Source organism: Juglans microcarpa x Juglans regia, chromosome 1D (genome assembly GCF_004785595.1).
Source record: "Juglans microcarpa x Juglans regia isolate MS1-56 chromosome 1D, Jm3101_v1.0, whole genome shotgun sequence".
NCBI lineage: Eukaryota > Viridiplantae > Streptophyta > Magnoliopsida > Fagales > Juglandaceae > Juglans > Juglans microcarpa x Juglans regia.
The window spans coordinates 9,315,668-9,459,846 of NC_054594.1; the positions used below are offsets into that span (position 1 = coordinate 9,315,668).

The 144,179-nt window shown below is 34.9% G+C and overlaps 10 protein-coding genes, 1 long non-coding RNA gene, 1 other non-coding gene and 2 pseudogenes across 14 annotated transcripts; 5 read left to right on the top strand and 9 right to left on the bottom strand.

Annotated features, from left to right (window-relative positions):
• The first annotated feature begins 5,397 nt into the window (after nucleotides 1-5,397).
• On the top strand, nucleotides 5,398-7,668 carry LOC121245926. The gene is made up of 4 exons (XM_041143849.1): nucleotides 5,398-5,606; nucleotides 5,720-5,846; nucleotides 5,943-6,015; nucleotides 7,182-7,668. Exons 1-4 carry the CDS (start codon nucleotides 5,579-5,581, stop codon nucleotides 7,449-7,451), a joined length of 498 nt encoding a protein of 165 aa, XP_040999783.1. The 5' UTR covers nucleotides 5,398-5,578; the 3' UTR covers nucleotides 7,452-7,668.
• A 14,574-nt stretch (nucleotides 7,669-22,242) lies between these two features.
• Nucleotides 22,243-24,176, top strand: LOC121266070 (delta(8)-fatty-acid desaturase 2-like). The gene has a single exon (XM_041169791.1). It carries the CDS (start codon nucleotides 22,640-22,642, stop codon nucleotides 23,981-23,983), a length of 1,344 nt encoding a protein of 447 aa, XP_041025725.1. The 5' UTR covers nucleotides 22,243-22,639; the 3' UTR covers nucleotides 23,984-24,176.
• A 4,093-nt stretch (nucleotides 24,177-28,269) lies between these two features.
• Nucleotides 28,270-29,467, bottom strand: LOC121250682 (acidic endochitinase-like). The gene has a single exon (XM_041149868.1). It carries the CDS (start codon nucleotides 29,278-29,280, stop codon nucleotides 28,384-28,386), a length of 897 nt encoding a protein of 298 aa, XP_041005802.1. The 5' UTR covers nucleotides 29,281-29,467; the 3' UTR covers nucleotides 28,270-28,383.
• A 9,093-nt stretch (nucleotides 29,468-38,560) lies between these two features.
• Nucleotides 38,561-39,733, bottom strand: LOC121261007 (uncharacterized mitochondrial protein AtMg00810-like). Its single transcript, XM_041163178.1, has 2 exons — nucleotides 39,497-39,733; nucleotides 38,561-38,905 (listed from the first exon to the last, which is right to left on the bottom strand). Exons 1-2 carry the CDS (start codon nucleotides 39,731-39,733, stop codon nucleotides 38,561-38,563), a joined length of 582 nt encoding a protein of 193 aa, XP_041019112.1.
• Nucleotides 39,734-43,901: 4,168 nt separating this feature from the next.
• LOC121250866 (hevamine-A-like) lies at nucleotides 43,902-45,047 on the bottom strand. The gene has a single exon (XM_041150098.1). The coding sequence runs from the start codon at nucleotides 44,958-44,960 to the stop codon at nucleotides 44,064-44,066; it is 897 nt and encodes a 298-aa protein (XP_041006032.1). The 5' UTR covers nucleotides 44,961-45,047; the 3' UTR covers nucleotides 43,902-44,063.
• Nucleotides 45,048-48,016: 2,969 nt separating this feature from the next.
• Nucleotides 48,017-79,685, bottom strand: LOC121236797. The gene is made up of 3 exons (XR_005934810.1): nucleotides 79,664-79,685; nucleotides 64,418-64,428; nucleotides 48,017-48,215 (listed from the first exon to the last, which is right to left on the bottom strand). It is a non-coding gene; the product is annotated as an uncharacterized LOC121236797 (long non-coding RNA).
• LOC121236791 (protein ABIL1-like) lies at nucleotides 48,209-55,147 on the top strand. Its single transcript, XM_041133248.1, has 9 exons — nucleotides 48,209-48,470; nucleotides 52,213-52,295; nucleotides 53,211-53,361; nucleotides 53,464-53,563; nucleotides 53,675-53,764; nucleotides 53,890-53,974; nucleotides 54,133-54,185; nucleotides 54,296-54,402; nucleotides 54,639-55,147. Exons 1-9 carry the CDS (start codon nucleotides 48,372-48,374, stop codon nucleotides 54,795-54,797), a joined length of 927 nt encoding a protein of 308 aa, XP_040989182.1. The 5' UTR covers nucleotides 48,209-48,371; the 3' UTR covers nucleotides 54,798-55,147.
• Nucleotides 79,686-83,730: 4,045 nt separating the features above from the next.
• LOC121253952 (UDP-D-xylose:L-fucose alpha-1,3-D-xylosyltransferase MGP4-like) lies at nucleotides 83,731-87,542 on the top strand. The gene is given in 5 exon segments (XM_041153896.1): nucleotides 83,731-84,455; nucleotides 85,138-85,299; nucleotides 86,303-86,341; nucleotides 86,343-86,519; nucleotides 86,986-87,542. Coding segments are annotated over 5 exon segments (1,068 nt in total). The 5' UTR covers nucleotides 83,731-83,975; the 3' UTR covers nucleotides 87,196-87,542.
• Nucleotides 87,543-87,873: 331 nt separating this feature from the next.
• Nucleotides 87,874-87,945, bottom strand: TRNAG-UCC. Its single transcript has one exon. It is a non-coding gene; the product is annotated as a tRNA-Gly (tRNA).
• Nucleotides 87,946-90,217: 2,272 nt separating this feature from the next.
• On the top strand, nucleotides 90,218-100,619 carry LOC121253939. 3 transcript variants are annotated; one of them, XM_041153870.1, is made up of 14 exons: nucleotides 90,219-91,059; nucleotides 91,249-91,335; nucleotides 92,387-92,496; nucleotides 93,145-93,195; nucleotides 93,954-94,125; nucleotides 94,909-95,220; nucleotides 95,303-95,506; nucleotides 96,091-96,576; nucleotides 96,774-96,983; nucleotides 97,712-97,900; nucleotides 98,547-98,710; nucleotides 98,852-99,004; nucleotides 99,123-99,201; nucleotides 99,900-100,619. In XM_041153870.1, the coding sequence occupies exons 1-14, from the start codon at nucleotides 90,619-90,621 to the stop codon at nucleotides 100,323-100,325; spliced, it is 3,084 nt and encodes a 1,027-aa protein (XP_041009804.1). In that variant the 5' UTR covers nucleotides 90,219-90,618; the 3' UTR covers nucleotides 100,326-100,619. The 3 variants fall into 3 exon arrangements, 2 of the variants coding, with proteins under 2 accessions (XP_041009804.1, XP_041009813.1); XM_041153879.1 differs by having other exon boundaries at nucleotides 90,920-91,059; nucleotides 91,259-91,335; XR_005938539.1 differs by lacking the exon at nucleotides 99,900-100,619 and having other exon boundaries at nucleotides 90,218-91,059; nucleotides 98,547-98,730; nucleotides 99,123-99,200.
• Nucleotides 100,620-101,740: 1,121 nt separating this feature from the next.
• On the bottom strand, nucleotides 101,741-105,010 carry LOC121240804 (rRNA-processing protein FCF1 homolog). The gene is made up of 9 exons (XM_041138337.1): nucleotides 104,642-105,010; nucleotides 104,447-104,512; nucleotides 104,175-104,280; nucleotides 103,889-103,931; nucleotides 103,497-103,569; nucleotides 102,934-103,021; nucleotides 102,348-102,404; nucleotides 102,189-102,267; nucleotides 101,741-101,959 (listed from the first exon to the last, which is right to left on the bottom strand). Exons 1-9 carry the CDS (start codon nucleotides 104,710-104,712, stop codon nucleotides 101,946-101,948), a joined length of 597 nt encoding a protein of 198 aa, XP_040994271.1. The 5' UTR covers nucleotides 104,713-105,010; the 3' UTR covers nucleotides 101,741-101,945.
• Nucleotides 105,011-108,840: 3,830 nt separating this feature from the next.
• On the bottom strand, nucleotides 108,841-110,205 carry LOC121234420 (annotated as a pseudogene).
• Nucleotides 110,206-116,795: 6,590 nt separating this feature from the next.
• On the bottom strand, nucleotides 116,796-118,438 carry LOC121256572 (acidic endochitinase-like). The gene is made up of 2 exons (XM_041157421.1): nucleotides 117,802-118,438; nucleotides 116,796-117,417 (listed from the first exon to the last, which is right to left on the bottom strand). Exons 1-2 carry the CDS (start codon nucleotides 118,155-118,157, stop codon nucleotides 116,892-116,894), a joined length of 882 nt encoding a protein of 293 aa, XP_041013355.1. The 5' UTR covers nucleotides 118,158-118,438; the 3' UTR covers nucleotides 116,796-116,891.
• A 2,269-nt stretch (nucleotides 118,439-120,707) lies between these two features.
• On the bottom strand, nucleotides 120,708-121,836 carry LOC121256582 (annotated as a pseudogene).
• Nucleotides 121,837-144,179: the final 22,343 nt, after the last annotated feature.

Sequence of the window (144,179 nt, forward strand, 5' to 3'; positions counted from 1 at the left end):
CCTTTTGAAAAAGAGGATAATCCGAGTAATCCGAGAGATATAGAGAGAGAAACATGGAAAGCATAGCAGCATGGCGAGGAGCAACTCTGTATGGGTTGTCCTGTGTTGTGTCTGTGCCTTTTTACACTGCCTTTCTTCATTTGCTCTTCTGGGTATGTTCTGCCTCTCTATAATGTGGTTACTCTTGAAATCTGAATTGGGTTTTTGTTGTGTTAACAGGAGAGAGGAGTGTTTCTAGCTTGAGATTAAGAAGGGAGTTCGGTTATTGGTGGCTAAAAGACAAAGACTTTGAGGTTGAGAAAGGTATTAGACCCAATTTGGCACTTTATGGGCTGCCTATCGTTTGGTATGTGCATAATCCTAGTGAAAAAGATAGAAGAACGTGCTTTGAAAAATTCAAAGCTTTTTATGAACTAAAACAATGCATAGTCTTATGAGTACAAAACTTGCCCCGACATGTTTTTAGCAGAAGTTCTTGATGTCTAGCATTATCTCGCTTTTTTTTATATTGCTTTGGGTGGCAAATATATGTTTATCCAAAAGGTGAATTCATCTGGAATATCTCTTATAAATATTTTGAAGCCATTCCTTGGTTCTCCAGATACGATAATGGCCAAGATTATGGATGCTTTTTCCTTTGTGATTGTATTTTGGGAAAAAATTGGTGGTGTTGAGTAGAGGATTCTTAAGTTATTGCCATTAATATTGATATGAGATTCAAAATTTTCAACATAATATTGGAATTTTATTTGCTTTAGCCTTTTCTTTATTTTAAATTTTATTTGTTCTTTGAATTGTTTTTTTTTCCTTGATTTTTCATTTGTAGATAGTCAACAACGCTGCTTATTTGATCAATTTCTTTTCTTTTTTTTTGTTAGATTTACCATTAGATGAGACTTGCCATTGAGTTCTTCAAGTGAGAAAACTTTTTTGTGAATCACACATTTCAATTTCTTTCTTTCTCTGCAAGGGAATGACCTTTAGGTATTTTGTTATTATTTGAATTGGTTAATGAGTGCTATTTGATTTACCACTGTATAGAATGATAGCTTAGATCATCGTTATAGTTTGCTAAATACCAAATGATCATCGTTATGGCTTACTAAGCTGTGTTTTAAAAAATGAATTGTGTTTACTAAGCTGTGTTTTATATGCAGCAAGAGAAAAAATGCAAAGAATTTGTTCAAGCTTTTGTTGATATATTTTTTTTCTTTCTCATTTAAACCTTCACCTTTCAATTTTCTTTACGTTGGCTTCAGTTGAATGTGTCTTTTATTGAGTCTTTGTTACTGAATTATCCACTGCTGGAGAGTTTGAGTTTGACGAAATGTTGGAGTGTAGTTTGCTCAGACACAGAAGGTGTTGCAGTGTAAAAACTAAAAGGTGATGTACTAAGCTGTAAGGAACAATTTATTACATCTTCAGCATATGAATTGCCAGATCTTAGGTTTCAGCATATTACATCCTGAAATGCATATGCTTTGGTTTTGAACCACAAAGGTGCCTTGTTTAAACCACCAGTGCAATCTTTTAATAAAGGAGGCAAGACTTTGAATGTGATTGCACCAAGAAGTATTGTTTTGATCTGGTTCTCTGCACCAGGAAGTTGATGAAGCTATCGGTAATCTTCTTCATAAACTCCTAGAACAACTTAAGGTATATATGATATGATCAACTTCATTGATCTAAGCATGATATGATGTACTCTTTTGGTTAAAGGTTAAACCCTAGGATCAGTTCTACTTGTGTGTGTTTCTCTCTAGGCATCATGAATTTTAGTAAAAAAAGTTATCAGGATTTTGGTTTTATGAGCAATGTGAAGACCATTTATGCTGCATCTCAAGTCTGTTTTGACCATTTATGTTCACTATTTTAGGTTATTCCCCTTGGAGAAGAACCATTGCATATGAGTATTTGATTTAAGTATCATTTGTCCTTAAACTCAGTATACTCATGGGTGTATAGATAGGAGTTCTTTGATTTACAGATTGTTTTATTGGTTTTAAGTGTCATTTGAACAGGTCTCTAATGGGTGTATTTCTGCCATTTTTTAGATATGGTTTCAACCCAGTATTTTGAGTGGCACTTCTTTCGGATGGAGGATTTTGACAAGATTGGAAGCAAAGACAAGACCATAATGCACTTCTTTTGGATGGAGGACTTTTCCATTTTCATTTGCTATATATTTAGTTCTTGTATAACATGCACTGATCTCTGTATATATTATATGAGGCAAGACCACGATTTTCATTTGATGTAAGTTTATTACAGTGTTATTAAACAAATTTTTGAACAGTGTTATTACATTTGTTGCAAGTTCAATTCCTGTAAATTTATTACAGTATTATTACATTTGCCGTAAGCTCATTTGATGTGCTCATTTGCTGTATCATTTACAGTATCATTACATTTGCAGGTCTAATTTGGTTTTCTGAAAATTTTTGCTGGACTCACACTGAGTATTGGTTAAGCAAATTGCATAGTACTGTATTTTCTTTGAAAGGTTTTTCAACTTCTGGTGGAAAGTTCGTATATTTTTCAACACATTTTCCCAACTAACTAATTTCCCCTGCTTTTGAAGCTAAATGGAATTTTTGCGTTATGGGATCATTATCCTTTGAGCAAGTAAAGTACCTCTGTTTTTATGGTTTTTTTTAAAGTAATTTTCAGTTGTACATTAGTCATTAGTGCTTTTGTTATAGCTGGTATTGAACAAAGAGAGCTTGTTTGAAAAGCACTGACATATTATTGAAGAAGCTTGGGTTTTGGACTTGTTTGTAGAATTATGAGAAATGCACTGACCTCCCAAAACGTCTAATTTTAATTTTTTGGGGTCAATTTATAGCTTGATGAGCATGTACTGTAATAATAATATATCGTTACTAGGACTCTTAAAATAGCAAAAAAGTCTAGATCAAACAATGTGCACAAGTTGTTTTCAACTTTTCATTACAAAGGTTAATTTAATGAACCTGCAAATTCCCCTTTTGTATATCATAACCAAAACATAGTTGGAGTACACATTTTGTACGTCATAACCAAAACATAGTTGGAGTACCCATTTTGTACACCATAACCAAAACATAGTGGGAGTACCATTACAATTGATCCATTCAAAAACGATATACTCCATTTAACGTGTTATTTATATACAATTTATCCGAACCAAGCCAAAACTATTACCAATGTGACAACCTAGTACAAACATAATAATTTTTGCTTTTCCTTTTGAAGAGTTGTCTCTCTCTCTCTCTCTCTTACTTTATCTTCCATTTTACGAACTTTATGCTCGCACAGCAATCCGTCATCCCACATCTTCCAAGAATCTAAACTTTATTCTCTCTTGTATGAATTTTCTCCTCTAGCAAGTGAAGTATATTCTGCCCAAACAAAAAATTCACATCTCCTTGCTTCTCCCTGCACACAGTATACAGTGCAAAATCAAACTCAAAACGCTGCACACAAGTTGAGATTTGTAATACTAAAACAGAGTCCTTTCATTTCAGATTTGTAAAAGACTAGCTAATTACAAGTACTAGACTGCTAAATTACAAAGTCTAAATCCATCAAACAAGTGTCAAATATAATTAGTACAACACTAAATACGTACTGGCAACTAGAAAAATACAAGGCATTTTAAAGCTTACAATCCAACAAGTTATCATCCTTAATTCTAAACCCCAGTACTAACTACTAGCAAGGAAATTACAAAGTATTTTAAAGTTTAAAATCCATGAAGTTCCATCCTTACTACTCAGTTTTTGACATGCACTGAGTTAGGAAATTACAAAGTATTTCAAAGTTTAAAATCCATCAAGATCCAAGTTTCCACTGCAGGGTAGAGTAATCAGCACTTCTTTCAGATGGAGCATCTCCAAGCATGGAAGTTTAAAAAACATACAAACCATTCTACCCCAAACAGGTTCAAAAAACATTTTTCTCAATGGTTGTGTTTGTAGTAGTCAAAGCTCAAGAATTCTGCAATGTCATTATCGAAGGAGGTTATGTACATGTGGTACTTGCTGATCTTTCGAAGCAAGATCTTTTTACAAACTGGGTGTGCATCATAACTGTGGCAAAATGGGTCGCTCCTCCTGATCACATTACGTCAAAGTTATTCATTTTTTTTATTCTTTGGATTTCAAATCTTTAGTATTTTTTTCTTTATAATTTTTCAACAAGTATCATCCATCATATGTTCATTTTACTCAACAGAAGTATGAAATGGAAAGTCACTCCACAGAAGTATGAAATGGAAAGTCACTACTCAGATTTAAACCGGATCTGCCAATTTGGTCGTCTTAAAGACCCTTTTTGCATCCTTTATCACAGATATTAATCTGATAAAATTGCATGCATGCTTATCAATTTACTGTCAAATGTTACAAAGATCTACTTGATGAATGAGTCGAGCCACAAGAAAGCGTTTATCATATAAGTTTGTGACATTTTGACTGAGAGGGATGGCAACAATTTGTGTGTTCATGGTGTGTATTCATGGTGTTTTTGTCCATGCTTTATTATGTGGTCGAAAACTCAATATTTATTCTGAATGAATTTTTTTCCCCACTGCAAAGAAAACTCAATAGGACAAAAAAGGAAATAAAAACCCTAGATTTTGAGATCGGCTACAACATTCAATCCAGAGATCGACTACTTTCAGTAAATTATTATCAATTTGGGGCAAAATTACAAATTTCTACATATGGACAATAGATCTCATGTTAAAGAAGATTATTTATGAAAATACATTACCCCTCCCGCAGATCTCTAGACGCGAATTCTCTTCCGTATGGTCTGGACTCACACCGTCGTGGGACTGAGAAAAGGCAGCATGAAAGATTTTGGGTGAAGGGAGGGTGAGCAGCAGAAAAATCTTCGCGAGACTGAGATGGGGAAAGTCACATCGGTGGAGATGGAGGTGCTTGCCAGTTAAGAGGATGAAGGGATGGGGGGAGATGAAGGATTTCTTTAGGGGAAATCATAGTGAAAGCGAACGAAGCAAACCAGTGGAAAATCATAGAGAAGAAGAAGACAACATCCAGCTTCGGGGGGCAGGGGGATGGCTGAATGAGGGGGATGAGGACTGAGAGAGGGAATAGAGCAAACCGGTTCAGTGGTGTTAGTGAACCCGGTCTACACGTCATGTGTGCAATGGATGCAGCCAAATATGGCTTTTGTGAAGATTTTCTTTTATATTTTTATTGAATAAATATAGATAGAAGTTACTATTGAGAGTATCCATTTTGTACACATGATATAGTATCATCTAGACTATACAACTTCCCAAATGAATATTGAAAACAATAAATTAGAAGCAGTCATGAGTATAAAGTGTACGCTGTTATAATGACTTCTATATAGCATTACTTATTTTTATTTTGTTTTCTTCGATTTTTTTCATCAGCTGTTTTTTTGTCGCTTGTACGTCACGATTCAAACTGCAAAATAGAGAAGTCTCCCTCTATATTTCTTTGTTCATCGAGTGGAAGAAAATTTCGGCGTTCGAGGCCATCTGATCTGATCAGATCCGATCCGATACTCAAGCTGACTATATATCTTCTGTTGGTACAGCGCCATGGGACTGGTCCTAGGCAGACTTCAAGGTACTCAAATCTTGTTCAAGTTCACGATATCCTTCTTTCTCTTTCTCTCTCTTCTCCACGAAACTTGGACAGAATGAGTAAAAAACGGGAATTTTGATGAACCTTGGGCACAGGGAAGCCGTGGAGGCTAAAGCAAGTGAGGCAAATAACCGATAGGGTCTTCGATCGTATTAAGAATGATTCAGGAAGGGCTAATTTGAATTTCGAAGATTTATACATCGCTGTCCTACTTGTGTTCAAGTAAGAGAAGAAGCTTTTGGCTTATTGGTTTATTTATTTGCTAATTTTCATAAAATTAAAAAAAAAAGTTTTTTCAATGAGTTTTTCTTGTGGTAGTGATGTCAATAAGCGTTTACCCGGACCGCATTTTGATCCACCCTCCAAAGAGCAAGTCAGAACTATGATGCAGGTACATTCCCGTTCAGAACTAAGAGCAAGACCCTTTTGCATATAAGGTTTTCATTGATTGTTGTTTCCCATTTCAAACAGAATTCCGTTGCAACTCTTGTGAATAGTAGAACAAGATTGGCTCATGATAATTAATGACCATTTTCTTCTATATATATATATATTAGTAGCATTCGAATGCAATAGTTGATATCATGATCTCTAATATGAAGCAACTCTGTTATAGCCAATAATGGGAAACTATGATATCTGTTATTGCTTATACATTATCTTTCCTCAAAACAATTGTTCTCAAAAATCTTAGACTCCTTATAGTTTGACCAAACCTATGAAATTACAGAAGATTCTATGTAATACATTTTTTTTGTTCAATCAGTATTTGCAATAGCTTGGTTCAAATTGGACTTTGTGTTATTGTCATGGGAAATTGTGTTATTGTGTTCTGTTGGTGCCTGTGGAATTTCTATGACTTGCATAGCATGGGGATAATTTTAAAAATTGTTTGGGGTGTCTCTTGCAATACACCACACCTAGCTTGCTAGAGCTTGATCGCTTTTACTCTTTCTTGAACCACACTTATCCAGCTCTGATGATTTGTTGGATCAAACTATAGTCATGGATTGTGTAGAATGCATATGTGAACTTCTATGATTCACTGTAGTCAAGGGTGGATGAATGTCGTTTCAGGGGCAGAACTACCTATTACATTGAAGCCCCCCAAAATATGGAAAGGCCCCCAAGATTTGTAGTCTTTTAAGAATTTTACATAAGAAAAATTTAAAAAGATAAGCTTTGCCCCCAAAAAAACTATTTTTATAGTCCTCCCCCACCCCCCCTAAAAAAAAAAAATTGGTTTCATGGCTCCACCCCTACGTGGTATGGAAGATGAGGCAACTAACTGCTCTCTCTGTATTGGCACAAGCTTGTTCCTGTTGTCCTTTATAGGAGTCGGGCTACTTTTTTATTGTGCGCTATCAATATAGTAAGAGATAAGAAAGTTAAAATGCATGGATCAAGATTTTGTTTTCTTTCTCTATAGTATTTAAACAAAACCAAAGTACATTCTGAGCAAAGATAGTACTTTGAATTCTTTAAAGTTATCATTGCTCGGAAAGCATTCTGCATTCCCATAGTTAAAGTCATGATTTTTTACTTTTTTATCTGCAGATCTGTGATCTCAACCTTGATGGAGAAATTGATCGTGAGGAATTTGTGGGATTTATCCTGCAGCTGACAACTGAGACACTCTTTGCTGTTAGTCATGGACTGATCCTCACTTTGCTTGTGGCACCTTCAATTGCAGTGGCCACAAAGAATGCTACCGAGGGTGTCCCAGGATTTGGAAAGATGGTGAAGAAGTTGCCAAATTCAGTTTATGCATCCCTAGTGACACTGGCAGTTGTGTTGTTTCAACAATCATGTCTGGACTCCAAATAGAGTGTTATTGAATTTAAGGTGAATTGATCTATATTGTACATGCAAGGATCTGTATTTATTTTCATGCCATTTGTAGTTTGGATTGTTTCAAGGATTATGGTCCAAAGAATTTTAATCTCGCTTTTGAATTTTAATCTTGCTCTCTCTTTGTATGTAATTGCAATGAACAGCTATATGGGACCTTGAATCATCCTCACCATATAGGATTTTTAATGCCTATCAGTCTTGTTATTTATTTGTTTTCTTATATATGTATAAGCAAATAGATATATTGAGTAAAAGTTCAAAACTTCAAAAGTGAAGGGTAGGAGAACACACCTTAGATTTCAGGCTTGCACCTAGTAAATTAGATGCCTACCACCACCATACTAAGAAAATTAGTTTGCATTTACGGATGCTATCAAACCGTGCAACATACCAACATCTTTTGAGCAAAGTCTGCCACAAACTCTGCAGTCAACTTGTCATTTTGGCCTCATCAGGTAGGATGCCCATATTACATCAGCTGAAGGTAGGGGTGGCAAATCATGTTTGTGTTCATGTTCATATCATGTCAAATCATCAATATTCGACTATATAGGTCAACGCGAACCCAATCCGTTAAATGAAACGTGTCAAACTTCCAAACTCTAATTCAATCCATTTAAATAACAGGTTGTGTCGTGTTGTGTCACCATTTTTAACTCATTTAATAATTAATTAGAAATATGTCAACACGACACGACTTATTTAAACTCGTTTGTTTCATGTAAATGAGTTCAAGTAAACGCATAACTCATTTGACTTGATTAACGTAATTTTACATAAAAGTTAAAATCTATATTTATTAATAACCAAAATATCTTAATATATATATATATCAATATTTTCAAATTTTAACATATAATAAAATCAATATTACAAACCACACAATAACAAATATGAGCATAGGTCTAAAATTACAATTTCAACAATAAAAATAATAAAAAAATAAACATATTGAAAAATATCAATATTACAACTTAACAATAATAAAATTTTAATTTTGAAATAAATTCTAAACGGGTTGATTTCGTGTTAAACAAGTTGACCTGTTATTGATCTGTTTATAAATTGAACAGGTCATTCTATTATGACCCCAATCCATTAACATCAAACTCAAATCCGTTAATTTCTTGTCGTGTTCGTATTGAGTTCACGGATCATGTTACATAATGTCACCCCTAGCTGGAGGTGGTGGTTGAACCCAATGCCCTGGTAAACGGCTGCACCGAACTTAACAGCAATAAGAAATTATGCAAGTAGCAGAAAAATCATAATGCAGCGTGAATGGAAATCGTATTAAACTGTCAACTAAGTTAATTGAACTTCATGCCTTAAACTGTCCTTGTCTTGGATTGAAGCAGGTAGCTAGGAAATCGTCAATTGGGCTTCGGTTCGGTTCGTTCATTCTTCGGAACATCAACATTTTTCTGGAAAGGATTGCAACATCAGCCAAGTCTTGCAAATGGCTGATGAAAAAAGAAAAATCCTTCAAGGTTGTATTCAAATGAAGCCTGACAGATGCATCCAAGGTGTGCATGCACGGTTTTATCTCTATACACATTGTAGCTAAATGCATTGATGCTCCTAAAATTAATTTTAACCATAGAAAATGGAAAACAAAATTTTTATGTACAGTGACTTTTGCGTACTTCTTGTACACTTCACTGATATGATTGACTGCATCATTTTTTTAATATAAAATAACTATTTTAACTAATTACATCAGAGAAATATATGAAAAATACATGAAAATGATTGTAAGTAGCATAACTCAATGAAAAAACTTCATCGGTATCAATGATGTCTTGTTTTTAACTTCATGCCTTCCTTTTCCCAGTTTGTGGGGCGCTCCATTTGCTTAGAGCATTGGCATTGGCTTCATCAAAGTTATCTCTAAAATTTGATGAAAAGTACATGATTTCTATAAATCTAAAACTTCTCTAGTCATAACTCCACATTGAATTAGCCATTGAATTCAACAAAATAATAATATAATATTATTTTTTTAATAAAAATATTTTTATTTTTTTTCATATTTTACAATTACACTAATCATATATTGATTAATAATTTAATTTGATTCTTACATTATTATTACTAGACGGTTGGAGATTAAATGTGAATAAAAAAGACCTTTGGAGATTAAAAATGAATAAAAAATAGATTTGATGAATGAATAGTAGATCTTCAAATTTGAAGAAACTTATAGATTTACTGTAGCTCAAAGTTTCACATTTATCTATTTGACTAATCCAATACAGTCTTATTTTGATGAAATTCATCAAATTTTACATTGAGCTAGACTTTTGATGAAGCCAATACCAATGCTCTTAACCTTTCTCCTTTTGATGTGGGATACCATCCATTCTTTAACAACCTTATTGTTTCTTCAACTAAAGCTAGCCCAACTTCACCCCAATTTTCTTTAGCCTTTTCTGGGCTGAGACTATCTGAAGTGCATCCCCTTCATGAGTACTCTTTGCGGCCCCAACTCTCAACAAAATTTTGCAGCCCAAGCCCCAAGGCCTCTCTCTCTACATCAGGTCCAGTACCAGAAAAGAAGGGAGCAATCAGAGAGGAAATTATAGCATTCCCAATGGCAAATGTAAAAGCTCCTATCTAAAATAATTTAATTAAAACTTGTTTTTTATCATATTGTTTTTTTCAATATACTGAATATCAATTTTTTTTTTTTGTATCGTTTAAATATTCTTTAATATTCATTTCAACTATTTTCTCTAACTACTTGAATAGTGCGATAGTGTTGAAGAAAGAAAGAAGAAGAAGCAATATATACATATATATATATATATATATATATATATATATATAAACATAGATTGATGACCAGTGCAATCTTCTCCTGCTCTTGAACACAAGAAATGACTCCAATGGCTACCTTCTTTTGTTCTTTTGTTTACTGCTGCATCCTAATTGACAGTTTGACATTAACAATTTGCCTTGTGCTTCTCATTTCTGCACTGTTTCTTATATTGAGAAAAAAAAAATTATTAAGCTTTTGTTATTAAACTTAGGTATTAAGAACTGATTTGAATAGTAAGATAAGATAAAATGATTTTAAATGAATTGAATAAAATATTGTTAGAATGTTATTTTTTAATATTATTATTGTTTCGAAATTTGAAAAGTTGAGTTGTTTATTATATTTTGTATAAAAATTTGAGAAAGTTGTAATGATAAAATAGGTTGAAATGAAATAAAATCATTTCTGTATCCAAACGGGCCTTAATATTGCCATTATAACATTATATAGGTCCTTAAAAATTTAAAATTCTAGGCTTGGTTTGAGTAGCAAATTCTTCCAAATTCATCTCATTTAATTTCATCTCATTTCAATACTCAAATATTAAAAATATAAATATTTTTCAATTTTAAATTTTCAAATTTTTCATTTAATCATTACCTAATCATTACAACTTTTCTAAACTTTTAAATAAAATATAAAAAACAATTCAATTCTTTCAAATTTAAAAACAAAATTATATTAAAAAATGATATATATTCTAGTAATATTAGTTTAAATTTATTATATTTTTATTTAATTTTGTTTTTATCATTTTTAAAATTCTATAAAATATATTACCTCTAACTATTTTATTACTATTCACGCGTCGGAAGGAAGAGATAACTCCAAACATAGTGTCGGTCCGAAAATGAGATAGATTTTTATTGACATTATCTTCAACACCTTTAGGTTCAACACAACAGCTATGAAATATGAATTGATCACGTCCTTGTTAATTATTAAAATGACTTGATTTAAAACCAATTTAATTAATTAGAAACGACCTTTAGTTTCGCAGTAACCAAGTACGTACGTACTTCAAGATCATATGGATCCAATGCATGCTGGCTCATGTTGAAGTAGGTGGTAATTGACATGCATGGGGTGGATAGCATACTTGTCAAAGAGAGGACTAGATCTAGATCGGAGCTTCTTCCGATCTTGACCAGGCCGTTCATTTCTCCTTGACCGAATTACCTTAACATATATGCTTAGCCGGCAATATGGACCAGCAGCCGGCGTGTTTCCGAAACTTCCCGAAACTTCTCCTCAAAATATCTGTTCCATAAAACTCGTGCAGTTTGTCATTGCCTCCTATCATGTACATACACGTATAGATGTATGTAAATTGTAAACGTTTAATAAAGTGTTACATTTGTTTGGAGATCTTATAATAAATTAAAGACTATGTCATGTTGTAAAATTTTTAATTATAAAGTAAACTTAATATATCACGTTAAATTTTGTTAATCTACAAATTTCTTTTTGTATAATTTGTATAGACCAAATATTTCTCATGTATATATATGTGTGTAACAATTCATTATGTAAATATAGATTAATGACTCGTTTGTATATTTAGAATATTTCAATATATCTATTAATAGTAAGAGTTAAAATATTTTAATAAATTTTATAAAATGATCGGAGAAAAAAAATTAAATAAAAATATTATAAAGTTAAAAATATTATTTAAATATAATTTTTATTTTAAAATTTAAAAAAATTAATATTATTTTTTATGTTTTATTTGACAGTTTGGATAAATTGTAATGATTAGATAAAAAAATTAAATATTCAAAAAAGAGTGATGATATACAATTTTGTATATAATTATATTTTAAAATGAAAGTATTTATATAAATTGATATTATTTTTATAAATTATTTTATAAAAATTTCTAAGATTTAAAATATAATTATATAAAAAGTTAAAAAAAGATGGTATATCTATCATTTTTTGTTTAAAGAAAATTCATCCTACGTACTGTATCTATCGTGATTTCGTCGACGAATGCTACTTCGACGCTACGTATATCTCTTAACTTAGCATGCAATACATTGTAAAGGTAACCATCTAATATTTAATACATAATAATATTATTGAAAATATATCGCATCAATAAATATAATTAAAAATAATAATACACATAAATATCTGATGGTCAAGTCAAGGGGGAAGTAAGTAGGAATAAGACGTCAAAAAGGACTTAAGGATAAGAATGCTGGATGGGGCCCAGCACTGTGAGAAATATCGGAGAGATCGTCATGCCACTAGTACGCGTCCTGCGAAGTGCGATTTGACGCGGTTTCTGAAAATATCTACGCCCTTTGTCCAGGGGTGTGAGTGTCTTTCACCGCCTGTTCAAAGCAATACACATGGCGAGAGAGAATCTTTTCCAAAGGAATATCCCATTAATTAAAATTAAAATTAAAATTAAAAAAAAAAAAATCCAGCTCACTTGGGTGTACCGATTTCCTGTCTCGCCTGGATTTTTCAAACAGGGATGGGACTTTGTGCTGCATCGGCAACGTGATGTCCCGAGTCAAGAATGAGGTTTACAAACTTTAACGATTCTCTTGTTTCCTTTAAGCCAAACAGGACTTGTCCTTATGGGGAAAAGAAAAAGGGTTTCGACAAAAGTGACTTAGCATGAAATGCACATGTAAAGTGGGTTAATGTCAAGAGTAATTCTATTCATTACTTATTATTTATTTTTATATTTTATATATATAATTTTTTTTATAAGATATGAAAATATTTTTTATAGAATATGAGATATTTTTTTATAAGATATAGGTTATAAATAGTAAATAATAACTAATGAAAATAATTTTTCTAATGTTAATAGCATTACTATTCTTCATTATATATCCGCTTGTTTTTAATCATACTTATTGATATAATATTTTTAAATAATTTTATAAGTCAATTATTTAAACGACAAACCATTTAAAATACGAAAAATTACTTCCAATCTAGGTATTGAACAGCTAAATAAGTGTAAATATATATATATATATATATATAATGAGGAGAAATTGAGACTAATTGAGTAGAGCTCAAGTTCCATATTCGCATCTTAGCATCTCTTTTAAAAACACAAATTATCATTTTGTAATGATACTTTTTAAAAAAAAAAAATCATAATAATAACTAACAGGTGGTTTTTCATTAAAATCATATTACATTATAGTAATTAAGGTAGTTTATACAAGTTTCATATAAAATATGGATATTTTGATGCCATATTAAATATATAATGCTACAATTGAGGCCTCAAATAAATATTTTCTTGCTTAATGAAATATAAAGAGAAAAGTTCTCAAATATTTTTTCATACAAAGTGTCAATCTTAAATGATTATTCTAGTGTTTATTTCATTGAGTTTCATATTAAGAAACTTAATATCATATAATCAACAACTTTTGAGTCCATGTTAAAATGTTTATTATTCTCACAAATTTAATTTTAATTTTAAGATTTTTTTTTTTTTTTTTGAATTTACCTATCAAATTGAAAGAATTGTTGGAGATAATGAAATTACTTTTGAAGGGACCACGTCAGAGTAAATATGTGATATATAGAAATTAAATAAATTTTTGGGCTATATAGGAAAGAATAAGAGAGAGTAATTTCTATTGAGAAAATTCGATGGCTGTAGCAATACTCAAGATTATAACCCTTATCTGCTCTCCAAAATTTTCTAAATGCCATCGAATTTTCCCACTGAATGCCATGTGGCAAAAGCCACATGGCAGCCATTAATTTAAAATAGAAAAAAAGAAAAAAGAAAGAGACAAACAAAAGAAGAAACGAGGTACCCTTCCGAACTCCGCACCCCGTCTGAAACCTAATCCAAAGCTCCCAAACTTCTCCCTCATTTCTCTCGTGTAATTTTATATATAATTATAAAATGTATAAATATCACATAATTATTTAAAAAAAATAAAATTTATTATTAAAAAATTAATTTTTTTCATATGAATCATATATTTTATTTATTTTTTTCAAAATGATTAAGCGATAGTTGTACAATTCACAGTTATAAATATCTTTTATCTTCCTCCCATTCCCTCCATTCTTCAATATGCAAGGCACCATTATGAAAACCAAGGCACCATTCTTGAAGCCAAGCCAAGGCACTCTCACCCCTCTCCCTCCTTCCTTTCTTTATAAAACCAATCATCCCGTCTGAAAATCAAGGCCCCATTCTTAAAGCCATGCAGCATAGCTCCATTTCCGGCTCTACTCCCGCCTCCCTCACTCTCCCACGATGGTGACTGAGATTTTATGACTCCATTTTTTTCCTCCATTTCTTTTTTAACATTTTGAAGAAAATGTTAGGATTTTGATATAGCTTGGCATGTACCTCAGGCTCAAAGGTAATTTTTATTTTTATTATTTTATTTTATTTTTTTCACATGGTGGTAGCCACATCACTCGATGGAGGCATTTGGTAGAAGAATTCGATGGGTGTAACATTTCTCTATAATTTTTTTAGAGGAGCCAATTTCTAAGGGTGGGAAGCGATACCCACCCCCGCCCGGCCCCACACCACATGGAACACTCCATGCGGAGGCAGGGGCAAGTTGAGCGGGGGGCAGGATGGGTTGAAGTTTCAACCCCCCCTCCCCCATAGTGGGGTGGGGGGCGGGGTATGAAACCCTCCCACCCGCATAGTGCGGTGTAGCGTCCGACATCATGCAGGTAGCACTCATACCAATTTTTATGCTCATAAAACTTTGAAATTTCTTTTTGAAAAGAAATTTGAATTATAAAACGTTGATTTTAATAATCAAATCCTAGACAAGGACGTATATTGCTAAGACTTGATAATTTAGAATGTAGCTTTATGAGATAATGAAAAGCACTTGAGAAGAAAAAAAGATTATGTTTGAGCAGCATGTTGTGAGAATCTTGACTCATAAATCACACAAATAAATAGGGGTGTAAATGTGTCGAATTGAAGCGAGTAGTTCGTAATCAAGTTTTGTTTGTTTCATCTTTACTCGAATAAGAGTTGAGCTCGCGCGAGTTTACCACCGAATAACATTATTTTTATAGAAACTCCATCTATTATTCGAGCATGTTCACAAACTACTTAATTCTAACAAAATAGATTACTTATATCATATTGGAAAACTTTATTTATAAATTCTGGCAAAAAAACTTCGAGTTTTTATAAATATCTATATATAGTTGGTGTGTGTGTGTGTATATATATATATATATATATATATATATATATATATATTAATGACTATAATAATTTGGATTCAGCTATAAACAAGCTGGAAGTGATGATGTTGGAAACACGGAGAGATAAGCTCTACTTTCTCTCTAGAAACTCAAATCGAAAACCACCTCAGACTCCCTCCCTCCTCTCAGATGCAATTTTCTCCAAATGTTTAATTTTTCAGTCGGTGTTTTGGTTTTGTTTTCGTTTTTTCCAGTCAAAGCATGGAGAAGCGGCGTTTGATATTTTACGGTAGCCAGCAACCACCACGCGGCCTGTCGCAAGATTCCTAAGCCGCCGATCTTTCAGACTGTCGAAGGTTTCGTAAAAAAGAGTGGCATATGATCCACACGCGCAGGTCAAAGTGCGCGCGTGACCTCCACACGCCACCACATAGAGGACTTTGTTGCCGCCACGCGTGGCGTTTCTGGCGTCAGCAATCTCGGTAGCTTCAAGATCAACGGTTTGGCACACTCCTAGCATGGCACGTGTCCTTCACGCACCATTACAACCTTCTTACTCAGTGTTTTCTCGGTTTTCAGTGTATTTCAAGTTTATGTTTTGTTGCATTTCTATTTTTTCGGTTTTTCCTATTTTTTTTGTTCTGTTGCTTGTGTTAGATAAAAATAAAAAGAAATAGGCTATTAGACTTATTGTCCATAGCAGGAGATGATTTTCCCGCTCCTCATTTGAAGGATGTGGGTGGTTATCCCTCTCATTTGGAGGGTGGAAGTTGGTTATCTTGTTTTTTACATAGTGTTATATTCTCAGACAAACCGGGATTGAAATCTCTATTCTTACAGAGTCTCATATTTCAGAAGATTTTGCCATTAAAGAACTTATAAAAGTTAAGATAATATCTGCCATAAAGAAATTTGCATGCAGGAAATTCTCAAACAGATGAGTAGTTTGCCTTGTAATATGAATTTTTTCTTGTATTTATCAATCACACCTGTAACTTTAGTTCCATTAAATGAAATGAAGTCATATTTCTCATTAAAAAAAAAAAAAATTATGATTCACGCAAAATGCAAGGTATTAAGATAATGATTTCTTGTTATATTTTAAATGCTTAAGATATTCTTATTATAAAGTTGAAAATAATAATAATAATTATTATTTGACTTTATATTAGTCAAGTCAAATTTTATACGAATTATATTATTAAGCAATCGATTATATCTCTGTATTCACACAACTCATTTATTAAAATAATCAAGCTAACCTCGAATTTATCAACAAGTATACTTACCCTATTCATATATCGACGATCACCAACTAAAAGCATGCATGGTGCGGTCGCCAAAAATTTTTAAAGGAAGTTTGAAAAACTCATTCAAAAAGTATAGATAGGATAAGTTTACTCTCATTGATTAGACTTTAAAGATTAATTTGCCAACTGCATGTCCTCTGTTGGCAGAAGATCCACATTTTCAAAATAAAGATCATGAATTCGACCCTTCTCCCGATGTATATAATAAAAGATTAACTTAGGAGAGAGAAAGTTTTAGCAAACCCACGATATAAAATAAGAAATGCTAAGCCTATAATTATAACTATAATTATTATTTTTTTTTCCCTAAAACTACCTAACTTGAACCAATATGTTATATTGTAAATCTTTTATTACAAAATTAATACGTATTTCATCCAAATCAAGTAACTTTTTTACTAATAATTTTCTCTATTGGTTAATTCGACTAAGGTTAGTTTGGATTCAGAAATCATCTCATCTCATCTCATCATTACAATTTTTTTAAATTTTCACACAAAATATAATAAATAATTCAATTTTTTTAAATCTTAAAAGAATAATAATATTAAAAAATAATATTCTAATAATATTCTATTCAACTCATTTAAAACCATATGATCTCATCTCATTATCCAAACGAGCCTTAAACAAAGGAACTACAATAATTCTACATGAGGAACTGTTAAATCTATCTATTTATCAATAAGGCATTCTATCATATATGAAAGAAAGCGAGTTTACAATTTTGGATAAATTATATTCTAACTTTTAATTAGAAAATGATTTTATGCACTTAGAATGAAAAATACATAATATATAAATATACAAACTGACTCGATATATTTTATGTTCTATTATAAATTTATTTTTATTATAAAATAAATATAACCTCTAACATTAGAGTCATCAAGGGTGTAGTCCGGGAATGGGTCTCGATAATTTGATTTTTTTAAAATTTAGTTTACATTTTTTTATATCGTTACACATTTAAAAAAATTATAATATTATTTAAAAATATTTTCTTAATTATTAAATAAAAAAAATATCAAAATCTATGTTGGAACCATTTGTGAGGACAAGTAGGTATAAAGTAGCCCTCACGTTAAATTTATCCGTACGCGCAATAAAGACTCGAGAGTAGTTCTTGAGCATGATCATAAACACAGCAACGGCTAAAAAATACTCAAAAATATTCAGAATAAAATAATACTCGAGGCATTATTAGAAATTTTAGGATGTGTAAATTATGCGTATGAGAAAAAGTTGGACCAACCATTAAAAAATGAGTTTTTTCGATGAGTATCAAAATTGTCGATTTTTTTAAAAAATAAATAAATATGCGAAGTTGCTCATTTTAAAACTTTATTAATCATTTTGTATTTGAATATATTATTTTTAGGCGTTTGGTGGGAGGGAATAGGTGAAAAAAGAAAATTGGTGAGTTCTACACCCGTTTAATTTTCCAAAAAGAAAGAGAACTGAGATTTTCTTTTTCTAACTTTCTCAAAAGTGATTGGAAAATTGCTAATATATATGCAGTAATTTGACTATAAGATCGACATTGAAATCTTCGGATTGACTCTTAACAATGACCCTAAATAAATTAAAAAAATAATATTTGAAGGAGATAAAATATCTCAAATATCATTAATAACTAGTCCAGCTCATTAAAGAGTCATCACTAGAAGATAAAATGAGAGACAATGAAGATATAAGAAAAGAGAAGTGTGAAAAAGAAGGAAGACACGAAAAAGAAGAGAAAATTGATAAAAGAAGAAAAGTAAGTCATGCACGCCAACTATAAGTGAAATAAAGCTACCATCCATCACAACTCCAAAGGCTAAAGATAAAAAAAAAAAAAAATCTAATTGTAAGCGATTCTGCGCACTAATACGTACATTATTTCAATATGATTGGTCAGAAAATAGACTTTATTGAAAACAGTGTTAATTTAGATTTAAAATATGAAAGCAACAATATTAGTACGCAAATTAGTACGCAAACTTACTTGTACATAGCAAAATTCTAAAAAAAATAATCAGACTAGACAATAAGGGTGGCTTTAATTGGACTACTTCTTCTTCTTCAACTTCTTAAACCTCACAACGAGAGCTCTAGTGTAAATATCTTTTTCAGCAAATAGATTGTTGATTTCTATTGTATAATGAGAAATGAGTAACTACGAGAGATTGTAAAATAAATATATTATAATAGATTTTCTCTCCCCAAATGCCCTTAAACTTAGGCATTATGTTGAACTACGTAAATCTGTGTGTTCAATCTCTTTATTTTTCCTGCATTTACTTCCTATTTATCCACATAGATGTGCGAACCGATACCGTACAACCATACCATACCACTTCCGGGAGCTTCAGACCATATCGATCGAGACCCAAATCGTCATAGTGGGTCGGGAATGAGTATTTCTCTCATTTTGACATGTTGTGCGATTTTTTCAACACTAACAATATTTGTGCTCGTTTTATTCATCATAATTTTTCTTTTCATTTATCTATCTATATGTAAGAACATCATTTTTTAAGATATGTAATTTTGTTGTCTTTTTCTTCCTTTCTTTCTTTTACTTTCCACCCAAATACTTGGAAAAAAATATGTAGGAAAAATGTTTTCCACGCATAAGGACCCGGCTAGCTACCATTGAGGGTGGGGGCTTAGTGGTCCATGAGTTTGGTAGTGGCACTAGGTCGTGGGTCGAATCTAGTAATAGGAAGCATTAAGATCATTGATTATCCATTAGTTCACGGATCATTGATGCCTTCATGGGACTGGAGTCACGCTATGGTGCAAATTCGACTTATAGGGAGTATCTGCGGTTCTCGCCTTCTAGACTCTTCCTATCTAGCTCTCCAACTAGTTTGGTGCTATTATGATCACGTCTTAATAGAAAAATCATCTCTAGTCGTCCCCTTCAACCTTTTTATTGCCAAAAAAAAAAAAAAAATGGACAATTTATTAAAAATATTAATTATTGGCAAATAATATGAGGCCAAGATCCTTAATTTATTCACTTACTAATATTAGACTTGCTATTTTATTCATTCAAAGAAATTAATAATATCAGTGCTAGTTTTTTTTTGGCAAGTAGTATTTAACGGGCATGAGATTTGAGAGTGATATCATGTGCCGATTACCATATTTGAAAATGCTTAATTCTAAAATTGCATTGAAAATTTCAAAAAGAAAAAAATTCTAACTAAATTGACAATAAAAGTAATATACACAAAACTATTTTACAATAAAATATTATTGTTTTAATTATTAAATTCAAAAAATAATATCTTCTGGAAAGAATTGTATAAAAGTCTTAAAATAGTTGTATCTTCCCCACAACAAAAATGAAACATAAACAATTGAAAAACTTTGAAATTAGTTTTTCATAGGAAGATGGGAAATATCTTTTTTAATTGCTAGATTAAATAGGAAAATACTTTATTAGCTTTGATGCTCTCAATTAGTTTTGCATTAAAAAAAACATTTACTTTTGTTGTGTTTCTCATTTGAGAAACTGCTATTAATATAAAGAGATTATATAAAAGTAAACTCACAAACTGACGTGACTTTACGTAATTTGTTATATCTATTTTATAATAAAAGTAATTTTATAATTTAACGTAATATATCAAGTCACGTTAATTTATAAATTTACTTTTATGTCATATTTTTGTGACTAAAAGAGTTTTCTTCTAATTTATTTGAAGGCATGAGCTTAAGATTTGCGATATTATAGGATAAGGGGGTAATTAATAATTATATCCATTTTTTTTTAAAAAAAAACGCATGTAAGATATTGTAAATCTCTACCTTTAAATCATTATCACTATCTTTAGGAAAAAAAAAAAAACGCATTATCACTATATTTAGAAATTCCAAAGGTTGAAAGAGACTAAAACATTAGCCTACGTCATACTTGATATTTTTGTCGAAAGTATAAGCATATATAAGCATATATAACCCCACAAGTGGTAAAAGATTAGTGAATTTTAAAGCAGAAAGTGACAAGAAATTATAAAAGAAAATACAAGAGAGAGAAGGTTTTTTTAGTTAGATGGATTGAAAAGGATGTTAATTTAAGAAAGCCACCTCCACCTGTTGTTAGCATACTTTTGAGATATTTTTTGTTAAGAAAAATTAAGGTTAGGTTTGGATAATAGAATGAGATAATGTTGAAAATTGAATTAAAAATTATTAAAATATTATCTTTTAATATTATTATTATTTTAAGATTTAAAAAAATTGAATTATTTATTATATTTTATATAAAAAATTGTGAAAATTATAATGATGATATGAAATGAGATGGGTTGATAAAATTCATTCATTTGTCCGTCCCTCTCTTTATATTCATTTCTTACAGTACATATTATCAATTTAAAAAAAGTAATAGTGGATATAATGTTAGAGTTTGTAATTCTAGTGTATTCTATAAAAAAAAATAAGTTTTATTATAAAAAAAATTAGGTTTTAGCATATGAATTTTAAATTTACTTTCTTTTAAAAAGAGTATGCAAAATTTGCATAGTATATGACTATATAAATTTTTCCTTGAAAGAATCACCTAGACAAACTTAGACAAATTTATAAGGAGAATTTTAAATTGTGATTTTTATATTTGAGAATTCTGAGTTCAACAGTTAAAAATTCAAGGAAAAATAATTTTTGATACACATATTCTTCTCCCTATAAGAGAAATCAACCAAGATTTAAAATTCAAAATTATAATTGTAAGTAAATTTTCACCTAAAAGTCATCCATCCAAATACTTTCCTCTTCAAAAGGGAAAAAATTATGAATTATTGAGAATGCCCCCTTCGTGCATTCAAAAAAGAATAGTACTAGCGTGCCGCTTGTAGTTTATTATTATAAATGATCATTAGGGTAAAATTAGTATTTTTTTATCTAATTTTTTATTTATATTTCTTATTATTTTTAAATATTTTTTAAAAATAAAAAAATATATTAATATACTTAAAATTATTTTCTTAATTATTAAATAAAAATAAATAAAAAGACAAACGGTCACACTGAACGGTATAAATGGAGCTAATTTTATCCTTCAAAAAAAGTAATGCCTTTTGGTACATTTTCAAACAAAAAAATAGTAAAAGAATTGGGAAACCTTTAGCACCTTGTTTGGCTGGCATTTCTATATCGGTGCTCACATGTGAGCTGTGCGCATTTCCCGAAAAGAGATGCATTTCATTCACCTGTAGCCGGTTTTACAGTAATACCATCTTCTCCTCCTCGTTTTAGTCGTCAAAATGCTCTCCATCGCGGGTCCCACGGAGGTGAACAACGAACAAAGCCATCTTTTTAAGAAAGCCAGAGGTTATTTCCGTGGACTTTCACGACCCGACGCTGCACCAAATTATTCTTTTTTTGTCTACATTCCCAACTTGGTCGTGGGTTTTGATAGAACCACTGCATGCGGGACGCTTAACTGCGTGCCTCGCTCCGAACCTCTCCTCTGCTCTTCGCTGTACGCTATATAGCCACAGAACAAGAAGCTATTCTTAACATCTGTACTCTTCCACACGGGTAGAAAAAAGACGGACAGGTAGAGAGAGACACAGAGAGAGAGGGAAGAGACTCAAAAACCAAACCCAAATCAAGGGTTATCCCTGACAATGGGGTGTTGGTTTTGATCTTCAAAAACAAAACCAACCCTATAGATCGCAAAGAAAGGCTCTTTTCTTTTCGCTTCTTGAAAGGGGTTTTCTTGATTTAATTTGTTTGTCTCTGTTATCAAATCTCTCTGTTCTATATATTTTTTCACTTGGGATTCTTTATACATAGAGATATATATATATATTTTTCTTGTTTTCGATTCGAATATTCTACCAAAAATGGAGGACAAGAAGAAGTACATCACCACCGACGAGCTCATGGAGCATAACAGGCCAGGGGACTTATGGATCTCTATTCAGGGTAAGGTTTACAATGTCTCTGATTGGGTTAAGGATCACCCTGGTGGCGACGCTCCTCTCCTCAATCTGGCTGGCCAGGATGTCACCGACGCTTTCACGGCGTATCATCCTGGAACGGCATGGAAATACCTAGACCAGTTCTTCACTGGGTATTACCTCAAGGATTTCAAGGTCTCCGAGGTGTCCAGGGATTACAGAAAGCTTGCCTCTGAGTTTGCGAAACAGGGTTTGTTTGAGAAGAAAGGGCACGGGACTCTGTACTCCCTTTTATCCGTTGCTTTCATGCTTTCCCTTGTTGTTTATGGTGTTCTGAGGTCCGAGAGCGTTTTGGTTCATTTATTTTGTGGTATGTTGTTGGGTTTCCTCTGGGTGCAGAGTGCATATATAGGTCATGATTCTGGGCATTACCAAGTAATGTCAAGCCCCGGATACAACAAAGTTGCGCAGATCCTTGCTGGGAACTGCTTAACTGGTATCAGCATTGCTTGGTGGAAATGGACGCATAATGCCCACCACATTGCCTGCAATAGCCTCGATCACGATCCCGATCTCCAACACATTCCCGTCTTTGCCGTCTCCACAAAATTCTTTCATTCCATGACATCCTCCTTTTATGGAAGAAAGCTGGATTTTGACCCTCTGGCTAGATTCCTAGTCAGCTACCAGCACTACACATTTTATCCTGTTATGTGTGTTGGAAGGGTCAACTTGTTCATCCAGACATTCTTGTTATTGTTTTCTAGGAGAAAGATCCCTCAGAGAGCACTAAACATTTTTGGGATTCTTGTATTCTGGACCTGGTTTCCTCTCCTGGTGTCATGCCTACCCAATTGGCCAGAAAGAGTGATGTTCGTGGTGGCCAGTTTTGTTGTAACAGCAATCCAACACATTCAGTTCTGTCTGAACCATTTCTCTGCTAATGTCTATGTCGGACCACCTAGTGGGAATGATTGGTTTGAGAAGCAGACGGGAGGGACTCTGGATATTGCTTGCTCGTCTTGGATGGATTGGTTCTTTGGCGGATTGCAGTTCCAGCTCGAGCACCATTTGTTCCCACGATTACCTCGGGGCCAGCTGAGGAGTATCTCTCCTATTGTGCAGGATTTATGCAAAAAACACAACTTGCCTTACAGGAGCTTGCCCTTCTGGGCGGCCAACATTTCCACCATTAGGACACTCAGGACCGCCGCCTTCCAAGCTCGCGACTTCACCGGCCCTGTCCCCAAGAACTTGGTTTGGGAGGCTGTCAACACTCATGGCTGAGTATACTAACTACTAATTTTCCCTTTCTTTTTTGATATTTCCATAAAACTCTCATGGGTTGCCAGCTTGGGGTTGTTAGGACGATTGTTTATTCCAAGAGTGATATCATGTCTCACATACTATGCTTCGTTTTTTTGAGATCCAGATTCGTTTTTCCTTTTCTGAAGTATAACATTGGATGTTTTGACCTCCATTAACACAGGGTGTTATATATTTATATATGCTTGATATGTCTTCATATTATATGTCTGTTGTGTAGATTCTTGTTAGGGAATCCTAGATAAGAATAAGAAAGTTAAGTTTACTTGTCTACTCTTTAGAGTTCTTCTATAAGCCTTATCCCTGGAATTGGTTTATTTCAAGATTGATTATCTCGTATCAAGGATAACCTCCTTTGAGATGTTGTTGGGGCGCCAGGCTGAGGCTATTGGATGCTTAGATTGCAGCTGAGCAGTACTGTTCTTATTATTAATAGAGACTTATTTGTTAGGTAAATGCATGTAGAAAATGTATATAGTTGAAATTGCAAACCTTAAAGTTTGTCCCATGTCTACCAGAGTGTCTAATGAGGAATGATTTTGTCATGTGACATTATCAATACTCGTGCCAAGGGATTGCATCTTTGTGCTTTGCGAGAGCCCTTGATGTAGTGAAGTCATTAGTCAGCTCTCTTGCTGGAAAGCTACTCTTAAAGGCATCCCAAAACAGCCGTGCTGAGATACTTCCTGGATGCCTTCTCAAAAACTTGAAAAGATCTCCAGTCAAATGTCAAGGGTGTCTAGGAAAATAAGTTTTGCTGTTTTCATGTCGGTATATGAAACACAAAGCTTACTGTGGGCCTAGAACATTTGTTAACAATGTGCAAAAGTCAGTCAGTATTTTTCTATGGATACTGATGTGACAGACTCGTATAACTTGTGTTTATAGGCGGAATTGGGTCCAATCTTCCGGCTATAAGAACATTTAACTTCGGTCCTTCAGTTTAGCACAAAATTGATATTTGAATATCAATGGCAAGCTAGATTAATTAAATAAATCTCAAAGGTGTATATTGAGTCGTGATCTATTTAAGACTTTCAGTGATAAATATATGAAATCGCTTAAATGTGATTGATTACATTTTTAAATATGTTCCGAGATAAACACAATTTGATAGTTTTTTTTTTTAAAAAAAAAAAATTTATTATCTATTTTTGCTTTGGCTCATCTTAAACATCAACTCAAATGTCTTATTAGACTAACTTTTTCAATGTCTAATTATGTTACATCAACTCAACTCGTCTTATTAGACTACTTTTCCAATGTCGAATTATGTTAACAGTTCTGCTACGTTCAGCCAGTTTTGTGCATCTTTTGCACACCCCTGTGGTGGAACTTGTTTTTTTTAAAAAATAAATATAAATTGAGAAACACATTGAAAAGAAGACGACCGACTGATGCAAACCTTGAGAAACTCAGTTCCATTTTCCCTCCGCATTCATTTCTCATTGGTTTGTCATCGCCACTCAGGTCAGATCCTTGGCTTTTCCCCCGTCGGCAAGCATGTCTCTCTTAGATTGTGGGTATTCTTGGGTCGACTGATTCCTCTCTTCTTTGTAAGCATCATCATTTTGTTGCTTTTCTCTTGGTTTATTAACAGCCAAACAGAGCAAAAAATGCTTATTGCTTCATTTGGACAAATTCAGAGGTATATAGACGCGAGTTTATTCCTTTATTTGTAATTTTTTTGGAGGACTCTTCGTGCTTGAGATTTTAAATTCTAGATTGTTTAAATAGACAATCTATGGTGAGCAGTTGAAGTCGTTGATGAACATCACAGTGCAACATCTCCATATATTCATTAGCAAGATCTTTATTGTTGCACAATTCATTAATAAGATCTTTAAAGTCACTTTTGCCGGATAATTGAATTGCATTTTCGACTACATAATAGAAAACATTTTCAGATGGATTTAGTCGTTCAATCCTCACAGTCTTGGCTCATTATAATGCTTAGCCTCCATGGCAGGAAAAAGCTACGAGTGGGTTGATCCACCTCTGAAGACTTGGGAAACAATGGACATCATTTGTTAGAAGTTGCAACATCCTAGGCAAATCAAGGCCTCTTCCAAGCCTAGCAAACATGTTTCCAAGATCTTGGCTATCAATCTATTGAACAACTTGAGTGATTGTGTTCCTCATCTAGGGGCTCTGAGAGATCGTCTTGACAATGGAGCTTCCAATGCTGAACGATCGTTTTAACCTTTATATCGGGAAAAGTCGAGAAAAGTAATTATAAATTTTTATTCTTCAAAAATGAGAATCGTTTAGAATTTCGAAAACTGTATTTTAAGTTGTTTTGATAATGTTGTAGGGCCGAACGACAAACAAACAAATGTTTGAACCTAAAAGCAATGATCTAAAACATTTGCTTGTTCGGAGAAGTTTTCCAAAATTTACGAGATTTATTTTATAGCAGCCAATGCATGAAATAAAGGTAGTGCTAAACAGTCTAGCTCGAGAAAGTTTATTCTCATATCACTGTAGCCATCATTCTAACATTCTTTAAATTGGTATTCATATCTTCGAAAAAAACATCAGATCTAACCTTACAAACAAGGCGCATTAAACTGAGTCACAAAAGAGATAAAAATGAAAACGTTGATAACAAATAGTAATCCAAAGGTGAGTAAAGGATAAAAGAACACGACAACTTAACCCAGAAAACTTGAGAAAAAAAAAGTGCCCCAATTCTTCCCTTATTGATTTGAGAGAGGCATTTTGTGAGATCTTTCAGCCATTTCAAAAAACTCTTATGCTTCCTCATTCCCTCTATTAGTATCCCCTTGCATGCTCCAGAGCATATGGAAGATATCCCGGCATTTTGGTGATTTCAAAAAACTCTTTATGCTTCCTCATTAGTCTCTATCAGCATACTCTTGCAAACTTTACAACAAATGAAAAATTAATTCCTGGCATTTCGTGAGATCTTTTAGTACTTTTAAAAAACTCTTTCATGCTTCCTCATTATTCTCTACTCGTATCCTCTTGCATGCTTCGTAGCACATGAAAGAAATCCCAACAGTAGGGACCAACTTCATGCAGCTAGGGCCAAGCCCTCTATATAAACCTTGAATCCATTCTTGTTTAGAAAGCTAGAGAGTAGAGAATGCGATCGTGGAGGAGATGAGTTTTTTTAAATTTTTAGAGAATGTTTCACTAAGGGTTCGTTTGTTTTTAGAGATGAGATGAGATTAAAGTTGAAAAGTTGAATAAAATATTGTTAGAATATATTTTTTAATATTATTTTTATTTTGAGATTTGAAAAAGTTGAATTATTTATTTTATTTTATGTGAGAATTTGGGAAAGTTGTAATGATGAGGTTAGATGAGATGAGATGTTTTCTGAAAACAACGAGGCCTTCAGGTTTCTTTTTTTACGTAAATGAGATAAGATGAGTTAAGATAAAAATTAAAAGTTGAATAAAATATTGTTAGAATATATTTTTTTAATATTATTTTTATTTTGAGATTTAAAAAAAGTTGAATTATTTATTTTATTTTTTATAAAAATTTAAAAAAATTATAATAATTAAATAAGATGAAATGAAATGAAAAAAGAATAATTACGAAAACGCCCCATTTTGCGAGCCCAAAACGTCTCCCGCACGTCTGAAAACGCCCCATCTCATTTCGCAAGAATTTGGGAAATTTCTTGACATTTCCCCATCTCATTTTGGTCTCCCTCACGTCTGAAAACGTCCCATTTCGCAAGCCCAAAACGTCCCGTCTCATTTTGTGGGTCCCACGCCAGGTACATGGGTTGCGCAAGGGCGCATCGCTTTGCATTTTAGAGTTTTCACGTTCCTTTTATATTGTCTCATCTTTACTTAATAGGCCAAACAATTATACGAATTTAGAAAAGAAATGTTGGCGCAATTTTTCAAGCAAAGCAGTTCAAATATGCTGCTTTGCTTCTAAGAAAAGTCGTAAACGATACCGAAACAAAGAAGACAGAAATCCTTCAGTTGGTCTCATCATGTAAACTTGCATCTTGTTGGAAATGTTTAATTATTTAGATACCAAAAATAATTTATTCTTTGATATGGCAGTTTATAGAAAATGCATTTCATCATTATAAATATACACATTGCAGAACTGTATTAATGCTGATAACTCGATATTTAGTAGTAAGAAAAGTTTTGGGAAAAATGAGGTTGTTTCTCAGCATGTCATCAGGATTCAGGATCAGAGGGAGAAGAGAATCAAAGGGAAGAAGAAGGGAACACATACTCATCATAGCACACAATTTTGTATATATATTTATGCATGAAAATAATACACACACATATATAGAACTCAAGTAGAACATAAATCTAGGAAGTTACTGGGATACAAATCTCAAATAGTGATCAAGATTTTCAAACATCGCTCTTGATGGAGGAACTATATCCAGATTGATCATCGTAATACTTGGACCACAACATAACGCCTCCATACTTGTGAGAATCCTTGATGGCTGGAAGCACTTGGGAAGTGAGATCGGTTGCAGGAATGAAGCCACTTCCAGCTGCTGCAGGAGCAGCAGGAAGTCCTAGGAAAATCTTTGTAGCTGGGATATCAGATGTCCACTGCGCCCAGGCACTTTCAAGATCATTAATACTACCAGGAGTGTATTGGCAAGGAGGGTTGTTGTAGAATTGAACCCAGACATAGTCAAACAAACCAGTTTTAAGGGCATCTCCGACCCAAGCATCAGGAAAGGGACATTGAGGAGCTGCAGTTAGGTACACTTTCTTCCCCTGATTGCTGTAATCAGATAGGTACCTTGCCAAATCATCCCAATGTAGGTTGCTGCCTCCTTCGATATCAAAGTCAATTCCATCCAAAACAGCGTCGCCAAGTGGGCGAGAGGAGGATTGTCCCCCCAAGAAGTTATCCCAAAGATAAGTAGCAACCTGTCTAGCATCATCGGACGAGGTAAGGGAGTAGCTCCCTGCCCCTCCTCCGATCGAGAGTATCACCTTAATACCTTTGGCTTGACATGATTTGACGTCGGAGCTTATGCCGGTACACCCATTATTGGATGGATCACAATGACCAGCAAGGTTAATGACAGGAGTCTGACCATTTCCAAAAGTGGCTAGAAAAGCTAAATTCACGTAGTCATAGTTTCCTGTGGCACAAGTCTCTGCCAAGGTGCCCTCATTTCCATTTTGACCCCAGTAGATGGATATTCCTCCTGCATTCGAACTCACTGCAAGTGCTAGTATTTCTAGGCAGAGAAACACTACTACAATCTGGGACTTGAATGCCATCTTTTTTCAGGTCTGCTGGAATTTGAAGCACGGATGATCAGATGAATAGGGTTTTAGTGACTTGTTTTGCTTGACTATTTCAGAGAAAAGCAAATGCTTTTTATAGGGTAATGGTGGGCTAATAATGATGTTTAGCATCTTGTTTTGGTGCTAGGAGTGCGTGGCTTAAGGGTTACTTGGGCTACATTACAGCTCATGCTTCTTTTTTCTAATCTCAATATTAATATTGTGTGTTAAAACTTACGTACACGGCCGTTTAGATTTGAAGCAATTAATTTTTGGATCTCCACATGTTCATGCTCTTTTTAAGATTGTCGCATCTCTTTGTTTTTCAGTTTGTGTATTGACTAATGACTTGGTGAAATTTCGGTGTCGTTTGAGTCGCATGCTGTTCTGGAAGCCCTTGGTCTCCAACACCAACCACATGAAAGTTCTTTATAATTTGATCTCTTCTCGAGTTTTAATTTGGAGTGACCTAATTGTTGTTATCTATACCTTCCAATACTAATTAACTAAACAATCCCTATGAATCACTTCTCTAATTTGTCCACTTCATAGTCAGCCCGGCCGATTATGCAACATGACCGTTAAATTATTGAATCTTTTTACTTTAATCTCCAAAAATTTTGTTTATTTTAATGATCAAGCTGTGTTGAAAATTAATATCAAGATTTTTAGAAACTATAATATATATATAAAAATAAAATCTAGATTTTTAATTTTGTCAAAAAGCTAATTTCGAACTAAAATACTTTATAAATGATAGCCAAGAAAAACCATAACTCTTATTTGAATGATTTTTATCAGTCAAAATAGTCTCTCAACCTGCAGGTACCCTTCTAGAGATCGAAGGGAGTCACACAAACTCATGTAGACTGCAATACACAACATGCGCACATACAGATCAATGTCTCCTTTATTAAATTATAAGTCAAAATTCAGTTCACATGTGTACAAATCAGTCTGTTAGTCAATTATGTTAGTTAGCTAGTCTGTTAGTCTGGTATGATAATTAGCTATCAATGTATGTGTATAAATAGAGGTCTGATTCATGTAAAAAGATATCAACGAATACGATGCAAATTCTTCATTTTCTCTCTAATATTTTTCTCTCTGCTTTCCTGCAACTCTTTTCTTCATATTCTGATATGGTATTAGAGAAATAAACTCTGATTTTGTTCCCTTTTCTCTTTTCTCTAATATGAGTTCTTCCGCACTTGCAAACACTTTTGAGTTCACATCTTCAAACACTTCTATGTCCAACAATTCTATGCTTGAGGATTTTTCCAATCCCTATTTTCTTCATCATGGAGAAAGCCCTGGTTCGATCTTGGTCTCTTAGCCTTTGAATGGTGAGAACTATTATACGTGGAGCATATCAATGTTGACACCTCTCAATGCCAAGAACAAGACGGGGTTCGTGGATGGAACGTTCTCTCGACCTCAAAATCAATCTGATCCACTGTACATTCTGTGGTTTCGTTGCAACAACATGATTTTTTCATGGATTCTTAATTCTCTTACAAGAGAAATTGCTGCCAGTGTCATCAGCACTTCAATTGCTGAAGAAGTCTGGAGGAATCTAAAAACAAGATTCACTCAAGGTAACGGTCCTAGCCTATTTCAACTCAAGAAAGATCTTGCTTCATTAGTTCAAGATCAATCTTCAGTAAGTTCCTACTACACGAAATTGAAAGCTGTATGGGATAAGTTTTCCACAGTGAAACCAATTCCTAGTTGTTCTTGTAATCCTGGCTGTTCTTGTGGAGCTTTAAAGACAGTAATTGATCAACATAAAAAAGAATATGTTGTTCAATTTTTGATGGGTCTAAATGACTCTTTTACACACATTCGAGGGCAAATTCTCTTAATGGATCCAATGCCATCCATTGACAGAGTTTTATCTCTTACTTTACAAGAAGAGAAGCAAAGAAAGGTGGTGGGATCATCTTTGATGACTGAAACTGCTGCTTTGTTCAGCAAGAATGTTAATGTTCCTGACACAATGATCAAGAATTATCAGAAGCAACTAAGCCAGTTTGTACTCATTGTGGTCTTACTGGGCATACAGTTGATAGATGCTACAAGTTAAACAGATTTCCACCTGGGTATCGTCAGAATCCAAGAACCAAACCACCTTCTGCACATCAAGTTTCATTATCTTCTACTGGTTTTGATGAAGCATCCATGGCTTTAGATTCAACTCCTCATTTCCCTTTCACCAAAGAACAATGTCAACAACTTCTTTCCTTTCTACAACCTTCCTCACAAACAACTCAGCCTAGAGCAATGAATGCTATGAGCAACTTACCTTCTGTTTCAAACTCTTTGAGTCTATCAGGTATGATTAATTCACCTGATTTTGTTTCTAAGCAATCAAATTCCTGGATAATTGATAGTGGTGCTACTGATCATATGGTCAGTTCTATTTCGCATCTCACTACAATTACCTCTGTTATAAACACTTCAGTAAAGTTACCAAATGAAACATGTGTCCCTGTCACACACGTTGGAACTGTAAAACTTTCAGATTCATTAGTTCTTCATAATGTTTTATATGTTCCATCTTTTTCTTTTAATCTCATCTTAGTCAAAAGGCTCACAGAAAATTCTTGTTTTTTTTTTTTTTTTTTTTCTGTTTCTTTCTCATTATTGTTTCATACAGGACCTACACTCATGGAAGACGATTGGAGTGGCTAAACAAGTAGCTGGGTTATATTTGTTGCAAGCATCTGTTATGGATTCTAGTGTATTTTCTGCTATAAATCTTTCTTCCTTTGATCTTTGGCATTTTAGGCTAGGCCATCCCTCTGTCAATAAGATTCAAACACTACATAAGTTGCTCCCTGATATACATACTCCTTCAAATTTCAATTGTAATATCTGTCCATTGGCAAAACATAAAATATTGCCATTTCATACTAGTCATTCCATTAGAAATAAATTCTTTGACTTGATACATTGTGACATTTGGGGTCCTTTCTCTGTTGAGTCAATCATTGATTTTAAATATTTTCTTACAATTGTGGATGATCATTCACGTTGTACTTGGGTATATCTAATGAAAAATAAATCTGACACTCGCTCTCTAATTCAGTCATTTTTTAAACTCATAGAGACACAATTTGATATTCATATCAAAACCATAAGGACTGATAGAGGGGCTGAGTTTGATATGCCAGATTTTTATTCTTCTAAAGGAGCCCTACATCAACAAACATGTGTTGCTATATCTCAACAAAATGGTGTAGATGAGAGTAAATACCAACATCTCTTAAATGTGGCAAGATCTCTTAGATTCCATACAAATTTACCACTTGTATTATGGAGTGAATGTGTTCTCACAGCAGCCTACTTAATCAATAGAACACTCTCTCCTCTGCTATCCAATAAAACACCATATGAGGTATTATTCTCAAAACAAACAAATTATTCTTATCTTAGAGTATTTGGTTGTCTATGTTTTGCATTAACCTTATCTCATAATCGTTCTAAATTTGCACCTAGAGCTCATCCTTTTGTTTTCCTTGGATATCCATATGGCACCAAGGGATACAAACTCTATGATTTAGAAACAAATGCCATATTTTTATCTAGAGATGTCATTTTTCGAGAATCTATTTTTCCATTCAAAACTGGACATGACCTTTCCACTCAATCAGTAGTCATACCAGTTCCTCAAACAGATGATCTTATTCCTATTGATACATTCACATCTCTTACAAATCAGATTGTTCAAGATATTCTTCCTAATTCCATGAATGAACCCACAAATGATACAGTTCAAAATCACATACTAGTTCCAATTGTTTCTCAGCAAAATTCAGTAACTCCACAGCCTAAAATTAGAAAATCCACTAGAGTTCACAAAAATCCTTCATATCTTGCAGATTATCATTGTAACCTAGCTAATGCTGTAGAGGCCACTTCATCTTCTGATTCTTTGAGTAAAGGTTCTATCTCAGGTATTCAATATCCAATATCTTTTTTTTTTATCATATTCTAATCTTTCTTCTGCTCATAAGGCATTTACACTCTCCATTTCTTCTCAAAAAGAACCAACATCTTTTAGACAAGCCATTCAACATACTCAGTGGTGTGATGCCATGGCTGATGAAATTAAAGCCTTGGAAGATAATAAAACTTGGACTATAATTCACTTACCTCCCAATAAGCAAGTTGTTGGATGTAAGTGGGTTTACAAGATCAAATATAAATTAGATGGTTCTGTGGAAAGATACAAAGCCCGATTAGTTGCTAAGGGCTATACACAGCAAGAAGGATTGGACTACTTGGAAACATTTTCACCAATTGTCAAGTTAGTCACTGTACGGGTTCTCTTAGCCATAGCTGCATCCAAAAATTAGTCTTTGCACCAATTGGATGTCAACAATGCATTTTTGCATGGAGACTTAGAAGAAGAGGTATACATGTCTTTACCGCCTGGATTTTACTGTCATTCGAAGGGATCATCTGCTCAGGGGGAATTTCTACCTTCTGCTCAAGCTAATTCCACTAACTCTCAGTTTGTGTGCAGACTGAATAAGTCTTTATATGGCCTCAAACAGGCATCAAGACAATAGTTCTCAAAGTTTTCATCTGCTTTGATAGCTCATGATTTTATCCAATTTTCAGCTGATCATACTTTGTTCACTCGGCAGAAAAATAATTCATTCATTGCATTACTGGTTTATGTAGATGATATAATCATCACCAGTAATGATGATGCTGCTGTAGATGATTTAAAGAGGTTTCTTCATTCCCAATTTAAGCTCAAAGACCTTGGGCCTTTGAAATACTTTATTGATCTTGAGATTGCTCGTTCCACAAAAGGCATTACTGTTTCACAAAGAAAGTATGCTCTTGAAATTTTGTCTGATTCAGGTTATTTGGCATGTAAACTAGCCTCATTTCCTATGGACCAGAATTTGAGATTATCCAAAACAGAAGGAAAGCCTCTTCCAGATCCACTTTGTTACAGGAGATTAGTGGGTCGACTTCTCTACTTAACCATTACAAGGCCTGATTTATCATTTTCTGTTCAAATATTAAGTCAGTATGTTGCAAATCCCACTGAAGTTCATTTGGCAGCTGCTCATCGTGTCCTGAGATACATCAAAAGTAATCCTGGCCAAGGCTTATTCTTCCCATCAACAAATGATCTACAACTAAAGGCATTCTGTGATGCAGATTGGTTTGCATGCAGAGATACTATAAAATCTATTACTGGTTTTTGTTTATTTCTTGGACAATCACTCATTTCATGGAAATCCATGAAGCAAAATACAGTGTCTAGGTCTACAGCAGAGGCTGAATACCGTGCTATGGCAAGAACAACATGTGAAATTACTTGGCTGCAACACTTGTTGAAAGACTTATTTGCACCACAGTCCAAACCAACTGTGCTTTTTTGTGATAATTAGGCTGCCATGCACATAGCAGCCAACACAGTTTTTCATGAACATACAAAACATATAGATATAGATTGTCATATTGTTAGAGAAAAACTGTTGGCAGGAACTATGAAGACACTACATGTTTCCTCAATTGGGCAGCTAACAGATATTTTGACTAAGCCTATTGGCTAGAATCTCTTCTCTAATATTCTTTCCAAGATGGGTGTTATTAACATTTACACTCCATCTTGATCGGGAGTATTAAATTATAAGTCAAAATTCAGTTCACACGTGTACAAATCAGTCTGTTAGTCATTTATGTTAGTTAGCTAGTCTGTTAGTCTAGTATAATAATTAGCTATCAATGTATGTGTATAAATAGATGTCTGATTCATGTAAAAAGATATCAATGAATACAATGCAGATTCTTCATTTTCTCTCCAATATTTTTCTCTTTGCTTTCCTGCAACTCTTTTCTTCATATTCTGATATCCTTAAGTTGTTGTCCAAATTTGAAGTCTCAGACTCTCAAGTAAGAGAGAAATAGATACATGAAGTGAATCATACTACATTTATAACTCATTTAATGCTGACCAAAACATATTTATACGTACATAAATAAATATTGTAGGATCCACTTCATTTGCCCCTCTCTTGCTTTTCCAAACTAATCTTTTTCCCACACAAGTGCTACTCGTCCCAAATCATTCAAATGCTAGCTGGGCTCTATAAATTTTCCTTGTCATGGGGCCTCAAAATAGGTCAAGCATAATATAAACCACTTAAAGTACTAATGTCTCTGACTCTCTATAAATTAAACTAAGACAAATTTTGAGTGAAATGAGAGCAATTATTTGGTATACCCAGAGTATAGATATCATCCAGTACTTTACGGGAGTACCTTAGAAATTTTCGTTAACTTGAAACTTATAACACTAATTAACCTTTTCTTGCCAAGGTTCTTATGATGAAATGGTATCTCTTTCCCAATCCCCATAAACATAGGGGTGAAATTAGTAGCACTAGTATATGTCAACTATCAACCCCATGCAAGAACCATTTGCAATCCAAACCATGAAGGCCCTCTAAGTCCTATCTAAATACATTGAAAATGATGCCAAGCTTTAGCTTGGTCTTTACCTAATCACAGCACAAGTACGTACCAAATTTTATCAAAGTACTTTAGTAATGATAATTAGTTCTCTCCGAAGAAGATGGAGGACAAAAGATTTCAAAACAATCGGTCTTGGGGTTGATAAATGGCCAAGAGTTTGGATCAATTCCTCCACACCAGCACTCAAAACCCAGAAGGTGAATTGAAAACTGTTAGAAGATTCTTAAAGATGAGCAGTGGAAGTATTTTCGTAAACAAATTTCTATATGATAGACCATAATCTTTTAATGAGAACTCAGGGAAAGAAAATTGCATATAGGTCTCGTCGTCTAGACCATCGAGCTTGTGCAGAAGATGGTAAAATATCTTTGTCCGGTCATCACAAGGGCTTATGTACAAAGAATGAGAAAAATTTACACACACACGCACAACGCACACATATATTCATATATGCGGAAGCACACCACTCTAGGACTGTTAAATCATATCTAAAACAGACAACAACTAACACATGATAAAAGCTTCTATACATGACTGCTTGAAACGATCCTTGGTTTGGCATCTATAGTAAACTTTTCCTTCACCAAAATTAAGCAACAGTGGATTGCAATTAACTCCAACCAAACCATTTATTATATGAAGAGATGTTTATGCTCCTCCAATGTCTTTCTTGGTCAAAAGTCGAAACCAACAACATTGACATATACATATTAAAAGAAAGATCAATGTAGACTGGCTTTAAAAGGAAAATAATACACATACAACTCTTTTCACAACCCTATTTTAAATGATGTGCATTTTTGTAAAATAACTTACAAAAGTAATATAATTTTATAGAAATGCCCTCAATTTAAAAACATGGCTCTATAAAGTATTACACATAAAAGGAATATGATACACATACATATATACCAAATTAGTAGAGTTGCAAGTTACATGTCAGATTGTATAGTTGCAAGTTACTATTAATCTTTCTTTGTATGTACCTAGGGCACTATAAAATAGCGCACCTCTTACGTTTCAGTTTAGTAAGAAAATTTTAGTTCGGTTCCATCACCCAATATGATTAGCTCAAATAATTCTCCAGATTCTTCAATACCTTCTTTGGATGGTACTCACTTACCACCACTACAAAGGTCTACAAGAGTGCATAAGACCCCTATTAACCATGCTACTACATCTTCTCTTAATCTTCCATGTTCAACAGCTTCTACATCTTTATCTTCAGATAAACAATACAAACATTCTGATGTTCTATTTTACTCTAAACTTCTACATCTCACCGTGCCTTTAGTGTTTCTATTTCTTCTCCCATTCAACCTAACTTTTATCATCAAGCAGTCAAGTATTTTTATTGGCGAGATGCTATGGCTGCTGAACTAATTGCCTTAAAAGAAAATCATACCTTGTCCCTTAATTCTCTTCCACCTGAAAAACTCCTATAACGGTGATGGTTCAATTGAGAGGTATAAGGCAAGGTTAGATGTGTTTTACCACTTGCTGCCATGCATGGTTGGTCTACATGACTCTACCTCTTGGTTATCTCAGTAAGGGGGCCAATAAGATATGGAAGCTGCAGAAATCCTTACATGGATTGGAGCAAACTTCTTGACAATGGAACTCCAAATCTACTGCTATGCTTCTTGACGAGGGTTTTTAACGTTATAGCAATACAAATTTAATTATTCCTTGTTTATAGGCAAGGAAGGCTCATCAATTGTTGCTTTAGTTTTGCATGATGATGCTATTTTGATAACCAATAATGATGCAATTTCTGTTTCTATACTAAAGGATTTTTTGCATAGTCCCTTCAAGTTGAAGGGCTTAGGTCTTTTAAGTATTTCTAGGGCATGTAGGTGGATTCTAACAAAGGGATTTCTTTGTGTAAATGAAAGCAAGCACTAGAACTTCTTTAAGAAGTTGGACTACTTGGTGCCGAGTTATAAATTTTCCTATGGTACTCACCTAAAACTGTCTAAAACTAATGGAGAGTTATTGTCACATCCCTCTATCATAGATTGTTTGCTTTCCTATTATATCTTAGTCATACAAGACCTAGCATTACATTTGTTGTAAACTATCTTAGCCAGTTTTTAGATAGTCCTCGTGCACCTCATTTACAATATGCACATAGAATCCTCAAATATATTAAGAAGGCTCATTATCGAGGCATTTTCTTCCAGGCTACTTCATCTTACATGTAATGGCTTTTGCTTACATGTAATAGCTTTTGCTAACTCAAATTGAGCAAGTTTTCCATATTCTCATCTATCAATATCAAGGTATTTTTTCTTTGTTGGCGATTCATTTATCTCCTAGAAATGTTAATGTTAGAATTGTATTAATTAATTCTATATATATCTTGTGCTATACAGTTTGGCCTATATATAGGAGACCAAAGACTATACAAGGGTCTCATCCAGTCAATGTGGCATTAACATAACAGATGTACACTAACACTAATATATACACTAACAACCCCCCTCAAACTCAAGGAAGATGAGAAACCGAGCCATAGGATGAGACTTTATAGAGATGTCGGCAAGTTGATCTTGAAAGGAGACAGAGAGCAACTAAAGAGAACCATGAAGCAAATGATGACGAACGAAATAATAATCAATTTCAATGTGCTTGATTCTATCATGTAAAATATCATTATAAGTAATATGGATGGCACTGCAATTGCCACAGTAAAGAGGAGTGGCAGAGGTGAGAGGTACACCTAAATCTTGTCGTAATCATCGAAGCCAAAGGAGTTCAATAGTGGTGTCTACCAGGGCACGATACTTGGCTTCAGTGAAGATTGAGATACAACAATCTGTTTCTTGCTACGCCAAGAGATCAATGAGGAACCGAGAAGGAAGTTGTAACTTATGGTGGAACAGTGATCAGTGGGGTCACCTGCCCAATCAGCACCAGAGTATGCTCGAAGAACTAGTGGAGACTGAGTAAAGAAGTGCAGACCATGGAAGAGAGTGCCCTTAAGATACCGAAGAATGTATAGGACGGCAGTATAATGGGTTGTTCGAAAGGCAGACATGAACTGGGTGACCTCATGCATGGTATGGGAAATTTCTAGACCAGTGATTGTAAAGTAAACTGAGCTGCCAACCAACTGTCGTTAAAGTGTGAAGTCAGACAATAAGTCCCCACACATGGTGGTCAGATCTGCATGAAGCTTGATGGGTGTATCAGCAACCTTGGTGTCAGTATGGCCAGCTCAAGACATGAAAAGATCATAGACATACTTGGCTTGGGTGAGGTAGAATCCATCTGGTGAGGAAGTGATCTCCAAGCCAAGAAAATAACTTAGGTAACCAAGATCTTTCATCTCAAATTGCTAATTGCTAATTGAGGAAGTCCTTAAGTTCCTAAATGCCATTAAGATCATCACCAGTAATAATCATGTTATCCACATATAGTAGTAGCAAAATGAGACTTTCGTCAGAACAACGAATGAAGAGGGTCGAGTCATAGGAACTAAGGGAGTAGCCCAAGTAAGAAACCATGAAGGTGAATTTTGTAAACCAGGCCCGAGGGACTTGCATAAGGGCATAGAAAGCATGATGGAGGGGCAGACCTTGGCTGGTGGATGAGAGAGACCAGGCGAAGGCTGCATATATACTATTCACACAAATCGCCATTCAAGAAGGAATTTTTTGACATCCATCTGAAAGAGCTTTCACTAACAAGAGGCCGCAACAACCATGAGAGTGCAAATAGAGGAGAGACTAGCAAGTGGGGCAAAAGTCTCCTCATAGTCAATGTCATATTTCTGTGTAAAACCTTTGGCAACAAGTTGAGCTTTATACCTTTCAATAGAACTATCTGAGCGAGTCTTGATCTTGTAGATCCACTTACAACCAATCACATACTTTCTAGGAGGCAAATCAACCAGATCCAATGTATGGTTCTTAGATAATGCATCAAGTTCCCCTATCATTTCATCTTGCCATAAAAGAGTGAGGCTCGTGCATAATAGGAAGGGCAATGTAACAACAGAAATCATGTAGATCAGTAAAAAGAGATCTTACTCGAGATGAAGGGAAACGTCGGCTGGGTGATCCGCAGGCAGGGCAAGAAAAAGGACTGTAGCCAGAGAGGGAGGCAGTTTAAGAGACGGAGATCCTGACCTAGAAATGTCCAAAGAGTGAGTAGGTGGAATGCATGAAACACCAGATATGGACAGGCGGAGAATGATTGGAGGGCTCATCCAGTAAGGCAGAGGATTAAGAACTAGATGGACTAAATGTGGATACCTCAATAAACATGCAATGTTCCCAGAACACAACATGATGGGAAATGCAGAGGCAATGAGCAATAGGATCATAACACATATAGTCCTTTTGAGTCTCGTCGTAGCCAAGAAAGCAACAAAGTCCAAAACTTGGCTCCAACTTTGTATGTTCATGAGATGGAAGAAGGACAAAGCGAGCATAACCAAAAGATTGAAGCTTTTGATAGTCAAGAGGAGATCCAAATAGACGCTCATATGGAGATTGATTTTAGATGATTGGACTTAGAAGGTGGTCAATGGTATGAAATGCAATAAGGGCGGCTTTTCCCCTAGAATGGGGTAAGGACTTTAGCATAGAAGACAAGAGTCTGAACTATGTAAGGATATAACGAAATTTTTGTTGGGCTCGTCCATTTTGCTGAGAGGTGCCTGGACAAGAGGTTTGATGGATAGTGCCATATGTTTGTAATATACTTTGAAAAGCAGATTGTTTGTATTCAGGTACATTGTTAGATCAAATTTTTTTAATACATTTAGAAAATTGAGTTTCAATCATTTTGCAAAGTTACAATAAATATGCAATAGTTTAGAACGAGAGTGAATAAGATAAATCCAACTGTAACGAATCAAATCATCAATGAATATAACAAAGTAATGAGATCCACCGATACTAGTTACGAGGCAGGTCCCCAAACATCAGTGTACCAAATCAAAAATACTAGTAGACAATGATTCGCTACTTGAAAAGGCCAAGCAAATTGTTTTCAATCCAGGAAGAGGATGCATGACCAAGTCGAGAGTGCCATAGAGCGAAAGAAGGAGAAACATATGTGATAGGAGAAACCACAGCGGGTGGACCATGAGGAATTGAAGGAAGATGCAAAGTGCTCATTGGAAACATACGCACCACTGTAGAGCCTGTTCCGTCTGTGAATCCTGCACAGTACAACCAGAGTAGTAAAAATAACACGATAGTCAAGTTGAGCCAATTGCCTCATAGGCACCAAATTATAAGAAAGTTTAGGAACATGAAGCACCTCAAAAATGGAAATGTTGGATGTAGAGATAGAGCATATACTAGAAGCAAGTATAGTGGATCCATTGTGAGTGTGTATAGCAAGTGGTGGATGTGCAGAATGCATTTTATGAACAAGGATGAGGAGAGTGTCATATGATTGTGACAAGGAGAATCCATAAGCCAAGAGAGAGACTTACTAGGCAGAACATAAATAGCAGAGAAGGATGATGCATTACCAGACCGGATCAAGACCTAATTGAGGAGGTTCTCCAAGTCAGTTGTGGAGAGAGTGACAGTGGATCCAGAAGACTGAGATGCATCTCTAATAGTTTCAGAGACCTGAGGAGTATCTGAACTAGCAAAAGCATCAATGTGAGGTCCTTTCTTGTTACAACGGTAATAGTTCTCGATAACATGGTTAGGACATTTACAATAATGACAAATAGCCTATTGGAGCAGCGGTTGCTAGAACGATGCTTTCCAGAACCAAACGGTTGACGTTGGTTAGAGGAGGAAACTGATGGAGTGGTAGCCAAGACATTGAACGTGTTCAGAGTCTGCAATGTCTGCAGATGATTATCCTTAGGGATCAACTCATTGACAGAAATATCTAAAGAAGGTGTCGGAGTGTGATTAAGCAATTGACCACAGATTGACTCAAATTCATCCTGTAGGGACATGAGAAACTGATAGAGATGATGCTAATCACGATGAATGGCATACATGTCAACATCAGTGCGAACCTTCCTGAATGGGTCAGAGAAATCAATCTGATTCCAAATGTGACGAAGGCACTCAAAGAAGTCATTGATCGATTGGCCAGGCTCCTGTCTGAGCTGATACAACCCGAGCATAAGTTGTTACTCTCTGGACCCATGAGGCGTAGCATAACGCCTGGTTAACATATTTCAAGCAGATAGAGCATCATCATAGCTACCAAGTAGGTTGGAGATAGTCGGAATGGAGGTGTTGCACATCTAAGTAAGGATTTGGTGATTATGGCTATCCCATTTGAGAATGTGGTATTGAAATTTTTCTGCTTGTTCATCTCATTTTTGCACTGACTTTATCCAATCACCCATGCAATAGAACCAAAGTTCATGGCCTTTAAGAAAGCTACGAAAAGACTGAGACCACACCAAATAGTTCTATCACTTAATATAACATGAATAGGACGAAGAATATCATTGTTTTGAGCCATTACGAGACCAGATATGCAAAAATAGACTATAAAAATGAGATCAATATGCGAAAATATGCAGAAAATACTTGGATGGAAAAAAGACAACGTTGTGGTTAAAGTCAACAGTCGACAATGCTGACGTGGAAATCTGCTAATATGGCAAGATGACGTAGCAGTTTGATGGCATGTAGGATGATGTGGCTGACGTGAGCGAGTAGATGCTCGCATGTGGTGCGTGGCTATGTAGCTACGGGGTGCGTGAGGCGCATGGCAGAAACTTTGAACAGAGCGTGGAGGTGCGTTCAAGCTCCGATCTGACTGAGTTTGACGGCGCTGAGTTGATCTCAATGAGATCTTCCCAACAGTATGCCGTGTGATCAGAACAGAGCTTCAGGCACAGTGATTATGAAATTTTGCTTACAACAGTTGCAACTGTCTAACGACAGTGAGCAACACTTGGATGGCTTAGTCATAGAATATAGAGGTAGCGAAAGAATGTTGAGAAAGACGAAAACTACTAGTACTTTAAGGATCATAGTAATGACTTTGATACCATATTAGAATTGTATTGATTAATTCTATATATATCTTGTGCTATACAGTGTGGCCTATAAATAGGAGGCCAAAGGTTATACAAGGGCCTCACTCAAGCAATGTGGGACTAACATAACACATATACACTAACACTAACATACACATTAACAGTTAAAAACAACATACAATTTCTTGTTCCTCAGCTAAAGCAAAGGATAGATCCATGACCACTGCAATGTGTGAGATTACATGGATCATGTCTTTGCTTCGTGACTTGCAAGATCATCCACAAGCTGCTTTGCATTTTTGTGATATCCACTCTGCAGAAAACCCAGTACTACTTTTGCATGAGTGTACAAAGTATATGAAGTTGAACTATCACATATTTATAGAGAAATTGCAAGCTGGTGTCTTACGTACTTTACATGTTTCTTCCTACAATCAGACAGCTAATTTACTAACTAAACCATTAGTCTCTTCTTTGTTCAATTGGCCTGATCAGAGTCGATGTACTCCTTTACCTATGGCAAAGAAAACCAAGAGATGCATATTTATATGGCTCATTTTCTACTCTATTTTCTTTTCTTTTTTTATTGGTGTATCTCTGTTTATAGTATTGGAATTTTTTGGGCACCCCACCCCTTCTATGGCCATTATAAATATATGTGAATTGCTTATCAAATAACTTATATCACACATTGATAAAAAAGAACTTTCCTTTTGAACAAAAAATGATGCACATTTTTTTAAAAATTATCTTAAAACAAGATGTGGTGTAAATTATGAGGGTTTTACATTGGTCTCCAACCAAAAGCTGCCACATCAGCTTCTTTATTATAAATAAAATGTAATCACCCACATGTAATCAAAATGCGTAATGCTACATACAGTCATGGAGTGCGCAAGCACCGTGCAGTCGTTTTGAAAAAGAATAGAGTCTACTATTAAAAAATTAATTTTTTTTCATATGAATCCCGTATTTATTCATTTTTTTCAAAATTACTGCGTAATGCTTGCACACTCACGACTGGAACTATCATTTCTCTTTCTGATTTTATATCTTCTAGGGATTCTCTCACAACAAAACCTTCACTATTTTTTTTTTCATAAAATCTGGCCATTTATATGCTCGTTTATAATTAGAGAGGATTACATTCATTTATTTTCTTTTTTAACTGGATTAAAGAGAAGGATAGATGGTCTAAATAGATGCATATTCAGCATTTGGGAGAATAGATATGAAAGATGTAGAAATCATGAAATTATTACATGCATAATCAATTAAAGGGTAATTCAGATTTCTAAACATGACTCCTGATGGAAGAACTGTATCCCGTCTGGTCATCATAGTATGTGGACCAAAGCATCACACCTCCATATTTGGCAGAAGTTTTAATGGCTGGAAGCACTTCAGAGGTCAGAACAGCAGCCGGAATAAAACCACTTGCTGCTGCCTCAGGTGCTGCAGGAAGACCTAAGAATATCTCAGTTTCTGGAATCGAAGTCCATTTCTTCCATGCATGCACTAGTTTGCCAATATGATCTGGGGAATACTCACATTTTTTACTGTTATAGAACTGAACCCAGACATAGTCAAACAGACCAGTTTGAAGGGCACCTTTCATCCATTTATTAGGAAAAGGGCACAAGGGAGCTGCAGTTAGATACACTTTCTTTCCTGGTTTGCTATATCTAGAGAGAAAAATTGCAAGCTCATTCCAGTGTAGGGTTGTTCCATGCAAAACAGCAAAGTCAATTCCATCCAAAACAGCATCTCCAAGAGGACGAGAGTTGGAGCATCCACCCAAGAAGTTATTCCAAAGATAGCCTGCAACTTTTCTAGCATCCTCAGTTGAACTAAGGTTGTAGCTCCCTATCTCTCCTCCGAGAGAGAGCATCACCTTAATTCCTTTTGCTTGACATGATTTTATGTCAGAACTGAATCTGGTGCAGCCATTGCTGTCTGGATCACAATGGCCAGCAAGGTTGATGGTTGGTTTTTGACCATTGCCAAAGGTTGGAAGGAAAGCTATGTTTACAAAGGCATACTTACCTGTAGCACAAGTCTGGGCTAAAGTTCCCTCATTTCCATTCTGACCCCAGTAGATTGCTATCCGACCAGCACCAGTACCAACGATTTGTACTAGGATTATTGACAAGGTCAGGAAAGCTAGTGCGATTGCTGAATTTGAGGCCATAATGCACTGGGATTTGGAACTGATCAGGAGTCAGACCTCTCTACTAGACATGTGCTTGCATGTATGTGTGGTGTTCAGAAGAAGCACAACACCCACTTATATAGAAGAAAGTTGATGCCACATTATTTCTCATTTTAGTTTTGCCATTCGAAAACTAAATTTTTACTTTGCATTTTGTGGGATTTACGCGCATGCTTGGGGTCACTTGGTCCCACCATATTGGCTTAGATCGATGTGAATGTTTAATGCATGGATTACGACAAAGTCAAGAAAAACAAGGCATGATCTGAATCATCTCGAAATATTCCTTTAGATGCTTATGGCCACCTGCACCCAAGATACCTTAGCAAAATGCATGCATTTGCCTCGTTAATTAATGATGAATTAGCTGCATGGGCCCCCTGTTTCCCCATGTGGCCAGCATGTGAAAATATAGGAATTTCCACATCTATAACACTATAACGCTATATAAAATGATCTTATTCCAAAACAAAGCACAAAAATAAAATAAAAAACCAATAGGTTTGGTTTTTCCTTTGCACCAAAAATATATATATATATATATATATATATTTGTTTTTTTCTCTTGACCAGCTTATTGTTGGAGCAGTCCGTTTGGAGTGGAATAGGTGCATTTTTAATTGGTCTTGTCACTTGAGTTTTATACACTTTCAATGTTCATGTGCTCTTATGTTTTTTTTTTCCCCTTGTCTTAGATGATTATCCAAGCACTACAATACATATTAATTAAGATCCCTACAGATGTTTATTTTGTTTGTATTTTGTTCTTCGATTGAAGGTCCTGCTCCACATGCATGCTATGTTGGTACTTTGTACTCCTCCAAATAGACAAGTCAACGTTGAGGAATATACATAAATAACAAAGTGAATAGCACTTCATATCGATGTGGTATCCGGGGATTTTCGTCTTTATTTGGGTTCAAGTGATTAAAGGATTGAAATTTGGTAAAAGTGTTTTTACTAATATCTCGAATGGATTAAGGTTGCGCGAAAAAAAAAAAATATCACGAGTAATGATATACCTATAACGTACTATTTTATAACTCATTTTACAACCAATCAATGCAATCATGCATGCAACTTCAGTAAAAATGAATTTCAATTTTTCATAACTGATTTTCATTTCACATAGAGTTGTAAAAGAATTGTAACTTGATTTTCTTCTAACATTATATATATAGGGAGCATGATAGGTCCACCTTATTGCTAGCAGATCTGATATTGTCTGATATACCTCTTCATGCGTATTACAAAAAAAACGTTTATTTATAACTAATTATTTGTTACGAAAATGATAATTTCCTACTAAAATGAGTTCATTTTGTAAATAATTCGTTACAAATACTCGTTTTTTTTATACTAACAGAGAATGTGATTCCTCTAGTATGACAATTGTGGCCTCCTTAGAATAGGCGAGAAACTGCACTTGGTAGATGAAGAATGCTTTCAAGGCTCTAGTCTTTGTTGTTTGTCATCTTGATCAAATTATGCTTGGAGTTACTATTTATTGTTATTGCTAGAATGCACAATATTTTATTTAATGCCATGAAGTTTGTCCTTGTTTATTTTGATCGTCTCTATTATATCAAACAGAGGATGAATTCTCCAAACTAAGGGGTTGAATGGCTCTCAGCCAAGCAACAGGTTGGCATCTTGTTGGGTTTTTTCGTTAGGAAAATATTGTTCATTTAGAATTTTGTTATTTGTACTGATTTTAACTAATATGTCATATTTTAAATAGTTTTTTTTTATATATTTAAATAATTTATAAATAAAACAACTTAAAATGTGTCACATCAATTTAATTAGTGTGATTAAAAATGACAAAATTTAGACTAGCATTACTAGTGTTTGAATAACCTCAGAGCTTGTTTAGAGAACACTTAGAATATTTCAAAATATCTGTGAATAATAATAAAATGATTTACGTTAAAATATTTTATTGGTTGGAAAATGAGAGAAAAAAAATTGAATAAAAATATTATAAAATTAAAAAATTATTAGAATATAATTTTTTAAATTATTTTTATTTTGAAATTTAAAAAAGTTGTATTGTTTTTTGTGTTTTGTTTAGAAGTTTGAAAAGTTATATTAGATTTTGTGTTTGGCTAATGATTAGATAAAAAATTGAAAATTTGAAATTGAAAAATGTTTTGTGTTTGAGTGATGTTTGAAAATGAAATATCTAAAAACGGAATTTATTATACATCAGTCACTATTCACCTTCACACCCCATACCTGATAACTTTTTCTTTTTTTTCTTCATAGAGTGTGGGTTGTGAGGAATAGTAGCTGATAAGAAGAATTATTTTTTAAAAATATATGAAAATACCTTGTTACACAAACAAGACATTAGCCTCACCTATACCTTGTGCCTCCCATATCACTACAAGGTGCACATTCAAGGGAGTCGAAATAAGTGGTTTCAACTAGATTACAACATCATGTCCAAAAAAATTTGTTTTTTTCTTTACCCCTTGCAGACATCAATGGCATGTTATGTTATCTATGAAATAAATGTTATATCCCTTTTACATCACTGCAATTGATTGCATGTTGATGTTCATCCATCATACTCCAATCTTTTTTTCCTCATCCATGATACTCCAATTATGTACTCTTAACTACTGCTTATAGTATACAAGATCTCATCTTGAAAAGTGACTCCCTGCTTTTGGTAAATGAAATTAAAGTTGTTGGGAATTTAATGTCCCAACAGGAAAATCTCATTATTGAGATAAATGTGTTTGTCATAAAAAAAATAAATTTATAAATATGTATTGTTATTCATCATCTCATATTATATATTTTATATATTTAAAAATAAATTATTATTTATTATTTTATTTTATTTTTACTAAATTAATTGATTTGTTTAACTCATCATTTATACACTATATATTTATTATGAAAAAAAAATTAAAAGAAATATAGTGTATGATATATAGAAGATAATAAAATGAAATCTAACAAACGTGGCATCAGACAAAATTGGGTTTGACCAAGTCAACTGTAACGGAGAAGGAAGTCTCGATAATCCGACTTGACAGGAGAACGAAGTCAACTGGAGCATCGCATTGACTTCGCCGCCGCATATTCTCACCTGAGAGTGGGCGCAGTTCGTTATTGCGGCGAGCGACGGCCTTCGATTCCCCGTTGGTTTTAATAATGGATGAAACCAGTAAAAGCCCGTCAACTACCCTCATAAATTCATAACTCTCACATTTAATATCTCTCTCTCTCTCTCCCTGTGTGAAAACCACTTTCTTGCTGGCTCTCCCACCCACCAGAACCTAACCCCCATATCTAACCCTTAATGTATTCCTAATTTTTTTTTTTTTAATTTCTATATGCTCTAACTTGAAATTTAGAGGTTTGGTAATTTGTAGTATGATGATGGAAGTGGAGCAACCGAGGACAGTCAATCCGCCCATGACCTTCGACGAGGTCTCCATGGAACGCAGCAAGAGCTTCGTCAAAGCTTTGCAGGTTCAATAACTCTCTTCGCCTAACTTTTTTTATAGCATTTATGCCTATATTTCTGTAAGTTTAAATGAATTTCTTGACAGGTGTTTTGGAGCCACATCTGATTTTTGTTGTTACGTTGATTGATTTTGCTATGCTTGGACTTCTTAGCGTTCAAATTCTGTAAAGTACTTGCATAGATGGCTTTGCCTTTTGTAATTTACGGTATGTTTGGTTGGTGAGAAATTTAAGGAAGAAAAGAGGCCTTGAATTATGGGAAAGTATCAAATTAACTGGGTCAAATTATGGGATATATTTATCATTATTATGTGCTTCTATTATCTTATAAGAAAAATATTATTTTTCAACGTAGATTTTATCATCTCTAGTCACACCGTTCATAAGGTACATTTGAAGGGATTGTCTTTTAAGTAGTTTGACAAATAAAATCACTTAAATGTACCATTTCAACATTGTGACTAAGGATGACAAGATTTAGAATGAAGGGCATGATTGCTCATATTTTTAAATATTTTCTTGGCAGTCAAGAGACACGTGAGTTGATTATTTCACTTTATGCTCTGCATATTTTTTTTGCCCCTAGGGATTGGCTCAAGTGTTAAGAGCCTTCATTCAAGTGTGAAGAGCCTTGGTGGTATGCTCCCTCTAGGTCTAAGATTCAAACCATTTGATACAAACAATTTCTAGAGGCCATTAGATTAGGAGAATTTTCCCTTGAATTACTTGAGTTGCACTTGCAGGAAACTTTTTTCTGAGGGCCTGTGCTCTCTTGGGATTAGCCAGGGCTTGCTCTGGACACTTAGTGCCGATTAAAAGAAAATGTTGTGCGGTCAACGTGAGTAGCTGCTGGGGAATTATTTTGATGGGATTTGTTATGGAGTAATGGGTGTGTTGTGATAATGTGAGTGGGTAATTAGAAGATGTTGTGGTTATTTTTGCACATAGTATGGTTGGTTCCCCGAGTTTTCCTTGAATAATTGGGATTGATTATTTTCCCATTATTGCTAGCCTTTGGATAAATTTGACCAGGTTTTTGAAGAGCATATATATGACCAGCTTATTAAAGAGGAAATGGTACTTAAAATATTTAGGTTTTCTAGGTGTATTACACGTTACCATCCTAACTATCACTTTATTCTCAAACACACCAGCAAACTTTAAACAATTGTCACCTTAAACAAAAATTACATTCTTGTATACTTCCTGTGTACTTGGGCATTGCCTTTATGTGGATCAATAAAATTTCTTACTTATAACAAAAAAAACAAAAATTACAGTTTCTACTTATCAAAATAAAAATAAAAGTTTATGTTTTCTTTTATTATTTTCCATCAAATTCAGCTATTAAATCAAATGAAAATTGTGTGAAATAACCAAATTGCTCATGATATGAGAGCAAAATTTTCTATCAAATTAAGAAAGGAAAAAAATTCACTTTCCCCCTTTGGAAATCAAAAGGAAGGTGGACTCAAGGGGTGTTTTCTATAACGTGTGTGTGTGTGTGTGTGTGTGTGTGTGTGTTTACATTATCAGCTCTGGAACCAAATGGCATGTCATTCATATGAGGGACATATTCATCATTTCTCCCTTCTCCATCTAATTAAATTCCTGAATTTGATGTAAGGGGGTAAATTGAAATTGAAGCATTTGATTTAGAAAGCAAGTTGTAGCAATTTAATGTTTATTAATGTGTTTGCAAATGGGATGATAATTGGAATGCTAAAGTGCAATTTACCCGTGTTTTTCAACCACATTTTTCTTAGTAAACATGGGTGTTGCTTAAAAATGAGATTGACCTTAATATAAGTTGTAGACTGGGAGTGGATTTCTACATAGTGCATGCAATTCTGTAAACTTGGAGGCATTGGATATCAATGGCTAGAATTGCCCAAGAGTAACAATTTCAACTAGCTAGTAACATAAGCAATGGCTGATGGGGAGGGGGAATTTTGAAAAGATGTTACTAATGATGAACCATAGAGCAATTAGTGAAGCAAAAAGTGCTTTCTAGAGTGTTCTGAACTTGATGTTATGCTCTGAAAAAATCTTGGTGATTGACATGTTTAATAGTACAAAATGCAAGACAATTGATATACTCTCTGAACAATAGAATGGTTCAAGAAAGATAAGTAGCATTAATGTATGAGTCCATCCTTAGATAGCATGCTAACACAGGGAGAGATGCAAGCAGGTGAACTGGAATTGCAAGATTAATAGAGATAAATCCACAACATGTCTTCATAGACTTGGATGGCTTTTTTGGCGTTATTATATCTGAGTGAATTTGAACCTTCAATTTCTTGATGTGCTCATACAAAAAGAAATCATGATGTGGCCATAAAATATTACTGGAAAAGGCTTATTATCTCTTTTTTCTACAACATTAGAAAATTATTTGATAATGAAAGGTTAAAAATATCTCTGTGGCATGATGTCCGTAAATTGAGTTTACCCATGTTAGGCAATCACTACATGAATCATGACTTGTAGAAACTTATAGCTTTCTTTTATTAGATTCATGATGTATAGCTATTCTTTTTTGTATGATCTATGTCGAGTCATACTTGCTTATTTTACAAATGGAAGCACTAGTGTTGGTAAAAGTGCACTTAAGCGTGAAGGCCAAAGCGCTTGGCATACCAAAAGTGAAGGGCATTATCAAAAGTGCACATTAAGCATGCTTTTGACGTTTTTATAAATGAGCTTAAAAGCACAAAAAGCATGCTTTTGCAGTTTTTTTATGTTATTTGATGCACAATAATCTCTATACGTCAACTATGGATTGTATTGCTTATGTTAGCATAGATGTCAATACCTACAATTCTTGTGCTTGTTTGGTCATTGCCTTTTGGGTTGTTTTGATTCAACCACGTTTTTTGTTTTGACTGTCAAATAACATGGTTCTGTATATTTTGTAAAGAACAAGACAATGATATAAATGCTATTGTATTCTTATCATTCACTCCTAAAAAGCAATTATATAAATGGTATGTTTAAAACTTCTGTAATCAGTTATTCATTTGGCTGTCTTTTTGAATAATACTCTTAACAAATTGAGTTAATGGGCTAAATATATTAATATCTTGCTTTCGTTAAACCTGTTTTTTTTTTTTTTTTTTTATTCTCTAATTACATTTTTTGATTGGCACTGGGTGTCTAGAAACAGCATCCTGACTAATCCCGAGGGTGCACAGGCCCTCAGCAAGGAGTGTCTCGCGAGTGCAACTCGGGTAATTCAAAGGGAAAATCCCCCAGTCCGATGGCCCATAGAGATTTTTGCACCCAAGGGGATTTGAACCTTAGATCTGGGGGGAGCATAACCCCAAGCCCAAGGCCTTTACCACTTGAGCCAACCCCTAAGGGTTGTCTCTGAATACTTTGCTATTATACACTTTTCTCCTAGGCTTTAGGGAGTGCTTGCGCTTTCACCAACACTAGGCAATACCAAGTCCATGTAATATGGTCTGAAACATTGCATCTGATCAATTATTTTGTTGATAAGTGCATCTCATCAAATTATTTTCTAAGATTTCTGGGATTTCTTCAATTTTTAGAAGGTTTTTGTGCTTATGCTTATTAAACTCTTTGAAATATTTTTTCCCGGACACCCTATGCCAATAAAAAAAGACTCTTTAATATACTATTCTTATTAGTGGTTTTCTTGTCTTCTATTGTGGTTCTTTTTTTTTTTTTTGGGTGTAGCAAATTGTATGGTTCTAATTTGGTTCTTGCATTGTTATTTCAGGAACTTAAGAACTTGAGACCTCAACTATATACTGCTGCAGAATACTGTGAAAAATCGTATCTTAATAGTGATCAGAAAGAGATGTAAGGCTGTGCATTTGATTATACATTATTTGGAGAGTATATTACATATGTGAATTGATTCATGAGTGAGTTGCTGTGAGAGGTTATGTCCTGTTCCACAGCTGTCCTGTTCTACGAGAGAAACTGATGACCACATCATCTTTGAGATTTGCATGCAACTGAACCGGTGTAATACTGGCTGAGATTCCTAATTGGCACTCTCCAAGACTTCTATGATGTTATTGCATAAGCAGTTGGGAAGTCAATTAAATACTGTGTGGAATCTAATGAAAAACTTAGATTATGCATAGTCAAAGCCTTTCAAAAGTGCATTTGTCATAAGGTTCTTGCATACATTGAAGAATAGGACCCAAAAACTTGTGAATTCCACATAAATAATTATGTAAGTAGAATAAAGGACATAATATTAAGCCTATGATTTAATTTGGTCTAACATATATAAAGTTTTTAATCATTTTGAGAATTCTTACAAATCAAATAGGGAAAACTTTTAGGCATGTGGGTCAGCTTATGTTGTGTTGTCCTGGCCTTTAATTTATTACCGATGAAAATAGACACAGTGACATATCATCATCCTAGATAGAGTTGGAGGCTTGCGTAGATAGCCCCAAGTAGTCAGGACATTGTATATAAGGCTTTGCTTTAAGTTTGCTGAGAGAGAACGATTACATCTACATCTAGAGACGACACTAGAAATGAAAAGATGGCATATATTTCCAAGTGAATGAACCATGACTAGTTATCATCATTCCTCCATGATGGTATATGCTCTATGGCTGCTCTTTTCATGTGTTGATCTTTAGTTTTGAACCACTACCAATAGGCATGAGCAAGAACTTGCATTCTGTGTCTGGATCACATACCATTCCTATTGTTGCTCATGGCAGAAAATAAATGTTAATGTTTTTGCGTTAGGGTGCTGGACAACCTGAAAGATTATGCCCTAAGAGCCCTGGTAAATGCTGTTGATCACCTTGGCACAGTTGCTTACAAGTTAACTGACCTTCTCGAGCAGCAAACATTAGAAGTCTCAACCATGGAGCTCAACGTTTCTTGCCTAAATCAGGTAACTTCCTCATGTTAGTCTGACTCGATGTGCTATCATTGGGCTATTATCAATAAAATATTGAATGGATAAAGCTGACCTAACACAATTTCTTAATATCAGCGACTTCTGACCTGTCAAACGTATATGAATGGTGAAGGTCTCAGGCAGCAGCAGTTGTTGGCATTCATTCCCAGACATCATAAGCAATACATTTTGCCAAGTAAGCCTAACTATTATTAGCTTCTTTTGTTATTTGTAATATGCTTGATGAATTTTCTAACTTGTTTTTACTCTTTTTTCATTTTTTGAAACGGTTTTACCTCCAACCTAGATTCTGTGAATAAAAGGGTACACTTTAATCCACACATACAGACTGATATGCAAAACCATTTTCAAGCTAGAGCTCGTCTTCAGCCTTCAGGCATGTGCTTTGTAGTTTTTCAGTAGGGATATATCTTTTCTTTGCAGCTCTCAACATTTTTTAAGTTACTTCTCATTTGGCAGCAAGTGAATTCTGCATTGCTTATCTCATTATTTACTAAGTAGGTAACCTTGCACCAAAAACTCTTTCCTGGCATTTAGCCTCAGAAACAAAGACTACCTTAAAAGGGATCCCACATGCTTCAACCAGGTAAGTAAAAGAATTTCTTACATAAAGTTAAATGGTGGACACATATCTCCTTTTCTGTTTTTTTTTTTTTTTTTTTTTCTTTTGCACTAGATATTTCCAAGGTAGCATAAACTATTTCACTTCTATTTTTGGGTTTATGACGTTTTCTTTTTGTACAGTTCTGAAGACCCAAAAGTTTCTGGGAAGACTTCTGGGGTTTTCCATCTTTCAGGTATGTAGAATCAAAATCAAGCCTTGTCATATTATCTATTCCAGTTGTTATTGCGCTTTAGGTGAATATGCCAATGATAATGCTTATGGGTCAAGCTCGTATGCTTGTAGATAATGAGAAGACTACCAGGACTAACTCCCCAACAGCTCATCTTCAGTTCCCAAGTGGCGGCTCTGCTTCTAGTGCAATTATGCAAACATTGAGTGGCACAAGAAGGGTAATGTCAAAGTAGAAAAGAACACATACGTGTCTGATATTCTTATAAGTGCATGCTTGATAATCAAAATTAAGAATAGTTGGATTTTTCCTGTTTGAAATGTTGTTTGCTTGAGTTTCTTTAAAATGTGTTGATCTTTTATGATTAATCCAGTCTGGTAAGGCTCATCTGTTGCAAAATGTATTTATAGGTACACATGGGTAAATTAGGAAGCTGACAGAGGTTTATTTTTGTAGGATGGAATGAAGAGTTCCCAAGCATTGACAAGATACAGGTCATTTGAAAACCAAAATCGACGAGACATTGCATGTGTTCCTGTTCGCAGCAAAAGCATACTATCATCTTTCTTTGTCAAACAGAAGACACCGAAGCTGAAGGCTGGTTCTGTTCTGTGAATCTTCAACAAATCAAAGAAGCTGCCCTTTAAAGCTTCTCCCTTTGTGGGGCAAGTTGCCAGTAAATGCCTTCTAAGTTGATGAACTGTTTGCTTGGATAGTTGGATGTTAGTTCAGCAATTGCTTGAAATCATATTTTACTCCACTTCCAAGTCTTTCATTTTGCTGTTAATAATGAACAAATTTGCCTCCTGTGATGAAGATGGTCAGGATCTGCTCACCCGGGTATGCTATCTGATCAACAATGTCATAGATGTTTCTTTGTCCAGAATATGCAAATACTATGCCAATGACTATGATTCCACTGTTCATATTGTACATATGAGAATATAGCAAACTTACTGTGAAAACCTTTTATTCCTATAATGCCCATTGATGATGGTGGATGGCATTGGTAGTGCTGATGCAACTAGTTGGGACCATATACATATGTAAGTGTATATATATATTTGAATGCCAATGAGAGCAGATAAAAATACGTTTAGGATAGTCTATAGTCCTTTGGATCAATCATGCTCCTATAGTCAGGGAGGGGGATATGCTTGGTCTGAGAGGGTGAAAACCAGTAGTAGTTTGATTGTAATGACTATCTTTTCAGCCGCGTGGCCACAAGTCTTTAGAGAGTTCAGAACCCCATTTATGGGGTAGACTCTTATATTATAACTGAATATTGAAACCATTGACGTATCAAATATTAGAGAGGGTGAGTATTGGCCATTGAGGCCGAAAGAAAAACACAAGTTGTGCTTGGTTAGATAAGGGAAGGGGCATCTCAAATGGATAATGCTGGACCCCTTGGCAAATACAAGTATTTCCGACAATATTTGAAAAAATTCATAGGTTTAACTCATTTCATAAAACTTGTTTTACAAGAGAAGATTGTTTATTCATTATAAATATGCCTAAGATCTTGTCTTTAGCAATCTGAAATTATTCCTCAACACCTTCTCTCACTTGCAGGCTACTATTTCTCTTGGCCCTTGTCACGGGGTAAATAGTGTGGGCTCCATTCGTCCTATGATAGGCTCTGATATCATGAAGAAATTTATAGGCCTAACTCATCTCATAAAACTAATTCTACAAGAAATGATTGCTCATTCCTTATAAATATGTCTAAGACTTTGTCCACATGCAATCTAGAATTATTCCTCAACAATATTCTCTAGTTCTTGGTGATATATTAATCTATTTCTAATTACTCAATAAAAGGGTTTTTTTTTTTTTTTAATCATTTCTATTTCAATGGCATTCTCAACTGTTACACTCCAAGCCACCATTGTCAATGGGGTTCTAGAGAGTTAAGGACTTAGGGCTTGGGGAAGGCAAGAACTAAAGACATGGTCGGGAAGGGGTGTCGTTTGGTTAAGCTGTTGTGGGCTTATGGGCTTCCATATGTTTGGGCCCTTTTATCTAAATTTAGTATAAATAATAGTCAGTTCCATTAGCTATTGGGTGTAAGGGCTTACGCCCATGTGAGTCGGGTTTTCGTATTATTATAAGCCCATTATTGGGTGTGTCATTTTCTTGGGTACCTAGCACAATAACTTTGTCTTTACTTAAGAGTTTGTTACAATCTGAGCATATAGCTCACAGTGAAGTGAGAATTCTTCCCTTATGCAAAATCAATATAGACCAAGTTCTCTCTCTCTCTCTCTCCTGGACGTACCCATCCCCGAAGTGAGATATGAATTTCCTTTCTTCCACAGCCATGTAACAAATTGGCATCAGAGCCGATCATCCTCGGCATCATTCCACACCACCATAGCTAAGGGTAACCTTATGAACCAGTTGCAAGAAGGGTCGAGTGGGCTTAAGAAATCCACCTAGTCTAAACTGAAAACATTGGAGACAGAAGTATTAGCATTAAAGAGACAATCTAATGTTGTGGTTCAACAACTTGTAGCACTGACTTTAGAATTGCAAAAGAGGAATTCAAGCCCTCATGAGAAGAATTAGGGGTGTAACCGGTCCGGTTTTGAACAAAATCTATGACAGAACCGGTATATACCGGTTTTGTATTTTCTAAAACCGATTACGTACCGATTACCCTCCTAAACCGGTACTTCCGGTTTTACCGATTTCTTGTCAGGCCCGGTCCGGTTTTCCAGTTTTTTTAAAATGTAAGTTTCACAATTTGTCATTAAAAATTTGTTTATAAAAAGAAAAAAAAAAACTGATTTAAAAAAAATGTTTTATACTTTTATTAATATATTAGACTATATAATAGTATTAATATTAGACTATTGATATAGTTATAAGTTATATATTAGTATTAGTTATAAACTTTTAGTGATTTAGTATTAACATTTTACGTAATAATTTATAAATTACAATAAGAAATTATTTCATATATGAATATATATAATTATATATATTATATATAAAAATTTCACATAAAAATTTATAATTATACATAATATATAAAATTTATATATACAATAATACAAATATTATTTTTTATATATATTTTTTATCAACCGGTCCGGTCCAGTCTGAAAAATCCTAAAACCGGAACCGGACCAGAACCGGCCGGTTTTCACATTCTAAGAACCGATCCGGTCCAAAACCGGTAAAACCGGTCCGATTCGGACCGGTTTTCCAGTTTTTCAGTTTGAATTTACACCCCTAAGAAGAATCCACTTTAGGGGTGAATTCTAGATCTGAAGGCTATGGTGAAGTTAATGGAGAAGTAATCTCCAAGTCAGTGAGGATTGATTTTCCTTCTTTCTAAAGAGAAGACCTCTTGGGTTGGCTTCACAAGGCTAACTAGTTCTTTTTACTTTATAACACAATGCCATAACACAAATTGAGATTGGCTTCCTTCCACATGGAAGGAAAGGCCATGGTGTGGTTTTAGGTTTGGCCCTAGTTCTTACGACGAACCCATGGAGGTTCTAACTAGATTAAGACAAAAAGGATATGTTGAGGAGTATAAGGTGGAGTTTGAAGCCTTATCTAACATGTTGCTTAGACAATCTGACTCCCATAAGTTAAGCTACTTTTTGAGTGGTCTGAAGGATGAAATCAGACTACAATTTTGAATGTTCAATCTCCCAAATCTCTTGATAGCTTTCAGTTTAGCTAAGTTGCAAGAAGAACATGTGAAAATTAGTAAGATGGGGCTTAAAATCCAACCCTCAGGTTACTCAAATTCAGGAAGTAGCAAGGGGTTTAACAACCACTCAGGGCAGGGAATGAGTAAAACCATAGTACTAATTCAAAAAATAAACCCCAACCAAATGAAAGAAAGACGGGAGAGGCAACTATGCTATTACTGTGATTCCAAATAGAATCTAGGACACAAGCGCAAAAGCTCCAAGTTATTTTTAATTGAAGAAGTCGAAGAGGAGGAAGAAGGGGAGGCAGATACAAGCCAACATTTAGTAACTACTGATGAGATTAAAGAAGTAGTGGAAGGTACTGAAATGACTTCCACGCCTGAAACATCCCTGGATGCCCTTATAGGTTCATCAAATCCTAGAACAATGAGGGTGAAAGGGAAGGTGGCTGGCTAGTGGGTTTTGATACTGGTGGACTTTGGCAACACCCACAATTTTCTGGATAGCACTGTGGCCAAAAGGGCCAAACTACCCATCTATGCAGAAGAAAAAGTGAGGGTCAGGGTAGCAAATGGAGACCAACTGATAAATGAAGGCATGGGAAAGGAGGTCAAGGTTATGATACAAGGAAATTACTTCACCTTAGACCTATTTATGTTGGAGTTAGTGAGGTGTGATATGGTTATGGGAATGCAGTGATTGCAATCTCTAGTCATTGTATCTTGGAATTTTAATAAACTTACCATGGATTTTTTTGTGCAAGGGCAGCTTGTTACATTGCAGGGATTGGTATCTACTTAAATGCTAGAAGAAAGCTCCTGTAAAAAGATAAATAAGTTAGAAATGAGGGGAATGATTTTGCAAATGGTAAATGAAGGAGATTGTACCTGTGAGCAGGTGTGTGAAGAACCAATAAAGGCAGCGTTAGACTAGTATTGTGATATGTTCCAGGAGCCCAAGGGACTCCCCCTATTAGAACTCAAGATCACTCCATTAACTTATTGCCAGGGGCTAAGCCAGTATCTATGAGGCCTTATAGGTACCCAATTTTTCATAAAAATGAGATTAAAAAAAGATAGTTAAGGATCTATTGGGTTCTGGGGTAATACAGTCCAGTCAAAGTCCATATTCATCTCCAATCTTATTGGTAACAGATTGGTCTTAGAGAATGTGTGTTGACTACATGGCTTTCAACCAAAGTCACTATCAAAGATAAATTCCCCATACCCGTAGCAGAGGAGTTGCTAGATGAGTTGAGTGGGTCTAAACTATTTTCCAAGCTGGATCTTTGGTTTGGTTATCACCAAATCAGAGTGAAGCCTGAGGATGTACACAAAACAGCCTTATGCACCTATGAGGGTCATTATGAATTTTTGGTCAAAGCCCCATCCACATTCCAAGTCCTGATGAATGAGGTTTTTAGACCTTTTGTGAGAAAGTTCGTGCTGGTTTTTTTTTATGACATCCTAATCTACAACAAGGATGAGGGGCAACACTAGAACACATCAAAATGACTTTTGACATGTTGAGGAGGTATCAATTATTTGCAAAAGAGTGAAAGTGTAAATTTTGGTGCCAAGAGTTGGGTTATTTAAGCCACATCATTTCTGGTCAAGGGGTTAGAGTAGATCCTAATAAATTGAGGGCAATGGTGGATTGACCCCAGTCAAGAACCCTAAAGGCTCTAAGGGGTTTTTTAGGATTTACGGGTTATTATAAGAGGTTTATAAAAAATTATAGGGTTAGAGCATCCTGAATGAATTAGCTAAATGTAAAATAAATATACTTTTTAGCTAATAGGACAACAAACCTGTCCAAATTGGATTAGGCAAAGTGTAGCTAGAGTAACTTTTAGCTACAGTAATTCTAAAACTAAAACTCAATTTGATATATACTGTAGCACCACCAAATTTTTATTTTATTATTTCTTTTATAACTCTCCCTCTTCTAGGCATCTCCATTTGCCGTTGCTTTTGTGTATGCTTTTATTCTTTTTTACTTTTGTGTTTTGAGTAGTTTTTCTTGTACCTGATATTACGAATATTTATGTAATGTATGCTTGTTATCTGCTCTATTGTTAATGCACCTATTGTAAATATGCTAGTTGAATTTGCCTTCCAAAATTTGCTCGATTTATACAGAGCACACTATCCTGCATCAAGTGCCCATATTTTGATGAACTATGCCGTACATGTCCATTGACCAATTAAATAAATTAGAATATGACTACTAATTAACATATAATAGATAGAATGGTAAAATATGATAAAATTAATTTAATTAATAATTAAAAAATTAAATATTTTTTTAAATTAATATTATTCTATTACTATATAATGAATAAATAAATAATTCAATGTTGGGATTTGATGTAAATGGAATAGCCTAAGTCAAATTCATCTCATATTATTTTATTGTTATATAATGAAAAAATGAATAATCCAATGTGAGAATTTGATGTAAATGAAATAGCCAAAATCAAATTCATCTCGTATTAGCTAAAAGTGAAGTTTGGTTTAGCTAATCCATTAAGAGTGCTCATGGTTATTGCTCTTACAACATTACTGAGGAAAAATAGTTTTTAGTGGAATGAAGTTGCAAATTTGGCATTTGCAGAACTAAAAAAAAAAAGTGACACAACCTCTAGTGTTGGCTCTTCCAGATTTTTCCAAGCCCTTTGTGGTAGAATGTGATGCCACAGGGAATGGGGTTGGGGCAGTTTTAATGTAGCAGGACAGACTTGTATCTTTTTTTAGTCAAACCCTTAAAGGCATGGCTCTTATGTTGTCTACCTATGAGAAGGAGTTGTATGCTCTAATTACAACTATTCAAAAGTGGAGACCATATTTGCTGGGAAGGTCTTTTGTGGTTAAAACTGATCACCACAGCCTAAAGTACCTCCTAGATCAGAAGATTGGGATGCCAGTATTACAAAAATGGCTAAACGAGTTGCTAGACTATGCTTTTATTGTGGAATATAAAAACATTTTTGCTAGGTACAAACGAGATGTGCAAGCGTGAGGCAATCGGCCTGTATGTGAGAGTTTATATTGAGTAAAAAAAATAAAAATGACAAAAGCATGCCCCTCTCTCGCTTTCTCTTTCTTCTTCCGTTTCTTCTTTTCTCGTACGTCTTTCTCTATTTTTCTTGTTTGTTTTCTGGGATATAATCTTCTTCAATTATTTTGTCTAAGCTAGTTTTGTGTTTTTTGTCCAGAATTTCTACTAGGTGATTTCTACGACATCCATGGTAAATCACTTTTTTTTTTTACTTCTATTTCATGATTGGGTGATTTTATCCTATTTCTTAAATGCGGATAGCTCTTGATTATGAAATGGGTATCTTCTCTCTCTCTCTCTCTCTCTCTCGCTCTCTCCTGCTGTTTTTTTTTTTTGGGTTTTAAGTCTGAGTAGATCATTCCATTGTTGGGTGGTTGAAGTAAGGATGTACTGGTGACTGGGGGAGGCTTGAGCTTGTCACCAGTTGTGGTTTGTGGACAACGGTGGATCTGTGGAATGCGTCTCCCTCAAGATCGAGTTCCTTAGTTGCATGAAGTACTTATTGCTAGCACAAAATACAGAAAACTCCAGAGAGAGAAAGTGGGAGTGCATTCGGTGAGAGTGGGTGAGAAAAAGAACAGGCCATGAAAAAAGAAAGGGGAGAGAAAGAGGGAGTAAAAAAAGAAAAAGTGGGATCCAAGCTATCAGACGATTGTGTCCCGACTGCACGCATCAACTGCATGTAGAGTTTTTCATTTAAAAAAGGGCCAAAGAAAAAGGTGGTGGCAGATGCCTTGTCCAGGGAAATGGAAAAAGAAGAGGTTTCCTTAGCACCAATATTAGTTTCTTCCCTAGAATGGCTAGAGGAAATCAAGCAAGGGTATGGAGGGGATCCTGACCTACAAAATTTAGTTGCTAAGTTCCTTAAGGGACATTTGTCCTCTGAATGGAATGATGTTTTACAAGGGAAGGATCTACATTGTAAATTGCCCTGAGTTCAAAACTAAGATCTTACGATTCTTGCATGACAATGCGTGGGGGGAGGGGGGGATTTAGGGGTGATAAGACTATTCAAAGGGCCCAAAAGGAGTTTTACTGGCCAGGGATGAAATCTAAAGTAAGGGCCTTCATAAATAGATATGAGATATATCAGCAGCAGAAATTAGACCACTCTTTTTCTAGTGGGTTGTTATAGCCCCTTCCAATCCCCTATTAGCCATGGACCCATATTACCATGGATTTTATAGTAGGGTTACCCAAGTCCAATGGATTTAGCACCATATGGGTGGTTGTGGATAGGCTGACTAAGTACAGCCATTTCATAGCTTTGGGGCATCCCTACATTGCTAAATCAGTGGCTTAGCTATTCATTAAACACATGTTTAAGTTGCATTAATTGCCACAATCTATTGTCTTGGACAAAGATAGCACATTCACAAGTGTTTTCTGGAAGAAATTGTTGAAGGCTCAAGGGGTACAATTGGAATTCAGTACTACATACCACTGACAGACTGATGGGCAACCTGAGGCAGTGAACAAATGTTTGGAGACCTATCTACTTTGTTTTGTGGGGATAGGCCCAAGGATTGGGTGAAGTGGGTGCCTCTAGCCGAGTGGTGGTACAATACCACCTAACACTAAGTGACAAAGCTCACTCATCTTAAGGGATTGTATGGGTATCCCCACCTAAATTGACATCCTACATACCTGAGACTACAAGGGCAAAGGAGGTGGAAAGATAATTGAAATCTAGAAACTACATCACACATCTCCTCCACCACAAGCTTTACAAAGAACAAGAAAGAATGATCAGATATGCGAATTTAAAGAGGAAAGAACAAGAATTAAGGTGGGGGTTGGGTCTACCTTAAGCTCCAGCCCTATCGACGGACCTCAGTTGCTCATTGACGGGATCTGAAGTTCGCTCCACGGTTTTATGGGTCGTTTCTGGTGGAGCAACGTGTCAATTAGATAGCTTATAGGTTGCAACTGCCGCAAACCTTACAGATCCATTTGGTATTCTATATTTCCCAACTCGCAAGGGATCTTATAGCCGGAACCAGAAGAAATTTTAAATATAAGGATGTGAACCCTCAATAATTGGCCAGTAATAGAGTTATTGGTGGGATGGCATGAACAAGGAAAGGAGGAAAGGAAGATGCGACATGGGAGGATTACTATAAGCTGAGAAATGTCTTCCCACACCTTGTGGGCAAGGTGTTTTAAGCAATGTTTTGAATACCATTTTGGTCGAGGCATTAAAACGAGATATTTCAATACCGCTATTGTTTCAGAATAGTCTATATATGAATAAATTATATATATATAAATTATGTATATATAAATTATAAATAGTCTGGTCTGAATTAGGAGATCAAAAAATAAGTTTGCAGTTTGAAGAAATGAAAAAAAAAAAGTAAAGGCTGAAATATCGGCCGGTACAGGACGAAACGGCTGAAATTCTGACCAGTACGAAACTATATCCTTCTCTGTACTGGCTATGCCACAGAAACGATATATTTCAGTCGTACCAATTGGTACGATATGAAATTCAAAACTTTGGTTTTAAGAGAGGGGCACTATTACACTCCAAGCCGCCACAATCAATGGGGTTACCAACAAAGATTTAAATTTCGTACCGTACCGGCCGGTACGGCCGAAATTTTTCGTTTCGGCCGTCCGGCCGGTACAGGTACTATACCTGTTCCGTACCGGCAAAAATACAGGCCGTACCGGCCGGTACCGGTCATACCGGCCTCAATTTCGGCCTGTACCGGCCTATATTTCGGCCGATACCGGCCGATATTTCGGCCTGTGTTTTTTTTTTTTTCATTTTTTCAAACTACAAACTTATTTTTTAACCCTCAATTCAGACTAGACTATTTATAATTTATATATATATGTATTTGTATATAATTTATTTATATATAGACTATTATTTTAGAATATAATTTTTATATATATTTATATATATAATTTATTTATAGATCGACTATCCCGAAACGTTATCCCAAAACGCTATCCCGAAACAGTACCGGTACCGAAATATTTCGTTCCAGTGCCTTGACCGGTACGCTGTCCGGTACGGTATTCAAAACATTGGTTACCAAGGCAGTGCAGAAAGGGAAGAACTTAGGGCTTGGGGAAGGCAAGAACTAAAGACATGATCGGGAAGGGGTGTTGTTAGGTTAAGCTGTCGTGGGCTTATGGGCTTCCATTTGTTTGTGCCCTTATATCTAAATCTAGTAGAAATAAGAATAAGTTCCATTAGCTATTGGGTGTATGGGCTTAGGCCCATGTGAGTTAGATTTTCATATTATTGTAATCCCATTATTCGGTGTCTGTCGTTTTACTGAGTACCTAGCACAATAACTTTGCATTTTCTTAATAGAGTCTTTTACAATCTGAGCATATAGCTCGCAGTGTAGTGGGAATTCTTCCCTTATGCAAAATCAATACAAACCAATTTAGCTCTTATCTTTTTTTCCCCTCTCTCTCTTCTCTGGAGGCACCCACCCTCAAAGTGATAATTGAATTTGCTTTCTTCCACAACCGTTTAACATCAACATTAGCTACTTAGTCTATCAACACACCCTAAAATATATGTTTTTCAATATGATTTTTATATTTTATATTATTCAAATAAAAAAATGTTAAAAAAATAAATGAACATGATACCATGCTCCTTCATAGTAGGGAACCACTTGGTAGAATGCATGTTATTATCTATCTATGGAAAACCTAATAAATCCAAAATCATCTAAACTCACCTTTCACCCAATCTGAATAGAAACATCCTTAAGATGTTACCATATATCTTTGGAAAACCTAATCAAACCAAAACTAAAGTTCCCCTCTCACCCAATATCTGTAAAAATATATTTGAAAACAACATAGAAAGTTTATATTTTTTATGGAAAAATCCTCTCAAATGCCATTCCCTTCAATCCAGCATCACCAAATTAACATAGCCTCAACCCACACTCAACAGTTACTATCTCCAGTGTTGTCAAAACTCAAATCCTGGACTACATTTTTCTAGAATGCCCCTTCTTCCAAATAATAGCATTGGCATTGGTTTAGGCATTATATTAGACAATTTTTGGCTAAAGACTATGCCTTTTGCATGTTAGCTAATGTATTCAAAATCAAACTAACATTGGATTAGTTATTCTTCTCTCCATAATAATAAAATATTATTATTTTTATTTATTTTTAATCTATTTTTTAATGCATATATTAAATACATCAAAGTAGCTTCATTTTCATTTTCATTATTTTAAAAAACAACCTAGAAATCAAAATACATCCAAAAAACAAAGCATCACCATAAATCACATTAAATAAAATTGACATCCTCCTCAAATTACATTAAGAAAATAATGTCAAAAAGAAAAAATATTTTAACATATACAATTGATGAGAGAGAAATAATACAAAACTCGCTAAGTTACTGTAGTTATTTATTGAGCTACTATAGCTCCTAATCAAATTTATACGATTATGCCTAATCCAATGTAGGGATTTTAATGAGTAGATTAGCTAAATTTTAATTAAAGTTGGCATTTTCCTAATCCAATGTGAATGTTTTTTATGAAGTGCAGGCCCCCTTCCTTACCCAATCTAACAATCACTAAACAGATCCATTATATTCTAAAACTGCAAACCCAACACCTCCTTCCTCTAGAACAAACCCATGATTTTCTTCCATCCATATCAAATGTCCTTAACTATATCTAGATGGCTCATAACCAAATAATTTATGGCAAACTCATCACGCCGACCACCCCCCCCCCCCCCCCCCCCCCCCCCCCCCCCCCCCCCCCCCCCCCCCCCCCCCCCCCCCCCCCCCCCCCAAAACAAATTCCACACCAAATAGCCAAAACATATTAAAAGCATCCACAAGCATGGAAATTCAATCCTAAAAATCCCTCAACCCAAGCTTGGACCCCCTAATTAGAAAAGACTCAAAATTATCTATGATGTTACCATAAGAACAATTTTCTCTTTCGTTGTAGTCCTTCATTGTAACCAATTTAGCACCATACTCCAATCCAGACAAAACATTACTTGACGAAATACTTAACCACAATAGAAGATAAAGTTGTACTTTTAGTTAGGATGCTACCCACACTATACAGGTGAGATCTCCCTTACGCCCGTTTGGGCTAGGTGGCCATAATATATATATATATATATATATATATATATATGAAAATTATAACAAAAAAAAGTGCCACCCTTTGTTCTATGAGGCGTCTTAGCTTTTTTGCTTTTTGAAAATAAAAATATTTTTTTATATTTCCTAAATAGTAAATTTTTCCTATTTCTTAAGGTTTTTTATATTTTATTTTGTAATTTATTCTACTTTTCATTTTAGGTTTACCAATTTTAAAGTTTTTTTTTTTTTTATTTCCTAATGATTTTTTAATGTTTATATGTGTGGTGCACTGATAACCTTTAAGTCACGTTTGTCAAATTATCATGGGTGTAGATATTTGGAATGATTTATTGACAATGGATCATTTTGATAAGTTTAAATTATAGAAATAAATATTTTATTTAATGAAACACAAGAAATAAATTGAGTTTAAGGCAAATTATGAGATCAATTTTGATGTTATTTATCATTTTGTAATTATTATCTTTCTATCATTTTTTTTATCAAAATAATAAAAAATAATTAATTAATTTTTAAGATCAATGTTTATTTCATTTTTTCAAAATAAATCCTAGAATTTGGTTACCCCAAGTTCAAAGAGTTATTCAGGAAATATTAATGATATACTTTTTTATATTGTTAATACAAATATATCTTCTACATCACACACTCGTGACCAACTAAAAAATCAATTTCTCAATAGTCGCTCTATGTTTCCTCTCAAAAGAGAATAAAGAATGGAATTCAGTCACCCTTCTTCAATAAACTAAGGGTGTGGTGGATTAGGGTTTTTTAGATAGAAATGGAAGGATTTTAGGGGCATTGGTGAAAACTACATAATCGAGCTTGATGGCGAGGCAATTGCTGAAGTACAAAGGAAATGAGAGAGATGCTTGGTGGGAAAGGTGTGCATTGAGAGAGTTATCAGTAAAGAGGTAATTGCAACAACCATGGCAAAGATTTGGTAGGTTAGTAAACCGGTAGTTTTTAAGGAGATGAGGAACAATGTGTTTATCATCACCTTCGAAACACATGAAGATAAACAAAAGGTTGAGGGAGGCCATCCTTGGTTATTTGTACTTGCTTATTTTGCATCAAACATTTTGATGGGGATGTCCAACCTAGTCGAATGTGTTTTGATCACGAGCAATTTTGAGTTCAAGTTCATAACTTGCCATTTGTTTGTATGTCTCGTGAAGTGGATATGAAAATTGAGAATTCTGTTCGGTTGGCTATGGAGGTGGATGTGCAAGAGGATGGGGTTGGATCGGGAGATTATCTTTGGGTGCACGTTGCAGTTGAATTAAATCATAGCTAGGGGAAGAAAAATTAGTATTTTGGGTAATGAAATTTGGGTTTCTCTAAAGTATGAGAAATGACCAAGATTATGCTTTTCTTGTGGGTGTATAGTTCATTTATCAGGGGGATGTGTCGGGAAACAGGGGCTAAGGGAGAAAGAGAAGAAAAATCAATTTGGAGCTTGGTTCAGGGTGAAGAATGTGGCAAGAAGAAATGGCAGATAGAATTTCATGGGCGGTGGAGTGGGAGAAGCCCTTCAACGAAACTTGAAGAAGACAATTACAGAGATTGCCATACAATTCAAGAGGGGACCATAAGTAACCAAGAAACACAAAGGGGATGAGCTGTGGGTGAATAGAGATGATTTTTTTAATGGGATGATGGAAGGTAATCATAGTCTTCCAACTAGTGAATCTGTCTTGATATGGCAGAGGAAGGAAGTGGAGAAATTTACGGAGGAATTTGAAAAAGTGAATGAAAGAGTAGAGTGTGTTTCAGTTACTGAGACAACCGAGATAGGGTTGAAGAAATATAAGCCCAATAGTGAATTACATTCTACTAATGGGCTAAAGATCCAAGATGCAAAACATGAGAAGAAACACTGCCTCGAGTCTCAGGTTGGGCTAGACAACAAACAAATGACAAAGCAGAAGCTTAAGTAAGGACAGTGCACCTCAAGGAAATTGGAAGAGAAGGGCTCGAGATGCAGTTTACATTTATATTCAATTAAGTGTAAATTTAGAACATAAAAGAGTGTTGATTGATGAAGATGAATGTGATTACCTATTGTCCATTAATAAAAAGGTCAGACTGGGTGGAAGTAGTGATCTTGAACAATCCTTGATAGAATTGGCAAAGGCTGTTGGATAGCCCTGCCAATAACAATGAAAACACTGAGTTGGAACTGTCGGGGGCTTGGGAACCCCCGAATAGCTCAAGACCTTTGCTTGACAATGAAAGATAAGTGTCCCAACTTGGTTTTCCTTATGGAAACCAAGATAAAGGTAGGAAAGACAGTTTATTTAAAAAAGAAGTTGGGAATGGATGGATAGTTTGTGGTAGATTCAGTAGGTAGAGGTGGAGGATTAATATTGTTGTGGAAAAGATGACACGAATGTGGAAATAATCAATTATTCTCAAAAGCATGTAAATGCATGGATTAAGGATGAGATGAACAATGTGTGCTGGCTTTTTACTAGCTTCTATGGCCGTCTAGACTCTAGCAAACGGAATGTGGGGTGGGAATTATGAAAAATGCTAAAGGTAGGCATGAACCAGGCCTCCCCGCGGACGACTGCCTACGTGGACTCAAAATGCACCGTTTTGTAATAAATAAAACGGTGCATTTTGAGTCCATTGATATGCCAGCCTTCGATCCAAAAAACGCACCGTTTTACACTTTTGATCAAATTTCGTTCTCCCTCCCAAGAGCTCTCTGCTCCTTCGTTTCTCCCCAGCTTCATTCGATCTGGAGCGGATTCACTCGATTTGCAGGTTCGTTTCTCTTCCTTTCTCTTGGTTTCTCGATTTGTTCTTTGTTTCTCTATATTTCTCCTTCCAAGAATCTCTCCCTTGCCCGATCTCTCTCCCAAACCTAAACCTAAACCTAACCCTAAGAGAGCCGTGTGACGCCGAGGAAGAAAATTCCTCATCTATTTGACATTGTACATTAATGTGGCTTTGAAGAGGCTTGAAGGCTACAGAACTTTGGCTGAAGGAACCAAGGCCATCATCAACTTGGGTCTGGAAAAGGTTCCTGTCCCTAGAGAGCCTGGTTTTCCTTTTCTAGGCCTTTTCCCCCTTCCTCTTGTGTTCATTATTAGAATGTGTGATAGAAAGCTTATTGTCATGTTGCTTGCCCCAATGCTAGTATTGGTTATTCTAGGATTAATTGACTTCTATCTTGTATATGTCCTGTGTACATGATACACATTGTCTATGCCTATTATTCTCATCAATAAATTATTTAGTACTTACCAAAAAAAAACTGCTGTACATGTGAAGATATTTTATGATGTAGCTTCATCTCGACATTGGATGATGTATTGAAAATTTAGTTCGAAACTTTTGGACTTTGTGATGAGTAGAGCAAGCATCCTAGTTTGATTTTCAATACATTTTTTATTTTCATGTTGATGATTAATTGAACAAGTAGTTCTAATCTATAAATGAATAGTAGACATGTTTGAAATGAATAGTATATATGGATAGAATCATAAATTCAACTTTTCCTACTGTTCTCTACCTAGTTAATAGTTATTCTGACAAGTTCTTGAGCATGACAACTTCTTTGGTGCCCTTCTGTTTGATCTTAAAAAAAGTCCACCTACTATGCTTTCTATGTCTTTTTTGTTATTTTCTGCATCTTTGTTTATGATGCGTGATATTAAAATAATGTTCTTATCATTTTAATATCGTTTGGGTACTTCATATATCATGAGATTTTGGCATCCTTCCCTGCACATTTTTTTTCATAGTTTGGATCTGTATTACTCAACTTTGAACTGAAATATAATTTATGCATGAAGTTATGGATCCTTATTACTTTTAAGTGGGGAATGTTGATATATGATCCACATTCATATATCAACATTCCTTCAAAGTAGGAATAGAGAGAGGCTTTGTGCTGTTGGTGGTAATTGGTGATGGAGAAAAGGTGTGGGTCAATGGGTCCTTCAGAGTATGGGTGTGGGAAAACATTCATTGAGGATGATGAGATTTTTCTAGATCCATTAGATATAAGTTGGGAGTTGGGAACCATACTGAAAAATTATTGATGAAATTATTAATGGGTGTGAAAATTGTTGACTATAAAATGGTTTGGAACTTTTCATAGCTGAATATGCTACATTCAAGAAATGCTACATTCATGGTAAGCTCCACGTTTGGCTTTGTTGCTTTTTTCAAGTTCTTGATTTTTTTACTATGCCGCATCCTTAGTTGCACCACAAGTCCATAAAACATGGCCTGAGTGCAGAGTTCCAATGTTACCTCTTCTACATATATTTTCTTTAAAGAATTGTCATTAATGCACATGAACCAATTCTCTTGGAACATGAAACCAGCCTGCACTGGTTTGGGGTTGGTAATAGAGGCAAAAGATGCATCACATGCATATATAATATGGGTTTCAAACTGGATTGCTTTTTTGTCTCCTTGATTCTCATTATAATTCAACCATCTTGCTTGCTTGCTTGCATGCATGTTGCTTTTTGGGACTCAATCAGATCATGAGATTCATGTTTACCCATTTAGAAAGTTTAGAACTTTGACATGTTATTAGAAGAAGCACAGGCACCTAATAATTCCTCTAAACCTTAAGAACTCATCATTTTTATGAGATTCATGTTTCTTTGAGTCCATTTTTATGAAATGGTCTGTTGTGTTTGCCTTGACAGCTGACTAGTGGTCGACCTCCAGCAATGCTGTGTCGCTGCCACTGCCACTGAAACTTGAGGCTATTAAGATTGGCCTTCAGTGCCTTGCACAACAATATCACTATTGGTTCCATAAATATTACCCAAAGAGGCAAAAACTAAAAAATATCTCCACAGTTTTACAAAAACAGTGGCCTTGAGTTCAACCTCTGAGTTCATTCTTTACCCATTATTTCAGTTTATTACTCCATGTGTTAGATTTACTTATGAAGGAAAAATTTGAAAGTATAGCCCATATGAGTGCAGACTGAATATGCTGATAACTGAAGCAATCACACCAAGCACACAGTCACTGACGTTATGTCTCTATATTTGATACAGATTTAGAATGTCGTCATCAGTTGCTTCAACATCGTTGCTTAATCATACATTGAGTAACGTCCCGATGTGCAGCTGTGGGAATCAAGCTGTACTTAGAATAGCAAATACTAGAAGAAATCCGGGGCAAGCATTCTTTAGGTGTCCACTCTACAACAAAGAGGTAGACGCAATTAATAGTAGCTGCAAGTTTATTTTTTCATATTACTGTTTTATTCAAAAATTTTGACGTCAAACAATTATTTATTTATAATCAGGAGTTACCACACTGCAACTTTTTCAAGTGGTCAGATAGTAGTGAATACAACGAGTAAGCCCTTGTAAAGAGAGAAGCAGAAGTATTAAGGAAAGAGGAAAAACTTAAAAAGAGAGAAGCAGAAGTATTAATGAAAGATGAAGAACTTAAAAAGAGAGAAGCAGAGTTCAGGAAGAGGGAGTTGACACTCCATAACGATCACGCCCAGTTTCGATCTCAAGAAGCCGACATGCTGCATGCACGCAAACTATTTATTGTACTTTGGCTAATAGCCATAGTTATTTACTTATATTTGATACTCTCACTGCGTTGATGAGTTTGTATTTGTATTTTATAGAAACTTAGCGTTTATAAGTCGAGACTTTAAAAGTATGTATTTGAGACGTTATTATGATTTGTATAAAATCTTCATTCCTAAGACTTCATTTTGTCTGAACGTGTCACTGCTTATTAAAAAAGTATATATATGCATGAAAATAACTTACCAGTCTGATCATTTTGTTAGAATATTTGACAGGACTAAACTACAGGTTTATTGAGTTACTTTTTTCCACGTGGATATAAGAGGCAATATGAAACACAGTATAATCTCAACTCATAACCAAACAAACATTTACATTCAATCAAAACCACATAAATTGAGTACTTGGATAGAAACTCAAATTTACATATATAGCGTACTTTGATACAAAATACTCATTGCGTGGCCTCAAATACTAAGCCACATATACAAAACGTACACTTTCACCACTAATACATAACATACTCCAGCATATCAACACCAACACCCAAATTCCTACAAAATCACTCCTAACACACATGCCAACAAACCCACAAACAACCCAAATTCCATCAACACACAACAGTTGTAAACATAATGGATCTCTAAAATCTTGCTACAAGAAACTGTTGGGCTGCGTTCAATCTGCCGTCTCTGGCTGCGTTCCATCCATTCCTAGTTGTATCTGTGAACATAATAGCAAACAAATTAAGACCCACATAATAAAAACCATGAATTATACAATAAAATGACCTCAAGTGGTAATTGTACACTTTCTTAATAAAATGACCTCAAGTGGTAATTGTACACTTTCTTGTGTCCCCATCACTGGATGTTGTCCACTTTCTTCATTGACCATTATGAGAGTTTCTACATTTTCTTGCATCCTCATTTCCGATAGACCGAGTTGGTTTTCATTGCTTTCCAATGGTTCGATGTCCAATCTACGCCTCTGAGGCTGTAAAAATAATTAGAGTTCTTGAGTAAATAGAAGTAATAATATATTATCAAACAGTCTGACAACATAAAAAAAGTAAGCCTCTCACCAGTCTGCTTTTTCCCTGATCTTTTCTCTTATTCATAGTCTTAGTTTTAATTTTCTTCACTCTTTCCTCCATCGTGGACATCCTCCTCTTACACGGGGGTCTTCTCTTGCCTCTGACAACATGGGGACTTAGCACCTTCTTCGAACTTCCTTCTGTGAATGTATTCACGGTACTTCCTCCAACATTGGAATCTGTGTTGGAGGGCTTCGATGTGCGCCAAACCTCATTCATTGCATACAATTTTGAAATCATTTCCTCAGTATGCCCATCGCACGAAATTGCATTAGTTATTACCTCATTGAAAGTTCTCAAAATACATTTATACCTAACAATTTCGGTTCTCTGATCAACAGCGTCATAACTGGTCGAAATAATAGTATAAGCCCGTTTTATGTCTTTCCGCCACCGGTTTAATATGTACTTCTCTGGCAACTCACGGACTTTCTTAGCTGAAAAGATGGCAAGAATATGTCTACATATTATCCCTCGCATCTCAAAAAAACCCACAAACACACTTCGCCTCACACTCGGCCTCATTAAAGTAAAGAGTATACGTAACCTCCTTGATGAAATCTTCAGCCTTTACTTGATCATCGACCGAGTAAATTGTGATTACTCCCTCCATTTTCTCGAAACGACAATGACAATATATCATTCCCATTATCTCTTCTTGAACCTCCTTAAATTTTGCATTTGTGTATACATCTTGAAACTTCTTCTCAAGAGCCAAGTGTGATATGCAAGGAATGATGAAGTTAAATGAATTGAAGTCAGCTTGGTTTTCATTCTCAACTTTTTTCTTGAGAGCATTGTCGAACTGATCAACAAATTCTTTAAGATTTGTTCTGGCATGCACGTAGCCATCGAAGAAAGCATTCATGCTCTCACTACGTTGAGTTGTACTCATTCCAGTCCAAAACGAGTTCTTTAAATATACCGGCACCCAAAACTCTCTTTCCGCATATAAGCTTTGCAACCATGCATTTTCATGCAAGTTGAAAGTATCAATGAGGCTTTTCCAAGAATTCTCAAACTCCTCAATTGTAAGAGGGTCATATACACAAGATAGCAACTTACTTTTCAGGCCACATTTGTATTGACCATGGGAACCAAGTTTCTCAGAAACCTTTTGCAATATGTGCCACAAGCAATATCTATGCCGCGTGTTGGGAAAGACAATGGCGATGGCATTTTTCATTGCACGATCTTGATCTGTAATAATAGTATTAGGTGCTTTTCCATCCATGCAATCAAGTCAAGCTTTAAATAACCAAACAAACGATTTTGTATCCTCACTTGAAATAAGGCCTGCACCCAATAGGATTGACTGTCCATGATGATTTACACCCACAAAAGGTGCAAATGGCATTCCATACCTATTTGTTAGGTATGTGGTATCGAATGTTACCACATCTCCAAAGTAGTTGTAGGCCCCTCTACTACGGGGTCCTCCCAAAACACATTTTTCAGTCTGTCATCATCGTCCAATTCCATGAGGCTGAAAAAGCCATTATTCTTGTATTGCATCCTTCTAAAATACTCAAACAACGCTTGAGCACCACCTTTACCAAGGCGCAGGTGTCGTGCCTTGTCAATGTAGTTACGACAATCTTTTTCTCCAAATGGTACGTTCTCAAACCTACCCGCCTCAGTGACAAGAGCATGAAAACTCTTATTAATCTGTATGCCAACCTCATCATTTGTATCCAACACTCTCCTAACAGACTCATTAACTTCTTTGTTGCATATGAAGAACCTGGATTTTTTTGGACTGAGCACATGATTGTGTGTGTTCAATACAAATGTGACACACAACTTCCCATCCTTTAACATGACATTCATCCTTGCCTTGCAGTCTGTTTTGCTTGTTGGTCGAGGCTTGGAGACGTTTGATGCCCTATTTCATGCCTTGCCACCCCGAGCACATCCCACAGTGACATATTTCACAGTCCCATCTTTCTCTCTTTTACTCCTTTGTGTCATTACCAGAAAACCACATTGCTTTTCGTAATGTTTATAGTAATTCGTTAACTCATCCTCCGACTCAAAGCGCATTCCTGGCTTTGGCTCCTCAGTGATATCACCCCCATCAGTGCCAGCCTCCTTGGTATCAATCGTATTACCCAAAGAGGCAGTAGATTGCGCCTCAACTTCTATCGAGTCTAATGTGGCCTCACTAATTTCTTCAACAGAGTCACTTTGCTGCACTTTATTTTCCTGTAAAATAGGAGAAAAAAGTGTTATATGTTAAAATATGTTATGGATAAGGTCGAAATACAGTGAATGTGGAGAATCCAAGACATCACCTCACTACCACATGGAAATGGGTTGGTAGAAGTTGGAGGAATAAATGTTGGTACAGCCGAACAAGAGCTAGCAGCGACACTAGCGCTGGTTTGTACACTAGAACTGACAGCTACACTAGAGCTGACACTACTTGCGGAGCTAGACATGGGAGAGGAAGTAGAGATCCATGGGTATTTCTATAGTTTTCAAAAAAAAAAATGTAAACATAAATAGTTAGCCCAATATTCAAGTCTAACATTAACTACAATAATACATATACGAAAAAATGATCACCTCGTTGCTCCATTGATATGGGTACGCAGTTGGAGGAGGTTCCATCATTGGTATGACGGAACTATACAAGGCAGCAGTACTTGACGTGGGAGCGGAACTACTCAAGGTAGCAGTACTTGACGTGGCAGCTGAGGTAGTGTTCCATGGGTGTTGCTGCAGTTTTCCATAAAAAAATTAAAGATAAATAATTAGACGAAATATTCAAGTTCTGAAAATTAAAGACGAATAATTAGACGAAATATTCAAAGACATTATCACCTGGTTGCTCCATTGATATGGCTACGCAGTTGGAGGAGGTACCATCATTGGTATGGCGGCACTTGACGTGGCAGCGACAATAGAGCTCCATGGGTCTTGCTGCAGTTCTCCCAAAAATAATTAAAAATAAATAATTAGACCAAATATTCAAGTTCATAACATAAAGTCCATGAACTACTTTACCATCCAATGATTACCTGGTTGCTCCATGGATATGGGCTGGCACTTGGAGGAGGCACAAAAGGTGGTAACCACGCATGAAGCACTAGACCGTAGTAACTTGGCATGTAATTTGGATGCAGTGGTCTTGATATGTCCTAACATATAGCAACATAATGTTAATCAACCGTATTACCAATGACTACACATAAATTAAACACACGCCAACTGTTGAAAGAGGTTTACAATACCTGCGTTGATGGATTTGTGATAGGAGCTATTATGCGGGATGCATCTTCTTTTTTTTTCTCCATTTACCTCAACAATGAAACCAAGTGGATCTTACTTTTTACGTAAATACTGCAGCAACATATATACACAATCAAGTTGGGCATTTTTAAAAAACCAGCCAAGCTTACATGTATAGATACTACGGATTTTTTTTATGACAAATGATACCATTGGTCAACGGATATTATTGATCATCCCATTATGTTTAAATAATAATCATCCCATTATGTTTAAAGAACAGACAATGATAGTGTCAAATGTCAAATACTTCAAATGTACTAAAAATTTCATGAATGGAAATGTCTAGATGTAAGATACTACACAAAGGATACTACACAAAGCACACTAACTTTATCAAAAAAATTTTTTCCAGTTTTTGAAAAACAATGCACACGGGTTTGGATTCACTAAAAACAATGGATGTACTAAAAATTTCATGAATAGAAATATCTAGATGTAAGATACTATACAAAGCACACTAACTTTATCAAAAAAAAATTCAATTATTAATGTTCATATTAAAATATTTAACATTTATTTCATTGCATGTATTGTTGCAGTTGTTTTTACTCCCGGCCTTTATTTCTTATTAGCAACTATGCAGGCTAAATTGAAGCAAATTGCTAGTTCTTGGTGTTAAGTAGGGGTGGTAATTGAACTAGCTAGTAAACCTGAGGCATAAGTTCTGCTCCTATTTCCTTTTATAATAGACTGTAGAAAAACTTCATTAAAAGAAAGGACAAGCTTCAAGATCAAGCCTATGCCAGTTCAAGCTCAAGTATGAAGTTAAAAAAAAAAAAATTCAGTTTTTGAAAAACAATGCACACGGGTTTGGATTCACTAAAAACAATGGATGTACTAAAATTTTCATGAATAGAAATATCTAGATGTAAGATACTATACAAAGCACACTAACTTTATCAAAAAAAAATTCCAGCTTTTGAAAAACAATGCACACGGGTTTGGATTCACTAAAAACAATGGATGTACTAAAAATTTCATGAATGGAAATATCTAGATGTAAGATACTAACAAAGCATACTAACTTTATCAAAAAAAATTCACTAACTACACGTGGGTTTGGATTCACTAAAAATAATGTACTAAAAATTTCATGAATGGAAATTTTCTAGTTTTTGAAAAACAAAGCACACTAAAATTTCCCAGTATTATTCCCTTCGACGAGTTTGGATTCACCCACACTGGTCGTCTGGAGACGCTCAACGTCTCCAATAAAAGAGATTTCACAGCAAGATGAAAAAAAAAATCAGAAGAAGGGATTCTTACTTTGACGGTGAAATCTCGGCTTCTCTACTTTTTTTCTCAGTTTCTCCCGCTTGTTCTCTTTGTAAATCAGCTTCTCTATCTTCGTTTCAGTTCTCCCGCTTGTCCTCTTCGAAAATGGCTTCTGTATCTTCTTCGTTTTACTTCTCTCGCTTGTTCTGTCCTACTTTTGCTTTTTTTTTTTTAATATTTAATTGCTGAGGTGGCGTCCGCGCGCAGGCATGGCCTTGTGCCTGCCTGTAGCAGGATTCGGGAATTATTGAGTTTTTTTTAAACTTGATGAAAATATAGGGTGGTGTGTGATATGAGATTTTAATGAGATAGTTGTGCAAGGAGAAAAACAAGGGGGAAGGCAAAGGAGTGAGGCACATATATATATATATATATATATATATATATATATATATAATTTTAGAAGAACCTTAGAGAACAATTTCTTATTTGACCTAGGGTGGAATGAGGATAAATAAACTTGGAGTAATTTGCATTGTGATTAAACATTTACGATGAAAAGATTGGATAGGGTGTTGGCTAATCCAATCTAGTCTAGGATTTATAGTGAAGTTAAAGTGAAAGTTTTGGCAGCAAGATGCTCAAATCACAAACCTTTGCTTCTTCATTATGGTAAAGGTAAGGAGAATAGATGGAATAATATGAAGAATTTAAATATGAAATGAGTTGGACTTCTTAATCTGTGCATGTACAGATGATTGATGAGGTATGGAGGAAAGGAACTAGATCTAGAGAACCTCTTTTCAGGGTATAGGAAAGGTTGGATTCTTGTTGAGTTGTTTTAGGAAATTGGAGCAATCAGAATTATAGAATGAATGAGGATATTAATTCATTAACTGCTTATTTATTGAAGTTACAAGAGGAAGAGGGTCTAAAAAAAATAACAGAAATAAAGAAGATTTAATAGAAGTTAAATAAGCTATTGGTTCAAGAAGAAATCAAAATGGAGACAAAGAGAAAAGTCTCACTAGTACAAGTTGGGGGGGGGGGGGCAGGAATACAAAGTATTTTCATGCAAGTGCATCTCAAATCCGATCAAGCAAATAAGGGACAACAATGGCAGAGTTCTTATAGAAATTAGAGAGATTGATCAGGCTTTCAAGAGACATTTTGAGGCGATCTATACTTCTAGCTTACCTTCCCAAGATGCTATAAATTAGTGTTTACAATCAGTGGAAGCCGAAGTTACTAGTGAAATGAATGAATAACTTATTAGAAAATTCACAAAAGAAGTAGAGGAAGCACCAAAGCAAATGTCACATTTAAAGTCACCTAGTCCAGATAGCTTTGGAGTTGGAATCTACCAACAACATTGGAGCCTAGTGGGGGATGATATCTGTACAACAGTTCTCAGGATTCTAAATTGTGAGGGTATGCTCTCTTCCTTAAATTACACTTACATTGGTTTGATTCCTAAAGTCAATAATTCAATAACTATTAATGATTTTAGACCGACAAGTTTATGTAATGTAATATACAAGATAGTCTCCAAGGTAGTAGCCAATAGATTAAAAATAATTATGCATAATGTAATTTCAAGCACCCAAAGTGTTTTTATCTCTGGAAGGTTAATTTCAGACAATATTATGATTGCATATGAAGTGCTACATACTATGCAAACTAGATAAAAGGTAAAAAGGGATTTATAGTAGTGAAATTGGATATGTCTAAGGCATACGATAGAGTAGAGTGAAATTTTTTGGACACAATTATGACGAAAATGGATTTTGATGAGAAATTGATACAACTACTTAAGATGTGTGTTAGTTTAGTTTCATTTTCTATTCTAGTAAATGGGGTACCTGGAGAACCCTTCAGTCAAACAAGAGGTTTGAGGCAAGGTGATTCTCTCTCACCTTACTTATTTATAATTTGTGCTGAAGGGTTAAGTAGTTTGATTCAACAGGTTGAGGTGAAAAAGGAAATCAATGGGGTTGTTGTGGCAAGGGATGGTCTGAGAATTAGTCATCTATTATTTGTTAATGACTGCATTTTGTTTTGTAAAGCTCAAATGGGTGAACAGGAGAAAATGAAGGAGCTATTGAGTATGTATGAGATGGCTACTAAACATACTTTAAATAGACAAAAGACATTAGTTTTATTCAGCAAAAATACAAGCTCTAGCATGAAGGCTTTAATCAATAGGGAGGTGGAGCGGTTGCTAGTGGAAGATATGAAAAAGAGTTTAACTTCAAACCGGTTGTGGTGTGTATTTGTGGTTTACAACACCATCCTATAAAAAACTGACATGTATTGTGTTTAAGTTATTTATAGTAGGTGCGACTTGAAATGAGCAAAACTGGCCATTTTCTCTTTCGGTCGACAGATCTCCTAAAGTCATCTTCTCTTTTCCCTTCTCCCCCTCAGCTCCCCTCTCCTCTCCCTTTCTCTTTCTTCTCCCCTTTCCCTTTCCATCAGTCAGTCACTCACTCTCTCTCTCTCTCTCTCCCCTTAAGCCCCTCAAGGTATATCTTGAGACTGGATGAAAAAGAAGAGTGAGAAAAAAATCAGAGGTATTGGGAGAGAGAGTTCTGCAGACATGAGTCTACAATGGCATAAAGAACCCCCAACAGTATCCAAACATCTTAAAAAAGAAACGGAAGCATCTCGTTAGAATCAATATGAATAGTAGCCATAAAGATCCCGCTCTCTTTAGTACTCTGAAATAGATCCTAAACAATCTACCAATCCCAAGTTCTCACATAAATAAACTTTGGTAAATTTTTGAAAAACAAGAAAAATAAGAAATCTTTACATTTTATCAAACCAAATAAGCGAATACCCAGAAGAAAAAATTTACCATTAACAAAAGTATTCTCTCACTTTCAACCAACCAATGCCAAAGAGAGATGAAAATCGAGAAAGTTGTGAGTGGTTGTGCATTGGTGCATGCTTTTTATTTTTATTTTTAGAGACCTATGCATCAGTGCTAGAAGCTAATGGCTGAGACACCACAGAAGCTAGGTGCTTTGCTTTTTCCTTGAAAACTATGGTGATGTTGATCTGATGAGGGTTATTGGCATATGTTTATATGCTGCAACAAAACCCATGTAGAGAAGGAACTGGATGCGGAGTTGAGAGAGAGGGAGAGAATCAACTGTGATGCCTGTGATTGCTTGAGGGGAGAGAGAGGGAGCACGATTTAAAGTTGAGAGATTTTTTAGATTCAACTTGAGGAGAGAGAGATCGACAGAAGAGAAGTACATGGAAATTGATTATCTATATTCATTTTTATTTTACATTTTTTGGAAAGCATACGTGTCACAATTTTATTAGAGGGTGTAAATATAATGTTACCACCAAGTCCAATTCCTAGCCTCTCTCTATGAAAAATATTTAGATTTACCTGCATTAATTAGTAGATCTAAGTATAATACATTCAGGTATATAAAGGAGAGGATTTGGAAGAAAATTCATAGTTGGAAAATTATTGTTTTATCAAAAGTTGTGAAAGAAGTTTTATTCAAGACTGTATTGCAAGCTATTCTAGCTTATACAATGAGTGTATTCAAGATGCTTAAGAGGTTATGTAATGAGATTTCAAATATGTTAGCCAAGTTCTAGTGTGGTAAACAGATGAATGGAGGGTCTGTGATATTGAAAATTTTAATCTAGCTTTATTGGCCAAACAAAACCAAGCAAGAGGTTTTTAAAGGAACCTAATTCATTAGTTGCCAGAGTTTTCAAATAAGAGTATTTCAACAACTCCCAATAAATTAATTAAGGAAGAGAATAAAGAATGGAAGACGGAACTGGTGAAGCAGATCTTTAATAAGGATGAAGTTGCACAAATATGTAGCATACCAATAAGTAAGATGGGAATAAAGAACAAACTCATATGGGGCTTTACTAAGGAATGTATATTTTTGATTAAGAGTGTTTATTATGTAGCACAATGCATGAAAAAAAATAAAAGAATGGTGAGTCTTCTAGAAATAGTGACTGCGAAGATGTGTGGAACAAACTGTGGAGTCTTTGTATTTCAGGGATAGTTAAACATTTTATATGAAGGGCTATGAACAATTTACTTCCAACTAGAGAAAATCTCTTTAGAAGGAAGATAATAGACTTAGCTATACGTTAGACTTGCCTGCAAGAAGAAGAGTTAGTAATTCATGTCTTGTGGAATTGTCATACCGCTACAGATGTGTGGGAAGAAGAAAAAAGGCTAGTGCAGAAATGGGTGAGTAATGAAGTTGATTTTATAAGAATGTGAGAAAAGATGAGTTAGGTTCTCAAGAAGAATCAAATGGAAAAAAAAAAATATCAGTAATCATGCACAACATATGGTACAGAAGGAATAGACTGGTTTTTTAATATAAATTCATGGGGAGTAAAATGGTGATGAATAAAGTCATTAGAAATCTGCAGGAGTTCAAAAATGTTCAATAGGTTTCAGAAGACATCTCCAACAGAAGAATTACTGGAAGAGGTAGAGATAAGTGGAAGAGTCCCAATGAAAACTGCATTAAGGTAAATTTTAATGCTGCTATAAATTCATGTAAAAACATCATGGGTATTACCGTATTATTGGGATTATAGCTCAAGATTGGAAAGGAGAGATACTAGTTGCTTATCATGAATAGATGCAAGGGAGTTATATCCAAGTTTGGCAGATAGTTTGGTTTTTAGAAGAATTGTGATGTTTGTGTCAAGAATTAGGATTCCCTAGTGCTACTTTGGAAGGTGATGTAGAAGTTATCATCAAAGCAATATAAAAATTTGAAGAAAATTCGATATGCAATGGACAAGTTATTGAGGATATTAAGCAACTGTTAAAGCAAGTTGGGGACTGTGAAGTGGCGATATTGTGGCGCTATCTTTGGTTTACCTATCGGTGGCAGTTGGAAAGAGACAGTGGAATCATGGTTTAGATGTGCTACTTCTTCTACCCAAGTGGGGATTCTTGTGGGGCTCCTCCCTTCTTTTCTTTCGTGGCATCTTTGGCGTCGTAGATGTGTTGCTCGCATGGAGGCTTGACTAGAGTCCTTCAGTGTGATTTGGCAATCCATTCAAAACCGGATTACTGAGATCTGTTAAGACATTCATAAGGTTTTTAAATGTTCTAGACATGATACTCATGTTTTACATTCTTTGTTTATTTTGCCTTTAGTTCTGTCAAGGCACAGTCCTTAAATGGTGGCCTAGAAAAAACCAAGTCAAGGTTGGTTCAAGCTAAATACAGATGGTAGTAGTTTTGGCAATCCCAGGCCTTCAAGGATGGGTAGTACTATCAGAGATGATCAAGGTAATTTGGTTCAAGCTTTTGCTTCTCCTATAGACGTTGGGTTGAATAATAGAGCTGAATTATTAGCCCTTTTGCATGGTCTTAAAATATGTAAAAATATGGAGATTGATTTTGTAGATATTGAACTTGATTCTCAAGTGGTGGTGTCGTGGCGGAAGAGAAGAAGATGTGGAGTTTGGTAACTGGAAGACTATTGGGAGGAAATTCTTGCACTCATGGATTCTATGGTTTGCTTAGTACGACATATATTCAAATAGAGAAATAAAGCTGCTGATTGGCTTGCAAAGTATGGTGTGATGGGTCAACAAATGGAGTGGCAAGGCCTTGGGGAAATGTCGAGAATGCTGCGAGGCATCATCAGATTGGGCAAGCTGGGCTTTCCTTCTCTTCGCTGCTGATTATTTATATTGGTGTATTCTAGTTTATTTTATTTTATTGTTTGGTATTGTTTTTTTTTTTTTTTTTTTTTTTGGTAGGTGCTAACATTGTTTTTGCACGGTGTGTGTTCCTTTTTGCAATGTTTGTATCTTTTTTTTTTTTTTTTAGTCTATTTTGTATTGTGGACTTATGATTTTAGTTTTTTTTATTCTTGGGTTTGGGCCTTTATGCTTATTGGTAGCCTCCAAATATCCGGTTGTAATCACGATTTTCTTCCTCCAAATGTAAGGATTATCAATAAATTTTGGATATCGTCTTTTTGAAAAAAAAAAAAGGACTGTGAAGTGGCATTTATTCACATAGGGGAATCAGGTAACACAATCTTGCAAAGTTGGCTTTAAAATCAGAAGAACATCATGCTGAGGAAAGTCCAGAAGATATTGCCAATTTGTTAGAAGTTGATAAACTATGTAATTTTGATTCTGTTGTATAGCTTTGTTTATTTAGTAATGAAAATTCCTTTGCTTTGTCAAAAAAACCATCACAAATAGTTTCAAATGATGCCTAAATTTATATTATTATCAAATGAAACTCTCAAATTGATAAAAATGATCTCAGACAAGATTTAGTAAGAAGAAAATGTACAAAAAAGATTAAAAATCTTTTCAACTTTTTTCTAAAATTAAAAGAAATTTTATTAAAAAAAGTATTATTTGGCATTACAGAGTTGATTAAAGGATAATAAAAAAATAATTTTTTTTAATTTTTATACGCAAAACTATAGAAATCCAAACTTTAAGGCAGATTTTCTTTGAAATCTAGACATGGAACACGTAAAATAGGTGGGCATCGCATAAATAAATAAATAAATGGTGTGCTTCGATGGCTACTCTTAACTGAGAAGCGCTGTAGCTTAGCACTCATCAGTGTCGCGAGATCCGATCCTCAACCATTTTTAAACCCACCACCGACAACTTTGCAGTCGATTGGATTCGATTCAAAGCGTTTCACTGAGAGAGAGTTCCCAATTTCCCTTGCAATCCCCCCTTCCTTTCCCATATGATAGCCTGAGCATCTCTCCGGTCTGGTTCCGAAAAATCGAGACAATAATAATGTCGGCGTTTTTGCACCAAAGACCCATCCATAATCCGTTTACGGATCAAGAACCGGTATCCCCTCGCTCTTCCTCAAACTCCCAGAGACCCATTTCGATTTTCAGCCCGACCGCGCTTCTAATTCTCTTATCTCTCCTTGTAGTCCTCGGGGTCTTCTTGCCGTGGGCGGGCATGCCCGATTTCATATTCTCGAGCGCCAGTCCTTCACTTTCCAAGTGGCGAGACTACACGCTGGCACAAGCCGCGTCGTTTGTGGCCAAGAATGGGACCTTGATTGTTTGTGCTGTGAGCCAGCCTTACTTGCCGTTTCTGAACAACTGGTTAATTAGCATTTCGAGGCAAAAGCATCAGGATAAGGTGCTCGTGATCGCCGAGGACTACGCCACGCTCTATAAGGTGAACGAGCGATGGCCTGGCCACGCCGTGCTCGTTCCACCTGCTCCCGATGCTCAAACGGCACACAAGTTTGGTTCTCAGGTAAAATTGTGGATATTAATTGCTGGGTGTTATTTGTTTTGTTGTCATCAAGTGTTAACATTGTGTTTTATGTTACAATTTTAATTGTCTTTTAACAATCAAGTATTGAAGTAGAGCTAAGCTAAGCTAATTGTGTTTCCCCTTTTTTGTTTGTTTTAAGCACTTATACATTGATACTACATCGGTAAATACTTGTTATTGATTGGTTACGTAACAATGCGTTTCACATTAACCTCCTACACCACTTTTTATGACTTGACTGTAATCTGCATTTTGTAAATATCTAGATAATTGCAATGGCTGTGCCGGAATTACAGTATGCACACACCACTGACAAGTCCTTCTAGTTGACTCGTGGAGGACTTGGGATTGATGTTAAAAAAGATCGTTGTAATGTTTATTTTTAACTTCGTTCTTTGCTGGTGCCTCTATTTTCTGTCGCGTGTTTTCAGCTTGATTCTGATAATATGAAAATAAGAGGACTTTCCAAGGTTCTAAGCAGACGTTTGCTTTAGTAATTTTTTTTTTTCCCTAGGTGTACCCTTGTAGTATAAAGTTCGTCATGATTGAATGTTTCCTGTTCATCTTATTAGCTAGTAGAGATTGATTGGTAATGCTTATCTCTATGGTTTAATGACTTCATTGCATTTTGTAAGTAGTCCTCGCTGGTTTCGCTTTACAGGGATTCTTCAATTTTACGTCCAGAAGGCCACGCCACCTACTGCACATTTTGGAGCTTGGATATAATGTTATGTACAATGATGTTGATATGGTCTGGTTGGCTGATCCATTTCCATATTTGCAAGGGAATCATGATGTGTACTTCACAGATGATATGACAGCAGTACGTTCATCAATTTTTCTTCTTGCCTTTTCTGTGTGCCATTTATGGAAAATAGAGTGCACTATGTTAGATGTTTGCAGTTAAGTAAATTTACAATATGCTATTATGCTGGAAATTTTCTTTGAACTTTTTTGTCTCCTCCTTGTTAGAGGGACCAAATTTGTCAATCCTTTGGGGGCTCTAGTTTTTGGAGATAGGAAAATTGTAGTACTCTGGATTTAGTATGAGAGGGTGGTGAATTGGATCCTACATTACCTGAGAGGGTAAAGTTCTTGTGGTTTATAATGATTTCATGGGCTTCACGTGTAAGATTGACTACTCATTTTTAGAGTATAAGTCTAGATGTGGTTTGAAGTTTCCTTGAGTCATTACACAAATCATGGTCTTCTTGGATAACGTTTGAAATTTCTTTTGTAAATATATAGTTTTCTTTTGTTTTGCAACATCAAACATCACATCTTTGAGCACATTCAAATTCCTTTCTACTGGAGCCTACCTTGAATTGTTGATTTCTTGTTTCTGAGATCTTTCAGATGCACTGCAGATACCAACTGAATGGTTGCTTTTGCATGTTCTTTCCCTAGCGTTTGGTAAAATCAAAAGATGACTGCACAGAAATTAAAAAAAAATAACATTTTTTTTTTTTACTTATAAAAAATTAAAAAAAAAAAAAAAAAGACCAGTCAACCTTGAAATATAAAGTCCATCTACACCTCACCCTTACCCCCCGCCCCCGTCCCTATGAGCTGGATAAGTCACTGAAAGTTATTTGGTAGGATTTGAGCTGTGTCAATATGACCAGAGAGGAACTCAGAATTCGGTCATCCAATTTCGTTAGCATCCCAACGTGTGCCTTGGATCTAAACAAGTAAACCTTAACAGATTAAATCGCCTGGCTCTAAAACTTCTTGGATGTAGTATTTTCTTGAACTTGCATTATGGTCCATGACTCCAGAAACCACTTGTTAACCACATCAATAATTTCTTCTTTCTGGATGACCAGGTGAAACCATTGAAACACTCCCATGCTCTGCCACCCCCAGGGAAAAAAAGGGCGCACTTACATCTGTAGCTGCATGATTTTCCTTCGCCCAACTACCGGAGCAAAACTGGTTATGAAGAAGTGGATAGAGGAACTTCAAGTGCAGCCATGGTCCAAAGCGAAGAAATCAAATGATCAGCCTGCTTTTAATTGGGCATTGAACAAAACTGCTGGAGGGGTTTGTTATCTTTGCCTTATCGTAATTTCCTTTCCAGTTTGTTTTGTAGTCAAGATTTACCTTGAAAAAAAAATATATTTATATATATATGTGTGTGTGTGTGTGTGTGTGTGTGTGAAGCTTTCTAGTTTTAATAATTCCGCTGTAAAAGAATCTGAAAAGACCTCTGATGGTTTTCTGCTTCTATTAAAAGTATTGCGATGTGGTGTTATAACTAATAATGATGAAATCTGCATATGGCGGGTTTTGTCTGCACAATCTGGTTAATTTAATTGGACACAATATGTTCTACTTGGGACTCATGTTTGGTGTTTAAAACCTGTACTTTTTTAAGGTCTTGTTTTGAAGGCTCCTGTAAGAGACACGAGTCTGTGTTACGAGACTGAATCTATATCTTCTTAGCTTTATTGATAAGTAGTATTGTTTTGGTTCTTTACACACCTTGATATTTGAAGTTTTTGTGCAGGTGGATCTCTATTTGCTTCCCCAGGCAGCATTTCCAACGGGAGGATTGTATTTCAAGAACCTGACATGGGTGCAGGAAACCAAGGGAATGCATGTCATAATTCACAATAATTATATCACTGGTTTTGAGAAGAAGATAAAGCGCTTCCATGACTTTGGCCTCTGGTTGGTGGATGATCATGCCCTTGAATCCCCTCTAGGCAGACTATGATGATTGAAAACCTTGCATCTCCCTGTGGAGTTAAGCATGCCCTTGGTGATTGTGAAATGCTTCTAGCCAGTGAGCTCGACCCTTCTTGAACAATGACTACTCCCATGAACTCTGTGGAAGGAAACTTTGCATTAGCAGCTAAATCTCTGTATGTGCCAATGGATTTTTTAGCCATCCTTTGGGAGAGATTTCCTATGGTGTCTTAGCAGGATGGACATGTCAACCAGTTGTACCAATTAGATTGTTGTCAACCAATTTTCTATTATTTTCAATTCCAAAAATGTTTCTTTTTTTATGCTAAAATTCAATTTTGTTAAAAATTTATTATATGTTATATTTTGGTGTAATCTTCACCAAGTCAGTCATTTTTTGGGTAGACGATAAACTTGGCTACTTGGGACAGGATTGTTACGTGGGTGGCTACCGGCTCTTCCAAAAAAAAAAAAAAAGAGGTCAGTCATTTTTTGGGTTCATTCTTTTCTTCTTCCTCGAGTGAATTAAAAAGCTCTGGTCAAATTTGAATTACATGCTTGTACTGATGTAGATGTGCATCGCCAGGTTTAAAAAACAATATAAACAAAAAAGAAAAATCAATCCTTGGGGATGCCAGTTTGTCCATTATCTTCGTTGTAACTTGGAAAAAGCAGAGGGAGCGGGAAGAGAAAAAAATCAAAAGACTGCGTTTGCCGGGAGTCGAACCCGGGTCTATTGCTTGGAGGGCAATTATCCTAACCGTTGGACTACAAACGCGGCTATGAGGGCGAGGTGAGAAACATTTTTACTAAACAAAAACAGTGTCCGCAACCATAAAACAAATGGATAATGGAGCATTGAATAAGCACTCTCAAATCGAAAGGATTAAAAATAATTGATAAGAAACCAAAAAAACTCAAAATTGGGTTTTGAATTAGGATAATTTTGACCAATAAATCACGAAATTGTTAGTATTCTTTGTTATAACTGTTTAAATTGGTGCGTAGAGTATATATAATAAAGTGTTTATATGATAAAATTTGATTTGTGAGATAAATTTTAAAGAATAGTATTATATGTATTTATAATTTAACGCACAACATTATGTGTATTGAGTAAAAGACCTATTTTATCATTTTTTTAGTTTTAATTTTTAATTTTAAATTTCATAATTTTCAGTATATTAATAGCTGACACGTATTGTTATGTGAGTAAAAATTATAAATATAAATAGAGCCCTCTCAATGGATCTCGTATTTTATATGTATATCTAAAATAACCAATTATTTGTCTAAAAATGAGCTTCAATGGATCATGTATTTTATCATTTTACATTTTGAACCACCCTCTACATTTGGTTGGCAGTATTCATCCATATAATTTTTTTTTATTCATTTCTCTTTTCACTTTGTCTTCCCCTTAACACTTGCTAGATGAAATAGGCTTTAATATTTCAACAATTCTATTTAATATTTTGCTAGATGCATAATTAGGAATGAAATGATTTGATGCATTTAATATTTCTAAATTCTTTCTCATAATATAGTCACATTTATTTGGATCTTTTGACTTTATTTTTAATTTTCTTGCTTATATATATTATTTTATGTATAGGACGGAATTATATTATATTGTATATAAGTAGATATTGTAAATGTCAAAAGATACGAGATATTGCAAACTCAGTGGTAGTTGAAAAGAATATTTGAGAGTAGGAAAATATTGAAAAAAAGAATATTTAAATGATATGGAGAAAAAAAAAAAGAGAAATGATATTTGTGGTTATGAAGTACGAAAGTACTGTGCATTCCTTTAAGAAAAGTGAATAAATACGACTCACATAAAAAAAAATTAATTTTTTAATAGTAAATCTTACTTTTTTTTAAAATATTTGCACACTCTAAGATTATATGTAACATTACTAAAAAAATAAATAAGATAATATATGGTGCATTATGAAGAAAATATACACAAATAATTGGAATGTCTTACAAATCAAGTTTTATCGTTTAAGTATCGCGAATAATATACTCTAACCTAGTACCTACCAACTTAAAAATAGAATATTTCATAAATGAAAGAGTAAACTTGGGTCAGTATTCGAAAAACCAAAGATAAATTCAGGAAAACAGAAAGTAGGACGATAGAAGGGAACACTGGGACATCGTGTTTGAGAAGGTGATTAAAGGCATCAAAGTCCAGACTCCAGTTGTCCATTTCTTTTAGAATACTCGAATTTATAGGTTGATTTGCTGTCACGCAAAGTAATTAATATAATATATTATAATAATAGTCATATTAATATCATTTATTATTAATTTATTACTATTGTTGAAAGATGTGGATGATCCCTTGCAAGACCTACCTATGTTTAACCAATTTGTAAACTGCGCATCCAATTAACTTTGAAATCATTCTTTGAGATCATATTATCCAACCAATACTTACCTATCAACAAAATAAAACAATGCCATTTTATATATATATATATATATATATATATATATATTATTTTAATAACACTTAATTATATGAGTTGTTGGATATATTTGAAGTAAATTTACAAGCCGATCACTTAAAAAATATAATTAAGATGAATAATGATATTTTTGTATTAAAAATTTTACACACTATTCAAAAAAATATGACTTATAATTTTACAAGTCAATCACAAACTGACATGATTTGATATGATATGTTAGATTATAAATTTAATTTTATTATAAAGTCGATCTGTATTAAAGAAAGTTACGTCAATTTATAAATTTATTTTTATAAAATTTTGACTATAGTACCATTCTATTGGAAATAATATTGCTTAATTAAAAAAATAAGTGAAACAATTGATTGAGAATATTCTTTACCATAAACAAAAACAACTCTATACAATACATATTTTTTACGCATTTCATTAATATAACAAAATTCAACAGTTATTTTATCTTATAAAAATAACGCAGTTAATCATATCAATTTGTGCATAAAAAAGTACGTAAAAATAGATCTATAAATTTATTTATTTATTTTAAATTGTATAGTTACTATGAGTCGTATCGTATTGCTTGAATAGTAAGATTAGGTTCCCTGCGGAAGGACTAGGAGCATGCTATTCTCGTGGAAGAACAAAAACTTCCGGACATCATACTGTAAATCCGCCATTAGATTGTACCCGAGTTTGTTGCTCACAGATTTTTTTCCATTTAAAAGTCACAAGAAAACCATTTTTCTGGGTTGACAAATTATGACTACGACTCAATGCACGTTTTCATCGTCCTCGTAACCCCAATCTCTCTCTGAACTTTCACGTCTCTCATCCTCAACGCACCACCTGTGTCTCACTCGATACTGAAAACATTTACTCTGTTTATATTTGCGGATTTTCTGTAATCTGATTTCAATTTTTGTATCGGATTTCAAGCTTTTGTAGTCTAATATTGGATGGGATGCTGAATGGGGTCTCTGGAAGCCGGGATTCCATTAAAGAGAGACAGCCTTTTCCGCTCTTACTCAGCTGGTAGAACCGAGCGACACCAGTTTTTACAGAGACCTAGATCGAGGTTCTCGTTTTTGATTTTCAAGAAGCTAGATTATCTCCTATGGATATGTACTGTGACTGTGTTCCTCTTCTTAGTGGCGCTCTTCCAGATGTATCTTCCTGGTTCGGTGGTGGAGAAGTCAGGGGCTTCATTAGGAGAAGATATGGAAGTTAGTTATGCGGATTTCAAGGTTTTGAAGGAAATGGGCGTGATTGATTTTGTGGAGGATGTTCGATTTGAGCCTACGAAGGTTTTGGAGAAGTTTCAGAAAGAAGCTAGAGCAGCGAATCAATATTTTTCTGCTTCCAACAGGACGGTACAGCGTTTTGGGTACAGAAAACCCCAACTTGCATTGGTCAGTATTCAACTGCTATCAGGAATACCGCAATGAAAAAAGCTGCTATCAAGAATATTTGTGGTTTCTTTTATCGTATTGCATTTTTTCTGCTTTATCATTTTGCATGGTTGATATTCACTTGGAGGATGGCCTTTGTTACTTGTTTCATTGTTTGCCTGTCTGTTTGATTTCATCTTCTACTTGAAGGTTTTTGCAGATCTTTTTGTTGATTCACAACAATTACTGATGGTGACAGTTGCCGCTGCTTTGCAGGAGATCGGCTACAAAATTCAGGTAGTTTACTTTCCATCAATTTTTTCTTCTAGTTTTTTTAGTATCTTTACTTGTAGAATATGGTGAAGAAAGTAAAAAATATTTCTAGATATAATGCTTTTTTCCTGATGGGAGGACCACGAAATCGTTAGGTTACGAACGGACGTAGTGGGTAGCCAAGAGGTTTGGGATAAACTTTTAACCAAATGTTACAGATGGCATTTGAGCTATAATTTAAATTATCATCCCAAATTTTCTCTTGAAGTATGCTTTGGCAACCGTTTTCCACCTTGTTTTCTGTCACCGTGCATAGTATTCTGGCGTTCCTTGTCATCTCATCTTCCATTTGTAGGAGTTCATTGTTTTTCATTTTCTCTGTGTATTTTTTTAATCTCTTACTGTATTCTGAGATCAGAAGGTGCATTTTTCCCCTCCTCTTTTATCCCTTACTCTTATTTTCTATATATACTTATGGAAGTTGTGAATCAAAATTTGTCAATTTTGGAGAGAGACAATTCTATAAAAGCTAAGTATGTGGTAGGCCTTTAAGAGATGGAGTGGGAAAATTTAAGGACTCAGATAATGGGAATTACTTGAGCCTCAGGGAGTTGAGTGATAGTGCTCCCATTCCCTATTCCTAAAGTGTGGACAATTTGCGAAACTGTGGGCATGAGGACTCATATATGTTTTAGGGATGTTTGTGGCATTTGGACGGTTCAAATCATTCCATGCCATTAAGTATATGCTCCTATGTAATTTTCATCTCTTTTTTTTTTATAATTTTTTTTCCATCTTCGTTCGTAATTTTTTTTATTTTTATTTTTATCTTCTAACGAACTTTTGATATCTTCTAAAGAATTATATCCAGCTAATTCAGCAGAAATGACTTGAAGTCCTTTCTTTCTTCTGTTTGTCACTGCAGAGTTGCCCATCTCCAAATTAGCTGAGTCGTGTGTTAGCTAAAAGCATTACCTTATATTCTCTATTTCCAACAATATTATACAATGAGAATTTTTGTCTTTACATAAATGTAGCATCCGATGATGGCATTGCATTTCTTATAATTTTGCAGGTTTTCTCACTTGAAGATGGTCCTGTTCGTGAGATTTGGAGAAAAATAGGAATTTCAATCACGATAATTCAAACATGTGTTAAGACGCCGATTGTTGTAGATTGGTTAAAGTATGTAACATATGTTGAACTTTGAAGATAATGTTTCATACAGCGGATTGTTTGGATTGAATCGAATTGAAGATCCTTTGGCTCCAATTCTTACAAGAACTAGTCTTGTAATATAATTAATCCAGAAAGATGAAAGGAAAACCAACTCTCTGTTCTAACTTACTAGATACTTAACAAGTTGGCACTTTGTCAGTTTCTGTACATTTGGAATCTAATTTGATGTGCCGTGGCAAACTATGTAATTTGATTTGATTTTTTCTTTAATTGGCGATCAACTAAATATTTCCTTAATTTAGTTTTTTTTATAAGTAAGAATAATTTATTGATCCACATAATTAGGCATGACCCAGGTATACAGGAAGTATACAAGAGATGGACATAATTTATTTCCTTAATTTAGTCTCATTATTCTCATGCAAATAGAATTGATACTACATCCATTACGATTGATTTTATACCTAAAAAAAAAAAAAACGATTGATTTTATCTATAGTGATACCCTAAACGCTTGGGGGGGTAAATGTGACGACGGTGACTATGCAATTATAAATAAATATGGCCGCTGCAATTTATTAAGTTGTTGCTCATGTCATTTGTTTGAATCTGTTAAACTTTGGATGTGTATAACATAATGTATATCTTTTGCAGCTACGATGGCATTCTTGTGAGCTCTTTTCAAGCCAAAGGTGTCTTTTCATGGTAAAATAAGCTGTTTTATTTATGTTTTTGGTGCAATGAACTTCCAATTTTTCAGTGTCACCTGAACTCTCTGGTCTCTTCTCTCATGTACATTCTTCGGTGAAGAAATTAGTTTGTGGAACAGTTAGATCTGAAGACGCTGTTTTGCTACCATTACCTTGAGTTTTTAAAAGCATGAAGAAATAAAGTGACAAAAGCGCATTTAGATGAATAATTCCAATAGACTATGTCTTCCCTTCATCCTTAGTTTATTGGTTACTTAATAAATAAATCCTTTGTTTATAAGTCGGGTGCTAGTCATCTGGTTCTCCCACATTTCGTGGCCTTGGTAGTGAGGCATTGGCTGTGTGCTGAGCTGGAGAGATGCATGAAGACCAGAGGTTCTAACATAGGCCAAGTGGACCTTAGATTATTTGGTTTAATGTCTCTTGTTTGTCAGCGCAAGGGTGGCTGTTGAAGATGGCATGGCATGGTGGTGCCTCGGGGGCAACTGTTGTAATAATGGTCCTAACTCGGGCTTCTAATCTTTCAGGCCAACATCTTGAACCCATTTACCAATTTACCAACTCTGATTATGCTTTTAAACCCATTTACCAATTTAATCACTCTGATTATGCTCCATCTGACATCTATCTGCCTCTGATCTGTGCTTTTTTAGCTTCTTTAGTCATATATATTTTTTCTGAACATGTTGGCAATGCTTGGAATTCCTTCCATCAGCATAGTTATCTTAAAATGAATAATTTTACTTCTGTCAGTTTTGAGCAGGAACCTTTCAAGTCATTACCTCTTATATGGACCATTCATGAAAGATCGCTCGCTACTCGTTCAAGAAAATATATTTCAGATGGGCAGACTGGCATTTTGAGTGATTGGAAAAGAGTATTCAACCGTTCTACTGTTGTTGTCTTTCCAAACTATGAACTGCCGGTAATATGTAACAGACAATTGTTTTTTTTTTTATTTATTTATTTTTTTTATAGAGACTCATCAGCATCTTATATTGATTTGTCGCACTCATTAGTTTTGGAAAGGTGCTTCACTGTATTCACTTAGGCCTGTTTGGGAAGTGAGATCATCTCATCTCATCTCGTCTCATCTCAAAATTTCTCATAATTTCTTTCCCAAACATCACTCAAACACAAACACTTTTCAATTTCAAATCTTCAACTTTTTCATTTAATCATTACTTAATCATTACAACTTTCCCAAACTTCCAAATAAAACACAAAAAAATACATTTTTTTCATATTTCAAAGCAAAAATAATATTAAAAAATTACATTATAACAATATTTTAACTTTATAATATTTTTATTCAAATTTCTCTCCTTTCCAAAACCCAATAAAACATCTTAACTCAAACCATTTCACTACTATTCACAAATCATTTCACTGCTATTAATAGAATTCTCATATCATCTGATCTCATTACCAAAACATGCCCTTAGAATCTCCTGTGTACATTGACATTATTCTTTGGTTTGTGTATTCCCTTTATATTAGTTTCTTTATCAATTGGGAAGGATTTATCTGAGTCAGGATATATAGGTAATTTGCAATTATATTATAATCCAATGAAAATCATGTTATGCTGAGTAAAAATGTTGCTGATGTTAACTTTATTATTGCCTAATGCGTCACACTTTAAAATAGGTGCTGAAGCTTGTTCTATTTCTTGTGGCCTGATTTTTTTTTTCTCTCCTTTCAACAGATGATTTATTCCACATTTGATGTTGGAAACTTTTTTGTAATTCCTGGTTCTCCTGCTGAGGCATGGGAAGCAGACACAGTAATGGCCTCGCATAAAGATAACTTTCATTTCAGGATGGGTTATGAGCCTGAAGATGCTGTTATAGCAATTGTGGGTAGCCAATTTTTGTACAAGAGTTTGTGGCTGGAGCATGCAATCATTTTACAGGCTTTATTACCAGTAGTTTTGGAGTTCCCATTTAGTTCCAATTCTCAGCTCAAAATCGTTGTTCTGAGTGGGGATTCAACAAGTAACTATGGTGCAGTTATTGAGGTACATATCTGCAGAAATGTGGTTCTATCTACTTGTGGATATATTATTTTAAGCTTCTTATTAGTTATCTGGTTGTCCTTAGGAAATTGCTCTAAAATTGAAATATCAAAGTGGCATCGTGAAGCATAAAGCTCTTGATGTCGATGCAGACAGTGTTTTAAGCATGGCTGATCTTGTAATATATGGATCCTTCCTCGAAGAGCAGTCTTTTCCAGACATCTTGATGAAAGCTATGTGCTTCGAGAAGCCAATCATTGCCCCTGATCTATCCATGATAAAAAAATATGTATGGTTCTAAATACTTATCTATTCTCTTCACACTAATCCTAACCAGCAAGATGTTCCAGAGAAACTGAGTATACTATGAAGTATAAACAACAGAAGTTTCATGCCGGGGAAATTCATTCATAATCTTCATTCAACTCAGCAAATTCCCATCCCCAATACTTGAGGCAGGCATGGAAATCCGTTTTAGCCAATGAAATTTTATTTCCTATATGGTGCCAAATGTACTAATAAGTGTTGACATGCCCAAAATTGTTTTATACCAAAATAATTTTCTATCTTGTGCATGTGTCTATCTAGTTGGCTTGGAGACTTCGGCAAAGGTCCTCCTAGATCTTAAGTTTATTCAACTACTAAAACTAACCTTGAATTGTAGAGTTTTTTAAAGAAGGAATCCCATTGGGTGTAGCTAACTAAAATGTGGCTTTTAATTTTACATCTACTGTGTATGCTAGATTGATTGCTTCTATGGCATCTCAAACACCGCCCATCTTATTATTCTTGTTTCGTAATGAAACACGTGCCCATCTTGTTATTCTTTTTTTTCCTAATGAAACAACTAACTTCATTGGCAACAATAACTAGGTTGATGACAGGGTGAATGGCTATCTTTTCCCTAAGGAGAATACTAAGGTTCTGACGCAAATGATAAGGCAAGTGTTCTTGAAAGGAAAAATATCACCACTGGCTCGCAATATTGCCTCAATAGGAAGAAGCACTGCAAGAAACCTGATGGTTTTGGAAACTGTTGAGGGTTATGCTTCACTCCTTCTCAATGTTCTCAAGCTCCCATCAGAAGTTGCTTCTCCTGGGGATGTTGCAGAAATCCCTCCCAAATTCAAGGAAAAATGGCAGTGGCATTTGTTTGATGTAGCATCAAATTTGACATATGCGAACAGAACTTTGAGAGGTCACACATTTTTAGACAAGTTTGAGCAGCACTGGAACCATACTCAAAGAGAGAGATCTGGAGATGTAAAAGCTGCTAATGAATTGTTTGTATATAATATATGGGAGGAAGAGAAAGAAATTGCGATGGCTAATGCCAGAAAAGGAAGAGAAGAAGAAGAGGTAAATGATGAGTGGGACAAAAGTAATTTATGTAAAATGTAGAGGGAAATATTTTAGTGACCCTGACACAATATTTTGGGTTTTCCTGTGTACCTTGGACTATGCCTATTTACTTGCCTCAATAAATCTTTGCTTACCTATAAAAATATATTTTGGGTTTTTGTATAAAAACCCACCTTATGTGGACTTTGATGCAGATAAAGGGTAGAACTGATCAGTCTCATGGAACCTGGGAGGAAGTGTATCGAAGTGCAAAAAAGGCTGATAGATCTAAGAACGATTTGCATGAAAGGGAGGAAGGGGAGCTTGAAAGGACTGGTCAACCACTGTGCATTTACGAACCTTACTTTGGGGAGGGTACCTGGCCTTTCCTACACGTTTCTTCCCTTTATCGTGGGATCGGGCTGGTGAATTACTAAACTGTTTCACCATCTTTGTCTTCATAATAAAGACATAGTTGCAATTTGAATATTGTAATATTTATATAAATATGCAATTACAATGCTCTTTATCCCAAGAGTATGTCAATCTTAGAAACGATATGCCAGGGAAAAAACTGTATGTTTATTCCTATAATCAATGGGGCAGGTTTTCCTCCATATGGTCTCTTTTGTTGTTAGTGATATCTTTATTTTGTTAATTTCTATGTACCACAAATACTTGGGCTTTTGATCAATAAAATCTTGTTTACCGAAAAAAAAAAAAAAAAAAAAAATCTATGTACCACAAAAGATTGATAATCACAACTTATTGGTAGTTGAATAACTAAACTTCATTCTTATTTTCTGTTGGTTATTTTGGTGAGTTTTAAAGAGGACTGCAGTTCATTATGCTATGCCTTCATCATGGAGGTTGTTGGTTTAATGGTGCTCTTCATCTCATATGTCTGAAACTCTTGCTAGACAACCCTCTGCAGTATGCACACTTGATTTTGAGTTGGGTCCATTGTGCATGCTCAGTTGTTTTGGTATTCTTGTTCTTGTGTATGTTTTGCTGGGCACCTTTATGCTGTACCCAGGCATGCATTAGTGCTTATCTAATAGTTATTGTGCTGGTTTCTTTTAAGTTGGAATTTGGATGAGATGAGCTATACTATCTTCAATCTCACGTGGATACATGGACTGGGTACTTGCAGTCCACTAAAGGCCGGAGACCTAGGGCAGAAGATGTTGATGCACCTTCTCGTCTGCCACTTCTGAATAACCCTTACTATCAAGATATACTTGGTGAATATGGAGCCTTTTTTGCAATTGCAAATTCAATTGACCGTGTACACAAGAATGCTTGGATTGGGTTTCAGTCTTGGAGAGCAACAGCAAGCAAGGTATGTGATTGGTCTTTGTATTGCTTTATCCAAGGTCTTTGTTTCTTGAATCTGCTTTGGCCCACATCCTGTTCGAAGCCAAAATAATAGTTTGATGATGTTATGGGGCTTTGTGAGAAGATGGCACTTGGCTTATTGCAACAGGCATATTGCAACCATTGAACCAATAGGTCTTATAAACAGGAATATGGATCACTTGATGTCAATAAAAGTAGATTTATATTCATATTAAAATGCCATATGGCTAAAACAGGAAACTCTTTTTGTTGGGGGTGGTTGAATATGTATCCCTAGTGTATTTATTACTTGAGCTTTGTAATCATTTATGCCTACTAAATACATACAATTTTTTTTTTTTAAATTTTGAACTTTGATAACATTTTTTGAAACAGAGAAAAGTGAAAACAATAAAACTGTGTAAGAAGCAGAATCTTTTTATGTTGAGACAATGAATCACACTAGGTGTATTGAACACCCAACTTTTTGGGTTTGTTTTATTTGTTGATGGCTAAAAACTCCAAATTTCTTAGATAATACGGGCTTGGATGCAAAACAAAGAAAAGTGATTACTCAAACAAAGCAACGAAGTAGTTTTTTTTATTGCTTGTAAATCCTGCTTTATATCTCATGTGGGGACTTAAAACAGGCGTCTTTGTCTAGAATTGCTGAAAATGCACTGTTAGATGCTATCCAATCACAGAGGCATGGGGACGCACTCTACTTTTGGGTACGCTTGGATTTGGATCCACGAAGCCCTTTGCAGCTGGACTTTTGGTCATTCTGTGATGCTATAAATGCTGGAAATTGCAAGTATGAGAGATTGAAAATCTGTGAGATGAATTTTGTAATATATAAAGAATGTTGTATATATTCATTCTCATACCCCATCCCCCTTTTCTCTCTGTAGTTTAACTTTTAACCTGATTTTCTCCATATTGGTTGCAATGAAAGGTTTGCATTTTCTGAGGCTCTTAAGAGGATGTATGGCATAAAGCATGATTTAGATTCTTTACCATCCATGCCTGTAGATGGTGGTACATGGTCTGTCATGCATAGCTGGGCTTTGCCAACTAGGTCCTTCCTAGAATTTGTGATGTTTTCTAGGTATGAACGATTAAACAACTTGGTTTTTCTAGCATTTGAGGTTTATTTCACGTATCGAGAAAGCTTTCTGCCAAGTGTTCCTTCACTTTTTAACCCTTTGATATGAACTCATGTGCAGAATGTTTGTAGATGCCTTGGATGCTCATATGTATGACAAGCACCATTCAAGTGGACACTGTTATCTGAGTTTGTTCAAAGTAACTTTCTTACTTCAATAATATATTATTCTTATGACTGATGTTTTCTGTCAACAAGTTATATATCAAACTACTTTTAAGTTTGTAGTCAAATTCAAGTTACGATAGATCAACAACTTGATTATTAGGTCATTGGTTATTGAATATGTTTTTGTTTGAGCGTCCATGGGGAAGTTGGGAACCGCATGGTAATGGAATGAAACTAGAAGGTTCTTCAAAATATGAATATAAAAAAATTATGTTCTATTGAGTTATGGTTACTGAGTTGTATGGTGTCCTTATACAATGCATGATTAGAGATTCAAAATATTAGTTTTGGAGGATTAACTGTTTGGGATGAATATTGATATATTTGATCAATCTCCTGTGAAGCAATATGAAAGACACCATTATCAGGCATGTGCCTTTTGTTAGTAATTGGAAATGAATGATCTCTTTTCTTGGCTTCTGGATGCGCTGCTCACTGGCACCTAAAGTTAAGGGGCAAAAGATAAGGAAATTCTTTATTCTCTAGAATCAATTAATTGTACGGATGGATACTCTTAAATTCCAAGTCTTCCAAATTATATGGCTGGTAACGCAGGTTACCTATGCATTTTGTGGGTACCGAGTCTTCCAAATTATATGGCTGGTAATGCAGGTATTTGCATTTTGTGGGTATTGAATGAATGAATGAATTTCCAAGTTACAATATGCAGGATAAACATTGCTACTCGCGGATTCTTGAGCTGCTTATAAATGTTTGGGCATACCACAGTGCAAGGCGGATGATGTATGTGAACCCCAATACGGGTGAGATGCAGGAACACCATAGATTTAAGAGTCGTAAAGGTCAAATGTGGATTAGATGGTTCTCATTCGCCACGCTAAAGAGCATGGATGAGGATATGGCAGAGGAAGCAGATACTGAGAACCATACTAGGCGGTGGTTGTGGCCATTGACTGGTGAGGTCTTCTGGCAAGGTGTGTATGAGCGAGAACGGGCTTTACGACATCAGCAAAAAGAAACTAGGAAGCGAAAGAGTAAGGAAAAAATTGATAGAATGAGGAAGCGAACCCACCAAAAAGAAATAGGGAAGTATGTGAAGCCCTTACCGGAATCAAACTCGACTGTGTTTAGGTAAATGTTACAAGTCCATGGTTTCGGCATCATTCAAAGTAGTGTAAGTTGAAAATTCCTCTCATTTTTTTACCCAATATATCTTTTTCATTCTGTAATTTTTTGCTTGAAGGTTGCATAAGTTTGTATTTTACATGAGGGTTTTGTATGCAAAATTGCATCCTTCTGGTCATCGTTTGTCTGATGCATAAACTGTAGATTCACTTGTTCGCTTTTTCTTATCCCACTTGTTCAAGATAATACATTCTTTGAAAGAAAAAAAGAAAATGGAGATGCTCGGATATTTCTGACCATCAAAGCACTCTTTACTGTTGCTGTTGGTGAATGATCACATTTACTTTGCCATCAACCGAGTTCGCATATCCTCTACAAGGATATAATCCATTTCTTATACCTTCTGTCATCTTTTTCATTGAATCAAGTTGCCATTGATGTTGGTGATAGGGAATGCATTATTATTGCCTCTGTATATGCGAACATAATGAGCTTGGAGGAAGCATAATACATTGATGTTGGTTGTCAATTGTCATAGCTCTCAACACTTTGTTAGTAAAGATTCTTAAATATTTACTGATTTGAAAGAGAAACCTGGCATGGCATGTGCGATGAAAACCAGCTTTTTTGGCAGCAAGAGGCTTTACCGAAATTCACAAGCACTCAACTGTTGCCCATTAAGGCACGGGCACTCATTCAATGATACATTTACAATTTTTGTTGGTACTTTTATTTTAAAAGATTTGTAACGTATCATTACTCTATTTTTTCTTGACAATAGATATAACTCACTTAATTTTGATAATTAATTCTGTTTTTTCTACTGTTTTAATTCCATATTCTGTGACATCTATAATTAACTTTTGTTAAATGAATTATATGCTTTTATGTAAGTAATGCTAGGCTACTGCCCAAAAGTGACGTTGGGCGTGCCGCAAAATTCATTTATTTTTTTTTATTTTCACATTTTTTTAACATATTTAAACATTCCTAAAAAAATATCTATCAATATATTAATAGTAGTCAATAAGTTAAAAAAAAAAAATTAAATATATGAGCAGGGTCAAAATGAGAGGGTATAGTAGTATTATTCTTCATGTAAAACATAATACCTTTAATCTTATTATGTCTATATAATTTCCACTCATTTCGTAAACGTTTATTTTCAACCATTTGAATTCTTAATGATGGTGATTGTTTTCTATTATTTGACGAACAATGAATCCTTTCAGGTGAGATCTGAGCTGACTATTCTAAAGAAAATTTAGAATATCGAACTTTATTATTAACACTACTCACATAAATCGACAAAAGATCCCATTCTATCCTCAACTTACGTCGAAAGAAATCATTTTTTCAATGCCGTATGCATTAATGCCAACCAAACGTATCCAAACGTTTAATGCATACATCACGATTCACGAATGAAAAGGGTCAAGTTGGCATGACTGAATATGCATTAAAAAGGTCAATTCTTCTCCTACAATACCCGGAAAAATAAAGAAAAAAAGAACTGGCCTGGACTTATAACATCGCGAGAGAATCCAAAATTACATACATCAAAATCTGCAATCACCTATTTAAGCAGAACAGAACCCAAGTCTTCCCACGGATCCATATATTTCAATCATCAATATCTTGGAGCTGCACCAGACACACCATAATGACTCAGAAAATATTAACCCAAAAAAGAGGAAAAACAGCAAGAATTCTTTACCAAATGCAACACCTCAACCAACCAAATAAAATGATATATATATATATATATATATATATATATATATATTCAAAGGGGGCGGGAGGCAAAGCCTATCATTTCTCATATAATTAATTCATCCAACCAATTTATAGAAATAGGTCAAAATTTGCCTACCTCCACCAATTGTTGCTTCAGGCAACCGCTCTATCGAGTACCTGTGCTTTGTTATGTACATGATTGGTACACCAGGAATCTGCCAGCAAACAAGCAACCTTATTTACCAGAATCCAGTTCCAAGTACTAAAGAGCCAAGCCATTACTAATTGATCATACCTTTCGGATCCTTCGCTTCAAATCTCGATCACAAGTAGCAACAATGTAGCATTTATGCTGTTTCCAACAAATTGTTTCAAGAATGTTACGAGAAAATAAATAGTGCTAAATGCAACAAAACAAATTGGTAATTCACTCAGGTGCATTGTCTTCAAAGAACATTGATTTGGTACAAATTAATAATATGCCAAATGATATCAGCTACAACACAAGAAATTCAAGTTGAGAAATAGATAACATCGAAACCCAACATTATATGCGTGACATTAGGTAAAGAAATATCTCCATCCCAAGGCCACTATATACTCTGCTAAACAGTTTTAATACAACATTGAAGTGATTGAGAACAAGACATATGGTGAAGGTTAAATTCTGGAATGATAACATGCACGAAAAAGACAGTATAAGCTTGCATCTTATTGTATGGATTCCACCAATATTTAAAGTAGTTAAGTAAATGGTTGAAATCGGTTAACTATGGATGCCTTGATGCAAATTTCAAAATTGCGGTAAAATTGATCACTCACCCCACTAAAAACAGGTAATGCACATAAGAAATTCAACATTAAATTAGTTCAAGTCATACCTCAGTAACTCTCTCAACAATACAGTCATCAGCATAGGTCCCTTTGTGAGTACAAATTAGTCTTTGAAAACGAGGATCCTTAGCAATCCTGTCAAGAGAGAAAGAGGTGGGAGGAAAGGGCGTTAAAACTCAATAGCTGAGTCACAACTAATAAGTGGATACAGGGAGATTAGCAAGACCAATTACTAGTAGAAGAACACGAATGCACTAGTTGTTGGCTCATATTATGCATGATAATGGCAGCAAAAGGCAAGGATATTGCACAGACTATTACTATTACTATAATAACAGTTAAAAAAAGACTAAGATATAAGCTACTTAGTGCCTTCTGATTTTGGTAGAATAATTTCCTCTTTCCAAGTGAGGAAAAAACTATTACTATAACAGTTTAGAAAAAGATCCACAGCTAATCCAATTCCTACAAACACATCTACACATGCATCTGACAATCTCAAACAGTTGAACCTCTTTATACTAGTATCAAAGAAAGGAATGTGAACAACCACTAGAAAAAAAATCTCTTGGGAAAATTTTGAGAGTAACAAAAACACAATGAAGGATACCTCAAAGCAACTCGATATTTTTGACCAAGCTTCTCCAGTTCTGCCATCACACAATCCGTGATGCAAGGAGTACCTTCAGCCAAAAAGGTAGACAGGATTAATACAAATAAATAAAAGAAAAACCGATATTCATTTTATCACTCAAGTATTATCATAGATATCTAGAAAACCAAGAATAATATTTTCAGGGCTAACATTGTATGCAAGCTGAGACAGCACCAACCGTCGGCAAAGCAAATGTGACATGGCACTCAATCCTTGGTATAAACCACATTCACAACTATGTTGAACTTAAGATAACTCATCAACGCAGAAGAATTCTTGCGTCAAACGTCAAAACTAATGGATGACTAACAAGCTGGAATTGAAGAAACGAGTGATTCTAAACTCACATTTTGCATATAAGCAGTCCATCATTCCCTTCTCCAGGTCCAACTACAAAACAACAAAAGTAAATTGAGCAAGTTAAGATTAGAAGTAGAACAGCTGAGTCAAAGTACAACAAATTATTCTCCTTATCCAACAAATACATTAGTGGACAAGAACGCTCTCCATAGTTGAGAAGCACTTCAATTTCATCACAAGGTTTTTGACGATACTCAAAGTCTGCATATCTCAGCCGAATCCGCCGATGATAAAAATAACTAACTCAAAACGAGAAAACTAACAATCACTCACTTTATTCTGGATAGAGAAGTTGATGAAGTTGGTATCTATCAGAACCCGATACGGCGGTCCTAACGAGGTGTTGTAATTGAAGAAAAGCGCCGACGACACCTTTGGCCTAAATGACATTGAAAAAAAAAAAACACTTTAGAAAAAGGTAAATCCTTATTGATTCCAGGGGATTACACCCACGAAAAAAAAAATCACCAAAATCAGTGAATTTCTTGAAATTCAAAAGAAAAACATATAAATCACGTCGATTAACAGTAAAAAAAAAAGCTTACACGTTTCTTGGGAGCTTTTTCTCGCTGCCATCTTTCTTTTTTGGGTCCAGAACCTGTTGTTTATAACTGAATCCAATACATAGAACAAAAGTTACGACAAACTACGAGAAATCATATTAAAAAGCTTTCAAACGAAATCGACAGAGGGAATCTATATCATTAGAAGGAACAAGGAAAATAAGAATTGAGGCTTACTTTTTAATGGCTTTCTGGGTTATAAGCTTTTTCATGACTGCAAATTTGGGACCTTTCTTTGCTTTCCCCATCTCTTGGATTGCACAGCGAAAGAACGTAAGATATAGATATTCCTACTCCGAATGAAAGAGTTCCAAACCCGGTTGGTAATTTAGATTGATTGGCACACCAGAAAGCAATGGAAACCTTGTTAGGGTCCTCGCCGGCGGCAAGGGAGTAGTGCTAGGAAACCCTAGAAGTGGAGAGAAGGCGTACGAGGAAGGGGGCTGAGCCGCTGAACTATTCTGTTGAAGTCGAAGGGGGCTAAACTGAAGTTATGTTTTTGCAGGGCATCTGGGGACGACGCCGTTTTGAAAGGGAGTGATGAAACGCAGCGCACGGGAAGATGTTTTCTTGCTGAATAGTAGTGTCTCATCACTTACTTGAAACGCAGTGTTTAAGGACAGTAACCCTGCAACTATTTTACTTTACTGTCATTTACTGTTATTTTTATTTTCTCATTTCATGTATTAAAATTCTGTTAGAATATCAGAGATGTATAGGGAAAGAAAAATTCTGTTTACTGTCTTAAATGAGAGACTGTATGTGCAGTTTTATTAATGAATGAAAAAAAAAATTTGTTTTAAAAAGAATATTATTATAATTTTAATTTTTTTTAAACATGACTATATAGATTAACTCATAGGAAAAAGGGAAAAAACATTGTAAGCAAGAGGAATCAAGAACTTTTTAAATTATATTTTTAAATTTTCATATAAAATATAATAAATAATTTATTTTTTAAAATTAAAAAAAATAATATTAAAAAAATATATTTTAATAATATTTTATTTCAATTTTCAATTTTTATCTTAATTTATCTCATCTACGAAAATAAACGAAACTAATTATGAAGATTGGATTGCCTCGAACAAAACCCATGGCTAATTTCATCTCAATGAAATTCTTCCCTATCATTTCATCAGCATCAGTATCTTTTTTTTGAAGTTTATCCTCCGTTCTTCTTCATTTACGGAAGCAAATCTGGACCTAACATTCCTTAATCTCTAGGAAACCGTTCGAATATATATGGAGAGAGAGCGATCAAAAAGCACGGCGATGGAGGCAGAGACGACTCAAAGAGGAGTCCTGTCGTTCGAGTGAATGTAGGTATATCTCTCCCACTTTAGATTTTCTTTTTTAAAAAAGAAAAAATAATATTGTTTTATGTTATAAAAACTAGATCGTAAAAAATAAAAAAATGCAGATAGTCAAAATCCAAAAAATAAAAATAATTTGAAAAGATTTTAAGACCAGATATAAATAGGCCTCGGCAATGAGCTCTTTCAAGTGCATTTTGAATATTTCAAGAGAAAATTCTTCAAATCTAATAGTCCATAGAAATTATTTGTATTCAAAATAATTCAAAATTTAGATTCAGCGGAAGCATACCACCAAGACTAATAAGTGGCAAAGGAGCCTTTTCGATCTTTTTTTCTTCTCTCTTCCTTTACCATAACTTCGAAGTCATGAATATAAAGTTTTTTAAGTGTTTTTTTCCATTAGGACGGAAATGACTGATTTATTACCTTTTTGGCCATCTCTAAACAACATGTGTCGTACCATTAGCTTATTAATCCGCTAATCTACAAAATACAAGAAATAGCATTGAAAAACATGCACATAGTCCCGTAGCTTGACGTACCGACCCCGGCGGCACCCCAAACGCCAAACCTCCTAGACCGCATATCTTCAAGATCTGATCGTCCACGATCCTCCACAAAATAGTGCATGGCTCCATGCATCGATACAAAATTGCGTGCTTCTCGGATGCTTGCGAGACTGTAATCGAGCCAACCATATGTTCTCATCTATCTTATTGTTTTTTCTAAAATTTTAGGCTCAGTTTGGATTTACAATCTATCTCAATTCACCTCAACTCATCTTACTACTATTTATTACTATTCATCAACTTTAACTCACAAATCTCACTACTATTTACAATCTATCTTACTACTATTCACAATTCATTTCAACTCATATTCGAATCTAAACGATGCCTAAGTTGACGCATTCTCATATCCAAGTTTGCAGTACATAAGATAAAAGACCTTGATGGTTGCTCTACACTGGAGACCACCAGGACACAATTGTGTAAAGGCTAATTGGGATGCAGTACTCGATGTTAATTCAAGGAAGATGGGGGTAAGAATTATCATTAGAGATGAAAAGGGGGCGAGGTGATAGTAGCATGCTATGATAAGAGATGCAATGTGGAGCAATTAGCAATAGGAGAAAGTTTTGCACCGAGGAAAACAATGAAAATCTGCAATGAATTGAATTTCAAAAGAGTGATACTAGAGGGAGATGCACAGGTTATTGTTAATGCAATAAATGACAAATGAAAATTTTACCTACTATAGAAACATCTTCGAAGAAATGAATGTCTTCCTACAAGTTTGCAATATGCACATAGAAATATAAACACAGTAGCTCATAATTTAGCAAAAGCAGTTATACATTTAGATGTTAAGAAGGTGTGGATAGAAGAGACACTTGATTTTGTTTTAACTTGTTTACATAAAGACAGACTATATTGTAGACGCCCTTCTATAAATGAAATTGGAAAGTTCTAATTCAAAGAAAAAAAAGAAGAAAAAGAACACAAGATAAAGACCTTATTCAACTGCAACAATCATCTAGGGCTGTTCAACCCCATCCATTTACAGCAGCGTCTAACAGCTACAGAGGAAACCTTGGATAGACATCTTCCAGGACTGCAAGTAGAAACCACCTTCATGGTTGGTCTTTTCTTGGATTGTATTGCAGATTATCAGTCAAGAGAACGTGAGACCTGCACTATTGAATTAGTCACAACTTCCCCTCTCTATATTTTCCCCTGATCTCTCTTTCTTTTAATCTCTTCCAACAAAAAATAATAATTATTAATTTGACTACAAGCATGGAGTCGTTGACTAAGGGCTCGTTTTGTCTCAAGGATGAGATATAAAATTATCAAAAATTTTCATAATTTCATTCTTAAACATCACTCAAATACAAAATATTTTTTAATTTTTAATTTTTAACTTTTTCATCTAATCATTATCTAAATACAAAAATCAATATAACTTTTACAAACTAAAAAAAAAAAACACACAAAAATTAATATAACTTTTATAAACAGCAAAATAAAAATTATATTAAAAAATTATATTCAAACAAAATTTTAACTTTATAAGTTCTAAATCTAGATTCTGTAAAATACTTCTTACCCAAAACAAGTTTGCTAAAAAATCTAACGGTGAGGCGTGAAAGATGATCTTTCCTTTGAAATAGATTTTGACTTGGCTTCAACGCCGCGACCACCAACGCCATTAGATGGCACCAAAATTCAAGCTAAAGTGAAAGCTTTTCAAGGCCTTTCTAAGATATCCCGATCTCGAACGAACAAGTTTTGTACTTTTGGAAGGAAATATTTGCTTGTTTACGGAGATGTTAGAAATAATCTCTCCCTTTTGGGATTCTTTTGGTTTTGTTTTGAATGTTTGGAAAATGGGTTTAAGGAAAGTAAAATGCATATGAGTCGGCATAGAATTTTTTGTGCATAGAATTTTCTGCAGTAAATTCTCTACGCGATCTGTGCGAAATGCTTTCACTCAAATATGAAATTTCTCTCAAATCTTCTTCCTATGATTATACTTCTTCTCAGATGTTTATAGTCAGATGGATTATCTTTCTCAAATGTCTACTTCTTCTCAGATGTCTACTTATTCCCGAGGTTCTACTTTTCTCAAATTTCTGTCTATTTTTATTTTATTTTTCTGACATATACTGACGTAGAAGTCAACCAGTTACATGGAGGTTGCATACCGCGGTTGTATGTAGCAGTTTGTAATACAAATAACAAAATCTATATTTACTCATCAGTTTAAATTTTAGAAATAAATAATGATTGCACAATGTTGTAAGTACGTAACAAGGTCGACAGTGCTTTAGAACAACAATATACTTTATATTTTGGAATTCTCACCAAAGTTATAGGGACTTTTTATAACTTCAGATATGTCAAATATAGTTTTGGAATTCTAGCCAAAGATTTCCTCAGTCCACAAAATTTTAATATAGCAGTTTAATATATGTGACAGGAAAGCTTTATCTAAGTTTAATTGTTACTCAATTTTGCGAACACGATTTGCTCAAGTTCCCCATGAAACCTGTGAAACAGTATTTCAAAGAAATTATTTTAATTTCTTCAATACAATATTTATCTTCCAACTAACCACAGTTTATACTTTACAAACCATATTATTAAAACTAATATAATATGGCCTCAAACTTTCAGAAACACCTTTCTTAATAGCTGAACTATATCCCTTATCATAATTCAAAGACCAAAGCATAACACCTCTATATTTTGAAGAATTCTTAATAGAAGGTAAAACTTCATTAGTAAGAACATTGGGAGGGATGTAGCCACTCCAAGCTACATCGAGAGATGCAGCCAACCCCAGAAATATCTGCCCAGCTTGAATAGTGTTCCATTGATTCCAAGAATTCGTAAGGTTGTCTGCATTGCCAAAGTATTGACAGGGTTGGTTGTTATAGAATTGGATCCAGACATAGTCAAACAGGCCAGTGTCTAGTGCTCCTTTTAGCCAAGCGTCTGAGAATGGACACTCAGGTGCTACTGTTAGGTAGACCTTTTCTGTTGGCTAAATGTGGACAGTGCCCTTGCGAGCTCATCCCAATGCTGGTTTGTGTTTCCCTTAATATAAAAGTCAATGCTATCTAGAACTGCATCTCCCAATGGACGGGAGCTAGATTGGCCCCCAAGAAAGTTGTTCCACAAGTAGTTTGCAACACCCTGCCCAGTATCAGAGAACATCATTTTCTTTTCTTTCACTCGGTGAGAGGGACCAGCAAAACATGCACATTCCCTTCTAAACATGTACGCTTTAAAACAGATCTTAAAATACAAAAAAAAAAAAAGTTCTACTACTTTCTTACAAGATGGTGTATAAAAGCATAAATTATTGTGGGATCCATATCAGTAGGTGTTTGCTGTTTTGACCTCTCAAGTCTTAATAGCAGCAATGGATCCCAGAAGAAGTGACGTTTTAATACACTCACTTGCAAGTAGTATGACTGTAAAATAATAGAACCTCAGGCTTTTAAAGTTTAAACACTAAAGATTCTCAGTGGAATATAGTGAGAAGAAGAAATGCTTGCCTGTCATCATCAGCAGAGGAGAGGAAATATCTACCAGCAGCGCCTCCAATGGAGAGCATCACTTTGATGCCCTGGTTTTGGCAAGCTCTGATGTCGTTGCTCAAGCCGGTGCACCCATTTGTGGTTGTGTTACAGTGGCCGGTAAGGTTCATCTGTGGGGTCTGGCCGCTGCCAAATGATACCAGGAAAACTATGTTCACTATACCATAATTCCTTGTGGCGCAAGCATCCGCCAAGCTGCCCTCATTTCCATTCTGGCCCCAATACACACAGATGACGCCTGCCTTCAAGCCGCTGAACAGGGCAATGAACAAAAGGCAGAACAAGGCTAATGGGGTTTGCAATTTTCGAGCCATTATTGTGCTTTGAATTAATAGTGAAGCATGAGATATATATGTATAGACACTTTATTGTCTTCCAGTCAACACGTTTGTGAAACACGATTGCATAGACACCGGGTCAAACTGGAAATGTAATGACTAGTCACTCGTCAAGGTGGAAATTGCAAGAGTTCTACTAAAACTAAGGCAAATTATGCCGACTGATGATTTTTGATGTAAAAAAAACTTAAATTCTTAAAGATAATGCTAGTCCTCTCGATCCTAGCTTCCGTTAGAGCTACAGTTGGCATATTTTTTTGTTTTTTATTTCGTGATTAAGAAAATATTTTTTAATAATATTATAAATTTCTTAAAAAAAATATAAAAAAGTGTTCAAAAAATATATGTAAAAAAAAGCAAAAAAAAAAAAAAAAAACCAAAATAACTAGCGGGAACTAGCGGTGACTGTAATGTCGTCTTAAAAATTAAGGAAAACGATACTCTCACTACTAGTTTTTACAGCTCGGTGTTACCGTTGAAATTTTTTATTTTAGTTTTTAATTTTTCTTTTTACTTAATGATTAAAGAAATATTTTTTAATAATATTGTGATTTTTATTTTTTTTAAATATTTAAAAGTATAAAAAAATACATGTAAAAACGACAATAAAAAAGAAGACCAATTATGCTTAATGATGGCTCCCAACGGGAGCTGGGAGTGGTGGACATAGCACTTTCCAATTCTTAAACCAACATCCCACGTGCCCATATTTCTATAAGTTTATACTAGTTCAATTATATCTTTTAATTAATGAGTTATATTGGAATACGAATACTTTGAGATCTTACGATGGCCAGAAATTTATTTAAGTATTGAAAGAGTTAAAGATTGTCACCTACAATATAATTATGCTTCTAGTCATCAGAAGACACTTAGAGGAAAATTGTTAGGACAATCCTTCTATTTTTGTTAAGTGAAATTCTTTATCAAGCTACAATAGAGATAGATACATTTTTTAACTGATATTATTTAATGTCATGGATCATAGAAAATAAAAAATCTTAATATTTTATGTTTCAATTATAATAATTAACATGTGATATGTTCACTATACCATAATTCCCTGTAGCGCAAGTATCTGCCGAGCTGCCATCATCTCTATTCTGGCCGTAATACACACAGATCATGCCTGCTTTAGACGATTGGCATGACCTTCAGCAAAAGCCTAATCAAATATAAAATATGATAAATTTCATCAAAATATAACTTCATTAGATTAATCAAAGAGACAAGTGAGAAGTTTTGAACTACAGTAAATGAATAAGTTTCTTCAAATTTGAAGGGCTACTGTTCACCCATCAAATCTATTTTTTATTCACGTTTAACCTCTAACCGTCTTGTAATAATAATGTAAAAATTAAATTAAATTATTAATTAACATATGATTAGTATGATTATAAAATATGAAAAAGATAAAAATATTATTATTATTTAAAAATTAATATTATATTATTATTTTGATGAATTCAATGGCTCATTCAATATGAGGTTATGACTAGGGAGGTTTTAGATTTATAAAAAATATGTACTTTTTATTAAATTTTAGAAATGACTTTGATGAAATCAATTCTAATGTTCTTAGAGCGTTGATCAAGGCAAGGAACACGAGGCAGCACAAGGCTAATGGGGTCTGCAATTTTCGAGCCATTATTGTGTTTTGAATTAATAGTATATATGTATAGGCTTATCTCCTTTTTTTTTTTTTTTTTTTTTGCAGATAAAATGAAATGAATTGAGATAAAAGTTGAAAGTTGAATAAAATATTATTATAATATATTTTTTAATATTATTTTTATTTTAAAATTTGAAAAAATTAAATTATTTATTTATTTTTTGTAAAAGTTTGAAAAAAAAATATAATAATAAAATGAGATGACAAGAAGAGATGAATTGAAAAGTTATACGAAGGGGAACGAGGCCTAATTGACTTCCAGTCAACACGTTTGTGGAGGAAGATTGCGTCTCAAACTGGAAATGTAGTAACCAGTCACTCATCAAGGTGCATATTTATTATTTACTAGAACTGTAGGAACAAAAACTTAGGTAATTAATTTAATTATATGTAACGCTAAATGTGCTTGCTTGATGCCTGAACTTTTACTTTATTTTTATAGATGAGATGAGATAAGTTAAGATTAGTTGAGATTAAAGTTAAAAGTTGAATAAAATATTGTTATAATATATTTCTTTTAATATTATTTTTATTTTTGAATTTGAAAAAATTAAGTTGTTTCTTTTATTTTATTTGAAAATATTATTTTATTTTGTTTTAGCCAAAGTTAAATGACACTTTTGATGAATATGAAAAAAATTTGACTTTTGGCTATTTAATTCACATAAGTCTCTACAATGAAATAATTATTTTTTCACTATATAACAATAAAATAATATAAAATAAATTTGACTTTGATTATTCACATCAAATCCTCATATTCAATTATCAATTTATTTATTATATAGTAATAAGTAATTAATAATTAAAAAATATTTACTTTTTTTAATTTAATTAAAAAGTATTTAATTTTTTTAATTATTAATTTAGTTTAATTTATCATATTTTTACATATTATATGTTAATTAGTAAACATATTCTAATTAAATTATGGATTAAAAAATTATATTTTTTCAATTGAAAGCTAATTGTCATTCCAAAAACAAAAAAATAATTAAATAACAAAAAAGCTACAAAGCCCAAAAAAGTAAAAAGGAATAAAGTCCCAAGCAGTTAATGGGAGAAAGAAGAAAAAGAAATAAATGATCAAATATATATTTGGTATATCTACAGTAATTAACAAATTTGAAAATGATTTTGGTATTCATTATAGCTAAAGTCTAAATATTTAAATTTTAACTAATTTATTGTGAAGATATTTTGGGATCTAATAGTTAAAGAAAAATTCTAGACATAAGCCTCATATTTCTGCATACCACTTAAAAATATATAATTTTATTCTTTTGAAATATAAAATATGAGGATAAAATAATAAAATCATATGTTTTTAAGTGGTGTGTAGAGTATGAGGTTTCTGTATAGGATTATTTATAGTTAAATATGTGATGAATTTAATGTTTGGTAACTATTAAAAATATTCTTAAATAAAATAAAATGAAATGAAATAAGATGAGTTGAGAGAAATTATGAAAAAAAATGTGGCGCTAAAATTGCATCATATTTATCGAAGAGAAATTCTATTTGCAATCCTCAGTGGGGACTGTATGTGCAGACCCTTTATTAAATGAGAAACAAATCATTTTAGGATGGATAATTTTGTAATTTTAAAAAATTTTAAAACTAAAATTGTCTAGACTTGCATTGCAGTCCCCAAATGGGGACTGTACCTAGCATTGCTCATAATGCAAATGTCTCTAGCCCTGTCTTGTTAAAGTGATAGATGTAGTTTCTCTCTATAATAAAAAAATATAACATTTCCTTCACAAGAGAACCAGACTGGGTGTAATTAATCTAGTTGAGTCCGGTTTTAAGATACTTTTGAAACTGAATCGATATATATTGATTTTAAAAATTTAAGAATCGATATGGACTGATTGATTACTAAACTCAAAATTTTCAATTTTTTCGGTCTTCATTTCGGTTCAGTCTAATCCCATTTTTCAGTTTATCATTTACATGTATGACACTATATATGTTTAATATTATAATTTTTTTAATACTAAACTTATTTGTGAGAATTTAGTATTTATTAGTAACAATTACTAATTCGTTAATGTTTCTTTACAGTAGTATAATATAAGTAGTGTCTAACTTATTAGTGAGATTAATAAACTTGAATAATAAAATTAAAATAGTATAATTAGTGTTTAATAAACTTAAATAATAAGCTTAGAATTTTATGTTATATTAATTAGAAATTTAGCATATAATATATATAATAATAATATACAAATTATATATAATATAAAAAATTAAAAATATATCTGTACTGGTCTGATTGGATTTAAACCGGTTTTCAAAATATGAAAATTGATATTGCACCGGTTTAGGATTGGTTTTTATTTTTAAGAACTGGTACCGAATGAGTACCTATTTTAATTGAAAGAATACCTATTTTAATTGAAAGAGTCGGATAATTTGTGTCGCAGATTGAGTACCTATTTTTTGAAGTGTTCTGTGAATACAATTTTGCTAAATATCAAAGTTTATTGCCATCTACTTGCTCTAAACATTGGCTTCTTCAAATAACATTTCATCTCTAAATTTAGCTAACTTTATCAATAGTTAGCCTACATTGAATTAGCTAAACACTTTTCATCTTAAATATTATCTACAGTAAATTCATCTTTTTCTTCAAAGATGAAAAGCACTGTTTCACCTCCAAATACATTGTTTATTAATTTCTGCTCTTCCTCTCCCGCGTTTCCTTTCTCTTTCTTCTTCCCTCTTCCTCTCTCGCGTTTCTTCTTCTCTTCTTCCTTCTATTATTCCCTATTTCTCTCTTGCGTCTCTTCCTCCGTTCTCTTCTTCTCTTATTCCCTCTCCCGCGTCTCTTCCTTCTTTCTCTTCTTCTAGTATTTTTTTCCTCTTCTTCCCTCGTTATCTTCTTCCCGATTTCTCTTCTCCCGCGACGACACTTTCCAGCACGACACCATGGCAGCTTTTCTCCACCACGACAAGCACACGGTAAGATTTGAAACTCTATGGATGCGAAGAATATGTTCTATAGGCTTGAACTCAAGTCCTCTTCTTTACTCTGGAACTGGATTATTAGAGGGTTTACGGTACTGGGTCGGTTTGATTTTGCCTTGTTATTTTACTTTAAGATGTTAGGTTGTGGTACTTCTCCTGATAAGTATACTTTTCCCTACGTGATTAAGGCTTGTATTGGTTTGAATAATGTAAATTTGGGTAAGTTGGTTCACGGAACAATTCAATTGATGGGCTTTGAGTTGGATGTGTTTGTGGGTAGTTCTTTGATCAAAATGTATGCGGAGAATGATTGTATTAATGATGCGCAATGTTTGTTTGATAAAATTCCACATAAAGATGGTGTTCTTTGTAATGTCATGCTTAATGGTTATGTAAAAACTGGAGATACTAGTAGTGCTTTGAAAATGTTTTTGGAAATGAGAAATAGTGAAATTAGGCCCAATTCCGTGACTTTTGCTTGTATAATATCAGTTTGTGCCTCAGAAGCAATGTGGAATGGAATGATTTCTGGATTTGTACAAAATGGGTTTATGCGTGAGGCTTCAAATTTGTTTCGTGAGATGATATCTGTTAGTGTCAAACCAGACTCGATCACCTTTGCAAGCTTCCTTCCATCAGTTACTGAAATTGTAGGTCTCAAACAAGGTAAGGAAATTCATGGTTACATAGTAAGACATGGTGTGCCTTTGGATCTATTTGTGAAGAGTGCACTTATAGATATATACTTTTAAGTGCAGGGATGTGGGGATGGCACGCAAGATTTTTGGCCAAAGCAACACAGTTGATGTCATCGTGTGCACAACTATGATTTCAGGTTTTGTGCTTAATGGAATTAATAGTGATGCTATGGAAATTTTCAGATGGTTACTAAAAGAAAAGATGAGACCAAATTCTGTTACCCTAGCAAGTGTTCTGCCTGCTTGTGCTGCTTTGGCTGCTCTGAAATTGGGGAAGGAACCAAGTTCGATTGTGTGAGCATATCAGCTGCTCTATCTGCACGTGCAAACTTACCATCACTCCAATATTGAAAAGAGATCCACTTGCTATTTTGAGTTTTTGGTTAGTGGATTGGATGCTCATGCTAGAAATTGGCCTCAATGGAGGAATTACTGAAAGCTCTTTGAGTTTGTTTTAGTGTTTCTATAACATTTATCTCCTTCAAAGCCTTGTATAGCCTTCAAATGATGGCAGCTTTTATTCTTTACATTGAGTGATGATGTTTGTGAAAATTGGCTTGGTTACATTGAAGATTGATGGAATTGTTTTGATAATATTGATATCGTGTGATGAAATTTTGTTTATTGAATTGTGAAAATGAAAATGAATATAATTGTTGGAAATTATAGGAGGTTATGAAAATAGAATTAATTAAAAAATAAAAATTAATTATAAAAATATAAAAATATAAAATAATAATATTTTATTATTATAGAGAGTGTGATGACTAATCCAATGTAGACTTTCAGTTTTGAATAATTAGCTAAAAGTAAAAAAGTTACATATTAGTCAAAATTTGAAGAGTAAAATAATCAATTTAATGCCAATGCTCTAAGACAGCCCCCAGTGGTATGGAATTAGATTGGCTAAAGTTCAAGTCCGTTTATAAGGACTTCAAGGTAGAGAGATCTTAAACAAAGATCTAAGTTCATAAAAAGAATACGATGACTGATTAATAAGGAAGAAAGTTTTTAGATATTAAACAAAAATTGAGTTAGAATTGCACTAATATTGTCAACCATATTAAAAAAAAAATGTCTCGAATAATATTTAAAGGGTATTGCAATTTAATAGATTAAATTGGAAGAAATTTATATATGGAACCCAATTTAAAGAAACAAACATAAAAACTTTATGAATATTAGGCTGGAAAATTCTGTAAATTGGAAGAAATGTCTGAAGATTTTTTTATTTTATAGAGATTATTGCTTTATTTATAAATATTAGGCACTACATCCTGTAAACTGGGACTTATTCAGTGGAAGCCAAAACAAAATGTTCAAACATTGTTTTTAATAGCTGCGCTATAGCCGTTATCATAATTTCTAGACCAAAGCATAACCCCTCCATATTTTGAAGAACTCTTGATAGAAGGCAAAACATCACTATTAAGCACATCGGGAGGGATGTAGCCACTCCCAGCTGCCTCTGGAGCAGCAGGCAATCCCAGAAATATTTGCCCAGCTTGAATAGTGTTCCACTGATTCCAATAGCTCTTCAAGTTGTCTGCATTCCCTGAGTATTGACAGGGTGGGTTGTTATAGAATTGAACCCAGACATAGTCAAACAGGCCAGTGTCTAGTGCTCCTTTTAGCCAAGCGTCTGGAAATGGACACTGTGGTGCTGCTGTTAAATAAACCTTTTTCTGTTGGCTAAATGCAGATAGTGCCCTTGCAAGCTCGTCCCAGTTTTGGGTTGTGCCTCCCTCGATATCGAAGTCAATGCCATCCAGAACTGCATCACCCAATGGACGGGAGTTGGATTGACCCCCAAGAAAGTTGTTCCACAAGTAGTTTGCAACACTCCTGCACAGTATCAGAGAACATCATTTTCTGATCTTTTACTTGGTGAAAGGGACCAGCAAAACATATACATTCCCTTCCAAACATCTACGCTTGAAAACTAATGTTAGAAAGAAAAACAAAACAAAAGTTCTAAGTCGGTGCAAATAGACACAAATAATGGTGGGATCCATTACAATTGTCGATAAATGTGGCGAACTTCGGTGTCGGTAGGTGTTTGATGCTTTGACTTTTTAATAATAGCAATGGATTCCAAAAAATTGACGTGTTTACGTACCGACTTATAAGTAGCATTACTGAAACTTTTTAATATAACCTCAAATTTCTTAAGTATAAACACCAAAGAAGCTAGCTCTGTGAAATATAGTGAGAAGAAGCAATGCTTGCCTGGCATCTTCAGCGGAGGAGAGGGAATAGCTACCAGCACCGCCTCCTAGAGAGAGCATCACCTTGATGCCCTGGTTTTGGCAAGCTCTGATGTCGTTGCTCAAGCCGGTGCACCCATTTGTGCTTGGGTCACAATGGCCGGCAAGGTTCATCTGTGGGGTCTGGCCGTTGCCAAATGTTACCAGGAAAGCTATGTTCACTATACCATAATTCCCAGAGGCGCAAGTATCAGCCAAGCTGCCCTCATTTCCATTCTGGCCCCAGTACACAGAGATCACGCCTGCCTTTGAGCCTGTGAAGAGGGCAACCATTAAAAGGCAGAACAAGGCTAATGGGGTCTGCAACTTTCGAGCCATTGTTGTGCTTTGCTAGTTGCTGCTTCGGATTGAAAGTTAATGGTGAAGGGAGCTCTATTTATAATTTTATAGGCATATTAAAATACAGTGGACAATGACTTTATTTTCTCCCAGTCAATACGTTTGTGGAAGAAGATTGTCAAGAAACCGTGTCAAATTAGAATCCTATGCACTACAAAATGTCCTTGTCAGTCCCTGAACTTTCACTTCTGAGGTTGAATGTCCGAGCTCATTACTAGGAAACAGACTAAATTCTGAATTTGAGTCTATTTCTGGGTAAAATTGCAGGAAAATTTTCTGTATGAACAGCGGTGTGAAAATGGCTCAAATTTCGTGGAAGTTGGCATAAGTTTCCAAGTTTTTAATGACTTGCGCGCGAAGACTTGTCCAGTACGTCGCTAGAGGCGTTCAGATAAGCCAGAAACAAAGAACGGGTTTGGTTTGAAAAGCATATATATTATTTTATTTCTCTCAATATTTCACACACCATAAAAAATAAAATAAATATATATATACAACTGTTTTCAAAGCTATCAAGTATCAATCATCAATATAGTATGCTTCTCTTATGTTATCGGGAGTTATTTTTAGTTTTCACCATAAACATATCATTAATAGAGAAAGCAACTGTCAGGAACAAGCAAACTCATCCCCCCCATTAATCTGATCCTCTGATCCTAAAATCCTGCCATGGCTTTACGACCACTCCCATCATCGACAACTTTGATATTTTAATGAACTGATGATATTTTTATCTTATTAAAATTTAGAGGTCATATGAAAGATTTGAATGTTAGGATCTGAAAGAATATCAGCTTATCCATACTATTCTGGAATTGTAAGTACAAAAATACTGTTAGGCACGAGGCTTAATTATGCAACATCTTAAAAAAAAAAAAAAAAAAAAAGGGTCCGTCGAGAAAAACTTTTTTTTTTTTTGACATTTTTTTTTTCCTTTTACGAAGGAATCAACCTTTTTACAAAAGAACTATACAAAATTTATGTATTTAAAACTTGTAGAAATAAAAATAATATTTGTAATCCTAGGATATATAAGTCTCGTGTATGCTTTTTGACAAAAGTGAATAAATATAGAACCTATATAAGAAAAAAAATTTAATAGTAGATCTCACTCTTTTTTAAAGAGAGTGCGTGAGACTTGTACATCTAGGACTGTATCTAATATTATTCTTAAAAAAGGTGGGATCTATTATTAAAAAATAAATTTTTTATTTAAGTATTAGATTAATATTTTTTTTTAAAAAAAAAGGTGGGTGAGACTTCCGCAAAGTAAAATTGTAAATATTTTTTTTAATATAGATTCATTTTTATTATATTAAGACTTTAAGATCCTATTTGGTTGTTAAACTCATTTGAATTCAATTCAGTTCAGTTCAATTTTAAGCTAAGTCTAACATCTAAATATTAAACTCTCAAATTACTGAACTTATCTCAACTCAAAACTTATTTATACATGAGACACATAATATTTTTAACTTTTTATAAATATATCTAAATTTATATTAACATCTAAATATTTTTAAACTTATCTTAAATAGATCTCATAAATTTATTCTATTTTTTCAATTCATTAAAGAATTAAATTCAGTTCAATTTAACTCACTAGCGAAATGAAGTCTAAGAGTCCACTGATGTATGGGTCAAGGTCTTCCATAATTAGGGTCCACATCAGTCCACTGATGTATGGGATCTATATCAGTTAAAAAAGGCTAGGATAGGCATTAGATAGCCCAATATATAGCATTGGGCTAAAAGCTATGATGGATAGGTGTTTTCTTTTTCTTTTTCTTTTTTTAAAGATGCATAGGCTTTGTTGAGAGTATGATTTCTCATGATAGTCTCTTCGGTGCACATGACATATAATAATTTCTGCAATATTATTTTATACAATTTAATATCCCTCGTCACCAGAAATAAAAACACTATCAAATACTTTCTAGATTTTCAATTTTATCGTTTCTCTTGATTTATAAAAATTTATCTATATGATTCGCAAGAAAATTAATGAGGGACTTACCGTATCAACCAAGTTAAGCTGCAGCTTTAGGGAGAAGAGTAAGAGGTAGAGATTCTTTAGAACAGATCATAATATAAATAACAAAATCTATATTTTCTCTTCAGTTTAAATTTTAAAGATAAATAATGATTGCACAATGTTGTAAGTACGAAAAAAGGTCGACAGTACTTTAGAACAACAATAGACTTTATATTTTGGAATTCTAACCAAAGTTATAGGGACTTTTTATAACTTTAGGGACTTCAAGGAAGATATGTCAAATATATTTTTGGAATTCTAGCCAAAGATTTCCTCAGTCCACCAAATTTAATTGTTACAAAATTGAAACCTGTTTCACTATCTGTGAAATAGTATTTCAAAGAAATTATTTTATTTGTCAAATGTCCTTCTATCAAGAAAGGAGGAAAAATACATGAATATTTGTCTTCCAACTAATCACGGTTTATACTTTACAAACCATATTATTAAAACTAATATACTGTAGCCTCAAATAGCTCACCCTTGTCATAAGTCTAAGACCAAAACATAACACCTCCATATTTTGAAGAATTCTTAATAGAAGGTAACACTTCATTAGTAAGAACATTGGGAGGGATGTAGCCACTCTAAACTACATCAGGAGCTGGAGGCAACCCAAAAAATATTTGCCCTACTTGAATAGTGTTCTATTGATTCCAAGAATTCGTAAGGTTGTCTTCATTGCCAGAGTATTGACAAGGAGGATTGTGTATAAATGGACCCATACATAATCAATAAGGCAAGTTTCTAGTGCTCCTCTTAGCCATGCGTCTGGGAAAGAAGACTCTGGTGTTGCTATTAGGTAGACATTTTTCTGTTGGTTAAATGCATACAGTGCCCTTGCGAGCTCGTCCCAATGTTGGTTTGTGCATCCCTTAATATAAAAGTCAATTCGATCTAGAACTGCATCACCCAATGGACGGACTAGATTGGCCCTCAAGAAAGTTGTTCCACAAGTAGTTTGCAACACTACTGCCCGGTATCAGATCAGAACATCATTTTATTTTCTTTCACTTGGTGAGAGGGACCAGCAAAACGTGCACATTCCCTTCTAAACATCTACGCTTGAAAACAGATTTTAAAATAAAATAAAATTAAAAAAAAAAAAAAAGTTCTCCAACTTTCTTACAAGGTGGTGTATAAAAGCATAAATTATTGTGGGATCCATATCAGTAGGTGTTTGCTGTTTTGACCTCTCAAGTCTTAATAGCATCAAGGAATCCCAGAAGAAGTGACGTTTCAATACACTCACTTGCAAGTAGTATGACTGAAAAATAATAGAACCTCAGACTTTTCAAGTTTAAACACTAAAGAATCTCTGTGAAATATAGCGAGAAGAAGCAATGCTTACCTGGCATCATCAGCAGAGGAGAGGAAATAGCTACCAGCAGCGCCTCCAATGGAGAGCATCACCTTGACGCCCTGGTTTTGGCAAGCTCTGATGTCGTCGCTCAAGCCGGTGCACCCATTTGTGGTTCTGTTACAATGGCTGGCAAGGTTCATTTGTGGGGTCTGGCCGCTGCCAAATGTTACCAGGATAGCTATGTTCACTATACCATAATTTCTTGTGGCGCAAGCATCCGCCAAGCTGCCCTCATTTCCATTCTGGCCCCAGTCCACACAGATCACGCGTCACGCCTGCCTTCGAGTCGCTGAACAGGGCAATGAACAAAGGAAAATGCTATGGGTCCAGAGGAGTCCTACTGACGATGGGTACTGATTTTTTTTTAATTAATAATTAAAAAAAATATTTTTTAATAATGTTATGAATTTTCCTTTTAAATATTTAAAAATAATAAAAAAATACCCAAAAAAAAAAAAGATTGCAGAAAGATTCCTCAATAAGCGTAGTGCTGCCATGAATGGCAGAAAAAGTCTAATAAGGTTTGCAATTTTCCGGCCATGAGGGCTGTAATCATGTAATTGAGTTGAGCTGAGCTGGTCTTTAGTTTGTCGAGTTTGGCTCAATTTAAAATACTCGAGTCTCGAGATTTTTATTTATTTTTTGTTCATGCTCAACTCGGTAAGCTAAATTTCCAACTCGAGTTCGAGCTCAAATTCGACTTGAATTGTTTATTTTTTGAATAATATTTAATAATTAATAAATTATATAGATAAAAAATAGAAAATTGAATATTGATTTTGTACAACTAACAAGTAGAACCTCTATTGAGTTATAAAATTTTAAAATTTTATAAATAATCGATACCTAATTAGTTGATACTTATCATAATAATAACATATTATATGCCTACATAAATTATTAATACATACACATAATATGATAGCATATATTTATTTCATATATGGTTCCCACATACTAGTATATGAAATTATTAAATCTTATTGACTAATTAGTGTTCAAATTATAAAAATAGTTATGAAGTATATTCAATATATAGATATAAGTAATTAGGTAACATATTATATATTTAATTATAAAAGTGCTATGCTTATATTATAAGCTAATACATATATATGTATATCTATATATACATATAGGAGTATGTATATATTTATTAATATATGAATGGGCTTTAATCGAGTCAACTCAGGCATAAACGAGCGGGCCTTAATGAGCCTTAGTCGAGTTGAGTTGAGTTTTGTCAGGTATGTGTCATTTACTAATCGAGCAGATATCTGCTTTCAAGGGCGGGTTTTTTTTTACGAGTCGAATTTGATTCGAGTTTAACCGGAAGAGTATCAAGTGGGCTATCGAATAGACTGATTCATTTACAGCACTACGAGCCATTATTGTGCTTCGAATTATTAATGAAGGTTGGGACATATATGTATTGGCATATGTAGACTATAAATGACTTTATTGTCTTCCAATCAATACATTTGTGGAAGTAGATTGTAGAAACACTGTGTCAAACTGGAAATGTAGTGACTAATCACTCATCATGGTGCAAATTGCAATAGTTTTATGAATATATGTAGATAGAAGCCACTATTGGGAGCAATCATTTTGCACACATGATGTGTCATCATCTAGACCACACATCTCCCAAGTCTAAAATAAAAAAGTAGATAATTAAAAACAGTCATATAGTAAGTGCAAAGTATGCACTGCTACAGTGACTTCTCTCTAGCATTACTCTAGTTTTATTAAGGGTGATGCTACACCCAGGAAGGATCTCACCGAACGTCAATTTTTTTTCTTTTTAAAATTTTTTTTAAATACTTTAAACATTTAAAAAAAAGTATAAATTCATTAAAAAAAATTTCTTAACCATTAAATAAAAAAAACAACCCAATCGGTGGGTTTTATCGATGGATTTTATAGGTGGGAGTAGTGTTTCCCTTTATTAAAACACAACGTCTGACGCGCTCATACTACAAGTTTATACTAGTTCAATTATATCACTTATAATTAATGAGTTATATTGAAATAGATATACATATTGTTTTCATGATAGCTAGAAGTTTATTTAAATATTAAGAGAGTTAAGGATTCTCACGTACAACATAATTGTGTCTCTAGCCATTAGAAGACACTCGGAAGAAAGTTGTTAGAGTAAGCATTTTATCACAGTCAGGTGAAATTCCCATTAAGCTACAATGGAGATGGATACATCTTTTAATTGTTATTATTTAATATAGTTTATCATAGAAAATGAAATCCTAATATTTAATGTTTCAATTAAAATATTTAACATGTGGTATAAAAGTGAAATGTTGTAGATATTTTTTGGTCTTAATAAAATATAATATAGATAGTTTATGAATTGTGTTTCGGTTTTACATGTTCATGTACTTTGTGTTTCGGATATAAACTTCATGTGTTTATGGATTTGTGTATTGATCATTAATGCGGTCTTGGCATGGGAGAGTTACAGAGCGAGTTTATGTTGTTATGGTATGCGAGAATGTTTATGTAAGCAACATGTGGAAAAACTTTCCTTACGTAACGCGTGCATGCTCTGCTAGGGTTTTCCTTCGGTTGTGGTGATGATCGGCCCTCTGATGGCCTCTGGTACTGGCGGTCTGGAGTAGATTACTCTGGCAGGGCCCCTTCAGGTGGGTCTGGAGCTTTTGGCCGGTAAAAATACTGAGGTGTGTGAACGTAGATCATTCGTGGAAGCTTTGCAGTGGCCTATTCCACCTCCAACATTCAAACTCCCAGCTCGACGCCCTGTGGTAATCAATGGTGAATTGGGTTTTGTTTTTTTCGGATACTGAGATGGCAAGGGCTGCCGAAGACTTAAACTACGCTTTGGTTCTCAAATTCCTGAAGACTAGACCATCCATTGATGTGTTGTGGTAACCCGAGATGGGAATCGTCATCGGCGGGAAGGCTCGAACAAGCGGCGCCCTTGTTTTTGCTTAAAAAAAAAAAAAAAGGTGCTGACGGTGGAAGGAGGAGGCCGAAAATCATATCACCGACACCTCCTCTCTGGGATGAGTGGAGCTTTTGCATAATAGCGGTGGCAAGGACGTGAAACAAGAAAGGTGTAACACAACTGATAAATAAGGAAATAATAGCAGGAAAAGGAAGTAGAAAAGGTGATAGCTTTCTTTGAGGGAAAGCGCCTCCAGAACACAAGTGAGGGAAATCGGGTTTTTTTGATTAAACTGATTGATACCTCATACATTTCAGGGAATACACTATAAGGACTTACTACTGGGCCATACACGGCCACTTATAGGAAGACTCAACAAATAAGGACTAATACTTGGCCCACGACCTACTGAGATAGCATGTAAAAAGAAATAACAGACTCCACTAATTAACTTAACAGACCCGAATAAACTGAACCCAAATAAATGGAAAAGCCCATGGGAGAAGGCCATGGCCTAGGACCACACGTGTGCCATCTAGATAACTCTTCACCTCACTTCGAACTAACACTTCGACACTCTTGTACTTCGGTTTCCAAAAGCCCTTTAAAATCTAGGGTTCTTGACCCCATCGCTTGTCGCCGCTCCCTTGTGCTTGCTGCCACCGCTCACCCTTCTCCTCCTCCTCCATAGTCGGTGGTTGTTACATAGCCTCCCTGTTAAAACACCTTGCCTGCAAGGTGGGGGAAATCCATTTTCAGTTTCGTGTACCCTTCCCATCTAGTGTCTGCGGCCTTTTGGCCTTGCCAGTGAATGAGTAGCTCCGCCCTAGCTTGGTTGCAGGCTTTAACCATGCGACGACTCAGTATCTCGGTTGGTTTGGGTTGAATCACACCATTCTCGTCCACGAGAGGCAACGACGGAAGGGCTGTCACTTGGGATCCAAGCTTCCATTTTAGTTGTGAAACATGAAACGTGCTGTGAATCTGGGAGGAGCTGGGAAGATCCAGCTTGTAGGCCGCTTGTCCTATCCTCTGCAGCACTCGAAATGGGCCAAAAAACTGAAGGGAGAGCTTGAGATTTTGGTGCTGCGCCATCGTGCTCTTCCTATAGGGTTGGAGCCTCAGGTATACTTTATCTCCCACATTGAACTGTTGCTCTTTTCTTTTAAGGTCAGAGTATTTTTTCATCCTATCCTGTGCAATCTGTAAATTGCGTTTGAGAAGTTGTGAAATATGGTCCCTTGTCCTCAATGTGTCATCCATTACTTCACCTCTTGCTGTACCTGGTACATAGTTTAGTATCCTAGGAGGCGGTTGGCCATACAGAGCCTCATAAGGAGTGATCCGTGTAGAAGAGTGTTGGGTGGAATTGTACCACTACTTGGCTAGGGGTATCCACTTAGCCCAATCCTTAGGTCGATCACCACTGAAACACCTTAGTTAGTTCTCAATAGTTTTGTTCACAGCTTCCGATTGGCCGTCTGTCTAGGGGTAGTATGCTGTGCTTAGGGAGAGTTGAACCCTCTACAAGGAGAAAATCTCTTGCCAAAACTGACTTATAAACGTGCTGTCTCGGTCAAAAACTATGGACTGTGGCAGTCCATGTAGCTTGAAGATATGTTTAAAAAATAGATGAGCAATGTCTCAAGCTTTGAAAGGGTGTTTGATAGGAATAAAGTGGCTGTATTTAGTCAGCCTATCGACCACGACCCACAGCGCGTTAAACCCTTGGGAGTTAGGCAATCCTTCCACAAAGTCCATGGTTATATGAGACCATGATTGAGCCGGCACGGGTAGTGGTTGTAGTAGCCTACTAGGTAGGGTGTTGTCCACCTTAACTCATTGGCACATGTCACAATTCTGAATAAACGCCTTAACATCCTTCTTAAGGCCTTACCAATAGAAATCCCTCTGCATTCGATGTATGGTCTTATCATGACCCAAATGACCTCCCCACGGGCTACTATGTGACAGTTCTTGCAGCCTGTTTTTGAATTCCTCATGCTTGGGGATATACATCCTGTTCTTATGCAACAAGAAACCCTTTCTCATGGTGTACTTAGGGTCCAGCTTGCCCTCTGAGAGAGACTATATCAGGTTCTGGACTTGTGCATCCCCTTCACGCGTTGCCTTCAAATCATCAATCCAGTGCACATTAGGGAACGAAATCAGCATTAGTTCAGCCTTCCCTTCCATATCCTTTCTTGATAGGGCATCAGCCATTCTATTCTCCAACCCTTTTTTATACTCCACCATGAAGTCATAATCCAACAGCTTGGTAATCCACCGTTGTTGCATTGGGGTGCCCACATTTTGGTCCAAAAGGTGCTTGAGACTCTACTGGTCAGTGCGCACCACAAAGGCTTGCCTCACTAGATAATGTCGCCACTTAAGAACGGTTGAGACAAGGGCAAACAACTCCTTCTCATAAGTGGACATCATAAGGGCACTCCCTTTTAATGCTTGGCTGAAAAAAGCTAAGGGTTTACCCTAGTGCATCAAAATAGCCCCAGTGGCATTGCCCGAGGCATTGCACTCAATAGTAAATGACCTTGAGAAATCCGGAAGTGTTAAAACTGGGGGTTGGGTGACGGCCTCCTTGAGCTTGTGAAAGGCCAACCGTGCCTCCTCATTCCACTTGAAAGCATCTTTTTTCAACATTTGGGTTAAGGGAGAGGCAATCCCCTCATATCCTTTTATAAACCGCCGATAGTAACCCGTTAGGCCCAAGAAGCCCCTCAAGCCCTTAAGGGATTTGGGTAGTGGCCAATCTTTCATGGCTAGTAGCTTATTGGGATCTACCCGTACTCCTTCTGCTGAGATTAGGTGGCCCAAATAGCCTACTTTCTTGCACCCAAAGTGGCATTTAGATCTCTTGGCGTACAATTTATGTTGCCTCAGAATTTCAAGGGTCACTTGGAGATGTCGTACATGATCCTCCTCTGTTTTGTTGTACACAAGCATGTCATCCAAAAAAACAAGTATGAATTTCCACAGGTAGGGCCAAAATACCTCGTTCATGAGGCTTTGGAAAGTGGATGGTGCGTTAGTTAGCCCAAAGGACATAACTAAGGATTTATAGTGGCTCTTATGCATCCTAAACGCTGTCTTGGACACATCTTCTGGTTTGACCAAAATTTGGTGGTAGACTGACCTCAAATCTAGTTTGGAAAAAACTTTATCTCCATACAATTCATCCATAAGCTCTTCCACCACTGGGATAGGATATTTATCCTTGATAGTGGCCTTATTTAGGCCTCGATAGTCGACACATAGCCTCCACGTACCATCTGCCTTATGGACCAGCAACACCGGGGATGAGTAGGGACTTTGACTAGGCCGTATAACCCCCGTAGAGAGGAGTTCCTGCACCAATTTTTCGATCTCTTCCTTTTGGTAGTATGGGTAAGGGTATGGCCTTAGGGAAATGAGTTTGGTTCCGGGTAGTAAGTTTATGGCATGGTCATGAGTTCGGTGAACTGTTGTAACAGTGGTTGTACCACTGCTGGAACTTCCTCTACATTTATTGAGCTAGTGGTTTTAACCCCTTCCATCACTTGTAATATGATGCCTTTTTTTTTTCTAGCCCATCAGGCCTCTTAAAGGTTCCTACCTCTATCATTTTAGCCTCTGCTAGTCCGTGGATGGATACCGACCTTCCTTGGTACTGAAATTGCATCACCAACTTCTCAAAGTTCCATAAAATTGACCCTAAGTCTCTTAGCCAATTAATTCCCAACACCATGTCCCAGCCTGCCAATACTAGAACATGGGCATCCACTAGGAAAACAGTTCCCTGGATTAACACCTCGACCCCATTGCATTTGCCTTCACTAGGAAGCAATTCACCATTGGCCACTCTCACTTGCACCCTCTCCTTGGTGTCAAGAGGAAGTTTATTTTTATATATCACTACTGGGTCTAAAAAACTATGAGTAGACCCTGTATCCACCAAGATAGTAACCCATTGGTTGCCAATTTTTCCTTTCACACGCATGGTTCTTGGGCTGTGAGACCCGGTGAGTGCATAGAGTGAAATTTCTAGGCTGTTTTGGGTTTCAACCAGGTCGGGTGGGGTTGTTTCCTCACTTGGGTCATCATTACACAGTCTGTCCTCACAAGTAGCCATTGCCAAATCAACTTCCAGCAACACATCTTCCAATAGGTACAGCTTAGGTCTTCCGCACTTGTGTCCCAGGTGCCATTTTGAATCACAATAATGGCATAGTCCCTTCTCCCTCCTCTCTTGCATTTGCTATTGGTTGATTTTCTGTATGAGAAATGATGGTTTTGAAAATGACTTATTGGCATATGGTGGGTTTTTTGGATGGAAAAAAGGTGGCCGGTTGGGAGTTTTGAGGATGCCTGGGCCTGTGGAGTAGTTATGGCTAAATCTGGTTGGGTTTTTTTTTCTTTTTTTTTTTTTTTTTTCTTTTTTTTTTCTTCTTGGATTTTGGCTAAACTATAGGCTGAGGTTGAGTTAGCGGGGTTGAACATTTTCACGGTCAACCGGATGTCATCGCTTAGTCCGCTAACAAAACAACTGAGTTTGTAAGGATCTGTCAATGCTTTTAATCTGTTAGCCAAGGTTTCAAACCTTGCTTTATAGTCCTTTACTGTCCCATTTTGTCTCAATCATGTCAAGGCCTCCATGGGTTCATCATACACACTAGGGCCAAATCTTACTAATAATGCCTTAACAAATGTCTCCCAATCAGGAATTTGTCCAGATTCTTCTATTCCTTGGAACCAAGTGAAGGCCTTACCTTCCATGTGAAATGAAACAAGTCTAAGTTTGTGTTGTGGTAGTGTATTATGGAAAGAAAAAAATTGATGCACCTTGTAAATCCAACTTGCAGGATCCTCTCTATGAAACATTGAAAAATAAAGTTTGATGGTGCGAGCTTAGACCTCGCCGTGTGGCCGCTGTGGGTCCAACTCCTCATGTTTCTGGAAACCGGAAGAAAAGTCTCCACCGTTGTTTTGCCGCTGCATTACCACATTCAAGATTGCTAGCTGTTGTATAATTGCCTCAAGCTGTCCTTTAATGGTTGTTACCTCTGTACCCAACCCTTTAGTTGTTTTTTTTTACAGCATTAAGAAAGACATTCTTGTAATTGAGTCATTCTTGTGCCATTAGCCATGTTTGTAATATTTTGAGCAATAGAGAATCGGTGTCTGCTGATACCACTTGTAACACAACTGATAAATAAGGAAAGAATAGCAGGAAAATGAAGTAGAAAAGGTGATAGCTTTCTTCGAGAGAAAGCGCCTCCAGAACACAAGTGAGGGAAATAGGGTTTTTTTGATTAAACTGATTGATACCTCATACATTCCAGGGAATACACTATAAAGACTTACTACTGGGCCATACACGACCACTTACTGGAAGACTAAACAAATAAGGACTAATACTTGGCCCACGGCCTACTGAGATAGCATGTAAAAAGAAATAACAGACTCCACTAATTAACTTAATAGACCTGACTAAACTGAACCCAAATAAACAGAAAAGCCCATGGGAGAAGCCCATGGCCCAAGACCACACATGTGCCTTCCAGATAACTCTTCACTTCACTTTGAACTAACAATTCGACACTCTTGTACTTCAGTTTCCAGAAGCCCCTTAGAATCTAGGGTTCTTGACCCCATCGCTTGCTGCCACCGCTCATCCTTCTCCTCCTCCTCCATAGTCGGTGGTTGTTACAAAAGGGCAAGTGTTCTCCTGTCGGGAGGAGGTGGACATCTGCGGAGGTAGGAGGGGAACAAAAGGCTATTTTATTATTATTATTTAATAATGGGGTTTGCAAATCATGCCTGCTTCTCTTTGTCTCCGGATCCAATTAGATTATTTTATTATTATTATTTTAATATTAGTTTTCCACATAAAAATATCAAAAAAATAAAAATAATTCTTTATCAAAGCATGTCCTTTATTGTTTAATAAATGTATGAGTTATTTGTAGCTGAATTAAGGTTATTAGTTATAAAATATTAAGTATTGTTTCTTTTAAATTTTATTATAGAGTAGACCATAAAATGTATGAATTACTTGGAGTTGATTTATGGCTATTATTTATAAAATTCTTAATTATTATTTCCTATGAATTTGTATTGTATGGTAGGGCATATAAATATATGAATTATTTGGACTTGAATTATGAATATTAGTTATAAAATTCTTAATTATTGTTTCCTATGAATTCTTTTGTATGGTTGGCCATATATATATGTATGTATTGTAACAACTGTCCTTGTGATGGGACTTTAGAAAATGATTTTAAAAAATGAGACGAGAATTACTGATCCTTTTAAAAATTTTTGCTTGCCTTCCTAGATATAAAAGATTCTAAGTTTAAAACTAAAATCTATTATATAAATCTAAGAGAGAGTTTTGCAACACAAATCATTAAGTTAAAAAGTCTTTTTACAAAACTTACTTTCATACATAACGAAAAACCTGCCTAGGCTTCCATCACTCTTCCCTTAGGTCATGTCTGTCCTGATTCTTCTTCCTCATTTTATCCCTGAGAGGGGCAGTAGATCCTTCATAAAGAGCTAAATGATTACATAACATTCAATTTAACTCTTTTCACTTTTCCTCTAGCTGATGCACATTGTTATACCCCGTGTATTGGGGTTAGTAGTCTTTTAGACCTGGATTTCACTCGTGGCCACATGTTAGGAATCTCTTTCAGTCAGGAGTAGCACTAGGTGCACTACCAGTACTACTTACCTGACATTGTAATCTGTCGAGTCATTTGGTACCATCATCCACTCATTCAGTCATGACCATTACATATTTTCATATATTAAAATATTCATTCATTTCAGTCATTTCCTTTTCATTCGTTCAGTCATTTCCTTTTTGTTCCTTCAGTCATCAGTCTATTTCATTTCATAAATATCATTTAAAAGTATAAGCATAGCAATATCAATAAAAATCATTTCAAGTATAAGCTTAAACTTCATTATAAACATCATTTCATAACATTCTTTAAACATCATTTCATAACATCATTTAAAACTCATTTCATAGCATCATTTAAACATCAGTTCATAGTGTCATTTAAAAACACTTTCATCGCATCATTTAAACATCATTTAAAAGCATAAAGCATAAACCTCAACATTTCTTTCATGAAGATAAGGATAATAGCTACTACATATAGCATCAATTGACATGCATACAATTATTACTTGGGGTACATAAATAAGGGCTGCCAAAGAGGGTTTTTACATACATATACCTTCAAACACTTATATATAGCATACTTTCATAAACATCCTTTCATTTCATTTCAGAAAGCATCATAAAGAGAAATATTACTTTTCATTTCATATAATTTAGAAAACTCTATAAGAGTATGAACATAATACTTACTTGGACTTCATGTCATTCTCATTTCATGCAGTCCATTCATGTGCGTGTCAGATGACAACCTACATGCATTCATAATCTTTATGTCATTTCGTTTTCAAGTGCACAAGTCACTAAACTTAGAAATACATAAACTTCACTTGACACACTTTATCATCTAATTCCATCTTCTATGCTTTCCTTTATCACGTTTGCTAAATTTTCAACCCATAGCTTGGGACCCACTTCAGATCACATTTCCAAACACATACTCCATGTTCTTATCCTTTAAAGTAAACCTCTATGATTCACTTTAAAGTTAAGACACACAATCATCTTCATTATACTCTTCCTACCAAACCATCCATATTGATGCATAACTTGGACCAACCAAGTTATACAACCCAATCCAAGTCAATACACATATCCTTTCCTTCATCTGTACACAATAACCAACACTTCATTATAATCTTAACCATGCATAATATACAAATTTAAGCTAACCTTGTGTCTTAAAAATCATGTATTCATGCTTAGGATAAACTATCCATTACATACCGGAAATTTGTCCGGCATATGCATCCAACAAAATTACACATGTACCCCACTCTTTTTATCACCTAAGATCAACATATAATTCACTAAATGCCCGCTTGTGTAAATAAGCTTCATAAACCCGACACTAACGTCCAACTCAAACACATACAATCATTACGCTTCACAATCTTCCCAAACCTTCACAATCCCAACACTTCACTTGACATCATGCCACTTCACAAACTACACTATGAAGTGTTGGGATTACCGTGATCTCATCACTTCACATGGCATTTGGCTACTGCACAACTACCCAATCACCCCATTAGTCTCACAGCACAGCTCTACATTTAACCCCCGTCACTTCATAGCACACCCCCATAACACCAATTGCGCCACACCTACACAATAAACCTGTCACTTCAAACTACACAGTCACATCATAAACTACTCCACAACATCGTTCACAGTAATCCCAACACTTCATATAATCTATCCACACTGCATAACAACCCCCATCACTTCACACTACACAACTTCACACTTCACAACAACAACACACTTCACGTATAATCCTATCACTTTAATTACAAAACTACCACCAACTAATCCATTCATAGCTCATAACACAACACAATCACAACACCATACACTTCACAACAATAACATAGTCCACAACGCCAGTCAAACTTCACCATAAAATAACTATCGAGGTAAAGGAATAGGAATTATACCATGCGTCGAGGCTGACTCGTTGTGTCGCTTGCTGCCCGACATGGTCTTGTGGCGTCAAAAGCCATTGGTATGGGCAGTGATTGCCCTTTGGTAGTCACTGTCATGACCCTAAAACAGGGGCTATTTTGGAGAGGCTGGATCTAGGGTTTCTTGTGCAGTGTTAGTGGGGCATGGTGGTGGAGCTCGAGGCTGGATGAGGTGGCCATGGCCGTGGCTGGAGGTGGCTCACGATGGCAAGTAAGGCCATGGCAATGAGAAATAGAGGAGAGGGGAGAGGCGTGGATCTGTGGAGGGGAAGGGGTTAGGTTGCGGTGGTGGGTAAGGTGACCTTGGTGGCATCACGTCTGCTCGTGATGGCGGTGGGAGGATGGGCTAGGGTCATGGGTTGCAGAACAGAGCAAGAGTGAGTGGGATAAAAGGGCTACTACGCTAGGCATGGAGGAGTAGGGGCTCCGACAGAGGGGCTGGCAACCTTGATGAGGTGCAATGGCCGTCACAGTAGCTGCAGGCTGCAGCGGTGATGGCAAGGAAACCAAGAGAGAGAGAGAGAGAGAGAGAGAGAGGTGAGGCTCGGTGTTGATTCAGGGAGAAAGAGAGAGAGAGGGATAGACGTGGGGCTAGGGGAGGAGGTAGTTGGCAAGGCTCGTGGGGGGCTGCTCACAGTGGAGGCATGCGACACCTTCGAGATAAATCGAGGGAGGAGGGAAAGAGGCTACGACATGATTCGGAGAGAGAGAGGGATCCGTGGTGGGAGAGGGGATCAGAGGTGGAGGGAGGTCATTGGTGAGGTCAGATAGTGGCGGCGCGACGTGGGTTGTGGTGGCTGTAGTGGGCAAAAGGGGAGAATAGGGATCGGGGAAGGGGTATGGCTGGAGGGAGAGAGAAGAGAGAGGGAAGAGGGAAAATGGGGAAAAAGTTTGGGCTTTTGGGACTTCATCTCAACCCTTCATTCAGGGATTCCCAGATTGATCTAACGATGGTAATTAAACGCTGAAAATAAACTAACTAAAGATATGGAAAATAAAATAGAAATACAATGTGACTTATTTAAAACCCAACTTAAATTCTAAAAATATAATTTTTTATCATTAAATAAAATGATGAAGTTTTTATAAATATTTCTAAGAGAAATAAATCCATCTAAATAATAGAGTTTTTAACATAAAATGAAATAATGAACATTAAATAATACTCTTAAGGAACTAAAATAATTTAAATAAAATGATTTGCTAAAACTATATTATTTTCGGGATTTCACAATATAAAAAGGCTTACTTGAAAATATGGGCTTGGTTCAATAATACCAAAAATAGCCCATTGAAAATAGTTTTGGGCATTTAAAATATTTCAAAGACTTTAAAACACTGGGCTCCATTTAAAATCATCTGTTAAATTTAAAACATAAATTCTAGATTTAAAACGTAAAGACCAGAATTGTGACCAATCAAGAGAAAAAGTAGCGGTTGGTCACACACACACACACACACATATATACATATATATATATATATTTCTTCATTTTAAATGGAGTGAATAACTTGTACCCAAATTAGGAAAGGTGTTGGCTTCACAAAGGTACAAAACCTTATTAGATTTTGGATTATATATATTAACTTCATAATATCATGAGTAATAATACAAAGCTATTTGTACAAAAATCTGAGAAGGTGTTGCTTGAGTATAAAATCTTACTTACTTTGAATAATTTAATCCGTGATATAATTAGCGATGTAGAGAGGACAATTTGTGTGTTAGAGTTCATTCCCAATAGAGGAATTTTGAAGACACAACTAGTTTATCCGCTGAAGTAAATGTTGGAGAGAACAATATATATATATATATATATATATATGCATGTTAGAGTTCACTCCCAAAAGAGAAATTTTGATAACACTACTAGTTTATCCACTGAAGCTAATGCTGGAGGGAATAATTTGTATGTTAGAGTTTATTCCCAAAGAAGAATTCTTGTGATACAACTAGTCCATCCATATAATTTAAAATTAGATAGTACATTTTGTGTGTTAGGGTTACTCCCAAATGAGAGATCTCGATGACACTATTTGTTCATCCATAAAGACTTCAATTCTGTTATTATTTATAAGTGCAGAACTCAAAGCATTGATGTGAGTAAAATGTTTTTCTTGTAGTGAGTATACAAGTATACTTACAAGGCTTTGTCTACAAAACGATTCTAATTTAGAGCAAGATGAGCAGGTTAGATTTGCTTTAAGAGTCAGGATCATAATTTATCACTTCGTAAGTTTAAAATCAATCATTATTGAGAATAGTGGTAAAGGGCCAGGAAAAAACAATGTTTAAGAAGATTGAATTAGTTATCACATCTTAAACTTTGAACCCTAGGATTGAAAATGGTAAGGTCTTATTTTTTAATATATCCCAAATTCATTATCAGCACAAAATGGTCTATTCTAGAGGTATTATTGTTTCATCAAAATAATGAAATATGAATGAGTTGATAGCATGTTGTTAGATTGAGACAAATTTATTTTGCCAATTTGGCACTCAAAAAATTGAAAAGAAATTGAATCTTTTAGTAAAGGAATAAATAAGGGTCATCAAAGTGTAAGAATGGTGTCGTTGCACCTTTGAAATAAATATGGATGTATGAAAGTTTAGGTGTCCTAAACATAAGACTACGTTTGGATAGTGAGAATACCTGAAAAGTGTTGAGAATGTTTGTGAATAGTAGTGAAAAAGTAGTAAAAAAGTAATAATAGAATAATAAATAGTAGGTGAAAAGTAATGAATAGTAAAAAAGTTGGTGAAAAGTAATAATAAAGTAAAGAATAGTAGTGATAGTACTTGAGGTATTCTTGATACCCAAACGTAGCCGGAAGGGAAGGATAAACTTTTTTTGTTTGTATAAGTTTTGAATCGGATATTATAAATGTTTATAATTACTTTTTGAAGTTAAATTTGAGTGCAAATGTTCATGTTTCAATTTGTTTCAAAATACTAGTTATGTTGATTCCATTTTTCTTTTTGATAAAATTTTTATTCATCATCCCTTCATATTGCTTTTGTTAAAAGTATTTTCCACTCATGAGACATATACTGGAACCAAAAGAAATATAATTTATAAAAAAACTCTTAAAACTTATGGCATAGAAGTTTAAAACATGATTAAAGAAAAACTCCTGTGACTTGTGGCATAAAATCTTTGGGAATATCTCCAAAGAAAAGTTGTAGAGGTTAGTAAATAAAAAAAAATATTTTTTGTATTTAGATTTTCTAATCTCAGGATGTGTGGATTTGCAATAGAGCAAAACAAATCAAATATATCAAGAAAAGATGCCAATGAATAGGGAGTTTTTTTGAGATAATGCATATAGATACATGTAGACCTTTCCTCTCTAATGTTTGATAGATAGAAGTATTTCATTACTTTCATAGATGATTTTCATGGTATGGATGCTTTTATCTTCTACATGCTAAATCTCTAGGTTTTTTCAATTATTGAGGTACTTCTCATGGGGACGAATAGATAAAAAAGTGAAAATCATCAAATTTGATAAAAGTAGTGTCATGAAAAATATTATGAGTTAGGCCATAACCCCTACCTATTTCCTTAACTTCTTAAAAAATTGTGTAGTAAAACTCTTAAAGGCAATGATGTATATCTTAAACCGTGTTACAAGTAAGTAGACTCAAATTTGAGTTGTGGACTAATATTGTAACACCTCCTTCCCAAGGGTTAGGACTGTCACGTAATTTTCATAAAATATAACCCGACAAGAGATCTCATATTTAATAACATAAAATTAGCATTTATTTCACAAAAAGAACTGTCTAATAAAATGTCTTCCACAAATATTAAATGAATAAACGAAATAAAATTTGTGTCATAAAAGCAATTTTATTCTTGGAAGTTTGAAATTAAATCAATTGCTCATTCTAATCCTAGCCTACCTACTCATGTTCATCATCCTCACTTGGATGGTTAAAAACATAAAATAAAATGAGTCGAAGAGTGAGTAAGAAATCTATCACAACATAAACGTAATAAATATAAGATTTTTCATAAGAATTTTCATGCTAAAAGCTTAAATCATGATTGTTCATGAGAGATTTATATGAATTAACTGACTGATCTGATTGACTAGCACACTTAACCCTGTGTATAAGGTTGTGCACCGGCCCCACGTCCCTCTCCAGCAAGGAGAGCCGTTGATAGTATTCTGTCATTTTGGTGGACCACGATTGAGTCTGTGGCTAGCACATCCACCCTGAAACTATATTGGTACCATGCATCTAAATGAGTATATGATTAAACTGATCTGATCTTATATTGCACTTGAACTTATGATATCTTATGTGTAATATATGATGTAAAATGCATGATATGCATACTGATATAAATAACTATAAATTTTTTAATCTGAACGTGATGCTAAATGACATGATCAAGTGTTGTGCTTGGTGACATGCTTGCATATGACATGAGTGGTACATAAAAAATGGCTATTAATGAACTGGCTAGAATAATAATTTATATAAGCTGAACTATGATGATCCTAATTTATGATCAAATTACTTACCTCGTATCGCAAATTCCAAAATCTCACTTTGTGGATTGTTACCTATATGGAATACCATATGTTGCTAATTTTCTAAAAAAATGTTGTGACGTTCTATTTAATTAAATTGATGTCACAGAGAATAATTTAATAGGAATAATTTAATAAATATTTTGATATATGCTAATATTAAGAAATAATAATATGATTCAAAAGTCGCAACATATTCCTTTATTTTCCAATTAATAATATAGCATAATAATTTTATCAAAATCCAATAAAATAAACATTGGAAATTCATTTTGCTAATTAAACTTGATTACAATTAAAATTCAAATCCTTGTAATTTATTATCGTAATCAAATCATAAATGAACACTTAATATAATTTAAACTGTATACAAGGTATAAGAGTTAACTATATGCAACAAGGGCCAAATTAAAACCAAGTCAACATATTACATCTGTAAGTAAAAATAGGCCGACGTAAAGAGACCCATATTAAACATATTTTTTTCATGCCCACACAAAAGCTAAGAACGTACCACTCCAAAGATTTCAAGAGACTTGAAAAGTGGAGTAAAAAAAGTTGGAGGGAATTATTTTGAAATAATAAAAAAGCTTGTAGGACTTATGGGAAGGCTGATACACGAAAAAAGCTCAAATGGTAGTTTTGTAATAACAAAAAAGCATGAAAAACTTTATGGAAAAACGGAACTAAGATAGAAATGGTGATACACGTCAAAACCAAAAGGGCAAAAATGGGATTACACAAACAATGATGCTTCAACTTCTAGAGACTTTTTATGGAAGTTAAAATATATTGTGCGAAGGGTAATTTGGTGATATGCAAAGAGATGCAGGGCTTTATTGGACAAAGCTGAAATGAAAGAAAGGAGATCCAACACAAATGCACGAAAACATAAAGAGATGAACACTGGAGAAGAAAGGCATCGTGGGAATCAATGAGGTGCTTGGGCTTACCGTGAGAGAAAGTAAAAGCCGTGCGACGAAGGATATGGGTGGCTGGACAATGATCAGCGACGACAATGCTTCGGAAGCAGAGAAATATTGTTAGGCCGAAGAAAATGATGGTGAGTGAAAACAGAGATATCGGCGTGGTCTTACCGAGAGGATGCCAGAGTGCAATATGGGTGGCTAGCGACTGTAGATCAACTGTGACATAAACTCTGAGAGATAAGTGGGATTTGTGCCTTTAGCTCGAGAAGGAGAGTGTCAAAACGGAAGAGAGTGTGTTTGATAATTCCGCTCACCGAGGGAGAACGTGCAATGTTGGATTTGGTGAATATCGAAGGTGGCAAAAACATTATAAGAGGCCTTTATTTGTGGCGAAATACCAAGAGAAGAAAAGAACAAAGTCTTGATGGTGGTTATAGAGAAGGAATTAGGTGGAGGAAGTGTGTAAATCGACGAGAACTTACCACAAAAGAGATGGGAAGCAACGAAGTTGGATGTGATCCACGCTAGTCACGGCTGGGGTCTCCTTCGAATGGCATGGTGAAGAAGCACAGACTAGTTGGACTCTATTCTTTTATGTGAAATAGAGGTTGATTTCTAAATTGAGTCTATCATGTTTGATATATTAGTGTGTTGAGGAGTCAACAGTGGGTAAAATATATAGATGGAGATCACAGTTTGATGTGTTTAAGCCAGAGTGGTTCTAAGAATTTCCGGTGGGATGGAGACTCGATATGGTCAAGAGATTAGTGGGATAAGTGTGGAGGAAGTGATCTTGGCATTTTGAGTCATGGTGGAAGTGTAGTTTGAATTAAACACGTTTTAAAACACAAAGAAGTAAAATTTTGACAAACTCTTAATTCGTAATTAATTATTGATTTAAAAATGTTCATGAAAAAACTGAAATTAATAAACAGATAAATACTTTAAAATAATAATAATAATAATAATAATATAATGGGCTGATTTTGGGAGTCTATCAACAATCATCCATGCTGTATCCTGACCTTCTAGCGCCTTCGGAAACCCTGAAACAAAGTCCATCCCGATCTCATCCCAAGTTCACACTGGTATATGGAGTGGCTGAAGTATATGTGAGGGTCTCTGATGCTGTGCTTTGACTTGTTGACATGCTAGACACTGTGCTACATAAGTCACTATCTCTTGCTTCATACCATTCCACCAAAAGTGTTGTTTTAAATCCCGAAACATCTTGGTGCTCCACGGATGAATTGTGTACAGTGAACGATGGGCTTCTCTCAAAATCAAATCTTTGATTACTTTATCATTGGGTACACATAATCTTCCCCTAAATCTCAAGGTGCCATCATCTGATACTGGATAATCAGGTCTCTTACCTTATGATATTTCTTCTTAATCCTCATTAGGTCTCTTACCTTCTAATATTTCTCCTTGAATCCTCATCAATTTTGCATCACTAGTTTGAGTGAATTTAATTTGATCTATCAATGTTGAACCAAAGTTCAAACTATTTGTCTTGGATTGAGCATCCTGGATTGCCCAATGCTCGCTCGCTCCATGTTTAGTAGTATATGCTTCTAGCGAGTATACATTGTAGCCAGGATATCAGAGGATGACTTTCGACTAAGTGCATCTGCTAAGACGTTTGCTTTGCCAAGATGGTAGTTAATACTTCAATTGTAATCCTTTAAAAGTTCCAACCACCTACGTTGTCTCATATTCATCTCTTTTTGTGTGAAGAAATATTTCAATCTCTTATGGTCAGTATAAATCTCGCACCTCTTACCATAAAGATAATGTTTCATTATTTTCAAAGCAAATACCACTGCTGCAAGTTCCAAATCATAGGTCGGGTAATTCTGCTCATAATCTCTCAACTGTCGGGAAGCATATGTAATAACTTTTCCATTCTGCATTAAAACACAACCTAAACCCTTCAGTGACGCATCCTTGTATATAACAAAGCCTCCATCACCCGAGGGAACTGTAAGAACTGGTTCTGTCACTAGTCTTTTCTTCAATTCTTGGAAGCTCTCCTCACACTTATTTGTCCATAAGAATTTCTCATCCTTTCTTGTTAACTTTGTCATCGGAGCTGTAATACTCAAAAACCCTTTTATGAATCTTCTGTAGTAACCAACAAGGTCTAATAAACTTCATACCTCATTAACACTACTAGGCTTGGCCCATTTTACCTCCTCAACCTTCATCGAGTCCACTAAAATTGCTTTTGCTGACACTACGTATCCCGAAAAGGCGATCTCTTGTAACCAAAACTCGCATTTCTTAAATCTTGCATACAACTTCTTTTATCTTAGTGTCTTAAGGGCAATCTTCAAATTCTCCTAATGCTCTCTGCTACTTGTAGAATAAATGAGAATATCATTGATAAATACTATCATAAATTGATCTAAATAATCCTTAATATTTTATTCATAAGATCCATGAAAGCTGCAGGGGTATTAGTTAAACCAAATGGCATAATAAGAAATTCATAATGTCCATACCGAGTCTGGAAAGCCGTCTTTTGCACGTATGTCTCCTTAACCTTCAACTGATGGTATCTGGATCACAAATCTTTCTTGGCAATGACTTGTGTTCCCTAAAATTGATCAAATAAGTCATCTATCCGAGGTAGAGGGTATCTGTTCTTGATAGTTACCTTATTTAACTCCTTGTAGTCAATATACAATTATATAGACCCATCCTTCTCCACGAAAAGTACTAGATTGGAGTTGTTGCTGCTGTTGCTGGCGCTTCCTTTGGTTGTTGTAGTCAATGTACTCTTGGAGGTCTTCTTCAGCAATGGTAGATCAGGTGACTGTCTCCATGCAACTTCGAATCCTAAGAGCACGTACACATTCTTGAATCCTATGATCCAATCTGCACTCGAACTTTTCAGCTTTCTTTTCCTTATCTGAAATTAAGTAACTGTAAAAACATAATAGCTCCACGAATCTCGTAGCATACTATGCAACCATCATTGTTCCTTGAGTGAGGTCCATAAATTGGCGAGCTCTCGATTACCAAAGGGTCTTTCGGAAAAAGTGATCTAGAAAGGTTCACTTGAAACGTTCCCAAGAAATAGGGAGTGCTTTCCTTAACTCCAATTGAATCAATGCCCGTGTCGACTTCCACCCCTGGTTTTCCATGTCAGTCAAGTGGTAAGTGACATATTTCACATTCTAATCATCCATGCAGTAGAGCGCTTTGAAAATCTACTCCATATGTTCAATCCAGCTTTTAGCGTCCATGGAATTCAATCTGCTATTGAAAGTAGGGGTTGCTGGCGGGAAAATTGTTCCGAGGAACAACCGACCTGTGGAGCTCTAGGCGCCGTAAATTGGCCACTAGACATTGATTGGAAGAATTGGGTCACAACTGCGACAAAAGGGTCTGGGTTATCATTCTAGCTAGATCTAGAAGATCCCTCTCGATTTGGGTGATTTCTAGTGCCGAGGGTCATGATCTACATCAAGATGTCATAATAACAATTAAGTAGTATTTGATACGAATGTAAAATAATGGCAATAAAAACAACTGCATTGATGGTTCTAACTAGGCTATATAAATGTATGAATTATTTGGACTTGGAATATGACTATTAGTTATAAAACTCTTATTTATTCTTAATATGTACCAATATTAGAGAATGAATTGGTTGCCCAAAAGTATAAAACCATACTGGATTTTGGATTGTAAATATGTAACTCCATAATATCATGGGTAATGATGGAAAATGATTTGTACAAAATCTGAGATGGTGTTGCTTTCCCAAAGGTATAAAATCTTACTTGTTTTAAATAATTTAATCTGTGATATAATTAGTGATGTGGAGAGATCAATTTGTGTGTTAGAGTCCATTAACAAAAGAGAAATTTTGAAGACATTACTAGTTTATCCATTGAAGTAAATGTTGGATAGAATAATATGCATGTCAAAGTTCACTCCCAAAGTCAGAATTTTGATGACACCACTAGTTTATCTACTGAAGCTAATGCTCAAGAGAACAATTTGTATGTCAGAGTTTTTTTTTGAACTAGTAAACACCATTAATAATAATTGTCCTTAGTACAATAGGAAATAAAAAGGAAAGTATAAATATGAAAGAAATACAACTAGAAAGGTGGATCATTGCCATTATGAAATTCCAACGGTTTGTATTTTTCAAGAAAACAAGTTCTTTACTTTCTATAAATTCTCTTTCAGAATGATAAAATCTGGAACCACTTTCGTTTTCTACATACTCAATAAACTTGCATTCTCTAGTTTTACTTTTCAATTTATCCTTTAGTTGCCCTGGGATAAGCATTTGTGCCTTACAATCCCACACTTTGAATTTACTTAAATCTGGTTTATGTCTCATCCATATCTTGTAAGATGTAAGAGGTTTTGCATTGATTTTAACTCTATTTAATATATATGCTGCAATCGATAATGCTTCACCCCAAAAATGTGTTGGTAGATCAACGTATGCCATCATTAATCTCGTCATATCCAATAGAGTTCTATTTCTTCTTTCTGCAATACCATTTTGTTGAGATTTATATAGCATAGTATAAATATGTTTTATACCATTCAATTTGTAGAAATTATCCAAAACTTCAAATTGACCTCTTCTATCACTATTCAAACTTTTAATGGGTCTACCCAAGTGAGTTTCTACTTCTACTTCATATTCTTTAATTTTCTCAATTTCCTCAAATTTATGTTTGAGTAAATAGATATACTCATATCTTGAATAGTCATTAGTTAAAGTAATAAAGTAAATCTGTGAATTTATGGATTTTAGTTCTAAAAAATCCACTAACATCAAAATATATAATTTCAAGTAAATTTGTGAATTTCCAACTTTTTGAAAAAGATTTACTACTTAATTTTCTTTTGATACATGGTAAACATACATAAAAATTATCTGAGTTTATTTGTGGTATTAATCCACTTTTACATATCATGATCTTTCACGCATTTCACTGATACATTATCCTTACTTATTACAACGGTTTCAGACTTAAACTTAACTATATAGCCTTTCTAGTCTCATATAGGCACTGATATTAAATTCTTATGAATACTAGGTACATATAGTACATCACTAAGTAAAATAACAAACCATTCACTTAAATTTATATATACCTTGCCCCAATACATCGTAGTATGTGTTTTTGTACATATACACTATGTACTCTCTTGTTTGTTTATCTTCAAGCTTGACAAACATATCTTTGTTCCTGCATATATGTCTTGTTGTTGCAAAGTCAACTCATCATGAATCTGACACTGATTCCACTAACATTACTTCTGAGACTGTCATCATAATTTCCTTACTTTCTTGTACTTTTTCCTTATTAGGACATTGTGATTTGTAATGCATCTTCTTCTCACACTTAAAACAGTTTTTAGTAAATGGTTTACTTTGTTTCTTTTTCAACCATTTCTTTTTCTTAAACTGTTTTGACTTCATCTTGTTCTGTGTAGAACGTTTGTCTTGAGCCATCAATAAATTGGATGATCCACTATCTCTATTCCTCATTTTCATTATTTCCCC

What these genes read in the sequence shown, in the direction of transcription:
- LOC121245926 (XM_041143849.1), top strand. Translation starts at nt 5,579, where the DNA reads ATGGGACTGGTCCTAGGCAGACTTCAAG. An exon ending in GGTCCTAGGCAGACTTCAAG is followed by an intron (nt 5,607 to 5,719) that starts GTACTCAAATCT and finishes CCTTGGGCACAG; the next exon opens with GGAAGCCGTGGAGGCTAAAG. An exon ending in AAGTCAGAACTATGATGCAG is followed by an intron (nt 6,016 to 7,181) that starts GTACATTCCCGT and finishes TTTTATCTGCAG; the next exon opens with ATCTGTGATCTCAACCTTGA.
- LOC121266070 (XM_041169791.1), top strand. Translation starts at nt 22,640, where the DNA reads ATGGAGGACAAGAAGAAGTACATCACCACCGACGAGCTCATGGAGCAT.
- LOC121250682 (XM_041149868.1), bottom strand. Translation starts at nt 29,280, where the DNA reads ATGGCATTCAAGTCCCAGATTGTAGTAGTGTTTCTCTGCCTAGAAATA.
- LOC121261007 (XM_041163178.1), bottom strand. Translation starts at nt 39,733, where the DNA reads ATGATAGGGGAACTTGATGCATTATCTAAGAACCATACATTGGATCTG. An exon ending in CCTCTATTTGCACTCTCATG is followed by an intron (nt 38,906 to 39,496) that starts GTTGTTGCGGCC and finishes CTTTAACGACAG; the next exon opens with TTGGTTGGCAGCTCAGTTTA.
- LOC121250866 (XM_041150098.1), bottom strand. Translation starts at nt 44,960, where the DNA reads ATGGCCTCAAATTCAGCAATCGCACTAGCTTTCCTGACCTTGTCAATA.
- LOC121236791 (XM_041133248.1), top strand. Translation starts at nt 48,372, where the DNA reads ATGATGATGGAAGTGGAGCAACCGAGGACAGTCAATCCGCCCATGACC. An exon ending in TAAGCAATACATTTTGCCAA is followed by an intron (nt 53,564 to 53,674) that starts GTAAGCCTAACT and finishes CCTCCAACCTAG; the next exon opens with ATTCTGTGAATAAAAGGGTA. An exon ending in CATTGAGTGGCACAAGAAGG is followed by an intron (nt 54,403 to 54,638) that starts GTAATGTCAAAG and finishes TTATTTTTGTAG; the next exon opens with GATGGAATGAAGAGTTCCCA.
- LOC121253939 (XM_041153870.1), top strand. Translation starts at nt 90,619, where the DNA reads ATGGGGTCTCTGGAAGCCGGGATTCCATTAAAGAGAGACAGCCTTTTC. An exon ending in ATTGTTGTAGATTGGTTAAA is followed by an intron (nt 92,497 to 93,144) that starts GTATGTAACATA and finishes TATCTTTTGCAG; the next exon opens with CTACGATGGCATTCTTGTGA. An exon ending in TATCCATGATAAAAAAATAT is followed by an intron (nt 95,507 to 96,090) that starts GTATGGTTCTAA and finishes AACAATAACTAG; the next exon opens with GTTGATGACAGGGTGAATGG.
- LOC121240804 (XM_041138337.1), bottom strand. Translation starts at nt 104,712, where the DNA reads ATGGGGAAAGCAAAGAAAGGTCCCAAATTTGCAGTCATGAAAAAGCTT. An exon ending in GGACTGCTTATATGCAAAAT is followed by an intron (nt 103,570 to 103,888) that starts GTGAGTTTAGAA and finishes TTTTGGCTGAAG; the next exon opens with GTACTCCTTGCATCACGGAT. An exon ending in TGAAGCGAAGGATCCGAAAG is followed by an intron (nt 102,268 to 102,347) that starts GTATGATCAATT and finishes GTTTGCTGGCAG; the next exon opens with ATTCCTGGTGTACCAATCAT.
- LOC121256572 (XM_041157421.1), bottom strand. Translation starts at nt 118,157, where the DNA reads ATGGCTCGAAAGTTGCAGACCCCATTAGCCTTGTTCTGCCTTTTAATG. An exon ending in TCCTCCGCTGAAGATGCCAG is followed by an intron (nt 117,418 to 117,801) that starts GCAAGCATTGCT and finishes GATACTGTGCAG; the next exon opens with GAGTGTTGCAAACTACTTGT.